Here is a 116,311-nt window from a genome sequence, read left to right as displayed (position 1 = left end):
AAACGTTAAAAAAAATTAAAAAATAAATAAATAATAAATAAATAAAATTTTTGTAATGTTTATTTTTGAGAGAGAGAGAGAGAGCACAAGCAGGGGAGGAGCAGAGAGAAAGGGAGACACAGAATCTGAAGCAGGCTCCAGGCTCTGAGCTGTTAGCACAGAGCCCGATGCAGGGCTGGAACCCACAAACCACGAGAGCATGACCTGAGCCAAAGTCAGACACTCAACCGACTGAGCCACCCAGGCGCCCCTCTTAAATTTTCTTTATAGTGCATTCTAATCTATAAGGGGTTATTTTTTATCAACCAGCTCTATTGGGTTTTCCTTTTCTACTTCTGTTTAGAGAGTTCTCTCTCTTCATTTCAAAGTTAATAAACATATTTTTTTTTCTGTGACTTTGTTCACGCTTAAACCTTTCTTCCTGTCCTCGCATGTCTCCATCCAATGCTAGAGGGGGAACCCTGACATTGCTTCCCTGCTCCACCCCCAGTGGTTATCAAGGGTCCTGGGACCACTCTTTCACTTGTCCCTGTCGGGTCCTCCTCGCTGACTTAAAACGACGCCCTTTTCCAGAGCTAGATTACTGTAGGCACTTGAATCTGTCCCCAGACTCTCTAATCCACGTCACTGATCTGTATTTCTCCACTCGCGTATCGCGGTTTCATTTATCACAGCTTTAAATTTGTTTTAACAATTTGCCGGCAAGGGTTGGAACAGGTGATTCTCTGAGGAAAAGTCAAGCCCGTAGCAAAAGGGTGTGAGGTTGCTGGACTTCACTAGGAATCGGGGAAAAGCGCATCAAAACAACGTGAAGATATTTTTTTATCCATCGGATTTGCAAAAAAGTTAAAGACTGCCGTCGGCGGGAGTGCAAACTGGCACAGCTTTGGAGGGAAGTTGGCAGCATCGATCACAACTTAAAATGTCCATATTTGTGGACTCCACGATTGCAGGGTCTAACCTACACGGATATCCCCAAATGCGCAAATGTGTATGTTTCCATGTCCTGATGTAATGTTTTCCCACGTATGTAAGTGTGTGCATGTGGGTTGCACAGAAAGACGTGGGGGGGGGGGGGTCACACAGCCCCGGGAGAAGAAGCAGGGGAAGAAGGAAGGGCTGGAGGCTGGAGCTCAGGTGGGCAGCAGAGGGGGCCACGTGTCTGGGTGCCCTACAACTGGAATGGGCAGCTGACCCTTGAATAACGTGGGCTTGGGCTGCACGAGTCCACTGACACGAGGATATTTTTCAATAAATACAGGAAAGCGCTGTAAATGTATCTTCTCTCCCTTGTGGTTTTCTTTTTTTTAATTTTTTTTTTAAGTTTATTTACTTACTTTGAGAGAGACGGAGACAGCACAAGCGGGGGAGGGGCAGAGAGAGAGGGAGAGAGAGACCCGAGCAGGCTCTGCGCTGTCAGCTTAGAGCCCAACGTGGGGCTCGAACCCACGAAACGCGAGACCATGAAACCGAGCTGAAACCGAGAGTCGGACGTGCCACCGACTGAGCCACCCAGGCGCCCCTCTTCCTTATGATTTTCTTAATAACGTGTCCTTTCTTCTAGCTACTTTATTGTAAGAATACAGTGTATAATACCTACGACGTACAAAGTGTGTGTTAATCGACGGTTGGTGTCACTGGTAAGGCGTCCAGCCGACACCAGGCTGTTAGCAGTCACGTTTTGGGAGAGTCAAAAGCTATCTGTGGATCTTCGACTGTGTGGGGGTCAGCGCCCCTGACCCCGCACTGTTCAAGGGTCAGCTGAACTCCTGTGTTTCTAGCACACTTTCACTACCCAGCAGAACAAAGCCCGTGTCCTCCAGGCTCATCTAGCCTCGCTGATTCTTCCCGATTAACTCCTGCCGACTTCTCTTTCCCTCCACACACCTCCCCATGCCAAAAAGTGTCCCAAGAGAATTTTGCCGGGAATTCCGTATAATTGCATATAGGCAGCATATAGATTTGGGGGAAATGTGCTGTTTTACAAACACTGGAAAGGAGAATCCGGAAAGTTAGGGCATGAACGATACCAAAATGAAAACTGAGTTTTAAGAGAGTCTGAGGCGACTCACTGAAATCAGTTAAATATTCCCCACGTCAACTTCCAACACCTTGAATTTGCTCGGGAAACTCTTCAGGGAGAGTTTCTGCCCAACGCTTGCTCGAAGCCACGGGGGATGGCAGCGTGGTGGGTGCTGAATTAGCCGGGGTTTCTCTGTATCCCCACCAGGGCTCGGCAAAGCCGCGGAGCCCTCCAGACAGAAATGAGCAGTCGCGAGCACTGCACACTGAACGCGGGCACGCCTGAGTCCAGGCCCAGGGTGGGTGGCCTAGCCTGCAGGAAGCAAGCTCACGCACGGCTCGGCCTCCCCAGGGCTCCGGCCCCGGGCCTCCCGGGGCAAAGAAAGTCCAGACACCCGCACGCGCAACCGCAGGAGATGCTTCACGTCCGATCTAGCCATGACGGGGAGCACGTAGGAGAGGAAGGATGCCCCCGTGTTACAAGGATTGGCTGGATCGCTGCTGGGCTGGGGGGGGGGGGGGGGAGGGAGGATTTCGCTCTCTACTCTGCCCCCCTCCACGCTGCCCTCTGTAGGCACCAGAGGCCCGGGGAGAGGCACGGCCACCTGCTCCCTGTACTTGGAGGGGGCGGGAGGACTCCCTGAGATTTTAGGGTTCTTCCTTCACGTATGTACCCAGACGGGGGGAGGGGGCACACGTTGCTGCCCAGTGACTTACGTTTTTGTTCAAGAACTTGCCCTGGTACCTGTGGTTCAGGTGAATGAGCTCGGCCATGCCCTCCTGCTGTCCGTTCACCCAGGTGCCTACGTACTTACTGCCCGTCTCGGCATAGAAGTAGGTGCCTTGCCCGTGCCTGGTGAAGACAGACGTTAAAATTGGGCGTGGCCCCTATGTGGCTTGCCTGCGCCCCGTCCAAGCGCGCTCCTGCCCTGTGTGCCCGCTCGCGTTCTCACCTTAAAGCCGTGAGGGGTTTGAACTGCCTGGCAAGAGCCGGCTAGTGGGCTTTTATCATGATTCTGCTTCTTTTTTTTTTTTCTTTTTTTTTTTTCAACGTTTATTTATTTTTTAAGACAGAGAGAGACAGCATGAATGGGGGAGGGGCAGAGAGAGAGGGAGACACAGAATCGGAAACAGGCTCCAGGCTCTGAGCCATCAGCCCAGAGCCCGACGCGGGGCTCGAACTCCCGGACCGCGAGATCGTGACCTGGCTGAAGTCGGACGCTTAACCGACTGCGCCACCCAGGCGCCCCTATGATTCTGCTTCTTAATAAGACAGCATCCTGTTCTCGTTACGTAAGTAGGTCTACCGAGCTGAGGGCAAAACGCGCACCTTTGGTGAGCAAACCACTCTCCGGTGTAGGTGTCGTTATTGACGTAGTAGTAGACGCCGTAACCGTGTCTTCGGTCATCCGCCCACTCCCCTGGAAGGGACGACACAAAAGCGGGCCCGGGTGAGAAGGAAAGGACAGCCGCCACCTGCTGCGACCCTCACCTCCCGCCATGACTCCCCGCTGTCCCCCTGCCCCTCTGGCTGGATGGCGTGGCATCGGGCGCTGGTTAGGGGAAGCTGGGTCAGGGGCTCACCGCGTGCAGGTCTGGGCGCGTGGGCCGCGGTCACCCGTGTGTGCCGACAGCAGGTATCACAGCCGGTCAGTGGCGTGGCCAGGACTCAAACCAGGGTTTTGTCCGCCCGGCCGCCAGCAGTCCCCACACCACCCTCCCTCTGCTTGCGTGGATTTACCGATCCAGCAGCAACCATCTCGTGCCGTTTCCCACCTCCTTCCTCACCAGACTCCCGCACACTCTCCCAGCCTGGGCGCCCAGGGCGCCCCACCTGTGCACCTGCTTCGCGTGACTGGACGCCACACCTTTGCCAACCAGCGTCTGTGCGTGGACTCTTCCCTCACTGATTGTCCCCGCCGACTTACCTCAGAGCAGGTTCCTGCTGATTTCTGAAATACTGGAACCAGCAAAGATACCATAAAATTCGTAACACCTCTACCAGAATGACCGCAGCAAAGTAGCTAGTGATCGCTGCCCATTCTTGAAGATTGATCCCTGCCCTGGGAGACTCACAGCGTCCTCAAACAATGTCCTCAAACCTTCCAGCCCCCAGATGAAAGAAACTTAATACAGATTTCCGAAGACGACAGCTACCCTGAAAACTCCCACGGCATTGCTAATAACACGCTGTTAAGCTGAACGACTCTTCTCTAGACAGGGAATAATTTTTTTCAAAAGCTAATTTCTATCGATTTTTGATCAAAGACCAGAGATAGAGTTCTCTTATTTTCTCTCTAGAAAGTGTTATCACAAAATTGTTGTCAGACAGACATTCCATTCTTTGCTAGAAAGGCAAGGAAAAGGCAAGCTACAGGCACATCAGACATGAATTTGAGAGACAGGAAGCCTCTTGCACTCTCGGTGGGAATGCAAACTGGGGCAGCCGCTCTGGAAAACAGTGTGGAGGTTCCTCCAGAAATTGAAAATAGATCTACCCTATGACCCAGCAATAGCACCGCTAGGAATGTACCCAAGGGATACAGGAGTGCTGATGCATAGCGGACTCGTACCCCAATGTTTATAGCAGCATTTTCAACGATAGCCACATGATGGAAAGAGCCTAAATGTCTATCAACTGATGAATGGATAAAGAAATTGTGGTTTATATACACAATGGAATACTACGTGGCAATGAGAAAGAAAGAAATCTGGCCCTTTGTAGCAACATGGATGGAACTGGAGAGTGTGATGCTAAGTGAAATAAGTCATACAGAGAAAGACAGATACCATAGGTTTTCACTCTTATGTGGATCCTGAGAAACTTAACAGAAGACCATGGGGGGAGGGAAGGGGGGAAAAATAGTTACAAACAGGGAGGGAGGGAGGGAAACCATAAGAGACTCTGAAATACAGAGAACAAACTAAGGGTGGATGGGGGGTGAGGGAAAGGGAAAAGTGGGTGATGGGCATTGAGGAGGGCACTTGCTGGGATGAGCACTGGGTGTTGTATGTAAGCCAATTTGACGATAAATTCTATTAAAAATAGCGATAAATAATAACTAAATAGCAATAAAATAAAAATTTATATATTGTTTCCTCAGATTTTGTAATGGCCACAGCATTTAAAATCTTTACATTTATTTTGATTTCTTGTTACAAATCAAAATTTACTTTGATGCTAATTTTATATTTTTTATTTCTTTTTTAAAAAAAATTTTTTTAATGTTTATTTATTTTTGAGACAGAGAGACAGAGCATGAACAGGGGAGGAGCAGAGAGAGGGAGACACAGAATCTGAAACAGGCTCCAGGCTCTGAGTGGTCAGCACAGAGCCCGACGCGGGGCTCGAACTCACGGACCGTGAGATCGTGACCTGAGCCGAAGTCGGATGCTTCACCGACCGAGCCACCCAGGCGCCCCTATATTCTTTTTCTTAAATAGAGCCCCCAAAACTTGTATAAGCTTCCGGCTTACAGGAAACCTGGACCTGCTTCCACACAAAGAAGAAGAATTCACATGCCTAGAATACGTTGATCGTCCAAGAAATACATGTTCGCGCGAATAAACTCCATGTTCACCACCACCACCAACACATCTACAAAAGGAACTTGTACGCGTTCTCTCTGTCAGTCCCGCAGGGTCCTCGGCACTCTGTGAGACAGACCAGCAGCTGGGCTGGTGACAGAGCCCACGGGGAGGGCCTGCCCTCGTCTGGGCAGGAGGCAGACACCACAAAGAAGAAAGAACTGTGCTTTCGGGAAGCAGCTCCCAGGTTCGGGACAGGGCAGGCGAACGGAGCCTGCCTGGAGAGGAGGATTCGGCAACTGGTAATAGTTAAGGAAGAGGACTGGGTTCCATGGTATGACGCGTGTCAGGAACCCCATGAGCAGAAGGAACGGAGAATCCCCAAACTGAAATAATTCAGTAAACACAGGAGTTCGCACCTAACGTAGCCACGAGGATAGACAGAGTGTGCAGAAGTCCCCAGAGGACTTGTCTGGAGTTTTTAAAAAAATTTTTAAGTTTATTTTTTGAGAAACAGAGAAGCAGAGACAGAGAGAGAGAGAGCAGGGGAGGAGCAGGCAGAGAGGGAGAGAGAGAATCCCAAGCAGGCTCTTCTCTGCCGGACGCAGGGCTCAAACTCACAAACCATGAGATCATGACCTGAGCAGAAATCGAAGAGTCGGGCGCTTAACCGACTGAGTCACCCAGGCACCTGGACTTGCCTGGATTTTTAAGGGGCAGTTGTGTCCTTGTAAATTACCAGTTTAAAAGAAGAAGGAAGGGGGTGCCTGGGGAGCTCAGTCGGATGGGCATCCGACTTCGGCTCAGGTCATGATCTCGCGGCTCATGGGTTCAAGCCCCGCGTCGGGCTCTGTGCTGATGGCTCGGAACCTGGAGCCTGCTTTGGATTCTGTGTCTCCCTCTCTCTCTGTTCCTCCCCTACTCATGCTCTGTTTCTCTCTCAAAAACAAACATAGAAAAAAAAATTTTAATAAAATAATAAAAGAAAATAAATAAAAGAAGAAGGAACAGGAGAAAGAGGAGGGGGAGGGGAGGGGGAGGAAGGGGAAGAGGAGGGGGAGGAGGGGAGAGGGAGGAGGGAGAGGAGGGGGAAGAGGAGGGGGAGGAGGGGGAAGAGGAGGGAGAGGAGGGGGAAGAGGAGGGGGAGGAGGGGGAAGAGGAGGGGGAGGAGGGGACAGGGAGGAGGGGGAGGAGGGGGAGGAAGAGAAAGGGAGGAGGAGGAGGAGGAGGGCAGACATGTAGCATACACCGATTTCCGTGGTGTAAGTATTCGCACTGTGGCCAAGGTTGGGCTGCACGTGGTTCTGGGGCAAGCGGGCAGAGCTGGCTCGTGTGAACGTTCAGGAACCGACCAAGCAGGGCCCTGGGGCCAAGACCTCCCTTGGTCTCTTCCCAACAAAACACCACGACTGACGAAGCAATTCCGTCCTCGTCTCTTGGCCGAGGGAGCTGGTCTCCAGGGCAGCATGGCAAGAAAAGTGTGTGAAGCATTTCACAGGAAATGTTCAAAAAAAGAATTAACTTGCAAACCAAATTTCAAGCCAGCGAGATATGGTGAGGAAGCTTTTTTTAATAAAGTCCCAGTCTAGGGGCACCTGGGTGTTCGACTCCCGATTTCGGCCCAGGTTATGATCTCACGGTTCGTGGGTTCGAGTCCCACGTTGGGCTCTGCGCTGACAGTGTGGAGCCTGCTTGGGATTCTGTCTCCCTCCGTCTCTCTCTCTCTCTGCCCCTCCCCGCCTCGTACTTTCTCTGTCTCTCCAAAAATAAATAAATAAACTGTAAAAAATATTTTTTTCTTTTCAAAGTCCCAGTTTACCTGTTGGAGACCCGGCCCAGCCACCGGTACCCGGGCCGCAGTAAACGGTGCAGAAGTGGGAAAGGTGGCCTCCTGGGACAGGGGTAATAACTGAAACATGCGTTTACAGGGACGGCACCCGGAAACCAGAGACATCATGCACTTTGCCCAAGGCCACACAGCGGGGCTGAGATGAAAATCCGGGTTTCTCTGGCTCTCTTCCACAGGCACCCCAACGGCCAAGCATTTGTGTCTCCCTCCGGCTCCTGCCACCTGAGAGCTTCCAGAAGAGCCGACCCCAAGTCATCATGGCGCTTTGTTTCTCTGCAACTTTGTTGCTAAACATCATCGTCTTTCTTCGCTCCTTGCAGCCAGGAGCAGGACCAGCACTGGAGACGGGAGCCCCCTCTCCTTCCCCAGCCCTCATCGGCCCTCCCTCCCCTCACCTCACAATCTGTGCGGGTGGTCCAGAGGCCCCTCCAAAGTCTGCCACCCATTCACCCCTCCGACCCCATCCCCTGCTTCGCCAAGCACCCCCGTCTCCCTGCCTCTGCTCAAGTGGCCCCACAAACCGGGAGTGTCCGCTCCGTCCCCGGGCTCCCCATCAGGCTCAGCTCGGTGTCTCGGAGACCAGGAATACGCCCCATACCTCGGGCCGAGGCTGAGCGCGCTCGCTAGCCTGCGGGAAACCACTCTGTGTCCCTCAGGGTGGCAGTCAGCCAACGCTCAGTCGTGACGAATTCGGCCATGGGTTCACACGGACTTTGTGGCCGGAAGCTTGTTTGCTCCCTGAGCTAAGATTGATGTTGCAGCTTCTGACCTTGGAGAAGAACTCCCTGAGTAGTGACTACACCCTGCACCCTCTAAGAGACAAAGCCACAGGGAGACACAAAAACGCGCAGCTGTTTCCAAAGACGGTCACGTTAGAAACTTCTTCCATCTCTTATTCTGAGTATTTTTTCTTTTCTATATTTGTGTGTGGCTCCAGCTGTATTAACGTCTACGTGAAAATAGAACATGACGGCAATGAGATCAGGCTCGTGACGGTTTGGAAAGAATTCGATCGAACTCTATAAATTAAATTGTTGAACGTCGATTCCAAAAGCAGATGGTGCTCCTTCTGGAATAAGCCCTCCGAGAAATAGGGAACAAGCAGAAATGCCCCCTCTGACGGGGAGGCATTAACCACCTGCATCTCGGACGCGGGCAGGATGGTTGCTGCAGAATTCCGGGGCCCTGCCTTCATTCAGCAACGGGGCAGGCGGCTGTGGCTCGCACCCGGAGGACGTGGCGTCGCCCGTCGGGAGGTGATGCCGCCTCCCAGGCCGCCGCACACTGAGCGCTCGCCACCTGTCAGGTGCCCTGTCCCGCTTGCGTTCATCCATTCAGTCCTGGTGCCGCAGACGAGGAGCGAGGCTCCCCGCGCAAGGTCACACCTGTCACCATAGCTCCGGGGTTGGGGGTCACGGGTCTCCTTGGAAAACTAGATAAGTTCTTCCCAGAAAAAGTCCGGAACACAGGCCCCTGCACGGTTCCTGAAGACTCACGTGCACGCTCCACTTGTGTCTCTCCCCCCAGGCTCGCCCCCCTCCCATTGCGATCAGATCCACACCGTAGTCACCGTGGGGGATGACGGTGCGTGAGGGCTGCAGTGGGGGTCTCGGAAATAAGGGGATTAGCATCTTCCTGAGACATAACATTGGCGGCTAAGAAATCGCCAGACATAGAAATGCCAGCTTGACGAGGAGGAGGGTCCCCCGGACCAGAAGCCTTCATCGAAGGAACCACCAGGTCTAAAGGACCCGTGTGTTCAGCAGAAGAGGGGATGGTCAGAGAGAAAAACAGCAGAAGCAGCTTCAAGGAGAAGAAAGCTACAGGGCATCTAACATCATGGGTCCGGACCCCATGGGGGTCTGTGCGGCCCCCCGTGCCTCAGCACAGGGGCTCACAAGAGAGTGTGCTGGCCGCAGCGACGGCCACATTTCCCACCTCGCTAATTAAGCCTTTCTGGCTTCTGTGTCAACCCTGTGAACACAGGGGCACAGCCTGTGTTTGTTGAGTGACTGACTGATCTGGAGAACTCTAAGCCCTCTCCTACAGTTGAGCATCCGCAGCCAAGTCCAGTCCCCAGGGGACACCACTACAGCACAAACATCTGCTTTGTGACTGCATTTTACCTTCACATCTTGTAATGTTTTTATTTATGTTTGAGAAAAAGAGAGACAGAGTGGGAGCAGGGGAGGGAAGCAGAGAGAGAAAGCGAGACACAGAATCCGAAGCAGGCTCCAGGCTCTGAGCTATCAGCACAGAGCCAGATGCGGGGCTCGAACCCCTGAACCACGAGATCGTGACCTGAGCCGAAGCCGGAGACTTAACCAGCTGAGCCACCCAGGCGCCCCTTACCTTCATATCTTGATCCGTCTGGGTATATGAAAGTGCCACGGCCATGCTTTTTGTTTTTAACGTATTCTCCTATGTATCGAGCGCCGCTTTTAAATTTGTAGATCCCCTGAAACACGTTGGTTACATAATTCATATCATTCCTGAATTTAATACTCACCCATAGAGTATTCACTAGAGAAAACGACCCACTCACGTCACCAGTTCTGACCTGGCCGTGCCTTTTCCCGTGTTGGTAGCTCCCTTCATACGTGTCCCCGTTGGGCAGCCTTGCTCTCCCGTGTCCGTGCCGTTCACCTGCCTCATTCCGTTCCCCGTCGTACTCCTGGGCAGAAGAAAGCGGGATCATCACAGCTACCGTGTGTTCAGCACTAACGATATGTTAAAGCATTTTGTAAATAGTGGTTCGTTGAAGCCCTCCCAATCCTCAGCCCCATCTTACAGGTGAGGTAGGTAACTGCACCTGGGCGACATGGGGCATTTGTCCAAGGTAACACACTTAGTACCTGGCGCTGGTGGAAGCCTCACTCTCTCTCTGCCACGTCTGAGCTTGTAATTTATCATGATAACCCTTCACACTGTAAACAAAATTCAAGGCATTCCAAATTGCGTTCTTTATAGCAACGTGTTTGAACGAACATATGTGGGTGGAATCGGTCCTCGGTCACACAAGTACCTCCCTGGTGCTTCCTTCAACAATCCAGGACTTAAAATGCAAAGACAAGTCTTCCTTCAAACAATTCCCTGGGCGCACGTGGTCTCAGGAGGCGCCAGTGGGAGAGGAAGCAGCAAGGGGGAGCCGAGGCGTAAACAGGGCTCAACTGTCACAAGAGTCCCTAAGTCCACTTAGTTTAACTTCCTTACCAAGAGACTTGAGTTTCAAACACTCATAGACTCATATGGAAATAATGACGTATCTGAAAAGTAAATCTCTCTCTCTCTCTCTACACACACACACACGTATATATAACACAAGCTTGCAATTCACCTGTTTCCTCTGACCCTTCATGAAATAAACCTTCCTCCAGCACCTGATCACGAGTGCAGAGTGCACATAACATAATAAAAGGGCCAAGGCACAGAGTAACGATTTGACATAGACCCGCATCTGCATGGACTTATTACAACACAGGTTCAAACACAAGTTCAAGTTCCTGCCGGGGCTTCAGACCCCCTTTCCCAGCACGATCCAGCTCAGAAATCCGTGCTCAGGACAGAAGGTAAAAATGGCATGATCTTACACACTTGTTGCGGGGTCAGTCTAAATCAAAATGTATAAAAGCTTTTGAGGTCTGCTCAAAAGACCTCCCAGTGCACCCCTACTGAGCCAGTGGGGTGACTGAACAGGAAGGGAACCCTTTAAAACGACCCCAGCTGTGATTGAAGCTACAAATTGCGGGCACCAAAACGTGACAAACCAGCAGGGTTATTTGAGGAGACAAACTTGAAGTCTTCCTGGACTGATGTTGTAGGTCGGGCTCCCCCGGAAGCAGACCCCGAGCAAGTGGTTTTTATAAGCCCTCCCTGAGGAACCGGTGAAGGGGACGGGGAAACAGATACGAAGGAGGAGGCCGCCCAGCATGGGGATGTCAGGAGGTGTCCCAGACTCGGCCTCATTGCACGAGGGACCCTGCAGTGCAAATCCTGTGGTTTGCGGTGCTGTTAGCACTAGCCGCTGGCTGTGGGGACAGTGTGCAGATTCCAGGCACTTCTGGCTCTCCGACCTGGCCAGGCGGCTCCCCGCGATGGAGGTGCTAGTCTTGAGCAGAAAATGGGGCAGAGGCTGAGAGACGGGCACACAGAGCTGCCAAAAGGTGTGAACAGGCACCAAGACATCCGGCCCCGGAGAGGTGCTAGGTTTTCAGTTAATTCTGAAACTATCTCGACTCTGTGCCCTGAACGCACGCACCGTGGCTGGGGTTCCCAGCCTGTCAGCCAAGAAATGATCACCCCTGGGTTAGACGGTTAATCTGTGGATATGGAGATGGATAGATAGATAGATACACACACGCACACACACCTATGCCCACCCTGCACCCAGCTCACATCGCGGGATGTGCACCCCATACCGCCCCTCTGCTGCCCAAACCCGGGAATAATGCCAGAGACTCGGGTCACCTCCCACCACACTGAAGAAAGCACACGGCATTCCGGGCCTGCAGGAAGCCTTCGCTGAGTCTGAGACCCTCTGAGCGATTCTTCAAGGTTGCCAGGAAGAACTTTCCTCCATCCTCCTTGATCCCGAGCAGCCGAGCTCCATTACAGAGCAGCATGGCAGGTCGGGGTGACGCCGCCAACCCAGGAGACTGCCTGGGCGGACTGCGGCAGCGGGGTCGAGGCCGCTTCCCAAGTCTTTGACTTGGAAATCTTTGCCTTTAATGGGAGGCGGGCTGGGGAGGGGAGGAGGCGGCGAGAAGGGATGTGGCCAGAGACGTCACAGCGTTTCACCTTTCACCGCCAACTTCCAGGCCGCGGTGGCCGGCGCGTCCCCGTCCCTGGCTGGGCCGCCCGGGGGACTGTGGTCGGCCTCCGAGGGTGCGCCTGGGAAGCACCCCCCCCCCCGTACACCCGGAGCTCTCACCCCAAGATCGTTCTCTCCCTCCTCCTCCAACTCCTCCGAACCCAGGTCCGACATGGCCTCGCCCCCGTCTCGGTCCTCGCCGCCACCAGCGCGTCTCAGGTAGGTAGGTGCACGCTGCTCGCACAGCCGCGTCCGCCGTCGCCATGGAGACGCGGCCCGTCCCGCCTCCCCCCCACCCCCTAGCGCGGGCGGAGGGATGGGGAAGCGTGGGGCGGAGCCACTGGCCGCGTTCGGGTGCTGTCATAGCAACGGGACGGGGCACCTCGACCAATCGTGGCCCGGGAAGATAGGGGGCGTGGCCTGGGGCGGGAAGGGGCGGGGCGGAGCCGCTGGAAGCTCTCGGTGCTGTCATAGCAACGAGAGGGCCACCTCGACCAATCGCCGCCCGGGAAGAGGGAGGGGGCGGGACTTGGGATGGGCTTGGTACCCACCAGCTCTCCCACCTGGACCCCATGTGACAGGTCCCCGACTCTTTAGTTGGAGGCTGGGCGATCCTGTAACGTGGAGCCACCTTTGGACCAGGGCCCTAAAGAGTTGGTGCACAGAAGACACACCGGGCCAGCTCTCGAGAGGGCCTCATTTCTGCCCCGCGCTGAGCACGGCCCCTTCCCACCCCTCCCCTTGGCTTCTTGAGTCCCTCCGTGGGCCCTGCCCGCTCTTCCTCACCTGTCTGGGCCCTTCTGGCCCTTCAGCGTTAGCAGTCCAGAGACATGTGTCCGCTGAGATCCTTTCTCATGTTTATAAATGTCTCCTGAAGCGCAAGGAGTCGGCTCCTCGCAGAGGCGCTTCCACACTGATGCCCTGCAGGATGTGACGTCCCATCTCCACCCTGAACATGGGTGCAGTTCCCTTTATACCCGAAGGAGGAAAGGACTTCAGCTCCATGTATGATCTGCCCACCTGTCATCCATCCATCCATCCATCCATCCATCTACCTAGCTACCACCCATCCATCTAGCGATCGGCCCCCACAGCACCTAGAAAGGTGTTTTTCCCACAGCCGGTGCTCAGCCGCGCCAGTGAAATCAGTCCACCTGAGCCTTTAGATGCCTGGTGAGATGGAACTATGGTCGAGGTCTTTCTTCATCAGTTGCACTGAAAAGAATCTCTATCTTGTGGTGTGAATAGAGAAAAGCCACCCGAATGAGAACAAGCAAAGACTACTTATTCAGAGCTTGCTACAGCACGGGGCTCAGCCACCATCATTTGCATTTTGGCGGAGATTCACAGGCAGGCAGGGGATTTGGCAAAGCTGACAGTGGAGAACAGGGAGGCTCCAGGTGCGCCCCGTCAGAGGCTGTTGGCCCGGGAAGCTGTAGGCAGCTAACTAGAAGCGGTGGTGAGCGAGCACAAGGCAAGCTGACACCTCGCAAACACCCCCCACCCCCAGGTGGGATTGTGTAACATTCCTCGGGCACTCCTGGCTGCCCAAGAACAAAGGAAAGCGGAAAACAAATGGCTAACTGGTAGAGATCACCGTCCCGCACGACCTGAGTCTCCATCTATTTACAAATATCTTAGTAAATTACAAGAAAAAGGCAATTTTATCAATAGCTAATCTCCAGAAACCTAAAGACTCCGTTTCCTGGAACCCCAACATCACCCCCTCCATTAGTGACGTGGGGAACAAAGGCAAGAAGGAAATGGCAGGTGAGAGTAAATTTCCTTCTAACCTGCAGCCCATTGACAACCACTTGAGGCCGGCAGAATCCAACATCTCTCCAGGAACTCCCTGCTGTCTTAATGCTAATGCTTTGCTAGAGGGAAAAACAACCTTAGCTTGACAATAGCTAGGCCTCCATATCCTAGGAGTCTTCTTTAGCATATGAAAATCCTTCCGGGAACTTCCCCTTGACTTTACCTCCCTCAACTCCCAAGTATATAACCGGTCTCTTCTCAGGGTCTGGGGCAGCTCTTCCTTTCTTGGGTCCTGTCTTAACAAAATCACCTTTTTGCACCAAAGACGTCTTCAAGAATTCTTTCTTGGCCGTCAGCTCTGGACCCCACCATCACTCCCAAACCTCATCAGTGGGACATCCCTAAATGATTGGTTATCAGTGCAAATTGGACTCCCTCTGGTTGGTCCTAAGCTGGAAGTAAGGAAAATGGTCAGGAACTGCTCAGTTATTAATCAAGTCCTGGCCAATTGTTACAGAAGTTATGGTTTGCTCCTAGACCAATTGGTAGAGACAGAGGACTGACTGCTGACAAGCCTGACTTACAGCACACTGGCTTTTTGGGCTGGTTTCTATAAATAATGGGTTGGTTTCCTGGGCTGTAGCTTGTGCATCAGAGTTCTATTTTTCTATACGACTTGGCCATCATACATTTGTATATCTGATTTCTAATGTGTTTTTGCAAATTATACAAATAACTGTGTCATCTTTAAATACTGTTGCTTTTTGAGATTTAGTACCTTCAGCAATAACAATAGCCCAATAGTTTTATTTCTTTAAACCCATTTAAGTACTCAAAAAAAATTGACCTAAATGGGGAGAGGGAGGAGACCGGTCCTAAAGTCATCATTGGAAACATTACGCATCTAGAGCCAGAATGCCCAAATTCCAATTCCAATTCCAATGCCCAATTCCCCATGGCTTTGGTGACCTCAGGCAGTTCAGCTGCCCTCTGAGGCTCGGATTCCTATTTTGTAAACTGAGGAGAATATGCCCTTCTAATCTCAAAGAGCCGCCACGGGGACCAAAGATAATATTTTATTAATGTATTGCCATTTATTGTGACAGCTACATCATGTTAACAACAAAAATATTACCAAGAAATCACACATCCTTCATAGAAAGTTCCCCACACACCCACCCCAAGGTGTGTTGTTTGTTGTTGCTGTCAGAGTAGGGGAGGAGTGGCTGAGGAAACAGAGTTTGATCCTGCCCGACAGCCTTGTGGATGCCACATCCAAGAAGGGAAACATCCACAGATCTCCCAGGTCACACACACTTTGCCGGCCTTTCCCTCAGAAACAGTGACAGAATGGAAGATGGCGATCTTAACCAAATCTCAGGCCCAAACACATCATTTACTGAACAAAGAAACAATTTACAAGCTGATTAACACACAAGACCCTACAATTAACATTATTTGTTAGTTGCAAAGAAAAAAAGTTGTAAAAAAAAAGTCAGGTGTTTGGGATAAAGATGATTAAGATCTACTTTATGCTTGACGATTGCCACACTGACTACAATTGTGTCTTTTTATAATAAAACGTCAAAAATATTTTAATGTTAGAAATCTGTGATGATAATAGTAACGGAAATAAATTTTTGCTTTTATGCATGTGAAACTGTCAGAAACTCAACTTTCAGATTTGCTCTAACAATGACAGTAACTACGGTTTGCTAAGTTCCAACTTGTGCTGGCAGTGTTCTGTTGTTGTTTTTAATTTTGTTTAATGTTTATTTATTTTTGAGGGGGGGAAGGGCAGAGAGGGGGAGACACAGAATGCGAAGCAGGCTGCAGGTTCCGAGCTGTCGGCACAGAGCCCGATGTGGGCCTCAGACTCACGAACCACGAGATCGTGACACCAGCTAAGTCAGACACAACCCGCTGAGCCACCCAGGCGCCCCTGGGCTGGTGGTGTTTTAAGAGTTTTATATGAATTATCTTATTAAACCCGTGCTGCCATTCCCCCACCATACAGTTAAGGAAAGGAAGCCACAGAGAGGTAAAGTCGTTGCTTGTGATCATAGAGCCAGCGGGATTCAAAGCTCATACCCCTACTGCCTCCCAGATCTCTGATTTAAAGGAGTAACTATGGTTTTTGAGGAGTGGCCTTAACCATCTACCAAGCAGAGAACCACTGGCTCAATACGCTTTAGATTGGAAAAAGACAGCAAGTGGCATAAACAAATCCTGTTCTGGATCACATCGTTAGTAAGCAGCTGGGTGTCTGGCCATAGCACTGGTGAACCCTAAAATTTACAACTTATGTCCCACGCACAGGAGTCAGAGTTCCCCCTCCCCCCATCTTTCCATCTACAGTAATTTCACTACACGGCAGGTTTAGCAAGTGTCCAAATAAAGCAATACCGGGTGACAGCAGGGCCGCCTCCCCAGCCTCCCACAGCAACACGGGACCTGATCCAAACTCCTCCTTCCAGAAGCGTTCCCTGGCTCCGATCAGGCTCTCTCCCTCGCAGGAGACCTGGGGAGTCCCGGGAAGACTTCATCAGGCCAAGCCGGTTCCTGGCAGCTTGACCCCTAACTCCCAGGTGACCCCGAAGTGCCCGGTGATCACAAGAGCAGCGCCCTCAAACTCCGAAGGCCTTCAAAATGCTCGCTTAACTCATCCTTTGCCTTTCTTTGGGGGGAACGAGGGGCAAAAAGGTGAGGCCATCACCAGGAGGGGAAAAAAGAAAGAAATCCTCCTCTACTCCTTTAAAACCTTTTCAGGGAGGCCCTTCCCGTAATTCCCCCGCAAGGGTCTCCCGTCGCGCCCCAGCCGGCCCTCCCCGCCACCCGCCACCAGGCGTTTCCCATCATCCCCCAGGGAGCTCTTCCCAGCATCCCCCACGAGGGATTTCCCATCCACCCCCGCGGCGAGCTTGCGCAGAGGCGGCGCTCCGTGAAGACGGGCGGGCGCGGCCGGCGGGGCCTCGGGTGAGTGCGGACGGGGCGCGCCCACGGGTCCGCCCAGCTCCCTTTCTCGGGTAGGAAATCCTCTTCTGCCCTAACCCTTCCCCCCGTGTGGGTGACGGAGGCCACCTCTCTACCCACCTGCCCTCCTCCAAAACAAAGAACGAGAGCACAGGGACCCGACTGGAGCGGGTGCCCCGCGCCCCTCTCGTGGGGGTGCTCCCGAGCGGGGGGAGAGGGCTCTTGGAAGCCCTCCTGGGGGTCTGTTACCCAACCGTGCACACCTTTCTGACCCACTTCCGAGCGGAGGGCTGGAGGCCTGGCGGTTGCCATGGCAACTGGGGGAGTCCCCGAGCCGTCCCTTCTGAGCTCTTCAGGACCCTGCATGGGAAGCCCTAAGAACTGAGGACGGTGGGAGGCATGCCGGCAGGCCTGTTTTGTTGTGTTGCCTTTGCGGCAGCCGCTCAGAGAATAAGCAACAAAATGAACTCAGACCCATCTCAATTATGGAAACGTCAGGCTGTGTATTAAAATTGCTTATGTTCTTGGAAACGTATGCATGTGTTACAGGTATACCCACATATGACCATACATGTACAGATATAGGTACGTAGATACAGATATGTGGGTATACGGATGTAGATGTATAGCTATTTTAAAAACGGGAGTTGCGGGGGGGCGCCTGGGTGGCTCAGTCGGTTAAGCCTCTGACTTGCTCAGGTCATGACCTTGTGGTTTGTGCGTTCAAGTCCCGCATCCCACCCAGAGCCTGGATCCCACTTTGGATTCTGTGTCTCCCTCTCTGTCTGTTCCTCCCCCACTCGCATTCTGTCTCGTTGTCTCTCAAAAATAAAGAATAAAAAAACATTTTAAAATAGGAATTGCAACTTTTTTTTTTTTTTAGAAGGAGGGGGAAGGGCAGAGAGAGAGAGGAAGAGACAGAATCCCAAGCAGGTTCCACGCTGTCAGTGTGGAGCCTGACACAGGGGTCGATCTCACAAGCTGTGAGATCATGACCTGAGCCAAAGTCAAGAGTCAGTTGCTCAACCAACTGAGCCACCCTGGCGCCCTTAGATAGATACTTTATATGGATTTTTTTAAGTTTATTTATTTTGAAAGAGAGAGAGAGAGAGAGTGTGTGTGTGTGTGTGTGTGTGTGTGTGGAGGAGGGGCAGAAGGAGAGAGGGAATCCCAAGCAGGCTCTGCACTGTCAGTGTGGAGCCTGACACAGGGGTTGATCTCACAAACTGTGAAATCATGACCTCAGCCAAAGTCAAGAGTCATTTAACCAATTAAGCTATCCAGCCCCCCTCCAACAGATAGATATTTTAAAAACAGGAATTGCAACTTCTTATTTTAAAAAATAAAAGCTTTTAGGGGCGCCTGGGTAGCTCAGTTGGTTAAGCCTCGGATTTTGGCTCAGGTCATTATCTCACAGTTCGTAGGTTCAAGCCCCGCGTCAGGCTCTGCTGACAGCTCAGAGCCTGGAGCTTGTTTAGGATTCTGTATCTCCCTCTCTCTCTGCCCCTCGCCTGCTGGCGCTCTCTCTCTCTTTCTCTCTGTCTCAAAAATAAATAAACATTAAAAAAAATAAAAATAAAAGACTTTTAATGACATTTAGTGGATAGGAGTCAGATGCAGGGTTGGAACCCTAGCTCTGTTTACTTCTTTCTGGTCAGTTTGTCCATGTTTAAAATGGAGATCTAGCTAACTGCCCTCTTAGGGCCGTTGCCATGTCTGAATAAAATGTTTCTAATGAGCTCAGCCCAGTGGGGAGTGCTTAGTAAATGCAAGCTATTATTAATAAGTATTCTGTGTTAACTGTGTAGTAAGCTAAGCACCTTCTATGGGTAGGTCTTTGGTGAACTTTTGACTCCAGTTTATCTTAATTATCTTCAATTGTCATTTCTTGCTAAAGAGGGATCAAACCGCCAAGGTGTCAGCCAGGTAATTGTGAGGATCAGGGTTAGGCTATGATGAAGAGATTTCACTGAATGCTCGTATTCATTAGTGCTAATACACCTGAGGGCAGGAAGAGACTGCAGTTTCTGGAAATATATAGACATGTAGCTTCTCTTTTTAACATTTATTTCTTTGTTTTGAGAGAGAGAGAGAGAGAGCGCGTGAGCAGGAGAGGGGCGGGGGGGGTGGGGGTGGGGGGAGACAGAATCCCAAGCAGGCTCTGTGCTATCAGCGCAGAGCCCAAGGTGGGGCTCCACTTCACGAGCCATGGGATCATGACCTGAACCGGAAACTGAGAATCAGACACCTAACTGTGAGCCGCCCAGGCTGCCCTTGACTTGTGGATTCTTAAGTGCAAGTGGCTCTTGGAACAGTTTGAAGTCACGCCTCTCTCATGCAGACGGCAGTCAGCAAACAAGAAACAGACACACCTGCCTGAGTTATGTGCTTTAAGGAGGGATGTTGAGACTCGGGTCATCAAGAGACAAAAACGAATTCCTGACCACCCAGGAAGCGAAACCATTCAGTAATGTGCATGGGGGGGCGGGGGCAGGGAGGTTAGTGGAGTCAGCCGGGGTGGAGGCGAGATGTCTGGAAATTGTGCAGACTGGCCTTGTCTGCTGGACAGCACCTCAGGGGAAGAGGTGCGGCTCCTCTGTGCTCTGTTCTCACCACCCAGCACACAGTAAGGGTTCAGTCAACACAAGCTGATCAAACTGAATGTTAGGTATCATTTTGCAACAGCACTGGAAGTTATGCAACACTTGGAAAAGAGAAAGAAAAGGAAAGTGCATCCGGTTTTTATTCTTTTTTTCTTCTGCTTTATGAGCTGGGTTTTTTACCGCTCTTAAATCAGGTTTGATTTCCCAGGGGCCCTCTCAATACATTAGTTAAGTAATTGTAGCAGTGTGTGTGTGTGCGGGGCCCCGGGTTGGGTATTAGGGGGCTCTGAGGAAAGGAGGAAAATGTGCAGACCATTTAGGACAAATTCAACATTAATCCATGCTATGAAAAAAAAATTACCAAAACTCTGATGCTTCGTGGCTTCATCTTGGACCCCTATTCTAAAAAAGATGTCACTCCTCTGTCCTAGTGGATATGTAAGATTGGTCCTACTCTGCCGTCACAGATGACGTTGGTGTGGCCAGTGATGGTGGAGGGAGATCTCGAGGGACAAGGGGCTGCACCCTGCAGGACTTAAGGATGCATCAGGCTCTCTGAGCAAGGTGCAGGGAGGAGCCTGCGAGCCGAGTGACTTCTGCCACAACGAGGCTTGTCCTGCCCAACTTGCAGAAAGGTCATGAGAACCAAAGATAATGAGGATGAGATCCTCTGGAAACACCCCGTGCTGTAGAAATGGAACGTGTATATTTCGCTCGGGCTTTTAACTCGCTGACCACATACTCTTCGCTCTGTCCGGAAGAATCCGGAAGAATAATATGTTCCCACATGCTAGCGATGTAGCAAAGTGATGCAGTGGTCACCCTGAACCCACTCTCCCAAATGAAGAAATGTATCCATGTGAATATCTGCGTGCATAGGTCTCTGTCCACACCTCAGATCCACCTGTGTGGGATTTGGTTGTGTGCGGGTTGAGGGTTCACCGACCAGAGGGAGGAACGTGGAGACTAAATGCGCACTACCGTGTTACCTCCTAGAATGGCCGGCCCCGCCCGCTCTCCAGCCCGGCGACTGCTGCCCGCGGAACCCGTGCCTACTGTAAGTCATTTCTCTCCTTTGCTAATTTGATGGGCAAAAGGGCATCTCATGGTGCTTTTACTTTGTATTTCCCGGAGTGTTCGTGAGGACAAGCACTTTTCCGCCAAAGGCTTATTCTTCACCGACATGAGCTACTGTTAATTTTTTAGATCATTTTTCTCCAGGACGCCCTCCTAGATCAGTGTATGCTGTTCTCTCTTTCTGAAACGCGATTCCCGATTCTCATGTTTCTCTTCACCTTGAATACCCTACCCAGACGCAACCTGCTGGGGGGCTGCTTTCCTACCTGCTTCGAGCCCCTGGGTCCCCCTCCCTTCTGTTGCGTTCCTGCCACAATCGTGACTGGTGCCTTCAGGTCTGCCTCCCTAAGTGCTCCCAGGGCCTTGACCCCCATAGTCTAGCACAGAGCCTGACACAAGGTCAAGGCTCAAATTATTAAAAATTACTAAGTGTTTTTTGCAAAGTGGGTAAAATGCAGTGAAGTATAAAGAAAAAAGGAAAGACTACCAGGAACCTTGCCTCCCAGGTCCGGCCGTTCCTGGCATTTTGGCGTGAATCCTTCCAGGCTTTTTAAATGCACAGATATTTGTACTTGATGGGAATGCTTTCATTTCTCACTTGCCATTACCATGTACCTTCTATGGCACACGTGTCCGAGCTTCTTCAGAAGTGTTTTAAATTTTTTTTTTAATGTTTATTTTTTACTTTTGAGAGAGACAGAGACAGAATGCAAGTGGGTTGGGGCAGAGAGAGAGAGGGAGACACAGAATCCGAAGCAGGCTCCGGGCTCTGAGCTGTCAGCACAGAGCCTGACGCGGGACTCAAACTCATGAGCTGTGAGATCATGACCTGAGCCGAAGTCGGACACTCAACCGACTGAGCCACCCAGGCACCCCACTTCAGAAGTGTTTTAAATGACCAATGTTTTGCCTTGAGGATATGTCAAAATTATCTTCATTCGATCAAGGTTTGATAAAAGAATGAGTGGAAATGTTTAATACAAGTTTGAAGGAGGTACGGAGCGTTCCTTAAGGAGATTATACTCCTTTACGTTTTTAAGGAAATACCTTTTCAGCTGTCTTTTCTGGACACCCCCTTCAATCCCTACTCTGGAGCGACCGTCAAAAGTGCTTCCTCGGCTCTGGGTGCGAGCCTCGCCTCTGCTTCGGGCCCCGGTATACCTGCGTGTAACTATGTCTGTCTCTCCCTCCCGGGCCTGGTCTTTAATGATCCAGCTGCTAGGAGAAGCCTCTAAAAGGCTGGGGGCCAAGCACAGTACGTAGTCAGGAGAGCTGCGGGATCGTTTCCCTCCCCCTCCACAAAGAGGAGAGCCACAGAGGGTTGAAAACACCACGTGAGCACTACAACTTGGCACTGAAACCCTGGCTGGGACCCCCTGTGGGCCACGCCGGGGGTCCTGGTCGCCACCCGCGCCACTGCCGCCGTTCCTGGCACAAGGGGCAGGTTCTCGGTGCGGGGACCCTAGAAGTTTCCCCACCGAAACGGGATGGAAATGTAAAATCCCACGTCTGTTAAGCAAGGTCAGTTGGGCGAAGACGACTTCATCTCACCAGTGCGCTCCTTTGATTGGCTCCGTAGAATGTTCAGAATCCTGTTTGATTCACAAAAGTTGGGATATCAACAAAGTGCATGATTGTTTTTTCTGAAACACTTTAAAAATTTTTTTAAGTTAAAACTAGAAAATGTGTAACCTGTTTAAGGATCTTTGGGGGGATTTGGGGGTTTCGTGGCTGGAGGTTCTCTGTTGTTTCATGCCAGCTAGATGGTGAGCGCCCTGTCCTTTCCCTCTGTGTAACAGGGACAGTGTCTTGCACAGAGAAGTGCTCAGTGACCCTGCCTTAGAGGAGGAAACACTGAGGTATAAACACGTTCAGGAACATTCCACAGTGGCACATCCAGTAAGTGCTGATCGGCCCAGCGGCGATCGCGAGGAGCATGCTTGCGGGAGGAAGGTGGGCGCGGGCAGCCAGGCCACTCTTTGGTACCCGGCCACTGACGTGGCACACTGCACGTCCCCTCACAGATGCGCCCGTGTCTGCCAGCAGGGGGATGGCTGTGAAGGAACACATAGGCGCCCTGTAGCACATTTGGCTTTAAAACCTCTATTAGCTCTATGCCCCCGAGCCGAACCTTAACACGACTTACATTAAAGATCGGGGGCAGGAAATCAAATTCCATTTTTATTTTATTTTAATTTAAACATTTTTTAGGATTCTTTATTTATTTCAAGAGAGACAGAGACGGTGTGATTAGGGAGGGGCAGAGAGCGAATCCCAAGCAGGCTCCGTACCGTCAGCGCAGAGCCCAACGTGGGGCTCAGACTTACGAAACCGTGAGATCTTGACCTGAGCTGAAACCAAGAGTCGGACGCTTAACCGACCGAGCCACCCAGGTGCCCTGAACTCCATTTTTAGAAGAAACTGGCAAACCCACAAAATAAGCTGCGGAGAGGGGCTTTGTAGTTCCCTCTTACCCAGCGTCCGGGAACCGTTACGCACTCATGCCGATGAGCTGTGTTTGCCAGTATTTGAGCCACTGCACGCTTGTGACCAGTCAGCGTCAAGGGTTCAGCCAGGGCCCCCTGTGTGCCAGGCTTGACTCTAGGTGCTAAGGATTCACGGTGGACAAACAGGTAAAAAAAAAAACCTCTAGCCAGGCGCCATCCTAACACGTGACCTCCTTCGCCCTCACGTCAGCCCCAGGGAACCATGGGTGAGAGCTGGCGCTCGGGAGGGTAAGGTGATGTTCCCAGGGTGCCCCTCCAGTGAGGACGGGCCACCGCCGTCCACTCTGTTCGTTAGCAACAACGCGGATAATTGAGCGGAGATCACCTCGCTCACCGCCGAGCGCCCCAGAGCTGCCAGAATTCTGAGTTTTTGATGAGTGGCGATAAAATGAAGCTTCTCTTCTCCGGGTTAAGTGAGCCCCGCTGATTTTACCTCTCTAATAATGCTTAATGCTTGGATGCTTTCTAAGCCTGAGGCATTTCCTCAAGCTCTGAAGCCCAGAATCGCCAGAGCTGTCTCCAGGGAGGCCTTCTCTGGGAATGTCTGCCTCTGCTCCTTCCCTGGAGCGTCCTGGCCTCGCCTCCCGGTTCCGGGTCCGCAGACACCGAGCTCTCTCGGACCGGAGGTCCTTGTTTTAAGCCTTACTTCTCGTCGCAACCCCAGCCCCCGAGCACAGGACTTATCTTACACACAGTAGGGTCTCATTCTCCCGTTCTTGGTCATGAAGGACCGAACCTCCCAGTAGGTGGAGTGCCTCCTCCCTGCAAATTGGGGGGGTGACAAAGGCTGACCCCTCAGGTTGGATCTGCCCACCCTCGTCCTCCCTCGGGGTCACTCGGGTCACAGACACGCTCACCGCTTCACACGCACAGATTGGCACCAATAGAAATTCGCGATGTCCTTATTTTCTGTCTCTCGACACCTGCTGCCCTCCCCCAGTGTTTGCTGCCCTCCCGCTAAATCCTCTGGATTGTCCCCAAACACCAGAGGCCACCTCCTCCGTCTTCACCTTCAGCCCCCGACTTCACCTTCTGCAAGAAGGGAGAGCAGATAACTCTCACCTCCCGCCTTCCCGCCCACAAAATGATCTCTGTCTCCATCCCGAGGCTCATTCTTCCGCGCGTGTTTTGGATTCCTGTCTTTGTGCCCCTGGAGGGCCCTGTGTCCTTTAAGCTGACAGCCCCTTGTCCTGTGCGCATCGACTCCCGCTCCCTCTGGTGGCTTCTGTAGGACGGGTGTCTCCTGAGAGAAGTGGCTGGTTCCGGGTCCGGGGCAGACGTGTGAGGTGAGCCCAGAACGTGTTGTCACACTAGAAAGCAAGGACGCTATCAGGGGACCAGGTCGTGGCGGAAGGAGTCGGGAGCCAACGAGAAGAGGCCGGAATGGGTGAATGAGGGGGGCGAGGGCAGCGGGTCAGAGCACAGCCAGGCGCCGGCCGCCGGTGCGCGTAACAAAAGGGCAAAACGAAGCGGGAAGAAACTGTTTGGTGACGTGGGGAAGAATGCTAGAAGACCTACACCTTATTTTGCAAACTGGCCACTAAGGAGTTCCGCATTTATTCCTCCTTGCCTGTGTGCTCCGCGCCTCAGAGCTAAATAATTGGTGAGGGGAGGCCCGTCCTTGTAGACGCGTGCTGCCCACAGGAAGACGTCACGGGATGAGGACCTCACAGTTTCACTGCTCCTGTGATTCTCACCCGCGGTGAGTAACCGGCTCGGGCCGGGGACGTCTGCTGTCGCGCTTGCTGTGCTCCTCACTGCCCGAATCTGCCCCCGCCTCGAGGCCTCGCCACCCAGCTCAGGAAGGGCAGGGAGCAAAAACGACACGTTGGACCACATCGCGAAGACGGAATCTGCACCGCACGGTGTGGGAGGCTGCGGGACAGACGGCCCGGACTCTGCGACCAGAGCGCGGGGGCAGAGACAGAGGTGCAGGGCAAACCTCCAGATGGGGAGACCTGGGGGACACATCAGGACAAGGCGCGTGTGGACTGTTTGGAACCCCATTTAAAAACAGACACGGTAGCGGGGTGCCTGCCGGGGTGGCTCAGTCAGTTAAGCGTTGACTCTGGATTTAGGCTCAGGTCATAATATCACGGTTCCTGGGTTCAAGCCCCGCGTTGGACTGCACTGGCAGCATGGAGCCTGCTTGGGATTCTCCCTCTGCCTCTCTCCGCTCCTCCCTTTCTCTCTCTCTCCCTCTCTCTCTCTCTCCCTCAAATGGACACACTTTAAAAACAAATACAATAGTGAGAACGTAGGGAGTCAGGGAGGAGAGAGCACAGGCTGAGTATTTGATGCTATTATGGGGATTATTCTTGTTTGGGGAGTCACGACGATGGGGTTGTGGTGGTGTTTAAAACCCTATGTTTTAGAGATACATCCTGAAAATTTGCCGATGAAATACGGCCGTGTCTGGGATTTGCGGCAGAACGGTCCTGGGACGGGAAGGGGGTCGACAGAAGGAGGAGGCGCGGTCGGCCGCGTGTTGGCAGTGGATGAAGTGCGTGATGAAGCCCACGGGCTTCACTCTTGTGTCCTGTCCCCTTCCACCTGTGCTTGGAAACGTCCAGACGCCTCAAACGTGCCCTTCCTCCTCCCCGGGTCCTCCTCCAGCTTTGGGTCCTTCTCTCTCCTCCCAGGCTCAGCGAACCCTCCTGAAATGGTCTGTCTGCTTTACGTGACCTCTGCTTCCTGCTCCCACTCAGTCCCCTACGAAGGTCTGCCCGCCCCCCTGGAAGCTTCAGTCCCCGCCTTCTGGGCCAAGCCTGTAAACCCTGACTCCTGTGCTGCATCTGGCCCTCTCCCTCCCCTTCTGGAAACTGCCTTCCTCGGGCCCTTGGACGTCACCGCCTGCCGGCCTCTCCCACCACTGTGTCCGCGGCTTCCAGCTTCTCCTCTCTGTCCGGCCCCTAAATGTTGGCCCCCCTGGGTTCCGTCTTAGCCTCCTGCCTGGGCGAGCTTCTCCCCTGCTGTGCATTGCTGTCCACACCCAGCCGCCCCCACCAGCCTAGGATTCTTCCAGAGACTCTAAAACCACACATCCAGCCCCGGTCAGCATCTGCACTGACGGGTCCCCTGGGCCAAATGCTCAACAAGTACAAATATGTCCCTCTCCCGCCTGCCCCCCAAGTCTGTGTCCCGCATCCATGTCTCCCTAGTGACTCCGCCACTCACTTAGCTGCCCAAGTCAGGCATGTGGGGGCCAGCCCTGGCTCCTATCTCTCCGTTGCCTCCTTCCTCTGGTCTCGTAGATCTTTCTCCAACCCGTGCTCCCCAGCAGCCATATCTCGGGCCCAGACAGCCACAGGAGCGGCTCTCTTGCACCCTGTATGCCCCCTGTTATCACGTGTAACAGTGCTGTGATCGCTGGTTATCTGTGTGACATGTTCCCTAGCCGGGTGCTCTCTGAGCATCACGTCTGTCTCTGCCTCCCAGAGCCGTGCTGTGGCAGTGGGGCCCCGTCGCCTCTGCCTGCCTCTTGGCTTGGGTCAGTGGGAGAGTAGGACTTGAGAGAGAGGACTGCTCACTCCCTGCTCGGTCCCTGCCAGGCCACCGCCAGACAGCAGTCACCCCCGCTCCCAAGCCCCAGCCCCCTCCTGCCGAGCACCTCTGGCCACAGCCTCAGCTCCGCCTGCCGTGCCAGCAGCTTCCTGATGTTGCTAGCCTAAGGATGCATTCCCCCATTAGTTTCCCTACACCCTGTGCCCTGCTCGAACTTACGGAACGCCCCCCGTACCAGGCTCTGCCCCTGCCGCACACATCCTTGTCCTTCCTGGAGCCTCAGAACGTGACCTGACGTGGAAATGAGGCTGCAGATGTAAATAGTTAAGATGAGGTCATGTTGGAGCGGGGTGCACCCGAAATCCAACGACCTGGTGTCCTCATAAGAGGGGAGACATGGAGACGCAGCGCGACGACCGGTAGCTTGGAGCCTGGCGTCTGCAAGCTGAGAAACCCCGAGGATTGCCGGCAACCCCGGAAGCTAAGAGAAAGGCCCGAAGCAGATTCTTCCCTGGAGGCTTCAGAGGGAGCACAGCCTTGATCTTAGACTTCCGGCCTCCAGAGCTGGGAGACCATAAACTTCGGCCGTTCGAAGCTACCCAGTTTGAGGTACTTGGTCACGGCGGCCCTAAGAAATGCCCCTTCCTCACGCTCACGTCGATTTGCTTTGGAGTGCACCCGGCCTTTTGCTCTATGAACTTTTCAGAGTCAAGGCCCCTTGCTGACTTGGAGGCCTCAGTGCCTGGCACAGGGCCGGCCGCTCTAGGCAAGCAGTAAGCATCTGTTGGATAAGAAAGAGCTTGCCCCTCGTTTGGTCTGTGGCTCTTTCACCGAAATAGCATCAAAACATTGACAGCAAGCATGGAAGTTTGGGGTTAAAGCAGAGGCCACCCCCCACCCCCCACCAGGCGAGGTGTGTTCAGCTGACCAGCCCCAAGTCTGGCCGCCCTGGGTTTGTCCGTGTGGAGCCCTGGCCCTCGGCTGTGTCAGTGGCCCCCCGAGGGCACACCGCCTGTGGCCTGGCGCGCCTGGTCACGATTTGGAGATGCTGGATATGAGAAGTTCACCTGGATTTGAATTCTTTCTGTTCTTCTAAGAAATTTCCACATGACGTGTCAATGAAAGAGAAGGAAGAGCTGTTAGATTCTTTACAATTTCAACTGTTGTAAGATCTGTGATGGCAACAAATGGTTTTAAAATTATCTGGTCGCACAAAGAAAGCGTCTCAGTGGTGACGTGCGAGCTGCGCCCTCCGTCCGGAACCTGCGTGCGGCGTCTTCACCGTCAAGCCTGGTGCGTTCTCATCGTGAAGCAATCACAGGGTTTCATTCCAAAGTGTGACCTGTTTGTTTTATTTGGGGAGTTTGACACAAATTGATTATCTCCCCTAATACATTTTTAGGTGTTTCTTATGATCGCATACCCGATTAATATTTTATAAAAGATAAATATTGTCATCATTTCTAAAATTAAAAGACTGACACTCTCAGCAAACACCATGAAGACCGCCCGGCTCCCTCCGGTTCTTCCGGGTGCCATACAAATACCACTTTCTCTGAGAGGAGATGTTGTGAACACCGTCAGGAGACGCCATTCCTGTGGCACCGCATTCCTTCACGCGGCTGGCAAACAGAGACTGGTGTCTTCTGAGTCAGGGCTGGACCCTGAGAATATCTCCAACCCCAGGCCGGGGGCCAGGAGGTAGATTTAGAAATAACTGGGACCAGTTCCTGGTGATAAGTCAGGATAAACTGGTTTCTACTGCCCCCAGGAAACGCAGCGCAGACTAGGAAGACGGAGAGAGTGGATCCAGCTCGCAGAGTTTGAGCCCACCGGGACCGGCTGAGGTTGGAGGGCAAGGCAGAAACGGCCTTGTGTGGGAGAAAGCACGCCTCTTGGAAGTGACAAAGCTCGGGCAGGAAGCTGTAAGCGCGGGTCAGGCCTGTTGTCCCGCTACTAAAGGACCAGGTCGGGTTCCTGCGGGCCAAGGGGCGTCGTGAAGGGTTTTTGTTGGGAATGACGGGATCCCAGCTGCTTCAGGAGGGCGATTTGGTGCCGCTGGGAGAGTGGGTGCCTGAGGGAGAGCCTAGAAGTGGGGGGAGGGGACGGCTGATGCACACGTTCAGTGACAGACAAGGAGCCCTGAGCAGATCCTGCAGGAGTACCAGAGGAGGGGTGACCTAGGACGAGCTGGGAGCCACACTGGGTGGGTTTGGGGATCACTCAGAATGGAGAGTCAGGAAAGGGAGAAGGGACTGGCAGACAGAGACCCTGCCAAAAGGAGAGAGACGTTGAGGGGCCTGCGGCCATCCCCAGCAGGTGTCCTGTGGCCGAACCCCGGGGCCACCTGCAGCCGGCAGGTTTCCTTTCTGCATGGAGAACCTTTGCAAAAGCCAAGTAGGCCGTGCATTGGACACAAGTCAACTCAGCCAACAGAAAAGGATAACCGTGTTCTAGAAACAGAACGGGGCCCCAGGGGAAACCGCCAGCCTGGCAGGGGAGGAGGGAGCTGGCCCGAGGGAGATGTTGGGCGGGGCAGGGCCTGTCGGTGTGGGCCACTGTCCCTACAGACCTCAAGGTTTTCTCAGGGAGGCCCTGGATTGTTTTAGCCCTAAGCATTGTTCTTAGTTTTAGCTGGGGGCAGCCACTTCCTGGAATTTCATCTGCAAGATGTGTTTTCTGCTGCGCTTTGCTCTTCCTGGGAGGTGCTCCTCTGGGAGCTGGGCTTGGGTGCTCTGTGCCTACAGAGGGTGCTCTGTGGGTGCTGTGGGAACATCATGGGGCCCTCTGGCGGCTGCCCAAGGTCAGTTGTGGGCCAAAAGTGAGAGCGGGATGCAGAGAACAATTGTTGGGGGGGGGGCGGGGGAACGGGGACCATGTGTGAAGACACCAGCAAGTGCAGCGGATGCAGGTGACTGGAGCCAGGCTGGCCTTGTCCGGCTAACCCTGTGAGCTGCTGTGGGTCATGCGCGTCCAGACGCGGTAAAAGAAGGCTCAGCAGAGCCTCTCCGTGGACCCCACTTTCACTTAATACGATGCTACTTTCCTGATTCTGACCCTTGAGAAGGGACTATAGGAATAAAGGCCAGTGGCCCAAGGCACGCCCTTTTTAGCGCTGGGCCTTCCCGCGGGACGCGACGCTTTGTCTCTTTGCTGCTGGCCGGCAAGACCTGCCTTGAGGACTAAGGGGGGGGGGGGCTCCCCGGGGGCTCCCCGTTGGCCAGTGGAGAACAAGCCAATGCATGCCCGGGAGCCCGCCGGCAGGTGCAAGGACACAGGACGGCCGCCGAAATACCGCCCGGGGGGATGGCCTGGGGGCCCCAGCAGCCGGCCGGCCGGCAGCGCCGTTCGCGTGGGGGCGCCCCCGGGGCTGTTTGGGACCCTGGACGCGCCCCGGGGCCGGGGCTGAGGCGTGGATCGCGGGAGGGAGGGGAGGATCGGAGGAGGGGGATGAGCCAGAGAGGGAGGGCCGCGCCGCCCGCCGCCGCCCGGCCCCGGCGCCCCACGGCCCGCAGGAAAGTGAAAGGGGCGGCGGGGCCGGCGGGGCCTCCGCGCGCCGCCCCAGGAAGTCGCGAGCAGGAAGCGCCCGCGGCGGCCGGGTCGGGCTGCGGCGCAGGTGAGGCACGGGGACAGGGCTAGGGGCTGGGCGGGGAGAGCGGCGCGGGGTGGGCGTCCTCGGGCTTGGCGGCGGCGCGGCACCTGCCGCGGCGGGGCCGGTCCCGGCGCGCCCGCTGCCCCCCGCCCCGCCGGCCTTTGTGCTTGGCCTTGGCCTGGGCCCGGGAGTCTCGACTCCTTCCGTGCGTCCGGAGGGACCCGAGCGGCGCGGGGACCCCGGGCAAGTGGGGGCAGGGGCGGGCCGAGCGGTCCTGCGGGTCCCCCCCTCCCCACCCCGCCCCGGCCGCGCTGGCATTGGGGGACCGGGGCCGCCGCGGGAGGAGCCCCGCGCATTGTCCGCCGCGCGCCGGGGACGTGGGCGTGCCGCCGAGTCCGCCTCCCCCGGGACCGGCCGCCGGGGAGGAGCCGGCGGAACAGCCGTCCCGGAGGCTCGGGGCGCCGGCGCCCTGGGCCTCTGGGCGGTTTGCGTGCGGCGCGGCTGGTTCCCGGGCTCGTGAGCCTCCCGGCCGACGCGAGTGACAGCGACCTTGTGGATCGAGAGGGGAGCGCCGGGACGTCCCCCACCTACTGACCACCACCCATCGGGCTCTTTTTTCCTCTTTCTCCCACCTTCCGGCCCTCCCTGCCCCAGCAGCCACGCGGCCCATCCCGGTGACCCGGCGACTGCTGCCGGCGGACCGCCCGGATTTGCATTTGAACGGAGGACCCTGGAAAGCCCCAGCCCTCGGCCCCCAGGTCGGAATTTCTTTCTAAAAGGGGAATGAATTGTCACGCCTGCCTCTCCTCCGGCTTCCCTGAGCTCGCTGCCGGGAACGTGCTGCGTGCCTCGGATCTGAAATCCTGTCAAGTTGTTTGAGTTGGTGACTGTGTTAGATTTCCTCCCAGGCCCCTTCGCTGGTGTCCTTGTGGGTCAAGGCTCCAGACCTTCGGTGTCTCACCATGCAGGTTCTGTTTTGTGCACCACCTTTGAGGTTCTGTCTGCGGGTGGAGGCAAGGACAGTGGTACAGGTAGAGGAGTCCTTTTTTGTGTTTAGACCCCGGGAAACACACAGTGGCCATTGTCATTAATCTTTAATATGGAATAGAGCCTTTAAAGTACCAACCGCAGAAAGTATTTTCTCTGGCAAGGAAGCTGTATTCGTTCTCTCTCCTCCCCTCCCCTCCTCCCCTCCTCCCCTCCTTCTCTCTCTCTCTCTCTCTCTCTCTCTCTCTCTCTCTGTCTCTCTAAGAAAAAAGAAAAACTTTTGGGGGGCAGGGCATGCACTTGCCATCCATGTTTGTCTCAAAATAAGGCCCACTTTTAAAACTTTGTCTTTAAGTAGGTCATTTAAAATGTGCTCAGGGTTGTGTAGATCGTTTAGAGCAGCACTCAGTTCTGGAAAGACCCTTTCCGCCTTACTCTTGCCATTACCTCCTTTCAGTCTCCTTATTTTTGCTTGGAAGAGCGCACGGAGCCACTGCCGGGCCACCAGTGGAGGGTCTGAGGCCGCCCTGGGGAATGCAGGTCTCCCTCGGGTCACTCCTCTCCTAGCTGGCTGGGTTGGGCTCTTCCAGAAGGTGGGTGTAAAAACGTGCCTGTGGCAGATTTTAACAGAGTTGGTGGGGGGTCCTGAAGTTGCTGTCTTTGGTGATAGAATGACACTGGACATGCTGACTTCTCTCCCGAATGTTGAGTTCCAGGGGCGCCTGGAAAGAACGACGAGGGGAAAAGTCTGTCTCCTTTTTATGTGATTGGGCTGCATGCCAAACACAGGATGTCAAGCAGGTGCTTTGCCTCGTTCTTCTGTGCTCTCTGGAGGGGACAGGACAGCCTGGAGGAAGCGAGGTGGGAGGGAGGACAGGGCTGAGAGGATCTGGACCTGAATCTGCCCAGTGTCCAGCCCCGGCGAGCCATCTGTCCCTGTTGTCCTCCGTAGAAGGGAACGCCATGCCTCACGGTGGTTACAGGAGTCCTCGCCGTGAACCTCAGAGGGCTCGGCCGGCTCTCCGTGGAATGCTTCTCAGTGGGCACCGCCCGGGCTCTGGAGGAAGGAGCCTCATTAAGTTGAGCTCTTAACATCTCGCGTGTAAAATCACTACCTTTATGCAGCTTAACTGCACTTGCTATGAGAATTATGTTGCTTGGCTTTGACCCACTGTACAGGGGAAAAATCCGCTGTTGTTTTCAAAAGAGATTGACGTTTTCCTCCCCTGCTGTTTTCCAGTGCCTTTTGGATTTTTAAATTTTTTTTGAAATTACAGGTTTTACCAGAATTGAGGTTGGTTGGTTGGTTGATTGATTCAGATGACAATAGAATATCCCTAGATAAGCCGTGCCTAGAGAAGCAGTGTTTGGACAGAGGAAGAAATTGCACTCTGACCATCCATTTTCAGGCACTGTGAAGTTGAAATAAAATCGTTCACTACGAGGTCATTGTCGCAAGATTGTTTCTCAAAATAGATTTAGGCTCAAGCAGGGGCCCACTCGTTTTGAGCAGAGTTTTAGTAAAATATTTTGTAAATCTAGATTTTGAGCAAAAACATTTTTGAAGCATTTGTGGAGATGCATTTCACACATCTCTTGAGCCCTTGCTGCGTGTGAAGTTCTAAACCTCAGTCACGGGAGCGGGGCCGTCCCCGGCAGTCCTGGGCCTCCCTCATCCGTGTTCACAAGAACACTAGCTGCTGTTTACCAAGCATCTTCCACACCAGGCCCTGTGTGAAGGGTTTTCCACGGACAATCTCCTGTCCTCTTCATAACAACCCTAAAATGTAGGTGCCATCATCCCTATCTTTTAGGCAGGGACCACAAGGGAGCAGACAGTTTAAGCAGCGTGCCCAGGGTCACCCAGCCCAAGGCGGGGGGGGGGGGGGGAAGGGGGGGGGTCGGGAGGGGTGGTGCAGCGGGCTGGCGGAAGTTCAGGCACAGTTCTGGCTGGAGCAGACTCACCTCTCCACTGCCTCCCTGGGTGGAGGGTTCAGGGTCGGGGCTTCTGGGATGAAAACTCAGCAAGGATTTTGAATTTTTCTCTACCGTCATGCAGGGAGATCCTTGAAGAAGGTGTGCGGAGGAAGAAGGGAGAAGGGAGGGCTGGAATGAAAGAGAAGGAGACGCCCAGGCACTGAGGAACTTAGTTGGAGTGCTCCGACTCTCCTATTTGCTTTGCTTGTTTGTTATCCCAAGGAAGTTGCTTGAAGACGTTAAATAAATTTCAGCTGCTTTAGATTGAGATTAATGTTTACTCAAAGTAGCTTTCTTTGAAAAAGTATATAAGCCGGTGAATTTTTGGCCAGGGTCCTACAGTGCACCGTGTACCGTGTTATTTAATGCGTTGGTCCAAAAGACTCCTTGTTGCCGAGCGTGGTGGATAGACTGGAAAATAACACAAGTCATGAGGTTGGCTTTGGGACGGGGGACAGATCTCCCTGGGGTGCTGGGGATCTCTGAGGTGACCACAGGAGATGAGGAACGGAGAGGCAGATACGCAGTCGAGTTCCTTCCCGTGGCATTCGGTGTGTTTCCACTGAGTTGCGCGGCCACAGTTCAGCGATCGGTTTGCTGATGTGCCATCTTGTCTAGGCCTGCGTTCCTCTCTGTTAGCGCGGCCCAGACGTGGCCTGGTCCGCGGTGGGCGGGATCGAGCGTGTCCGGGGTCCTGGCGTGCCCTGGTAATTGAGCACGTGGTGTAGCCACCGAGCACAACCGGGCTTCCTGTGAAGGCTAATATTAGCTCTGAGGAGTACCGTGGTTAAGAGCCAAGGGGTTGATCTGTAGACGTCTCCCACATGGAGGCGAGCCCTGGGTCGCCTGAGGCTTCATCAGAACATCGGGTGAAACTCATTCCTGTGATCTTGGAACAAGCCGTCCCGAGTGTGGACGCTCTGTGTCCGCCTTGTAGCGCTCACGGCGGGAGTTCCCCGTCGTGCTGGACGTCCAGTTTCGCCGCGGGCTGGCCGGCAGCCGTCCAGGGTGTTCCTTCAGCCGGGGACCCCACCGGCGTGTGCCGGTCACAACAGCCGACTTTTCCATTCCTCGTCCTCCTTGTAGAGAGCCGAGGCTCCGCCGGACGGAAGAGGGCCAGCGAGAACCAGCAGGACGCCTCGACGCACTTTCCAGTCCGCGTGAGCCGCAGCGGCCAGAGGAAAATCCTTGGAGCCGGGGTCAGGAGCCCGTGGAGGAAGCATCCTGCCTTGTGACCGGAGCTCCGTGGTCAGTGCGGTGTAAATGGCTCCCCTCCCTGCCGGCATCCGCTTCATCGTCTCCTTCTCCCGGGACCAGTGGTAAGTGATGGCACCAGCCAGGCCCGCCGCCCTGTGCCGGTGACACCGCACGGCCGGTGGCATCAGGAAGTCCCGTGGGCGACCGGCCTCCCTGCGACCTTTGAGTGGCCTGTCAGTGGTGCAGACGTGACCAGGATTGTCGCCAAACCGTCTTCCATCTTCGCTTCTGGCGGCGACAGTGTTCGGACCCCTTCACGGGCTCCGGTAGTTTCCGTAATGACCACAGTCTGCACAGAAAAAGGGCCACTGGCTCCCGGCAGGATGAAATAAAAACAGAAGGGCTGCGGGTGAAATGAGTGCATTAACTCCAAACTCAGCGAGCGGCTTAGCCAGGGCAGAACTTGCCGGGAGAAAACGAGACGTAAACAAGTGAGATGCAGACCCGAACACCACTTTCTGTTCTGAGAGCAACCTCTCCTGGCGTGTCCTTCTCATGGTGGGTTCAGGAACCCCAGGCTCCTTGGAGGAAGAAGAGGGTGAGGGCAGCCTAGAGTCAGGCTCTGCATCGTCCGGCCCGCCCTCTCAAAGGCTTCTCTTCCCTGCTGATCTCTATTGGGAAGGAACAAGATTGCCCGTACCCTCTTAGGTTCTTTCTTTGGGGGCATGCGAATTAAACCACAAAAGACAAATGTGATCACATATGTATGGGAGGTTGCAGAAGGGTGTGACTCAAAAGGGCTTATTTGCCATCTTAATAAGGGAAGAGGAGGAGGAGAAGACGTGTGGGAAAACCAACGATGTTCTGGAAAGAGTGAAATGGGCCGTTAGGGACTAGGTGAGAGATATGATAGTGCTGTGGCTACTTCTCATTTCCAGTAAGAAGGGTCGTCTCCCCTGGTTGTGCCCAGGGAGGGTTTTGTGACACTTGAGTTGTTCTAGGTGGCTGTGCTTTCGGGTGGGTAAGAGATTTCGGGAACTCAAATGCCTTCTATTCAAAATAGTTCTTATGCCATATTGGTGTATTCTGGACGCTTCTTCTCTGCCACGACAGCCCACTGGTGGCATCACACTCTTCCCTGCTTCTCAGGCCCCTGCTGGTTGGTGGGCACCCACGGGGTCTCCGGTGTGACCGCAGACATTTGCCTCCTTTCCAGAGTGGCTCCCGTGTCAGCTCATTTCATGCCTACCAGTAACCCGGCCACAAGGCTTTACACACTTACCTTTCATCTCCTGGGTGCTTCTCTTCGGTTTCTTTGTCTGTTTTGTACCTCTCTTTTGGTACAATGTTTAAACTCCCAGAGGAAAATTACAAGGATATCACAAAGAACTTGGAAGAACCCCTGAATGTCACAAATTCTTTTTCTTTTTTCAGGTTGAGGCAGGGGTAGAACAGAGCTTCTCACACTTTAGCGCACGTGTAAATCACCCCGAGAACTTGTTAAAATGCGTTGCTGACTTGGGAGGTCTGGAGTGGGGCCAGGGAATCTGCATCTCCCAGGGGATGTGGAGTCCGTAGACAGCACTTGGGGTAGCAAGGATATAGAGTATCACTTCCATCTCTGCCTCAGACTTGCTCTTTGACCTTCAAAAGTTATTGAACCTTTCTGGACCCAGCTTCCTTCCCTGTAAAAGGAGAGAGCTGGCTTTAAGATTCCTCCGAAGGGCTTTATGTTTTTCTCCCAGCAAGCATTGCCCTTCCTGACAGCACCTGACTTCCCTCCTTCATGTGCAGTTGTGGGAGTGACGCAGGCTGGCTGGGTCCCTGGACCCAGAGGGGGGCCCACAGGACCAGCCAAGAAGGGCTCTGGGTTTCACACGGGATAGAAATGAAACGTGAGCCGAGAGGAAGTAATAAACAGAGTTTATTAAAGATACAGAGAGAGTGTGGATACAGACAGAGCTTTTGGGAGACTCCGAGAGGAAAGAAGAGGGAGTCTCCTGTTTGCTTGGGGCCTGGGGTTTTTATTGATGGTGGTCTAGTGCCTATGTCTTCTCAAAATCCGGGAACAAAGACCCAGACGAGTGCTTAGGTGTCGTCCACCAGTCACTGATGCCCTGGGGCCAGGGGTCTTGGTGAGTCCGCAGTCTTGGAAAAACATTCATGCCGCTGATGAGGACCCGCCCAGTCACTCCTTAGATGTCATCTCTTGTGCTCGAAGAAGACTCCAAAGAAGTCATTAACTCCTTGACCTTGACAAGGAGGACATATGTTACCTGTTCTGTAACAGGTGTGTAAGGCGGGGGTGTAGGCCTTAGCAAAAAGCTAGAAACAGGAAAAAGAAAAGAGCAGTTTTTTATGGGGTCCCTTTAGTTTCCCTGTCTCAGCAGGTGGGTAAGTCTCATGCTTTCGGGTCCGTTATGGTGGCCAGCGGAGGCCCTTGAGGCTCTGTTCCGTGGCGGTTCTCACACAGCCCACGTCCCCCGGGAGGCAGGGTAGGACCCAGGATGGGCTCTTGGTCTCTCCTGGGACGTTCAGTCTTTTTTGTTTTTTACTTTTTTTTTTTTTTAAATGTTTAGTTTTGAGAGACAGAGACAGAGCGTGAGCGGGGGAGGGGCAGAGAGAGAGGGAGACACAGAATCCGGACCAGGCTCCAGGCTCCGAGCTGTCAGCACAGAGCCCGACACAGGGCTTGAGCCCACTGACTATGAGATCGTGACCTGAGCCGAAGTCGGACGCTCACCTGCCTGAGCGCCCCCGGAGCCCCCGGGACATTCAGTCTTGAGGGTCTTGAGTAGAGTGAACCTCGGGCAGAAGTACTCTTGAAATGCAGCGAGTCCACCGTCCATCAGCATGGAGCCTGCTTAAGAATCAATCAGTCTCTCTCTCTTTCTCTGTCTCCCCCCACCCCTCTCCCGTGCTCATGCGCACGTGCCCAAGTTCTCTCTCCAGAAAAAAAAAATGAAAATAAATGATACTAGGAATGGATGATAGCCCATTGGATACACTAAGAATCTAATGAGTAAGTGAATGCACAAACAGGAGAAAGGAAGCCCCTCCCCAAGTGGAATGCCAGCCGCTAAGTAGAGCAGCCGGGCCCGCGATGGCACACTGCCGTCCCGTGACCGTCAGGATCACTGCTTCAAGCCTGAAGCTTCCGTGCACACATTGTGGAGGAGGTGGGAGGGACAGGGCGGCCATGTGGTCTCCACGTATGTCCCCACGGTTCCTCCGTTAATTGCTTAGAAAAGGTGTGGCTCTCCCTGAGGGACAGACAGGGGCAGACAGCCCCTTAGCCAAGTGGCCACTGCTAACACCACACCGACATCCTGCCTCTGCTTTAGGATGCTCTGAAAAGGACTCCCATCACGGCTAGGCGTGGTTTCACTGTTTCCAGACGAAGCCTGTGGACCGGTGTCTGTGCCAAATCGAATTGCTCCGTTACCCTCGTCTAAAGTATGCGTCATTAGTTGCATACAACTCAGAGCGATAACACTCAGAGGAGGAAACGGATGCTCTGCCCCGAATCTCTCAGGTGGCAGCAGGCTGCTATCCATCTGGGGACACCTGCGATATTCGAGAACGTGTCCAAGCAGACTCTGGAAGTGCACACCTGTCCTGGGCTGTCGCTGCCGAGACGTGCTCTGGTTTTGCTAGAGACGTGGTGTTAACCCGCACGCTGTTCTCGTGGTACCGATAGACGCGGACGAGGCCACCGTCAGACGTCCCTGCGAAAAGCAGGCGGAACAGCCAGGAACGAAAGTGTCAGGCAGCTCATTTGTAAGGGTTCCTGTTTAATGTCCACAAGCCTGTGTGTAACACAACACAAAAATAAAAGCATGGGATGGTGTCCGTTTCCCAAGGCTGCTGTAACAAGGGACCACAAACTGTAGGGCTCCCGACAGCAGAAATTTCCTCCCACCGTCCTGGAGGCTGGAAGTCAGAGATCCAGGTGTCGGCTGGTCCGCAGGGTGGAGGGAAGGCCCCCTCCTGCCTCTCCTGGCTTCTGTGGTTGCTGGCAGTCCTTGGCTTGGCTGTGCCTCTGCGGTCACATGGCCCTCTGCCCTGCCTGTCCCTGTCTTCACACGGCCTTTTACAAAGATAGCAGTCATTGGATTTAGGATCTCATTTGATTTGAGGTCGCACATGAGCTAAGTATGACCTCAACTAATTACAGCCCCAGGACTCTACTTCCAAATAAGGTCACATTCTGAGGTTTCTGGATGGACTTGAGTTGGGAGGAGGGAGGGCTGGGGGGGGGGGAGACATTATTCAACCCAGTACAAAGTGGATAATAGAACAAATAACCATCCACAATCTTGTTTCGTAAACGACAAAGACAGAAAAAGGAGGGTAGAACTACAAAGTGGGAAAAGGAATCAGGAGGGCCGCGTAGGACTTGGGTCCCATAACCCCGGGTAACCCCGAGGAAGTCGAGCGTCTGCTCCCTCTCCAGGACAGGCGTAGTGACATGGCTGCTGTGGCCAGGCCTTCTGGAAGGGGAAAAGTCGACCTCTGCTGCGGGCTCTTCCCCCTCCCCAAGTCCCACGTAAACAAGAGGAGGAAAGAGAGGGAGGAAGGACCGTCGGCCCTGACACTGGCTGAGTCAAAGATACCGCTTTCCTCTTTGGGAGACACAGTTTCCATCTCCAAGAAAACTCCAGTTTGCCGTGTATGTTCACCCTTCGCCCTGACGTCGGGACAGCTTCTCTCAGAGAACCCTGCCGGCCTCTCGGCACGTGCCCTCCCCAAAGACGCTGATGCATCACGGAAAATTCAGATTGGTCTGGAAGCACGTACAGCTCCCCTCTGCGGCCCCTGTACTCAGGGGGCATCCCCCAGCGAGGGGCCGTCAGGGGAACGACCTTCACCCACCAGGCCCTGCGCGGGGGAGTGCCCACTGTAGAACTGCCAGCTAGGGAAGGAGACAGCGGCCCGGGGAACGAAGTTGGAGGCCCAGGGAGGGAGGACAGCAGCCTCGAGGTGGAGGGTGGAGGCCCGGCTCGTCCACTAAGTCCCAATAACCTGGACGGACTGCACCATCCAGGAATGCAGGGTAGGGTAGGGCCCCCGGGCTCTTCAGATGTTATCTGGACGAACCGAGGAGCTCTTTATGTCTGGGTTTTTTGACTCTATTGAATAAACATGTTAATGTATTTAATAAAAATCAAGTATTTCTAAGTAGAATATTCCGTTTATGTCTGGGTGGAGGGTAGAGAGCGTGAATCCAAAAGCCACTCTGTCAAATTCCTGAGCGGAATGACGATGAAATTCGGATTTCTCCTGGCTGATAACACACTCGTGAACCGGTGTTACATAGCATCCTCGAAGGTTCCAGATGCTTCTCTCAGACTCTGGTCCGGCAGATGCTGGAGCTGACTCAGTCCCAGACCGGTGTCCATACTCCTTGTGGAGACTGGAGAAGGGAGCTCTGTGCCCAGGTGGGGGCAGGTCGGGGTCCCTGTGGAGGTGGAGCCCCGACTTGCCCCCTTCTGTCACCCGTGCCTCCACCGGAGGTCACTACCCGCCGAAGTGGACACTCTTCTGGAAACTCACTGGCCTTTTCAGACCAGAAACAGGCAGGTTCTTCGGGGCTTGGGGCTGCGCCTCCCGAAACGAGGGGCCTGCCTCTACCTGAGAGCAGGTAGAGGCCCCTGCTCTCATCTCTTGCCGAATACTCTTCCTGCTCACCTGTCTCCCTCTCTGAGAAATACTTTTGTAGAAAGTGGTTCAAGCTCTAAAGCTGGAAAAACATTTATCTTCTTACACAATTATCTTTTCTTGAGTCTCTGATTCAGATTCATTTCAGTCTTCCTCTCGGTTTGCTTTCCGCATAAGCCGAGAAGAGCAGCAAGGCTTTAGGCCAGGGTTTCCTACGTCATCGGCCTTGATCGTCGCATGTCCGCATCGCTGACTTTCTCGTGGAGGTGCCTGAGGTATTTATGTTCCTGCATTTCTTGTGTCCTTCTACCAAGTTGCACAGAAACAAAAAAGTAAAGAATAAACAGGATCTGAAACACCCAGGATAGTAGGCTTACAAGAAATTTGCAGTTAATTCTGTTACGGACTAGATGACGGTTTCTTTCTGTCTACTTCATGGACTCTGTTCATGTTCCGCATCTCAGATTTCTCTTTGTAGTCGTTTTTTTTAACGAATATTTAAATAGCTTCGATTTGGACAAAAGTGGCAGATTTTTTAAATGTGATATTATGGCCATCCTGCATACAGGATTAATAATGATATAGGACTGAATGAACAATATACAGCATAAGACGATTTAAAATGCATCCAGTATAGGGGCGCCCGGTGGCTCAGTTGGTTAAGCGTCCGACTCAGCTCGGCCGATGATCTCGCGGTTTGTGAGTCTGAGCCCCACGTCGGGCTCTGTGCTGACAGCTCGGAGCCTGAGCCTGCTTCAGATTCTATGTCTCCCTCTCTCTCTGCCCCTTCTCTGCTCGTGCTCTGTCCCTCTCTTTCAAAAAATAAAATAAAAACGTTACAAAATTAAAACACATTAAGTACATTAAAATACAATACAGTTACAGTGTTTTAGTATGTGTGTATTTATTTATTTACTTACTTATTTTCATCCTGATAAGTGCCCTCCTTAATCTCCATCCCCTACTCACGCTTGCCCCCACCCACCTCCCCTCTGGTGACCATCAGTCTCTATAGTTAAGAGTCTGTTTCTTGGTTTGACTCTCTCTCTTTTTTCTTTTCCTTTATTCATTTGTTTGGTTTCTGAAATTCCACATGTGAGTGAAACCGTATAATATTTGTCTTTCTCTGACTGACTTATTTCACTTAACGTTATACTCTCTAGTTCCGCTCATGTCACTGCAAGCGAGTGGCAAGATTTCACTTTTTTGTGGTTGAGTAATATTCCAGTGTATACGTATACCACATCTACCTTATCCATTCATCAGTTGGTGGACACTTGGGCTGTTTCCATAATTTGGCTACTGTAGATGATGCTGCTATAAACATAGGGGTGCACATATTCCCCTGAGTTCGTGTTTTTGTATTTGGGAGGTAAATACTCAGTATTGTGATTCCTGGGTCATAGGGTAGTTCTATTTTTAACTTCGGAAGGAACCGCCATACTGTTCCCTAGAGTGGCTGCACCAGTTTGCATTCCCACCAGCAGTGCACCCGGGTTCCCCTTTCTCCGCATTCTCACCAACACCTGTTGTTTCTCGTGTTGTTGATTGTAGCCGTTCTGACAGGTGTGAAGGGATATCACAGGGTAGCTTTGATTTGCATTTTCCTGATGGTGAGTGATGCTGAGACTCTTTCCATGTGTCTGTTGGCCATCTGGGTGCCTTCTTTGGAGAAGTGTCGGTTCATGTCTTCTGCCCATTTTTAAATTGGGTTATTCATTTTTGGGGTGTTGAGTTGTAACAGTTCTTCATATATTTGGAAACTAACCCTTTATCAGATATGTCATTTGCAAATATCTTCTCCCATTCGGTAGGTTGCCTTTTCGTTTTCTTGATTGTTTCCTTTACTGTGCAGAAGCTTTTTACTTTGATGTAGTCCCAGGAGTTTATTTTTGCTTTTATTTCTTTTGCCTTGGGAGACACATCTAGAAAGATGTTGCTATAACCGATGTTAGAGCAATTACTGCCTATGCTCTCTTCAGGGATTTTTTTTAAGTTTACTTATTTTGAGAGAGAGAAAACAGGACTGGAGTAGGGGCAGAGAGAGAGGAGAGAGCTAGAATCCCAAGTAGGCTCCACACTGCCACTAAGAGCCCAACACAGGGCTCAAATGCACAAACCGTGAGATCATGACCTGAGCCAAAGTTGGACACTTAACTGACTGAGCCACCCAGGCACCCCTCTCTTTAAGGATTTTTATCTCCTCAGGCCAGTATCTCTCATGAATATAGATGTGAAAGTGCTTAACAAAATAGCATCAAACCAAATCCAACAATAAATCAAAAAAATCATACGCCATGATCAAGGGGATCTATTCCTGGGATGCAAGTGTAGTTCAGTGTTCGCAAAACAATCAGCACGATACCTTACATCAGTAAGAGGAAGTATAAAAACCATAAGATCATTTCAAAGCATGTCAAAATGCTTTCAAAAAACATTTGACAAAGTGTAACATCCATTCATGATAAAAACCCTCAACAGAGTAGGTCTAAAGGGAACGTACCTCAACATCATAAAGACCATGTATGAAAAACCCACAGCGAACCTCATATTCAGTAGGGAAAAACAGAGCCTTTCCCCCAAGGTCAGGAACAAGACAGGGATGTCTGCTCTCACCACTGTTGTTCAACGTAGTACTGGAAGCCCTAGCTTCAGTAATCCAACAACAAAAGGAAATAAAAGGCATCCAGATGGGTAAGGAAGAAACAAAACTCTCGCTGTTTACGGGTGACATGATAGAATATATAGAAAACCCGAAAGACTCCACCAAAAGTCTACTAGAACTGATAAATGAACTCGGTAAGGTCATAGGATACAAAATCAATTTACAGAAAACTGTTGCATTTCCCTTTTTTTTTTAGCATAATTAGAGCATTTTATTTATTTTTAGTTTGAGAGAGAAAGAGCGTGAGGTGGGGAGGGGGCAGAGCAGAGGGGGGGAGAGAGAGAGAGAATCCCAAGTAAGCTCCACACTCAGCGCAGAGCCCAACGTGGCGCTCGGTCCCATGACCCTGGGATCACAACCTGAACTAAAATCAAGAATTGGACACTTAAGGGGCGCCTGGGTGGCGCAGTCGGTTAAGCGTCCGACTTCAGCCAGGTCACTATCTCGCGGTCCGTGGGTTCGAGCCCCACGTCGGGCTCTGGGCTGATGGCTCGGAGCCTGGAGCCTGTTTCCGATTCTGTGTCTCCCTCTCTCTCTGCCCCTCCCCCGTTCATGCTCTGTCTCTCTCTGTCCCAAAAATAAATAAACGTTAAAAAAAAAAAAAGTTTAAAAAAAAAAGAATTGGACACTTAAGGGGCGCCTGGGTGGCGCAGTCGGTTAAGCGTCCGACTTCAGCCAGGTCACGATCTCGCGGTCCGGGAGTTCGAGCCCCGCGTCAGGCTTTGGGCTGATGGCTCAGAGCCTGGAGCCTGTTTCCGATTCTGTGTCTCCCTCTCTCTCTGCCCCTCCCCCGTTCATGCTCTGTCTCTCTCTGTCCCAAAAATAAATAAACGTTGAAAAAAAAACTTTTAAAGAATTGGACACTTAACAGACTGAACCACCCAGGTGCCCCTGGTGCATTTCCATACACTAATAATGAAGGAGCAGAAACTGAAATTGGGAAAACAAATCTGTTTACAGTTGTACCCAAACCAACAAAATGTTGAGGAATAAACTTAACCAAAGAGGTGAAACACCTGTATCCTGAAAACTATGAAACATTGACAAAAGAAAGTCAAAATGGTGCAAAGAAGTGGAAAGCCATTCCACGCTCATGCATTGGAAAAACAAACATTGTTCAAACGTCTGTACTACCCAAAGCAATCTATAGACTCCATGCAAACCCTATCAGATACCAAGAGGACTTTTCTCAGCCCTAGAGCAAGCACTCCTAAAATGTGTATGGAACCACAAAAGACCCCGAATAACCCAAGCACTCTTGAAAAAACTGGAGGCATCATAACCCCAGATTTCAAGAGACACTACAGAGCTGTAGTGATCAAAGTAGCGTGGTACCGGCACAAAAATAGACACATAGGTCAGTAGAACAGAGTAGAAAACCCAGAAATAAATCCACGATCGTAACGTGTGGTCGATTAATCTTCAATAAAGGAGGCAAGAATATGCAATGGGAGAAAGACGGTGTCTTCAACCAATGATGCTGGGAAAACTGGACAGTGACATGCAGAAGAATGGAACCGGACCGCTTTCTTACGCCAGACACGAAAAGAAACTCAAAACTAAATATGAGACCCGAACCATCAAAATCCCGGAAGAGAGCACAGGCAGTAACTTCACTTTCTAGCTATGTCTCCGGAGGCAAGGGAAACACAGTGTACTCTTAACGCATCTTGTATCATTTTACGTCACCCCCCACCTCTGTTCTGTGTTTCAGGTACAGAGCCTTCATTTTTGTTTTGACATTTTTGCTGTATGCCAGTTTCCACTTATCCCGAAAGCCTATCAGCATAGTGAAGGTAAGAAATCATAAAAAGCACCCCGTTTCATGTCCTGCCTATGATTTCCGTAAGGAACTTGTTACTTTAGGAACGGGTTTGGGAGCGAGGGAGGGGGTGGGGTGGTGGTGAGACAAGTGGAGGAAACAGACGGTGTAGAAGCAAGTTATCCTCCTTGGTTTCTCTTTTCTGAAATGAACGTCTTCGAAGTGTTTTTAGGGTTTGTAACTCCAGAGGTGCCGCATTAGTCGACGGTTGCAGATTTCTAAAGCTTCGTTAAGTATTTATTCTGTCCTGCGTGAATTTTTCCCTCCAGACACATCTGATCTGAAATCGTTCCCCAAGGTGCTTCTCCCGTCACCGTGCTCCGATCCTAAGCCTGGCCGTGGTGGCCCCGCTATTCTTAGAGCCACGAGCTTCTGTTTGAGTGAGGGGTGAGCACCAGGTGACACTCAGCAGGGCACTTAACTAGACTTCAAGAAGAGAAGATTCAAGTAGACAGTCCTACGTAGTAGCCAGTTTAAACTGGGGAAGGAGCGAGATAATTTTCTTACCCTCACAGGAACGACATCATTTTGCCTATAGACTGTCAAGGCTTTTGACTCTTGGTTGTAGAAGGAACAGGAAATTGTTTGTTGCCAAAGATCGCTTAGTCAGAACTCGACTGCCTGCCCCCTCACCCTCTGGTCCTGGGCAGGGACCCAGATCGGGCACCGTGATTCTGACCTTTGTAGCCACGCTTCCTCCCTTCCCGCCCAGAGGCCTTCAGGCCAGCGGGACAGGGAATGCCGAACACGGCCATCGTTCTGTGGACAGTTTTGTGTTCCCTGCTCTCCAGTAACGCCCAGTGGGTGTTAGTTAAACAGCATCCATCTACTCAAAGGATCCTACAGTTCGTCCTTGACCCCCAGTTAGCAGGAATCTTCTGTGCCCTTCAGTCACTGGAGTTTTTGATATACCAAGTTTGAATGACTGTGGGGGGACAAGAGATGGTGGGATGTGATGCACCCAACTAGGGACTCTAAAATCATACCAAGGACCCGCCACTACATTTCAATGCTACCACTCACTCCTTGTCTTCCTTGTTAGGGAAGCGCACATACGGCTCAAGGAAAGGCAAGTTCTAAGAATGGAAGAGGCCATTAGAGGGGTCCCGGTGAGCGCCGTGGGGCTGAAGGAGCTGCTGGGGGTTCAGCATTGACCTTGGGTGGGGGGCAAACGCCTAGAGTAGGGAGGGTGGGCTCTCACCGGCAAGCCCCGCCTAGGGGCAGAGGCTCTGTGCGAGGACACAGGAGGGGGCGCCGGCCGCCACAGGACCTCCGTGGCGGGACAGGACACTTGGATTCAATGCGCTATCACAAGGGTTCTGCTCAGCCAGGAAGGGATGTAGCATTGTTGTGGGGCACCCTCCCAGCTTCCCCGCCGGGAGCTTGGGGCTTACTGATGAGGCGGTGTCCCATCAACTCCTATGTGAGTATTGCATCCGTCAGGGCACCTGCTGAGCCCCGTGGCAGGGCAGGGTGCCCTGTTCATCGTTTGACAGTCCTCGCAGCAGGCCTGGGGGCTCGGGAGCCCAGTCCCCTCGTGCAGGGTGGCGCAGCTCCAGCAAATTCCACAGGGTCTCTGCTCCTGGCCTCTGTGCCGCGGGCCCGCAGGGTGTGGAGTACCTGAGTACGACCGCAGCCTCGCCCCCGGCTTTTCTTTAACACACGGATCTTCAGGCTTAGCACCTGCGATGGGCTGAGCTGAGGTTTCTTCTTCTCAGGTGGATAAGGTTGTCCCACTGCCTGCAGCAACTTAAGCTTTATAACACCTGACAAAGCGCTCACGTGCTTGGGCCTCTTCTGTATAAAACGAGAAGTAAGGATGATTCTGGGGACACAAGGAATAGTTTGAATTCTCTGCAGCCTGTATCTCCTAACACATTATAAGCAACACAAAATTAAAATATATTTGCTTACCTGGAATCGGTCACCAGGTAGAACGGTTCTCATTCTGTAGAGTGACAGGTTCTCATTCTCATTCTGTAGAACGCTTCTCATCTGTAGAGTGACAGGACATATGTCATGTCAGATTTAGACTACTCTGTTTGGACTCGCCTTTAATCACCGTTGAGACATTCCACTTGTCTCTGATTTTAGTGGAGCAAAAAGAAAGCAAAGATGACAGTGATGGAGAGCCGGGGGCACAGCCCTCCCCCTTCCCACATCCTGTCCCAGCCGGCCTCAGGCCACGAGGCTGGGCACTGGCGGGGCCTGCTCCAGGCACTGGGTGCCTCTGGGGGCTCTTTCTCCCCAACGCGCCGCCCCCGTGGGCCCGAGCGTACCTGAGGGCAGGGGGCTTCTCTGGGGAGCTGCAGGGAGCCCTGTGCCCCACGGGAATGGGGACACCCACTGGTTTGAGTGTGAGCATCCGGCCCTCCCTACACACAGGGCCTGTAGGAAGGAAGGTGTGAAACCCTCAGCAGCAGACAGAAGACCGCCGGGAAAGCTGGCCACGGTGCACGCCGTGGGTAGAGCGGCCAGTGTCCCGGTGTGTGGGCTTCATTAGGACACAGCAGCGTTTGTTTTTTTTAAGTTCATTTATCTATTTTGAGAGAGAGAGAGAGAGAGAGAGAGAAAGCACGATCAGAAGAGGGGGAGAGAGAGAGGAAGAGAGAGAATCCCAAGCGGGTTCCACACTGTCAGTGCAGACCCCAACGTGGGGCTCGATCCCACAAACTGACGTGACCTGAGCCCAGATCCAAAGTCAGATGCTTAACCGACTGAGCCACCCAGGTGCCCTGCCACGGTGTCTTTTTAACTGAACAAAGTCTCCCTAGAATATATGTGGAAAAATGTGCAAGAATTAATGACCAAGGAAAAAATTAAGCCACCATGATCAAGTTTTTATGGTATGCCTGAGAGTAGACCAAGAGGTCCGTAGAAGAGAATAGAAACGTGGCGTGGTCGACGGAGGTGCTGGGAAAAGTGTAGCTTATTTAGCAAAAGGCATGAGCACAGCTGGCTACTCGGCTACAAGAATGAAGTGGGGTCTCTGTCTTATACAAATAGATGGGTACATTAAAGAATTAAATGGGGGGGGGGCGCCTGGGTGGCTCAGTCGGTTAAGCGTCCGGCTTCGGCTCAGGTCATGATCTCGCGGTCCGTGAGTTCGAGCCCCGCGTCGGGCTCTGTGCTGACAGCTCAGAGCCTGGAGCCTGTTTCAGATTCTGTGTCTCCCTCTCTCTGACCCTCCCCCATTCATGCTTTGTCTCTCTCGGTCTCAAAAATAAAGATTTAAAAAAAAAAAAGAATTAAATGGGAAAAATAAGTAAAATTCCAAGAGCGAAAGTATGTCCATCTTAGAGGTGTGGAGTTGGCAAGCCCGAAGGCGGCCGGCCAGAGGGGATGGCGGGCGGGGTCGTTCACGGACACCCGGTGGCCGGGCGAGAGCGGTCACAAAGGCGAGCGAAAGTGGCCCCTGATTGCATCACTCCCGCTGTCGAAACACTTGCCCCCGTCACGGCAGCGAGGGCAGGGAGACGGCCAGGCGCTGGCAATGGGGACGCCAGGCTCCCCCCTTCTGGGGACCATTTTGTGAACCGTATCTCTTCCGAGATAGAATATGCACCCTTCAGCCGCGCTGGGACCCTTGCCCATTAACCGAAAGCGCCTCCGTACTTAAAATCTGCAAATGTGTCTTTACTGTGGCACTGTTTGCAATTTCAAAAAGAAAAAGGAAAAATCCTGCATATTATGTGACCCTAGTCAGCAGGTGAAAGAAAGTTTGAGTAAATTATGGCCAGTCCATAAGCTGATATACGCAGCCACTTAAAAGAATCACAGGGGCGCCTGGCCGGCTCAGTCAGAAGAGCGTGCGGCTCTCCATCTTGGGGTCGTGAGTTCGAGCCCCACGTGGGGTGTAGAGATTACTTAAATAAATAAACTTCAAAAAGTAAAGAAACAAGTATTAAGAAACAAAACGATAATCAATCAGAGCCAGACCAGGTGACACAGGAAGATTTCTAGAGCTATTTTGCGAGGGGAGAGGAAGGTGTACTTAACGTCTATATAGAACGGTTCCGTTTCTGAAAACCAGAGGAGGCACGGGGGCAGAAAGCCCCCCGTCCCCTTTCCGTGCCCCTGTGGCAGCGGGCGTGGTCTGGCGGCGCGGTCCTGTGGTGCCAGTGGTTCCCGCAGACCAGCTGAGCACACGCAGGGCCCGCCGCCCTTCCCGCGGTCAGCCTGTCCCCGCGCTCACGCTGCTCTAGCAAGTTCCGTGGGCTGGGTGGCTCACCAGCAGCAGACGTGTACTGCTCTCAGTCCTGGGGGCTGGAAGTCCCAGATCGGGGTGCCAGCGGGGTCCGGCCTGCAGATGGCCGCCTCCCTGTGTCCTCACGTAGGGGACCTGCCGTCCTCACAGAGGCCCCCGCTCCTACTCCATCACGGGGGCGGGGGGCAGGTTTCAACACAGGGATTTGGGGGAACACAGGCATTCAGACCGCCACAGGTACCGGAACTTTCCTTTCTCCTTTAGGACTTCCTCTGGATAATGCCTTGGCAGGTTCTTTTAACCCAAAGCCTGATAAAAGGAATGTAAAGGACTAGTTAAAGTGAACGGGCCCACGCCACCTGGTGGACCACAGAGAGCTGACCACACGTGTCCCTGCATGTGGACTGCGTCCACACTCACACATACACGCATGCACTCGTGCTCTAATCTAAGCTCTCACTGTGCCGTCTACAGGGGGCACAACCACGACCCCTCTCCTGGGGGCGTTGACGAGGCCGGCATCCCACTCTGACCTGCCGTCCCCATCGTCACCGCCCTGAATTCCTGACCCCGGCCTGGTCCCCGGCCTGGTCCCCGCCCGGTTGGTTTTCTGCTCAGTCACCCAGAACCAGCAGCATCACTGGGGCCTGGCAGACCTGAGAACCCAGGAGGTGCGCCCCCCCCCCCCCCACAGTTGGGATGAATGAGTCTATGAGGCTCGTGGCTCAAGTTGAGGCTTAAACAACAGTCTTCAGTAAATGTGCGTCCACGTACAGATATGCGTGCCTAAGTCTGCGTGGATGTGAGCGCGTGTAGAACGTCGGTGCCTCGGAAAGGCCATGCTGCCCGCTGATCCCGCGCGGTTCCCTCTTGTTGCCCACTGGTAGGGGCACTGGGGGAGGGGCCAGGGCTGGAGATGCATCTGCAGACGGGACAGAGAGCACCCGCACCCCACCCTTGCCCGCCCCCCCCCACCCGCCTTGTGGCCCCGTGGCTGTTTTCGTGGCCGCTTGCCGTGTCCCCCCATCCTGCGGACACCAGCCCCTCCCGCCCCCACCCCCACCTCCCAATCCCCGTGGCACTTGCTGTGTACTTTGTTGCTGTCCCGCCGTGTGGCACGTGGGCAGCGGTAAATAACCTGGAGGGTCGTGTACCTGGAGCCTCCAGGCCACATAGTCTCCTGATTGCTTGGCTTTTATGACCGCCTGGTGTCACACGTCCATTAGTTTTGTTACCTGTGGAAACATTCGCGTAAAAATTGGCAAGGGCCGAGGACTAGCCCCCCGTCGCTGGCACACCAGGGTATGAACCCGTTCCCCTGCTGAGGGTTTTTCTGATCAGATCCTCTTGGCCTAATTCATCCTTCCTTTCCCTCACACACCGGGTGTGGGAATAAAGCTGGTGGCTGACAGCCAGCACGCGGCGATAGAAACAAGCATCCGCGGGACCAGTGTGAAGTCTTTGCTGGCTCTCCTGCAGCCCTTCGGCCGCCCGGAGGGTGGAGATCGCGGTTCTGGTGGGAAGGGTGCGGGCTGGGGAAGGGCTCAGCGTGGCCGCCGGAGGCTGGAGTGAGTGGGGGGCCCCCTGCCTTGGTGAAGTCGCTGTGCCCTCTGAGAGTCCAGGGGAGAAGCGGGAGGCCAGCCCCGTGGCACCAGAGTCCCCGCGCAGAGTCCCCCTCATCACAGAACAACCAAGATGAAACCCTTTTCTGCTTGTTTATGACACAAGAAGGGATCCTTCCTCATCTTTCTTGGTCCCAGGGGATGTGGAAGCCCCGCTTGGAGCCGTGGCCCACGGCCACCTCCTCCCTCGTTCCGTCTCGGCAGGCGGGTCAGCGCCCGGCCTGCCTGCGGCTCTCTCGGCGACGGATGGACAGCGAGGGCGGTGAGGCACGGGGTCTGGCCCAGGGAAGGGTGACTTCTGCGGGGAGAGGAGGAGCCAAGTATGAACCCGGGGGAATGGGGAAGGGCCGCCTGCTGTGTGCAGGGCAGGGGGACTCCAAGATCCAGGCCAGCACAGCCGGCCTCCGGCCCCGGGAGGGTGAGAGGAAAGCTGTCTTGCAAAGACTCGACTGAGTTTGTAAAGCGGAGCCCGCGGAGAACTTTTAGGGCGAGGTTTGAATGCTAGCAGAACGCCCAGTGCTGATGACAAGCCACGGGACCACAGAGTGGCTGAGTCCCATGTGCCCTGCCAGGCCTCGGTGGCGTGTGTCCGTGCAAAACCAGGAGGCGTCCAGCCCAGGCTGACCACAGCCCTGGCAAGGGCAGCCGTTCGCAGGAGCCTCTTTGGTGACTCCCTCTGGAAGAGACGGGTGCCAGGGAAGGAGGCGGTGGGCAGGACGTGTGGCCGCTGTTCTTTCTGGGGCCAGCTTTCCTCGTGAGCCCCAGACCCCTGCCTTCACGCTGCGGCTCCGTGAAGAACGCCGCTTGGGGCCCCGCTCCCACTAAGGGCCACTCCCTGCCCTTGTGGTTGCCTGCTTTCTGCCCTCACTCACCCCTGGGGGATTACTTCATCTGAGCCCCTGGGAGCAGAAAAACCCAGAAAATGCACAGCAGGCGGCAGGGGCGCCTGGGGAGGGGAGACATGGACTGTGGGGCTGAAAGGCAGACTGGTAGACAGGTGGAGGTTCCCCCGTAGCAAGACGGGCCCTTTGCTGGAAGGGGAGGTCCTCTTGTAAGGAGCACCCCGCGTCCCCTGTGCCCTGCACACAGCCCCGGTGCCCACTCCTCCGGCCCTCCCTGGTGCGTCCATGCCCCGGAACAGCATCACCAGTCCCGCTAAGTTCTGCGGCTGAGCGGGGCCAGCCCTGTCTGTAGGCGGGCACACTGAGGCAGGTGGGAGCGACTTCCTCAGGCCCCCACACTTGTCAGCCAGAGGGCTCCCGAGCCTCACACTCCTCTGCCCCTGGCCCGCGTGCTGGCTCCACGGACCACTTGGTGGGTCGGTGGCCTTGTGCCCCAGCTGTGCTGTTGTCTTACTGAGGCACGTGATTTGCACACAGTAACACCCGCAGATCTGAAGCGTCTAGCCTGGCAAATATGCGCAAGCCCGAACGATCCCCGGGTTAGGGTCTGGCCCCTTCCAGCTCCCGCTCCAGGCCCCGCGTGCCCCGCCCCCCTCGCGGCCCTCCTGCTGGTGAGTGAGTGTCACCGCTGCCACCTGGGGCTAGGTTCTGTCCTCCAGTGACTGACCGAGTCTGCCCTTTGCGCTCCTCACGTCAGGCTTCTTCTGATGGGAGGTTCATCCTCCTCTTTGCTTGGACCTGTGCCTTGCTCTCCGGCTTCGCGGGGGATTTGCTCGGGTGTAAATCTGGCACGATGAGGCCGTGTTCGCAGTGTGGCAGGCGGTGCCGGGCTGGCAGCAGGCGGCTCTCAGCTGCGCGGTCGTCTCCGCCGCCCGACCGTCACAGGCCCGTGTTGGCTGTGTGTGAGTTCGGGGCTGGGAGCGGCAGAGGCCCGAGCAGCCCCGGTCACCGCAGGCATTCGGTGGGTCGTGCAGACACGGCCCCGGCGGGGGCCTCGCTCCCCCAGAGCGTGGTTGCCCTGGGAAGACCGAAAGGAGGGGGCGGCTGTTCCAATGCCGCGAGCCCCTGAACCTGGCCTGAGCGCGCTCTCTGTCTCTGCTGATGTCCTAGGGTGAGCTCCACAGGTACTGTGCCGCACTGAATGAGGGGGACGTCGAATTCAGCAGCCAGAGCCAGAGGGCCAGTGACACCCCCCGCCAACAGCCACCAGACAACGAGACTGACTGCAGCTGGGCCCCGTTTGGTGAGTTCTCCGTCTGTCCACCCCGGTGCATCCCGATCCTGACGCGCGCCGTCCTGCGGCCTCTCGCGTGGCTAGACAGCCAGTCCTGAAGGCGACAGGCAGCCTCACCGATGTGGGCGGCACTAACGGTGTTCCCGGACGTGACTGCCTGTCCGGGGACAGCTCTGTCCTGTCACCCGCTCGCCTCCTCCCGCAGCTACTGTGCCCGCGGCACCTGCTGACTCCCGGGAGATCCTCTTTCTGGGGAAATCTGCTCAAGAGGACTCGTATCTTGCATCTGTCGGGGCTGAGAGCCAGGCTTTGCCGAGCGGGGACCGTGCTGGACAGGAGAGGGAGCCCCCAGAGGTGTGGGGCGGGGGCTGGCCCGGGGCTGCTGCAGAAAAGCCAGATTAACTCGGGAGGCGAAATGAATGAAAAACCACATGCTCCCCACGCACAGTGGGGATTTTCTCCAATCCAGATGACGTCTAGTTAGTGATTATTTGAGAATGTGGCAACTTCCTTTCCCTTTGTCCAGAAGCCAACCGGATGTCCCGCCACACTTTCTGTGTTCAAAACCGTCCCTTTCTCCTTCTGCGTCTGCTGCCCAAGTGTAGGCAGCAGGCGTGGGCTCTTTATCACCCGGCCCCAGAACACAGACTGGCATTTAGTGGAAGTAGGCCACACTCACTGTTTCCTGCTGATTTGCACCCTGTGTAGACCAGGACAACTACCAGCAGCTGCTCGGGGCCCTGGACTACTCGTTCCTGTGCGCATACGCCATCGGCATGTACCTGAGGTAGGTCTGCCTGCTTCTCAAGATGCTCGTCGTTCTCGTCCGTTCGCCGCAGGACGTGTCTGCGGGTTGCTTACCGCCCCGGCTCTTCTCAGAGAGGAGGCTAAAGTGTGCTGCAGGGCAGATCAACACGAGACCGCCAAGCGGTGCGTGTAGACGCCCCGGATGTTGTGCTGCTCAGGGCGGGCCGTCCAGGGACGGCTCTCAGGGCCCCGGGCTTTCGGAGGCACCGTCAACCCTGCCGCGGGGTGGTCGCCGGGAACAGGGTGCTGGTAGCTCCCGGGGATCGTGTGCAGAGTGATCCTCTCCTCTGTCCCTGGGGCCACCATCTGTTCACGCGACCCGGATCACTAGAGTCACCGCAGTTTAGGGTGTGTGCCGGGCACGTCCCCCTGGCTGCCCAGCTCGCCCCAAACAGCACCTCACCGTCCTCCCTGTGGTTGGGGCACGGACCCCAGAGACACGCAGCTGGGAATAAATCCGACTCAGTGCTGCCCCTCTTTGGGCCTCAGTTTCCCCTCTGCGAAATGGGCACGACAGTGGTTAACTCCCCGGGTCGTGGCAGGAGAGGATGAGCTAATCCGTGTAGAATGCGCAGAGCAGAGCCCGGCCCGCGGAGTGTTCCCAGCGTCGGTCACGTGTGATTCTCACCCCGTCCTGCATCGACCCAGGAAGGTGGAAGTGTTATGTGGGTAACAGGATATGTGATTGGCTGATGAAAAACTGGTATCGTGTCAGTCCAGCCGGGATTAAAAAAAACAATTATAGGGACTAAAGGCCTTCAGCTCAAGGGGCTTTTGTTCAGAGACCCAGTGATCTTTGAGCGTCGTGGGGACACCTGTGAGCGGTTAGCTTCTCTGTGATATCCACCCAGAGTGTGGCATCATCCAGACCTGCCCCTGGACCCCAGTGCAGGGTGGGGGTGGTGCCCGGTCAGGCACTTTCTGTTGGTGGAGTGGACGGCCCGTCTGTGTTTCATTTGCATAGCCCTGCAGAACGGGTTTGAATGACCGAATGTGTAAGGTTGGATACAGAAGCCTGTGGTGTGTGCCCCTCCCCTGCTCATGCTCTGTCTCTCTCTCTCTCTCTCTCTCTCTCTCTCTCTCTCTCTCTCTCAAAAATAAATAAAGCTTAAAAAAAATTAAAAAAAAAAAAGAAGCCCAAAGGTTGGACTGTGTTTTTCCCAGTTACTAGAAAACAGTATTTAAATGTAGTTCTCAGCTTAGCGTGATATTGTCCCCCAGGCAACACTTAGCAGGGTCTGGAAACAAGGTTTGTGTCACAACCCGACAAGGGGGTGCTTGGCATCTAGTGGGCAGAGTCCAGGGCCGCTGAGCATGCTACGGCACAAAGAGTGACCCGACCCCACGGGTCAAGAGGGTTGAGGTTAAGAAGGCTTTAAATGAGAGGGTCTTACTGTTGCTTACGTATCAGCAAAGATAACGTGTCATGAAACTCGCCAGTGAGGGTTTACTAAAAACTCTGCCTCGTGGGGGCGCCTGGGTGGCGCAGTCGGTTAAGCGTCCGACTTCAGCCAGGTCACGATCTCGCGGTCCGTGAGTTCGAGCCCCGCGTCGGGCTCTGGGCTGATGGCTCAGAGCCTGGAGCCTGTTTCCAATTCTGTGTCTCCCTCTCTCTCTGCCCCTCCCCCGTTCATGCTCTGTCTCTCTCTGTCCCAAAAATAAATAAACGTTGAAAAAAAAAAACAAAAAAAAAAACTCTGCCTCGTGTAGAATCCGGAGTAGACTCGTGGCTGTAACAAAGGCATACACTGCTTCTTTGGATGGCCCTTTAGTGACACTGCGGCACGTGGCTTAGGAAATGGATCGTTTGTATGTTGCATGAACCGCATACGGGGGCGCCTTCATCAGCCCAGACCTTCCTAGCAGGTGCGCCCTGGCCTTTGGTCCAAGTATGAATCGGATGTCATGTGGAATGGTGTCCGTTCCCTCAGGCCTTTTCTTTAGCGACTTGGAAGCAGAGACTAAATTTGGGCCCAGTGTCATATAGCAAGACTGGAGAACATGTGTCAGCCCTGGCCGACGGCACTAGCTCTGTCCTGTGACGCCAGGCAGGTCAGCCAGCCCCTCCGAGACACGTCTTCTCTCCTCTGAAGCCAGCGGGTTGAAGCAGAGAACTTGCTTAGCTCTAGAATGCTCTTGAGTTTGTGACCGGTTTCTCCCCAGCTTAAAATCTGACCTGAATGTTGTTTCTCATTTTTTTTTTAATTTTTTTATGTTGATTTATTTTCGAGAGACAGAGAGACAGAGACAGAGACAGAGACAGAGACAGAGTGTGAGCAGGCGAGGGGCAGAGAGAGAGGGAGACACAGAATCCGAAGCAGGCTCCAGGCTCCGAGCTGTCAGCACAGAGCCCAACGCGGGGCTCAAACCCACAAACTGTGAGATCAATGACCTGAGCTGAAGTCTGACACTCAAGGGACTGAGCCGCTCAGGCACCCCTGTTTCTAATTTTAAGTTACTTCCTCTGCCTTAGTCATTTGCCTCAGTCACCGGTGCGGTGTTAGGTAGATTGGCTTTATTTGGGGACTCCAGAAGGACAGGTTTTCTAGTGTGTTGGTTCTTGAGATAAAAGACAGAATTGTGGAGATGGTTCCCAGAGCATTGTTCACGGCCAGGTAGGGGTCACTCTCCATTAAGTTTCTTGTTTATCCGAATCCCTTAACGGCCACGTGGAAGAAAATGTGACCCGTGGTTTCTCATGGCTGCAAAAGCCTCCCAGTTACCTGGGATTATTCTGGGTTTTGTGCACTGAACAAGTGACACTGTCACGTTGCTCCTTGGTGGCCCTTCCCCTAAGGTGGTGAGAGGCCACCCTGCCCCGGGCCCTTCACCCACAGCGACCCCACCGGAGCACCAGACGGCTCTGGGAAGGAGCTCTCCAGCCAGCTGCTCATTTTGAGCCACCTTGCCGGTGGAGAGGAGCATGTCACCCCCTGTCCCCGACCTCACGCTCCAGTCTGTCTGTCTTCAAACCCGGTCACGGTGGTGCCAGCAGGAAGGCAGCTGGCAGAGCCCCTCCAGCCCGGCGTGTTAACGCAGGGGACTCGGTGACAGCTCGGGGGCGAGCGACTAACCGAGGCCACAACTGATCCCTTTCATGACACGCCTACATCTGCCCTTCCAGATGTTTGAACACTATGCACAGTTACTGGATGCTGTTTACAGAAAAACGCGTTTAACTAGCAGGACGAGATTTTGGTTGTTTTAATTGGCAACCCTCACCGGCAAGTCATAGTGTTTGAGGTTTATTACTTGACAGTTAGTGGCTTTTACTAGAAATAAAGTCCTAAGAGATGTTGCCAATTGCCAATTTCTGGTTAATAAGTGCTCCACCGGAGACAGCTGTGATGAAATCTTCCTGGAAACTGTAGCGCATCGGAGTTCTGAAAGCTCGGAGAACAGCGTGAAAACATCCGGAAAGATCCGGACCCTTCACGTTGTGGGTGTGTTTGTTTTCTCATGTTCGCTTCTTTCTTCTCCGTCCTCAGTGGCATAATAGGGGAACGCCTGCCCATTCGGTATTACCTGACTTCTGGGATGCTGGCCAGTGGTGCTTTTACTGCCCTGTTTGGCTTAGGGTATTTCTACAACATCCACAGTTTCGGCTTCTACGTGGTAACTCAGGTGAGGTCTGGGTCCGCGGCTCCCCACAGATGGGGTTTCCGTGATGAATCGGACTGGGCCTTTCTGCCACGAGAGAACACTGCCTGGGGGTGGGGGTGCACGGGGTCCTGTCTGCCGTTGGGGTCGGTGCTGGCACAGGAAGTTCTGTCCTTGCAGTAGCTCTGAGGCCTCCCTTAGTCCTGGGACCTGCCTCTTAAATCCTCCCCCTCCGAGCCCCCCGCTGGGCACTGAGGCAGGGAGCCTGGGAGCCCTGCCGCCCGAGTGTGGGAGACTTCGTGTCCTGTGGCCCATTTGACCTGTCTCGATGGAGGGACACAGGGTGGCAGGGGTGGGAGGAAGGGAGCACTCTGGAGCTGCTGGCGGGAGGTCGGCGTTGCGGGCGGTCAGCAGGGCGGAGAGGAGAGAGCCTCACCGTGCTCCAAGGGGAGTAGAGCCAGGCCGTGGGCTCTGCCCTTCCTGCCGGCCCGTCTGTCCTGGTCTGCCACTGCCCCCGCCCTGCCCCGCCCTGGGTGAACATCGACCACAAGTGAGAAATGACGAAAATACTCATGCCCAGCCTCTGAGGCTCTCCAGAGCCTGAGGGTGTCATCAAATCATCAAAGCCAACTGTCCGGAATTTGCTTTTCAAATGTTGCCATTGGACTTGAACAAGTTTGGCCGTTTTAATGACAACAGCGATTCACACTTTATAGTAAAATAAAAAATTAGGAAGGAAAAGAGCTTCCCAGAGTCCCAGCTTGTTCCTAGAGGGAAGGCAAGCCGGACTGGCCCAGGGACGTCGTAGGGGGCAAAGGAGGGCAGCTCCTGTCGTGCCCTTGACCCTGGATGCCCCGGAGACTAAAGCAGACCTGCTCGCGCTTCTTGAACCTTCTGAGAGCGTCAGCCCGGGCGCTGTTGAAACGCGGAGAAGCGCTTCCCCGAGCTCTGCGTCCAGCCCGTTCTTCCCTCAGAGGCTCAGGCCACAGAAGTGAAAGCACTTATCTGTGATTTCCATGCACGTGTGTGTGTGTGTGTGTGCGTGTGTGTGTGTGTGTGTGTGTGGCTGAAAACACACCGTGGCTGTTGGGCTCCCATCAAGGAGGGTTTTGCTGCCTTGTTGCTGTGGGAGTCCCCGCTGTGCGCCCAAACTTGCAAAGAACCAGGGAAGCGCCTGTGAGCCTGGCCTGAAGACGGTCGCGTGCGCTTTCCCGCCTGCCGTCAGCCCTCCTTCGCCCCTGCCCACAGATCATCAACGGACTGGTGCAGACCACCGGCTGGCCCAGCGTCGTCACCTGCCTCGGCAACTGGTTCGGAAAAGGAAGGTGAGAAAAGGCACCCGCTTTCAGCACCACTTATTTTTTAAGATTCTGACGCAAACCGGACCACGTCATTTTTAGTCACTCTTTAGATCCGCTGCAGAAAAAGCCGCTTTTGCTAGCCTGCTCTCTCAAAGATGATTGACACTCTGGGGTTCTGAGATCCAGGTGGGCCTTTGTCCCTGTCGTGGGCTGGGGGAGCGTGTCGTTCTGCGCAGCTGGTCACCCGCGAGCCTGCCAGAAACACGGAGCTCAGGGCCCGGCCCCGGGTCTTGTGAAGCAATAAGTATGTCGTCCCAAGACAGGAAGGCACCTGGAAGGGTGACAGGTCCTGAGCTGCACTCAGTGTTTGGCGATCGGCCCACGGTCCGTGATTTCTGCATGGCGCACGGTGTGGCCAGGCCCGAGAGCACACGGCGCTGGGAGCCATGGGGAAAGCAGGGAAGCAGGGCCAGAACCCACCGCCGTGAGCCCGGGTTCGATCCTTCAGCCGGTGGGGTCCTCGACGTGAGCTTTTGCTAATGGGGTATCTCCTCAAACAATTGTATTTGTTTTTAAAGTTTATTTTTAGTTTTGAGAGACAGAGACAACATGAGTGGGGGAGGGGCAGAGAGAGGGCGAGAGGGAGAATCCCAAGCAGGCTCCGAGCCGTCAGCCCAGAGCCGGATGTGGGGCTCCAACTCCTGAGCCGTGGGATCACGACCTGAGCCCAAATCCAGAGTCAGACGCTCAACCGACTGAGCCCCCCGGGTGCCCCAGATGATTGTATTTCAGTTACGGAGGCACAAATGTAAATGTGGGGCCTTCCAAGAAGGTCAGGGAAAGGCTTCTTTCCTCTTCGTAAGCACAGAATAACAAAGCTCTGAGAGGGGCATGCAGTGCCACGGCCTGACGCGTGTCCCGCCAGGCAACCTTGCGGGAGCGGCATCCGCGCTGCCCGTTGATTTCGATGTTTCCTCGCACCCGTCGTAGGCACCGTCTGTCCTCCACCTGCTGGTCCACTGAAGCTTCTCAACATCATTGGCGGTCTTGTGTTTTGTTGCGTTGCAGGCGAGGTTTGATTATGGGGGTCTGGAACTCCCACACGTCCGTGGGCAACATCTTGGGGTCCTTGATTGCCGGCTACTGGGTGTCCACGTGCTGGGGCCTGTCCTTCATCGTGCCCGGGGCCATTGTGGCAGCGATGGGGATCGTGTGCTTTCTCTTTCTCATCGAACGTAAGTACCCCGGCCTTGGAGATGGCGCCCCGGGAGGGCCTCGCGGGGCGAGTTGTTAAGAGAACGGGCTGTGTTGGCCCCTCGTGGGCCCGCGGTTGCCCTGGCTCTCCCCTTGCCAGGCAGCCTTCTGTCTTCAGGTCTGGCTGGGTCTTCTGTGGTCTCCTGATTTCTGGAGTAACTGATGTTGAGATTCCTCCCATCCCAACCTGCCCTCCTGCCCCGCGGCGCAAGGTGCGCGTGGCTGGCCCGGTGCCGGCAACGTCACGTCTGCCCGAGGCCTGCCACGCTGCTCACCTGCCGGGGTGCAGCGCCCAGCCCGCATGGCCGCACCTGCTCACCTGTCTTGCCGATGCAGACTGGTACCTCGCCGGCTTGTCTGTCTTCTGATAAGATCTACCTTAGACAGTGTCACCAAGTCATGGCACAACCCAAGACCGATGTCCTAATCAGGTGAAGAGTGTTCTACCGGAAACTCAAATTCTTTGCCCCACTCTAGACTCAATACCACCCTTCTGACTTAATTGAATTTGAAATCAGTTTTCAAAGTAGAGATCCGGCAGGGACAGGGAGTCCTGGCAGTACCCCCAGTGGGAGAGAAGCTGCCGAAAGTGTCAGGTGTCGAGGCGTCCCCGTCCCACGAGCTGTTCTGAGGGGTCACGTTTGGCATTTACTTCTTTGATTTGGCTTCAGGCAAAACAAAATCATACGGTGCAGCACAGCTCCCCACTGTTGACTCCCAGGTAGGGACCCTCAGGAGCCCGGCTACGCCCTCCGTGCTGGGCATTCATTGTCACTTCAGCTCTGAGTTCGGGCTGCCGGCTTCGTCACCCGGGACGTTGAGGTCTGTTTGACCCAGCTTCTCACTTCTTGTTTCTTGTGCTAAAGGTAACCTTTCCGTCTTAAAGTGACTATCATCAGCTGTGCGGGTGTGAGGCTCCAGGCCAGCCTTGTCAATGAGAGCGAAGCCGTGGTCCGCTGAGGCCTGGGGTGCACCGCGGGCGGGTGCAGGGAGGGGCGGCTGCGGCTCACCCCCTCTTCCCCCTCCTCCGGGGCCGAGGACACTATTTGCAACGCGTCCACGTGGCCAGGACCAGTGAATCGTGAGACGGACGGGGGTTTAGAGCCGCCTCACCCACATACCCAGCCTGTGGCGGGCAGCCATAGCTTGGGTACTACGGAGTTCCGGGAAAGGTCCCTGTGTCCCCTGTTGTCTCCACGCTGGCTCCCTGGTCCCTGGAGCTCGGTCCCGGGGCTCTCCAGAGTGTTCCTTACGCATTAGTCATCTGGAGAACAATGCGCGTCCTCTTTGCTCGTGTGCAGGGGCCCCCGGGTGTGTCCTGCCCGAGGTCTAGAGTCCACGGCACCTTTTTTTCTCTTCCCCAACCAAGGAAGGGTGGTTTAGGGGGAAAGAGGAAATGTGACACGGAATGGGGTGTGTGGCAGGAGCGATTAATCTGCCAGCCCGGCCGGGATCGTAGCACCGTTCGGGTCGGTTTTCCTGGGCGGGGCCACTCGGGACAGGATTTCCGGGAACAAGGAAGCTGTGGTTCGTCCTCCGTAGGAAAACAAGAGCCCCCTTCCCACGGAGCCACCACTCCTGTGTCTTCCGAGGGGGCGGGACAAGGCAGGGAGGGTCCACGCAGGGCTCTCCTGGAGCTGCCCTCCCACCAGCCCTGGTCGGGGGCCCCCTCTCCGTCCCGCGCCTGCGGTGACCCCCGAGCTGCTTTCCCGGCCCTGCCGAGCCGTGAGGCCAGGGACCCTGCCCAGGAAGTTGTCCGGAGGCTTACAGATCCCCGGGGACAGACCTGCACTTCGTTCTCCTGCTCCTGGGTTGTCCTTGACCTGAGGAGAAAGGCCACGTGCTGACCACGGGGGCGGCCTGAGGCACCCTGGGCAGGGCGGTACTGTGGGACGGAGGCCTGGACTCGGAGCCCGCGTCCCCGGCCCTGTCCGGGCAGTTTTGCGCCCTCGCCACAGGCGACACGGGCCCTCGGCCGAGCCCCTGTGCCTCCCCTCCACTGCTCCACCCGCGGTGTCTGCCCACTCCCCCTTCCCGGCCCCCCCACACCCGCCCTCCTGCTCCCACACCCTTCACGGTCTGGGGCAGGTTTCTCGGGGAACCTGCCCTCCCTCCCCCCCTGCCCCCAGAGCCAGATCAGTCACCTGGTCCCCACCCTCACCCCGCCTCGCCCGGCACTGCCTTCGGACGAGGCTTACCCTGTTTTGTGCCCTGGACTTGAGTCATCTTTCACGCCCTCTGAGTGATTAGTGGCCCTTCTTGTGTCAGCATTCTGTGTCACCGTACAGCAGCTGCCTCCTGTGTCCCCGGCACCGTGCCAGGCTCGCTGCAGGTAGAGTCGCGTGGACCTCCAGGGCCGTGGGTGCCCTGCCCCAGGTCACACGGTAGACGGTGAGGTTGGGGTGTAACAGGTGCCTGCTCACCCATTCAGACTTTCTCACACTTTGGCCACAGACCCCTTAGGTCCCTGGGATGTGTTCTCGTGGATATGGTTCAAAAGGTTTTTTTTGCCATTTAGGTGATAATTAAAAAAACCAAACTCTGTCGTAAACGCTATGTTCTGTCACAGAGACAATATGCATTTGAGAGACCTACACAGAGAGTGTAGGTTTTTCTTAAGTCTGTTTGTCAAACCGGGGTTCCCTAGGACCCAGAGACTTGAGAGATTATCTCTGGGGCTGTGAGAACTCTTCTCTTAGAAAGCGTCTGAGAGACGCCACACATGGGTGTCTTCTCTGCCACCGTCGCTCCATTACGTGAGCCCCTTTCTCCCGGTGAAGTGAAAGACTGGCTTTGCTCGTGGGACGCGCCCTCCCCTGACCGCAGCCCCCCTTCCCGCCCTCGCCGCGCACGTGAGGCGGCCTCCACCCCTCCTCGCCCTGCCTCTGGCCCCCCTCTCCCCGCAGGCCCTTCTCTTTCCTGCCGGGGATGTCGGAGCCCCCGAAGAGGCCCCCCGACGGGAGCCAGGAGGAGGTCGACAGGGCTCGTGACCCCATCGCTCCAGCGCGCGGGCCAGACTTGCCATCCGTACCTGTCGGCAGGGGACCTCATCCCGCAGTACAGCCCCCCCGACCTCCAAGCGGGCCTCTCTACTCTATGCCGCCCTGTCTGGGGAAGCCCCCTGCCCCCGCCACGCACCCCGTCTCCCCGCAGCCGTGGTCGGGGGGCCTCTGTGCGCGCGGCTCTGACGGGCACTGCCATGTGCTGACCGCTGACTTTCCTCTGGAGGTGGCGCCTCTAGCCGGCCTCGTGGGACGAGGTGCTTCTGTGGTCCCCTGACATTCCCTCGTGCCAGGACCCCAGGCGCCATGCATGAGCTGGCGTGAGCAGAGAGAACCCGGCGTGTAGGCTCAGACCCTTCCTGTCCTCCTCGCCCGGGCCCCGGCCAGGCTCTCGTGCAAGAGGCCCATCTTTGCGTGTCCCCCGTCAGCCCGGGTCCACGTGGACGCAGGGCACGTCAGCCTAAAGGAGGCCGCTTGCCCTCCCCCACAGCAGAACAAAACAGGGGCCTTTCTGCCGGGGGAGGGGGGACCGTGTTCTGTCCCCGTGACGGGAGGCTCCGTGTGCACGGTGATGACGGCCAGCTGTCAGGACGGGCGATGCTGCCGGCAGAGCCCTCGACACAGGGGAAGCCAGTCGACGTGCACCTTGCTGGTTTCTCTCCGCTCCCTCCCCACCCTTCTCGTGACTGGGGTCCCTCCGGTCCCCCGTTCTCGGGCCCCTCTGGGTCGGCCTGGGAAGCCGCTCTCCGGCATGTCCCATCCGAGCGTCCTTTGTGCTGATGCCCCGTACAGTGAAGGCCGTATTGTGGGGACTGGCCGAGCCTCATGAGGAGTGGCAACCCCTGACTGACCCTTGGGGACCTCACAGGGGCCTCCCTGGGGAAAGCCACCTGTGCACTGTTGACATCTCTATAAGCAGTGACGGCACATCTCAGGTGTGCCACCGGGACCACCAGTGCCAAGCGGCCACGCACGGCGGGCGTGGAAGAGCTGCTGGTCCAGCAGAATGTGTGTTCAGTCCGGTGGGGCCCCCGTGGCTGTCACCCCCGTGTCCCCAGAGGGAACTCAGCTGTGGGAAGTTGAAAGCCCCATTGCTCTTTGTGTTTCAAGGCAGTGAAGCTGTTTTACCAAAAGTTACACTAAGACCCGGATTCTGGGTAGGAGGAAGGGCCGGGCTGTTTAAGGCGGTGTCTGGGTTCCAAAGCAGGGGGTCCTGGCGGCCATCTGGGTTTCAAAGCCGTTCCGAAGCAAGGGACCTGTGTATCCCGTTAGGGCGGCTGTCTGGCTTCCGAAGCAGGGGGTCCGCGTCCCCCAGCTCCTGGAGGCTGTGAGTCTGGCTGTCGGCTCTGTGGCTTTGCACCTGTCCTTCCTTCTTCGCATTTCGATAAAAGGCATTTTGCTCTAATCACGATAGATGTTTGGTCCCCACTAACTCTTATTCGAAATTCATTCCGTAATGTTAAAGAGCCCATCACATATGTTGAAAGTGACCAGCTGCTCCAAAGAGGCTTGTCCCACCTCTACAGTTCCTTCTGATTCCTGTCCTTACGTGCGTTTTCCATGGCCTGTCATCGTAGCACACATGTGCTCTGCTTATTTTTATATGTCCCACGTTTTCACACGTGTGACGGTCTCCCTTTGCCGGTGGCTCCCTCTGCCATGCTACGGGCACTGGGGGAGCATGTGGTCCCGGGGACGGAAAGAGGGGGGCGTGGGGCGGCCTGGCGGGTTGACCAGCTGCAGCCTCACCCCGCCGGGCAGCCGTCTTTCCCTTCCGTTTGGTCAAGTATCAGATGGCTCGTGGCGGTCTCATTTCTTGCGGTGGAAGCTCTCAGGCCTGGGTTCACACGTTGCTCTGTTTGGTGTTTCAGATCCCAAGGACATCGCCTGCTCTTCCTCCCTGGTGGCGGTAAGGACTCCCTCTCCACTCCTCGCGTCTGCCAGGACCGTGTGCCGTCGGCTAGGTGTCTGCCGACCGCCGCCAGTCTGGCTGGTCTGTGCGGTGTCAGTGGGTAGCCAAGTGTAGACAGGGTCCCACCCTCGAAGTATTGGCAGTGCCAGGAGAGGGCTAGTCATGACCGTGGCGACAGACCCCCAGACGAGAAGTTTGGAGCAGTCCGGGCCGGGACGTCCCCCCGAGAGGCTGACCTGAGGCCGGGCCCCTGCTCCTCTGCCGCGCCCGGCAGGTGGTGTCCCTTCCCCGGGCGGAGCCCCTGTGGCCCTTACGCCCAGTTCCCCGCTGACCGTGGAGCAGTCCCCGCAGGCCACCCTCGCTGACTTCACGTGCACGCCTCCTGCCTTCCCTCCGGCCCACGCTGGGCCGTTGAAACAGCTCGCCAGGGTCCCTGCAGCCTCAGATGCGTCAGCACCCCAGCCTCTTCCTTCCCCCATCCTCTGTGCTCTCACCGCTGGAGATACGTTCGGGCCCTGCCTCGGCACCCCCTGTGCGCCGGTGTGGAGTCCCAGCAGGGCCTCTCCCTGAGCAACACGGTCACACGGGGCACTGCCCGCCTGCCACCCCTGTAGAGGCGTCTCAGACCAGCCACGACCCAGTAATCTCTCCACCTCACCCCATAAACAGCCGGGCCCCGGCTGTCCCCGTCTCAGTCGGGGAACCACTGTCCCCCCTGTGGGCAGGCCAGCTCCTGGGACGTCACGTCCACCAGGCCAGCCCCCGACGCCGTCCTCTCCCCTCTGAGCCACTGCTCATCAGTTTCCTCAAACACTGAGCCCTTGCTCCTCCCAAACCCGTGTTTCACACTTTGCCTGGGAAGTCAGGGCACATCACTGACTTGATTAACCGCCTCCTACTCTACCTGGCGTTACCCAGTACATCTCGTTTACCCCTTGCCGCTGGTCTCCCCAGTGGGAGGTGACCGCGCAGGCAGGAGCTCCTCTCGCTCATGGCCAAGGCCCGCTGCTCCCGGACAGCGCCCGCCGCCATGCAAGAGAGGGAGCCAGAGACTCCCTCTTGTTAATACTTGGAGCCTTTAAGCACAATCTGAAAAGAGGGGTTCCGGTGCCTTATTGAATGAAAACAAACCCGATTTTGAAAATCACGACCTTCAGGAAGGTTAACACATTAAAAAAAAACCTGTAGTTGATATTGTAAAACATTTTAAAAGCCATTTTCCTGCCACGAGCATGAATTTCCGTTTCAAAGCTCGTAAGGATCGGTTTTTGGTTGTGCAGTGACTAGTGTCCATGAAAACGCCCTGCCCTGAATCGCGCTGCTGACCCCGGCAGGGCCTCTGTTCCGCACTCGTTAGAGAAGGACGCTGCCCTGTATCGTCTCTACAGGCCTTTCCGTCCATCACTGAAAACTGTCAAAGCCAGCAAGGACAATTAGGTTGCCGTAATCAGCGTTTTTACGTTTCCTTATCCCTCAGTCTTGGCTTATTCGTCAAGAAAGATCTTCTTTCCACGTCTTTTGTCTGAGGGTCCAGAGCCCCCGATTACCTGTTGCTTTATCTTAGTCGTGTGTCTTGCTCCCCTCGGCGCCTGTCCTGGGACATGTTGCACGGTGCCCCTTGCTCTGGGGTGGCCACTGTGGTCGCCGCTGTCCATTCGGGAACCGCTGTAACGCTCTGCTCTTCTGACCCAGCATTCGAGGGGCCACGAGAACGGTGCACACAGATTCAGGCTGCAGAAGCAAGTCTTCGCGAACGACGAGAACAAGCCCCTGGTGAGTCGAACGAGCCCCCGCCGCCTTACGGAAATCTGAGCCCTTCCTCGGTGACAGACTTGGGCCTCGAGTTTCCTGCATGAGACCTGAGCCTGCCCCTGCGCGATTTCTTTGGGCAACAGGCTGGACTTACTTTAAGTCTGTAATCAAATTCGGAAGCGATGCCCTCATTCAACGGCTGTGCTCAGCGTTCAGTGTCCCAGGCGTGCTCCGCGTCAGGCCACGCCCTGAGCGGCAGTCACACCGTCCCCGCTGCTCTTGTGGACTCACATTCTGGGGGGGCGGGTGGGGGACACAGGGGAAACCAGCAGTTTCCTGCAGCAGCTAAATGCCAGGCACAGAGCCCGCCGAGACGGGTGAGCGGGCACTGGTTCAGGCCTCGTGTGGGGAGCCATCCCTAAGCAGGGGGCGTGGACAGAGCCGTGAAGGGGGGCGGGCCTGAGCGGACCTGGGCCAGGGGGTTCAGGGGCCACACAGGGAGGGCTGGCGAGTGAGGTGGGCCCAAGAGATAACGTAAAATCATCTCCTAGCCCTCTGCACTGCCACTCCCGTGTTACAGAGGAGGAAACTGAGGCACCGAGTGCTCAGCTGCCTGCCTGGTCCTCCTCAGAAGGGAAGCCTCGATGCAGCCGGTGGGCCTCCCCACTCCAGGATACTGCCAAGAACTTTCTCGTATGGCTCGGCTTCACTGACCACACTGAGCCACAGGGGCATTTTGGATTCGTTTTAGTCATTGAAAAAACAAGCTGTTTTCTTTTTCAATCAAACAGCTAGAAGGATACATGCTCCACGTGGGCTTCTTACTTTTCTTTACTGCCTAAGGAAGTTTATTTGTGGTGGCTGAGATAACGGAAAAGGGAAAAATGACGTCTTGCACGTCTTGGTTCTCAGAGTTGGGGGAAATGCCGCTGGAGTCCTGTAAACTCTCTACTCTCAGCTGAGTGTGCATGTCAACAATTGGGTGTGTTAGTTTGGGCCCCCAGAACAAGAATACCGCGGACTGGGCGGCTTAAACGACGCGCATTTTTCCCTCGCATTTCAAACAGTTGTTTCTGGAGGCTGGAAGTCCAGGATCAAGGCACCGGCAGGTCTGGGGTCTCGCAGACGCCTGCCTTCTCCCTGGATGCTCAGAGACAGAGCACAGGGAGAGACGCGGGCTCCCGGGGTGTCTTCTCACAAGGCGCTGATCCCATCGTGACCTCTCTGCCCACCACTCGGGGCTTGGGGTCCCACACGGGAATTTGGGAGGAACACATATAGTCGGTCCACCACCAGATGTTAACCGATGTCCAAATGGCCGTGACTCCCCTCTGGCTGTTACTGAAGACTCACCTTTTCCTCTGAGGCGAGACCCCCAGGCCGCGTGTTCTGGCAGCGTGCCACCCGGTACGGCTAACCACGTCTTCTGAGCGTAACTTCCCTCTTGCCTTCCGTTGACCAACATGTCACCAGAGAGACAGTGGCATGTTTAGAGGCCCTGGCGGGTCTTTTCAGCCCCGGCCACACCGCAGGCTGGCCTTGATGTGCCCGTGACCAGGCAGATTTTGGTCCCATGTCCCTTACGCGGCACCCATTGAAGTGGGGGGAGGGGGGGGGCTCTTGGGTCACCAGGCAGGATGTCCCTCCAGTTTGGCAGGACACCCTGTTGTCCCCTCTCCCAGAGTGACTGAGCTCAGATCCGCGGGGCCCAGAGTTGAGCAGCGCCCACCCCCTCATCACCTTCATCACCGTGGCGTCTGGGCCACGCGTGATTCTTAGCAACTTGGCGAGAAAAGACGTGAAGCCAGGGGCATGTGGGGAGGCGAGTTCGAACAAAGAGGGAGAGGCTCAGGCATCATGAGCCAGGTGGACCCTCTTCCATGGGGGTCTTTGTGATGCTCGGCTTGTGGCTGGCTGGTGGGAATTTGTCACTCTCGGCGGCCCACGTCACCGTCATCCTTGGCTTCTCTGAGGGTCTTTCTGGCCGTCCAGGGCTCAGCCAATGCTTAGCGCTGAGTGGGCGTTTTAATGCCAAAGGTGATTCCACGTGGCGCACCAGTGGGAATCCACACTCTCTGGGGGAGACCTTCCTCGGTGTGGCTTTGGGCAGCACAGGGCGTGCCATGGGCTTCGGTTTCTGTCGGGGCAGGATTGCACGCTTCCCCTCCGCCCGCCGTGTGTGCGCGTCTGTGTTCATTGCATGGAGCCCTTTTGCCCTCTGAGTCCTGAGCCTAGGAGCGGGCTGCCTTGGCTGAGGAAGCTCTGCCCCTGCTGGTGCCGTCAGATCCCCTGGGGCTCCTGGTGCCCGGCTTCCCATGTCCGGTCCGCCCGGTGGGTCTCTGGCTCTATAAGGAGGAGGGGGGTCTGTTTGTTGTGGGGTCTTTTTGTTTTTGTTTCTGTTTTTTACATTGAGGGAGAGAGAGAGAGAGCACAAGCAGGGGAAGAGCAGAGAAAAAGAGAGAGAGAGAGAGAGAGAGAGACTTTCAAGCAGGCTTTCATGCTCAGTGAGGGGCCTCGCTTGGGCCTCGATCCCACAACCCTGGAATTAAAACCTGAGCCAAAATCAAGAGTCAGACGCTCAAGGGACTGAACCACTCAGGTGCCCACCCCCTGATTTGTCTTACAAAACCCACCAGGACTTCCCTTTTTCCCTCTGTCTCCTCCAGACACTGCCAAGGACTGGAATTTGGTAGGTAGGAACCCCCAGGCTGTGCATAAACATGAGCGGGTGTGGGCAGGAGGCCCTTCCCAACAAAGACCAAGCTTGCTTAGATAAAGAGCTGAGGGGCTGAATCCAAGACTTTTCTCCAGCCCAGCGGGCAATCCGGACACGCTTTACAGAACCAGGAAGCTCTGTGACCAGGCAGGTTTCTGTGTACAATTCCTGCTCTGAGTTAGAGGCGCTCTTCTCTTGGCTGAGCAGGGTCTGTTCCCTCCATGTTTTCTCTTTATCTGGCTGAATCTCATCCACTGGTGAGTCTGTTTTCGTGTTTACAAAACACCTGTCCTAGACCTGAAACGATAAAAATGCTAGACGAGAACACAGGCGGTAATGTCCCTAATGTTGGCCACAGCAACTCCTTTGTAGCTGTGTCTCCGGAGGCAAGGGAAACATAAGTGAAAATAAACCATTGGGATTTCATCAAGAAAAAGCTTCTGCACAGCAAAGGAAACTGTCAAAACTAAAAGGCAACCTACCGAATGGGAGAAGATATTTGCAAATGACATACCTGAGAGAGGACTAGTATCTAAAATATATAAAGAACTTATACAGCTTAACACCTAAAAAACAAATCCAAGTAAAAAATGGGCAGAAGATATGAACAGACATAAAGAAGACATCCAGACAGCCAACAGACACACGAACAGATGCTCAACATTACTTATCATGGAGGAAATGCAAATCAAACCCACAACGTGGTATCACCTCACACCTGTCAGAACCGCTGAAATCAACACAAGAAACAACAGGCGCTGGCCAAGGTGGAGAAAAAGGAACCTTCGTGCACTGTTGGTGGGAATGCAGACTGGTGCAGCCGTTCTGGAACAGCGTTGTGGCGCTTCCTCAAAAAGTTAAGAGTAGAACTACCTACCCTGTGACTCCGCGATCACACGACTGGGCATTTCCCCAAAAAATACAAAAACACTAATTCAGAAGGATACATGCACCCCTATGTTTATAGCAGCATTATTTACAACAGCCAAGACACGGACGCAGCCTAAGTGTCCATGAACCAAAGAACGGATAAAGAAGATGCGGTGCATTATATACAACGGAATGTTACTCAGCCATAGAAGAGGATGAAATCTTGCCATTTGCAATGACGTGGGTGGAGCTAGAGAGTATTATACCAAGAGAAAGAAGTCGGTCAGAGAAAGACGGATACCATAGGATTTCACTCATGTAGAATTTAAGAAACAAGACAAATGAGCAAAGGGAAAAAAACAGAAAGACAAACCAAAAAATGGACTTTTTTTCATTTTTAAATAGGCTCCACACCCGGCATGGAGCCCCGTGTGGAACCCAGGGTGGAGCTTGAACTCACGACTGTGAGATCAATAGTCAGATGCTTAGGGTGCCTGGGTAGCTCAGTCAGCTAAGCATCTGCCTCTTGATTTCAGTTCGGGTCATGATTCATTCTCTCTCTCTCTCTCTCTCTCTCTCTCTCTCTCTCTCAAAAATAAAATTAAAAAAAGAGTCGGATGCTTAACCAACTGAGCCACCCAGGCATCCCAAGAAACAGACTCTTAACTATAGAGAACAAACTGATGGTCACCAGAGGGGAGGTGGATGGGGGTGGGGGGATGGGGGACACCGGTGATGGGGATTGACGAGGACACTTACTGTGATGAGCACCGAGTGTCGTGTGGGAGTGTTTAGTTACCACATTGTACACCTGAAGCTGATATCACACTGTGTTCGTGATACTGGAGTTAAAATTTTACATACAGTATCTTATTAAGAGAGTATAGTAACTGTATCGACAGCTACACATAGGTATTAACTCATCTGAAAATCTTTATTTTCTCCTATAAAATTTTTTCATACATTTTCTAATTTAGGGTCTTCATTCCATTCGTTAGCAAGTGTTTTACATCTTTTATTCAAAGAAGCAGTTTCGGGGCACCTGGGCAGCTCAGTTGATTAAGCATCCATCCGACTTCGGCTCAGGTCATGATCTCACAGTCCGTGAGTTCGAGCCCCACATCGGGCTGTGTGCTGACAGCTCAGAGCCTGGAGCCTGCTTCCGATTCTGTGTCTCCCTCTCTCTCTCTGCCCCTCCCCCGTTCATGCTCTGTCTCTGTCTGTCTCAAAAATAAATAAACGTTAAAAAAAATTTTTTTAAATTAAAAAAAAATAAATACGCATTTTTTTAAATTTTAGAGGAAGAAGCAGTTTAATGAGATCTATGAGATTATATAGGTTTGGGGAGAGTCTTCATGAAATTGGTGACACCACACGCTGTGGGACTGATTCCTGTGTGTATAATCCACACCTGAAAATTCAGAATTAAAAAAAAAACAACCTGTCCAGCTTTCGGCCTTGACTGCACACCGACTCACCCGCGGCCTGCCCCCCGAGATTGCGGTGACTGGCCTGGGGAAGAGCCTGAGCGCTGCAGCCCCTCCGAGCCCCGAGTCTGCAGCGTGTAGTTGCTGTTGATGTGGCCTCCTAAACTGGACAGCCAGCATCATTCAGGAGAGAGACGCGTATTCAGCACAGACTCAGACAGAAGTCTTCTGTGTCCGTATGCTGTTGTGGGACCGTGGTTGGGAAGATGTGCGGTCACACCGGGGGTTGTCATCCCCAGTCGGAAACATCAGATTGTACGCTTACACGTGAGTGTGTTCGTCCCCAGGCCACGCGGGGCCGGAAGCCAGCCTCCAGGAGGTGTGGATCTTGGGCCGTCCCAAGGCGAAGGGCCGAGGGCGAGGCGCAGGGCTCCCGGCGGACGTGGGACTGTCCCCCACGGGGACTGTCCCCACCCCCACCCCCGGTCTTCCAGTTTCTGTGTTTCACTGGAAGAGAATCCCAAATATCCAACTTGCACAGGTTATAGCGAGGGAAACGTGACAAAACCGTTCGACTTTGTGGAAAGTGTTCATGCACAGAAACGCTGCTTTGGAAGTCTTTGCAGTTCATGGTTCACTCATGAAGAGTGTCATTAGGTCATCCCGGCCCTGGCTGGGCCCCCATCCCCGAACGGGGGAGCACTGTTCTTTGCTTTCGTGAAGGCACACTTTGTCCTGCAGGAATGTCCAGAAGCGGGATTCACAGGATATTGGAAGTGGTTTATGAATTTTAAAATAATGCAATCTCTGGTAACACGCCTGCGTCCAGTGTGAGCTCTTTAGAAAACACAGGGCCGTGTGAAGAATTTTTGACCCCTCCCTAGAAATTACATGCAATTCTGTCACCCGGCAGTAACCATTGTCAGCTTAGAAGTTAGCTGCTCTTCCCCCATCATTAGATCCCGCCAGTTACCCCGATAGAGAAACATAGGTACGTGTTCAGTGTTCCTTAAGATCATAATGAAAACGCAGTTCGGAATGTTCTGTTACTCAATGTGACATAAGTGTCAAAACCTCACAAGCTGTTGGTTTGTTTTTACCGCTGCTGCCAGATTATGTTGTTTTGGTGGGTGCGCTTTACCCGTTTCTCCCAACGGGGGCGTGGCGTTCACTGTATCGTATTCTTCCGCCTTTCCGACTGTCTTTCACGGGCAGAATCCTAGATTGCCGGGCCCAAGGATTTTGTGTGTTTGTAGCGTTTTGTAAAGGCTGCCCCCGAGACCTGGCGGGGCAGCGGCTGCCCTAGGACTTGCGGCCTCACTTCAGCCAGATGCCTGCTAACCCCTCATGTCTCTTTTCTTCCCAACGGGCTTCACCGCCAGGACCCCGAGATCCAGTGCCTACTGCTGTCAGACGGAAAGCACCCGGTCCATCAGAGCCACGTCGTCGTCCTCCCGGCTGATGGTGGGGGCAGCATGGCCGCCATCAGCTTCACAGGGGCCTTGAGAATCCCCGTGAGTACGCGTGCCTGGGAAGGGTTTCGGAAAGGGCTGCTTTCGCCTGCTGTGAAGAGAACTGGCCTGTGGATCAAGCTTTAAACAAAGTCCGTGGTTCTATAATCCGGGGGTTAGAAATCTACAGCGTAAACCAGAAGCCGCCAACAGGTGGTCTTGGGTCTGAGTGAGGCGCAGGGTCGGCCTCACACCCGGTGCCTGAAAGGTGTCAAGTTAGTTGCCTCCGAGTAGACGTTGACCCGCTTCCTGGACGAGTAGGGCTTCCCGTCCCCCCTTGGAAAACCAGAAAGTCTGGCTTCGGCAGGGCCTGAAGCCCCTCCTGGCTCAGCCCCTCCCTGGCCCCGAAGACCCTGACCGAGAGCCCCGGGGAGGCACTATCCCCAACTTCCGCTCTGTGATGTGAGTGGGCCCGCCCCATTTTCTCTACCCTCTGAAGTGCTTTTAGGAGAACACACCTAGTCCGCGTGAGCCACATGTGCTACTGGGGAAGGGGTGAGGGGGAGGGCGAGCCGGGGGGAGGGCAAGAAGCCACCCCAGGACGCACAGCTGCGGTGTGCAGCCTGTGCACCTGTTTGGGGTTTAAAGCTCAGGTGCGCTGGTCCGCGGGGAGGCGGCGGGCCCTGGCTCCAGACTGACGGGCGTGCGTGGCACCTGCCGGCGGGCGCAGCAGTACGTGATCAGGGCTTGAAGGAGGCCCGGGGAGAAGTGATCCCAGATGGGCGGGGGAGGGGTGCAGGGGTGCGATTTCTTGTGGGTTTAGACTTTTCTTGCATTAAAGTCCTGGGCTCCCTCAGCAGAGGATCCGGGGAGCTCGCAGAGACACAGGGGAGATGTGTTCTTCTAACGTGGCGAGCCGCGGTGGGTGGGGACGGCAGAGCCGGGGCAGAAGCAGGTGCGGAGGGGAGACAGCAGACCCTGCCCACGCAGGGAACGATGTCCAGGCCCTCGCTGCTGCCAGACCTCGTGGACCACACCTGGAAACGTCTGGGCTCCTGCCCTCGGGTGTGACGGGCTGCTGCAGATTTCACGCCCAGACCGCACCCTCGTGGGCCCTCAGCGAGAGAGGGCAGGGGGAACACGGGTCCAGAGGCCCTTTCGTGACTGGGTGAGGCTGGTCTCCAGCCAGTGGGGAACGTTGAAGCCCAGGCTGGGACTCCAGAGTCACCAGAATGTGGGTGGCCTGTAGGAGATGCCGGTTTAAAAAAAAAAAAAAAGTTACCTTTAAAATTTTGTTGTGAATAACAAGCAACTTTTCTGTGGCGCCTTATGGTCCAGATGCTGGGCTGAGGGTGGGGCAGGGTGCCACGGTCACATAGGAAATGTGGCATTGTGGACGGAGCAGCCTCAGAACTCCGGCCTACTTGACCCTGGCCCAGCTGCGGACGCCCTGGGCGTCCCGGGCAAGTTGACAACCACTCTGAGCCCCCACTTCCCCATCTGCGAATCGGGCTCAGCACCTGGTGTAGATCTTGCCTCACGTTCTGAGGATTTCATGAGACCATTTGTTCTGTAGTGAGTGCCATGCCAGGCGCCTGGTAAGCATGAGGCCGGTCACACGCACGTCCTCATTATTGGGTCGCCGCTGTGAGACCCTGACTCTTTTAATCTCGAAATCACATCACTTGGGAGCTGTGTCCTCCGCCCAGTTTTGGGGGGTGTTCCCGCACACACCCCGCATGCTGCCTTAGGGTTACCCCTTCTCTCACCCAGATTTCCCAGTGATACCCTGAATTACTGTCTCAAAATGCCACCTCTTTCTAAAAGTGGACCTAAACTCGAGCAGGTGTCTCCCCTTAGCTGTCAGGCCGCAGACCTTGGTTTCCTCGGGGAGGCCTACCTCTCTCTTCCAGGTGACTTCCCAGCACCCCCGGTGTGTTGAGCACGGGCAGGGTGCGGGCGACCGTGCATGCGTGCGGCAGGGGGAAGGCTGTTCAGTGTGGGGCGGCTGCCGTGTCCTTTGCAGTGGATTCCGGTCCGGGGAGAGAGAGCGCTGGGTGCGCGGTGACGAGATGGCCCCTCCAGGCACGCTGTTGGAGAGCGCCTCTCACCGCTAGTTCCCAGAGCCGTGCGGCGTGGTAGTCGTGTCTTAGGCGGTCTGGGCACGCCCTGTGGGAGTGGCCGCGGGCCCATGCGCTGACCCCCCTCCCTGCTCCCCCATCCCCAGGCGGCACCCTGCCCTATAGGTCCCGCATCCTCTCTCCCTGCAGCGTCTGCAGCTGCCCAGGCCAGAGATGCCAGCCGATGGCATGGGAACAAAGTCATTCATAATTCTGTCGCACGTGTAAGTCAACCTGCAGAGTACACATTGGGGTAAACACCGGCTCTCTGTCTCCCGTTCAGGGTGTGATCGAGTTCTCTCTGTGTTTGCTGTTTGCAAAGCTGGTCAGCTACACCTTCCTGTTTTGGCTCCCACTCTACATCACCAGTGTGGGTGAGTGTGTGCGGCTGGAAACACAGACGTTAAGTTCACGCAGGGCCTTGACCGGCGCCCCTCTCGTGCGCTGGCTTCCGCGGTCTCAGAAGGAAAGGGTACCCGTGGGGCCCGAGGATTTGAGACGTGCTTTTGAACCACACAACGTGTGATTAGAGAAACGTATAGACAAAAAGAATTCGGGTACGAAAGTTCCGTGGCCGTAATAACCTTGATGGGGCTTAAAGGGCCCACGTTATAGCCCAGCTGCAGCTGCCAATTCCACGGGGCTCTAACTATCTGGGGCGGCCTGCGTTTAAATTTAGTCTGCCTGGAACTTCACGTCACAGCCGCGGCGCGGGGAGGAGGCCTTGGGGATTGAGATAATAAAGGCTGACTAATCCGACCTGGAAATGGCTGCTTGGGGAAGAGCTCTAGTTTTAGGGACAGCTGACAGCTTGTCTTGGGTTCCTGAAGTCCAGCCACGGCCGAAGCTGTACATGTGACGGAACCCACAGCTCCGTGGCACCGTCACCCTCCCTGTGCTGCGTGTGACCACAGTTCTTAAAGGAGCCTTGAGTGCGGGGGCTGCAGACATGGCCGAAAGGGCACGGGGACCGTCAGAGGGGCCGGGGGACAGGGCTTGCAAGGGTCCCCGGGAGATGCAGGCTCTGGGGAGTGTGGCAGCGAGGGGAGATGTGGAATCCGGGGGTTCACAGAGTACAGACCGCTGTCAGGGAGGAAGAGCTTTCTCTGCCCTTCAAGGTCCTTGTGGCTGGGCTGAGAGTCAAACTGACACGAGACACATGAGCAGGAGGAAATCAAATGGAGTTTGGTGCCTACGGGGAATCCACAAAGACGTGGACATTCCAGAGACAGTCAGGCAACAGGAGGCCAGTGGGACGTCCTGGGCCCGGGAGGGGGTGGGCTCTGGGGCTCCCGAAGGGGGAGGACGCTAGCAGGAAGGGGAGAGGAGGTGTTTGGAGACAGCGTCCGCCCCGCTGTGCAGACCAGGCCCTCAGGTGCAGAGGAGCGTCTGTGAGAGCTCGCTTGCTGCTCGGGCTCTGCCTTCCAGCGCGAATGTAGGCAGTTGTGGGCGAGGTGAGGAACGTTCCCGAATCTGCCGGGCTTCGATTGCTTTCAACTCAAAATAGTCTTCAGGTCAAAGTGGCCCTTCTTGGGGCTGCCTGCCCTGGGCCCCCGCACCACATACTCCCCACGGCCACAAGGTCCAGCAGACGTGGCTGTGAGCCCGGGGCAGGAGGGCTGAGTTTCAGAGGGACAGCAGGTGAGGCAGTAAGGGGACCGCCACGTTATGGGGGACAGAGTCTGGGAAGGAGGGAAGGCAGTTGCTCCCTGTCAAGCAACCCCCTCTCCATTAGGGTGGGAAAGCCGCACGCGGTGTAGACCGGAGACCCCCCTCTCCATTAGGGCGGGCAAGCCGCACGCAGTGTAGACTGGAGGGACCCTCCCCCCATTAGGGCGGGCAAGCCGCACGTGGTGTAGACCGGAGACCCCCCTCCATTAGGGCAGGCAAACCATATTCAGTGTAGACAGGAGACCCCCTCTCCATTAGGGTGGGAAAGCCGCACGCGGTGTAGACCGGAGACCCCCCTCTCCATTAGGGCGGGCAAGCCATACTCAGTGTAGACTGGAGACCCCCATTAGGGCAGGCAAGCCGCACGCTGTGTAGACAGACGTCATACCTTCTTTCTTCCTTTGTTCCCCCATGATTGCAGAAGGGGTGACACTTTTAGGACTCCAGTCACGAATTGCTGGCTTTTCCAGGCTGAGTGATTAGAAGAAGCTAAGTCCCTTGGATGTATGTGCCTTGAGGACACCAGGAAAGGCTGGACTCGACTGATGGTCCCACATGCGTCCCAAGCCCGTTCCTCCTGCACTGGCCAACCTCAATCCCCTTGGAGCCCAGCATGGCTCCCTCCCCGTTGTCTGAGGAGTTCCTCGGGGTCCGCCGAGTGTCCCAGCGTGCGCCCAGGTGCCGGAGCCTCTGTGCCAGGCAGTTCTTGCACCTTCGGGGCTGCGCCTAACCTGTGGCTACCCCAGGGACGGACACTGGACAGAGGGGTGGGAGTTAGGCCGAGCCACGCGGATCCTCCTATTCCGGCGAAGAGCGTTTCGCTTTCATCCCTCCTGTGCGTCTCCCCACGTAGCAGCCTCTGCTGTTTTTCCTTTACCCCAAGTTCACCCCTAACTGCTGCTTGGCTCAGGTCATGCCTAGGAGACAGGAGCGCCACGCACGGTCTTACTTTGCTGTGACTTGCTCACGGGGACACTTGTCGTTTTGTTAGATCACCTTGATGCCAGACAAGCCGGGGAGCTCTCCACCCTGTTTGACGTGGGCGGGATCTTCGGTGAGTCCCTCCCTCCCTGTCGCACGTGGACGGAAACTTGGATGGTGGCATTTGGACGCCTGCGTCCGTGTTCCCTCTGAGTTGACTTCCTATCGGGAGGAGCACGCATTCCCCAAACCGTCAGATCACCCAAGTGGACGTATGGCCGTCACTCTGGGAGGACAGTCCCGCTCGGGGAGGGACGGGGACGTGGCTAAGGGCGAGGGTGGACAGGGACGTGGAGAGGGAGATTATTCTCTCCTCACTGCCGTCTTGCATATTCCACTCTCTCTCCGCGGGATCTTGCCCCGGGGACCCAAGCACCCCCTCTGCGTTGCAGGTGGGATCCTGGCGGGCGTGATCTCAGATCGACTGGAGAAGCGGGCCTCCACCTGTGGCCTGATGCTTCTGCTTGCGGCCCCCACGGTGAGCCGGACCCCCATCCCACCCCACCCCCCGCCCCGTCTGGACCCCAAGCCTCCAGGAGCAGCTGCCTCCCCCCTCCCCCCCACCTACACACACCGTCACCTCCAGCCCAGGCTCAGCCCCATTCGTGACTCATGGTTTCTGGATACTGGCCGTGGCCTCAGAAACCCCTCAGCGTGTCCCCCCACTGAGCCTGCCAAGCCTCCTTCCCCAGATGTCTCCCCTGCCCTCTGCACGTTGCTGGGCCACTCTCTTCATTCATCCCTGGCTCCCCTTTGGGTGCTCCCTCCCCTGGCCCTGGCCCCTCCCCCACAGGCTCCTGCTCAGCCTCTAGGGTCCCCCACCTCCCCAGGCAGCAGCAACCCTGCCTATGGTAGTGCTGGCTTCCACTGCTTTCAACGCATTTGGTGACAATGACCTAGGGCAGGTCACCTTCCCTTTGTGTGCCTGTCTCTATTGTCACAACAATAGTACCGTCACTCATCGGCCTGCACGGCACATACCTGCCCGCCTGCCACTCGGCTGGGCCGTGTCCGGCGTCTCAGGGCCTGGATGCTGCCTGACACAGACCCGCAGAGAACCTCACTGAGAAAACGTCAGTGTGGCCCCGTGGCCCCTGCCTCAGGACCCCCTCAGCAGGTGCACCCGTATAGGCAGACGGCCCGAGGCAGGGACGGTCGGACTGAGGCGTGGATCCCAGGGAGAGCTGCCCCAAGCCGTGTGCCCGGCCCTGGGAGCTCAGCGGGAGGCGCCATCAGAGCCCGCATGTGGGGACAGGGCACCAGGCTTCACAGCGCCTGGCGAGGGCCGCAGGGCCCCCGCTCCTTCTTAGGGGCCCCCTCTCTGGTCGGCTGAGAACCGCCGGCCCGGGCAGCATCCGGCTACGCAGTGACCGGTTGTCCCCCTGGTTTTACACCGTTCACAGCTCTACATGTTCTCCACCATCAGCAGAATGGGCCTAGAAGCCACGATAGGTGAGTCCCCACGGCCTTTCTTCTTGTCTTCTGTGTGCGGTTTTTGTCCACACGGCTTGATGAAGCAGAGCAACAAATTAGCGTGGAGGCATTCGGCTGGTGTAAACGGAGCCTGTGGGGTGGCCCAGATAGTCCCAGGTCCCTCGTGGGGGGGGGGGGGGGCTCCTGCCCCAGGAGTGAGGCCTGCCGTCCGCAGGCTTGAGAACAAGCGTGGGAGAGCATGGGCCACCCACTCCAGGGCCGCGAGGAGGCACTCTGAGAAGCCACGTGTCCCCCCGGAAGGCAGAGGCAGGGCTCCACCCCGAGACCTGCACCCCAGCAGGTGAGGACAGGCCAGAGCCCGGCAGGGGCCAGACTCCCAGCTGCCCTCCGCCAGCTGCCTTTCTGAGAGCGGGTGCAGGACGCCGGAGGACCATTCTTTACTTCCTGCAAGCCGTACCATCAGATATGGCTCTGACACTTGGGAAGGATTTTTTTAAATGTTTATTTATTTTCAGAGGAGAGAGAGAGAGCAGGGACAGAGAGAGAAGGGGGAGAGAGAGAAGGGGGAGAGAATCCCAAGCAGGCTCTGCACTGTCAGCACAGGGCCGGATGAGGGGCTCGAACTCATGAACTGTGAGATCATGACCTGAGCAGAACCAGACGTTTCACCAACTAAGCCACCCAGGTGCCCCTCTTTTTTTTTTTTTAAGTTTTTAAATTTATTTTTAGAGAGAGCGTGTGTGTGCGCAAGCAGGGGAGGGGCAGAGAGAGAGGGAGAGCATCCCACACGGGCTCTGCACTGTCAGCACAGAGCCTAACTCAGGGCTCAGTCTCGAAAACCGTGAGATCACGCCCTGAGCCGAAATCAAGAGTCAGATGCTTAACCGGCTGAGCCACCCAGGCGCCCTGGTAAATATCTTTTCTGTCTTAAGCAGCCAGCAGTGGTGATCGGGAGGGAGGCAGGCTGTGTGTGATCCCATTAGAAGTCATCCAGAAGTCAGATTGCTGACACGAGGAGCTGTGGGTTTCCCGTGACCCACTGGTCCAGAAGCTTCTGCACAGAGGAGTGGTAACCAGTGGCTAATTTGGAAAAGTGAGCCTGGAGGATGGTTTAGAAAGCATGCCCTTTAGAAGTAAGCACGTTACCCTGCCCGTGGGAGCTCGGTGGCTCTGGGTGTCCGGGTGTCCCTCGGGGGCAGCCGTCCACAGCTGCGGGCACAGAGAGAGACAGACAGACACCCTCTCACTGCAAAGCAGGCCAAGGCTGGGGTTAGCGCCAGCCGGCACTGACCACAGGGAGCATTCGCACACCCCCGGCACATCCGTACTCGGGACACCGGGCTTCTGGTCCCTCCAGGCTGTCAGCAGTCGCCACCAGTTGAGGGTCGAGGAAACGGAGCAGCAGGTCCTGTGATTGAGACTTACAGGCGTACGTGGGGCAGGTTTAAAGGAAGAAGCTCACCACCTGGCCCCAGTAGTCGGCAGTCACCGCGCCCCAGGCGTGCGGGCCTCCTTCCCAGCACCCGCCCACATCGCGCTCAGGCCAGACCCGCGTGTGACACCAGGGCGCTCGCCCGGGGGCTGCCGAGACCGTGGGGGCTCTCCCAGAGGGCACCGTTCCGCTGCTGAATCCCTCCTTCTGGTTTCTGGTTCCCACAGCCATGCTGCTGCTCAGCGGGGCCCTGGTCAGCGGGCCGTACGCCCTGATCACGACCGCCGTGTCCGCCGACCTGGTGAGTGGCCGCGGTCTCGGCGCAGGGCGGGGGCGGGTGCTGGTCAGAGACGGTCTCTGTTAGTAAAACGGTGTCTTTAGAGACGGGGCTTTTTGCCCGTGACTGATACCTACGCTTCTGAGAGTCTCCTGAAGCAGATACAGGGAGGTGCTGCCCCCGTTCCATCAACGAGGGTGTCGAGCGAGTTTAAGAGGCCCGTCTGAGGCCCAAGGTCAGAAGGCAGCAGTCCGGCTGGCTCGATCCTCTGTGCTACCCTTGCTTAACCCCGGGGACTGGTGACCATGCACCCCTGAGCCCGCCCCCCGGGGCCCAGATCTGAGGTGCACTGGGGTCGGCCCCTCCTTTCACCCGGCCCCCTGTGCCTGGCCCTCTGCTAGTCTCCGCAGAGCCAATCCGGACGGGGACCTGAGCCCCAGAGGACCTGTTCCAGAGAGGAAGCAAGCCCGCGTTCACGCACGCGGCGAGAAATGCCAGTGCCGTGGAGAGGGGGGAGCCACCTGGGCCTTAGAGTCCACAGGAACAACTCACCTGTCCTTCCTGGAGGGAGGGGGCTGCTGACAAGGTGACCTCGGACTCCTGATCATGCCCGTAGAGACCCAGTGGGGGCGGGTCACCCTCATGTGCCTGACACGAGGGACATTCCACACTGTCCGTAGCGGGCACCAACACCCACACCAAGATACAAGATCCTCTTTAAAAAGTTGTTTCTTAAATAAACGGGAGAGAAGAGACAAATCCCCCGCAGACAAGAGTTTCTGTGGATACCCTGTCCTCCGAGAGGGGAGCGCCCTCTCTGTCCTTAGGTGCGGGCTGTGCATGGTGACGTCATAGCTACAGGGAGGGACCTGACAGACGGCCCCGCCAGGGGACCAAGGTCAGTGCCAACAGTGACAGGGCGCGTGACGGCCTGCACCCTGGACACGTGTTGTGAAGATGTCACTTCACCTCTGAGACCACCCTCCCCAAACCCACTCCCAGACTCCTCAGGAGGGAAACGTCCCGCACACGCCAGCAGAGGGCACTTTGCTGTCGGGGTCAGAACCCAGGAAGGTGGGCCGAATTGCCGGGCAGGAGGAGCCCTGGGAGGCGTGACGGCTGAGTCATGTGGTGTCCCACACAGAACGAGGTCAAAGGAGACGTTAGATGAAAGTGCTTGGGTTAGGTAAACATAACGCATCAGTGTTGGGCTCCTGACTGTGGCAGCGACAGCAAGCCATATAAGGCGGTGACCCAGGGAAAGCGGGCACAGGGCACGCGGCCCATGTGCCATCTTGGCAAAACTAACGTGCACCCAAGACTTTTCTCAAGCAAAACCATAAGCGGCAACCCAGAAGTGGCCTGTAGACTCATGGGCAGGATGGCCGGCCTTCTGGGCGTCTGGCCCGGTGAACCCTCTCCCACGGGCCCCTGAGGCCCCTGGAACTTTCCTGTCTCCGGTGACCCTGCTTCTCTTCTGCATTTCTGTCCAGTCCTCGTAGAGTCAGACCCGGAGCTCACCAGCCACTCGCTCCTTCTCCTTCTTGGAGGCCATGGCAGGCCCCCCGAGGGCACGGACCCCATGCCCAGGCGGACCCCATGCCCGCCCCCTTCCCCTCCTCTCCCGTGTCTGCCTGACACTCACCCTGCCCATCGGCTCAGAGCGCTGTCCTCGGCCCCTCAGGCCCTTCCGCTCCTGGGACAACCAGAGGCCCCATCGGGTCAGCAGAGAGAGGCAGAGGAAGGGCTCTGGGGAGTCCCACCAGGCGGCAGGCCCTCCAACATCAGGCCCCCCTTTGTGCTCCTGCCTGCATGGGGCACAGATGCTGGGAGGGGCCACAGCAGACCAGTAACAGTCACCTGCTCTGTGGGATCAGAGGAAGGACAGAGCAGGGACTCCAGACTCCAGAAAACATGGGTTATGGGTGATTATCACTTTGTGTGTGTGCTTTATTTATATATTGCTGTGCACACGCTCACAAGCATCTGTTTTTACAGGCTTTGGTTTGTGTCATTTTAGGTTTCCAGGCACTTTTTTCCCCCAATCAGTTACTTTTCTTTTACTGTCCTCGGTTTGTGCTCCCCCCTCCCCCCAGCCTTGTATGTATTGCTTTTTGAAAACCAAAGCTCCTCTCAGTTTGTCATTTAGGACTTGGTGACTGTCACACTGGTGTCTTGGGTCCTGCCCTCTTCCCCATCCTTCCTGGCATTTGCCATTACCCGGGTTGGGTTTTAGGTACTGCAGAGCCACCGGCACGTGTCACAGAAGGCCCCTCGCGGGAACATGGACGTGGGCGTTGATGCTGGCCCCCCTCCGGGGTAGGGACAAGTCTGTGTCCTTCTTTCCCACGTTGGCAGGTGTGGTGTGCTGAGTAAAATAGTTGCTGATTGAAGAATTCTGAGAGTTCTCTCAACCAGAATGTGTTTGGACAGATATCTCTGATGGTGTCTTACTGTTGAAAACCCTTAAACTTTGTGTATTTTTCCAAAGTAAGTTTGGATCGGACTAGATTTTAGATTTTTCTGATGGAAAACGCCCCACATTTTGAATTGCTTAGAAAATTGGGTAAATTGTCGTAAGGAGGGGCAGGCTGGTTTCTCACTGATGCGGCTGAGATGGGCCTCACATCTGTTTTTCCCTCTCGTCTAGGGCACGCACAAAAGTCTCAAAGGAAACTCCCACGCCCTCGCCACCGTGACCGCCATCATTGACGGGACCGGGTCTGTAGGTGAGTGGTTATGTTTAGGGCTAAGAAGTTAATTGTGGTCATAGGGGAAACCACATTGTCCCATCCTAGTTAACAGATGCCAAGAATTCCAAGGGTCTGGATAATACTAGTATTGGCTGGCCTTTTTTGGGTTTTTTTTGTTGTTGGGTTTTTTTACTGCACGAAACACTCTTTACAGTATTGTTATAATGCTTATTCTAAAAGAAAGATTATTTTTCAAGAATCCTTCAAAGATTATTTTTTAGTTAGGTGATGTAATGATGCTGATAAAAATTTTTTTTTAATAATCTCAGTTAATTTCACAAAGAGAACTTAATCCAAAATTTCATCCAAATACGTAAGACCTACACAAAGTCTTGACAAAATGGAGAATGTCTCTCTTGTCGTAAAGGTGGTACTTACTTAAAATTAAAAAATATTAACTTTTTAAAATAAATTATTGGGGCGCCTGGCTGGCTCAGTCAGTTAAGCAAACAACTTTGGTTCAGGTCATGATCTCACAGCTCGTGAGTTCGAGCCCCACATCAGGCTCTGTGCTGACAGCTTAGAGCCTGGAGCCTGCTTCGGATTCTGTGTCTCCCTCTCTTTCTCTCTGCCCCTCCCTTGGTCTCTCTCTCTCGCTCTCAAAAATAAACGTTAAGGGGCGCCTGGGTGGTGCAGTCGGTTAAGCGTCCGACTTCAGCCAGGTCACGATCTCGCGGTCCGTGAGTTCGAGCCCCGCGTCAGGCTCTGGGCTGATGGCTCAGAGCCTGGAGCCTGTTTCCGATTCTGTGTCTCCTTCTCTCTCTGCCCCTCCCCCGTTCATGCTCTGTCTCTCTCTGTCCCAAAAATAAATAAACGTTGAAAAAAAAATTAAAAAAAAAAAAAAAAAACGTTAAAAAATTTTAAAAATAAATACGTAAAAATAAATAAAAATTACTAATAATTTTTACTAATGGAAAAATATGGTATTTATAATCACTTAAAGCTCAGTTAGTATTTCAGCAAAGGTGTGAATTTATGTTAATAATTTATTGCAAAAACCAGCTAAGGGCATTTTGATTAATTTTGTTACCACGGAGTTCAGATCATTGCCGTTGACAAGTTTGGATCATTTAACGAGAAAAGAGGCTCTAACAGTTACCATTAGAGTTACCGTGAAAAAGTGATCTTTTCTAAAATGCCCACCTCACAAGCCCATAGGCTGTAGGAACGGTCTAAGGTGCGGGTCATGGGTAGGAGGGTAAGTCTAGGGTCAAGGGCACGCACGTCAGAGCGACGATTCGCTGTGGCACGACCATAACGTCCGAGGTGCGTTACGTTACAGAATTTCCACAACCAGATTTTTAAAATTGCGAGTAGAAGAAAGTAATTCCAAAATACGATGTTCAGATCAATTTCAGTATTCAGAAGGTTCAGTCCCCGTTCAGAAACAGATAAATGGTATATATTTATCAGTGAGTTAGGACGAGTAATAAAGGATCGGCCAGCCTTTTTCAAATACGAGCAGGTCAAAAACACGTGCGGACCCAGGGGAAGGGGGGTGCGGGCGCCATCTGTCCGCCCTGGTCGGACGGCTCCAGAGGAAACACGGGCCCGTGACTGGCTGGAAGTGGTTTCCCTCTGTGTGAACAAACACGTACTCAGCTTTTCACCCAGGCCAGCCGTCGGCACACCGCGGCCTCTGGGCCACTGGCCTCCTGACTTTACCGCTGCCATTTGGAGACGGACAGAATCCGAATTAAATGCACGTGGCAGGAAAACTAGTAGGTGCCCACGCGTAAGAGATCGAGGTGTTGGCGGCCTCGTTACAGTTCTGGAAGAGCATTCCGTAGCACGCTCTGGGGGACAGAGGGGCTGCAAGATGCGTGGGTCCTGCGCTCAGACACGGGCAGGTGCGAACCATGAAGCCTGTTCTTACCCACAAGTCAGAAGGCTGACGGCAGCGTTCTTGACCTCTCTCCGCCTTCGTGCAGGGAGCACGCGCTCTGTGATGGATGGCTCCCTGCCAGGGACCCTGCAGCCTCCTGAACGGGCCCGCCCTGCTCCAGGCGCTGCCCTCCTGCGCTGGTCCCTCGCTGGATGCGGGAAGCTGACGCTCAGGAGCTTGGCTGGCGACGCCCGCGGCCACCCTGGAAGATCCTGGGTCGCATCCTGCTGTCACCTGCCGCCCCAGGCACCCGAAGCAGGGGGACTGAGAGAGAGAGGGCAAGCTGGGTGGGGAGGGGCATCTGGGCATCTGGGACGGTCTCGTGGCAGTAAAGCCGAGCTCTTGCCAGACAAAGGCAGCTCAGTAGAAGCACAGTTGCACCTGCCCCCGGGGGCCGCCCCTCTGTGTGGCTGTGGGAGGTTTCCCTCCTGGTGGTGCCCGCGGGCATGGGTGCTAGCTGCATAGAAACAGCCACCGTCCTGTCCTGGGCGCCCACTGCTGTCTCACTAAGGCAGAATCTGAAGTCCTCCCCACCACTCTCTGCAGCCATACGGCCTCCCTGCGGCTGCTCTCAGACACCAGCGTGTCCCCGTGCGGGGCCTTTGCACGAGCTGTGCCCCGTGCTGGAGGAGCTCCCCTTGGGGAACCTCATGTCTGTGCCCTGTGCCCTGGGAGTCTTTGCTCAGGAGTAACACCACCCTTTCAGTGAGACGTCTCGGCCTGTGTGGAACGTGGACCCTTGTCACCCGCACTCTGAAACACGGACCCTTGTCACCCTTCACTCTGAAACGCGAACCCTTGTCACCCACACTCTGGAAGGAGGGCCGTCGTCACCCGCACTCTGAAACGCGGACCCTCGTCACCCGCACTCTGGAAGGTGGACCCTTGTCACCCGCACTCTGGAAGGAGGGCTGTTGTCACCCACACTCTGGAAGGAGGACCCTTGTCACCCGCACTCTGAAACACGGACCCTTGTCACCTGCACTCTGAAACGCGGACCCTTGTCACCCACACTCTGGAAGGAGGACCCTCGTCACCCTCAGCCAGGGCCCCTCTACCCTGGCGTCTTCTCCGCAGCACCTTCCACCTGCCTGCCTCATGCCGTCCCCTCACCCTCCGCCTCAATGGAAGCTGCCCGAGGACAGGAAGTCGCTTCACTCCCTGCCGTACTGTCAGCACGGAGACGGTGCCTGGAGCACAGTAGTCACTCAGTGAACGGGTGGAAAATGAATTGCCTGGCGGCTCCCACACCCAGAATCCCACACGGGGCCAGGCCGCCTCCTGTTGGGGGTGCTGACTTCACAGGGGAGGGGCCGGGTCGGAGAGGCCTGCACGGTTCAGCAGGACAGGGCCGCCCGCCCCTGGGTCACAGGAGCCCCGGTCCCTGCTCCAGCCGCCTTCCCAGGGCCCCCCGCAGCTCGCTTCCCGCAGCAGGTTCTGCTAGTTCTAAGATGCACGGGGCAACGTGGCCGTTGTGAGGGGGCCACGCTTGAGCCTCTGTTGCTCCCCAAAGTCATACCTGTCCCGTATTTGGATCATGAGGTGACTTTGAATTTGCTGGGCAGTGTCCGTGGTCACCCCTGTGGTGTTTAAACCGAGACAGTTCCCCTTCGGGGAACGCGGGGACGCGTCCAGGAAAGGGGGGGGCGCTGTGCCCAGGGCGGTCGTCTGCAGGGCAGCACGGTCTGCCCACATGGAGCAGGTCCCCCGCTGTCCCCACTCCCATGGCCCGCGAGAGACTTCCCAGGGCCTGGAGGACATGCTCGGCCAGAAGTCGGGACGCTTCTGGGCTGAGCTCAGTCACATGAGCCGTGTGACTTGGAACCACCTTCTGTGCCTTCTGTCCCCAGAGGACGGTCCACGAATCCGTCCAGCTGCCACCGTGAAGCCGTGTCTTGAGGCTAACTTGCAGCTCTGCCAGAAGGGTCAACAGCTCTTCTGCAGCAGAGGATGGCAGTTTACCAGGACGGAGAGGTGAACTAGGTGAAAAACACATCTTTCTTGGTTTTCTTCTCAAAACAAGAGGGAGCAGAAGTGCCGAGAGTGGAATGTGTGCATCGGGGAGCCCCCAGGAGAGACACCAGGGCACAGCTCTAAGCGCGTTCTCCCCCACAAAGGACGGCCGAGGGCAAGCAGACCGGCTCGACCTCGCCACTAACGGGCGGGGTGCACCGGCCACGGGGCCCTGGTGCCTCAACCCCCACGGCACCTGCAGTGCTGTTCGCTCCCGGCCCGCGGGCCCAGGAAGTGGCCATGGCGGAGCAAGCCGCGCCCCCGCCCTTCTCTCTCCCCTCAAGTGCCGCCCGCTAGACAGAAGAAAGAAAGGCTTGAGTGGAAACACACACAGTTCAGCAAAAAACCCCGTTCACAGAGCGCTCACCCTGATGCGTCCACGCCGAGCCGTAAATACTGGTTTGGACGGGGGCAAAGCTCAGCGAATAGTAACTAGGCCGATGTCTTCTCACAGCTCACCGTGGCCCCGTGGTTCCGGTGACACGGTTTATGTGCCTGGTGCGTTCCCAGGGCTTAGAGTCGCCTCCCCGTGGGGCGCAAGCCCTTGTTCCTCTGTGTTTCACACACGGCGACTGCACAGCGCCCCAAGTTTCCGCCTGCTAAGTTTGATTTTATCAGAGTAACACTTGATGCAACTGTTGAGGCCAGGTAGCCTCACGGGCCGATTATGACGTGGGACGCGGGTCCCTGTGCCCCCGCCAGCTCCCTCCTCGTAGATGCAGCCTCGTCGGCTCTTCCCTGTGGTCTGAGCTGCGTACGGGCCTACACGCTTCTCCGTCCCTCGGCCCGACACTGCTGTCTTCCTGCGAAGAAGGCCGGGGCTCGGCTCTCACCCCCTCCCCAGCCCCCTCAGTCGACACCGCTCCTTGGGTCGCAGCACTCACTCTAGGCCGAGAAGTGAGCTTTTCGTGGTTATGCTTGCTCCCTGGCTTCCCCCCGTCAGCCGAGAGGGGCCACCGGCCACAGCGCTCCCACGCCTTGTCCCGCAGCCGCTTCCGCCACGTTCCCGCGTTGGACCCATCTCCCGGCTTCCGTGTCTGCTCCTCTTTAGTGGAGACCTCCAGTGGCTTCCTGAGCAGTAGCCCACGGGAAGCGGAGCCTGAGGGCTGGGAGTCCGTGCAGTCTGGATTCTGCTGCAGCCTGTGGATACGAATCCCGGGCTAAAACTCCTTCTTCAGGATTCCAGTGTCTTGTAGCTTCCATGGTCTCTGTTGAGAAGTCTGTTGTCCCCCCCCCCCCCCCCGGCCCAGCCTGCTTCCCCCCAAAACCTCTGGGCACGCTTCTTTATCTCTGGTGCCTTTCTTTGTCCCCTGTGCCCCGGGCACCCGGCGACTCACCTGCCTGGAGACACGTGCCCTTCCTCACGCATTTCCCTTACCGCTGTCTGTCTTTAAGTCCTGGAAAACTGATGCGTCAGGTATTAACACTTGTGGGCTGATCCTTGCATTTTTTCTTTTTTTCCTTTCTTCCTGTCGTTTTCTCTTTTCTCTGCTTTCTCAGAGATGTTCTTGACTTTCCTTTCCAGTCTTCGTTTTGGTTGTCATCATGTTAACATTCGTTAGTTCTCACTTCTTGGATGCAGCGTTTATTAGACTGAATCGTGAAGTGTTGCTGCTGGTTTTGTGAGAATGTCATGTGGCTCAACTCGATTTTCTGTCGCTTATCTGAAGGTATTACAATTTCCTGGGAATTTTCTCCTCCCCAGTTTGTTTCTTTCCTCCCGGTTCCCCTCCTTCCGACTTGTTTGCTCTCACCTTGGAGCTGTCCTCAGACACAGGTGAGCTGGGCTGGCCCATCGTCTATTTGTATTTAAGGATGAGCCACCGAGCACTTGCTAGAAGCCCTTTCCACACGGAATGATGCATCAACCACCGGTCTTCGTGGTCATGGGATCCAACTAGAATCTGGAGGCAGAGACTCCCCAGTGCCCGCCGGGGTGTGGGCCTGCGGCCAGCACTCCCATCATTGTCGGGGAGGGTGGGCACCTGCTCAGTGGAAGTGAAATGTACATATACGTCCATACTTTATATATATGCATACTTTTCCCCAAACCACTTAGGAGCAAATTGCGGAAGGCTGCCCCTTTCCCAGGAACTGTGTATTCAGTGTGCATTCCCTGAAGGCAAAAGATCCCCTGACGTAACCACAGTGCCCCATCATCAACTGAGGAAGTTAACACTGACACGGTCTTAGCATCTACAAACCTTACTCATATTTCCCCAATGACACATCTCCTAACCAAAGCGTATCTGAGATCGTGCATTAGATTCAGATTTCATTAATAAAGGCTTCAATTGGGATTGTTGGATCCAAAGAATGAGCGTGTTAAGGTCAATACATATTTTTAGATTTGCTTCCAGAAAGAGGCCATGCCCGTCGCGTCCTCACCAGGACTGAGCATGAGCGAGCCTTTCCCCCCACCAGTCTGGGAGGTGGGGATGAGATTGTGCTGTTCAGCGTGTTTTTCTTTAACTGTGAGGGAGGCGTCGAGCACCGGGCTGTGTGCTCGCTGGACCTGGGTGTGTCGGATAGTCGCCTTCCAGCGTTTTCCTCACCCGGCTCCTGTGTGCGCTTGCCCCCCTCCAGGAGCCGCGCTGGGCCCCCTGCTGGCTGGGCTCCTCTCCCCGTCTGGATGGAACAACGTGTTCTACATGTTGATGGTTGCAGACGCCTGTGCCTTACTGGTAAGTCTCTGTGGCTGTCGTCCCAACACGGTGACGCTCTTCCCGACGGAAGTGCGGTCCTCAGGAAGGCCTGGCCCGTGACAGACCCTAGCTTTCCCGAGTGCTCGCGATCCGAGGCCTTCCCCTTTCTGGTCTGAACAAATGTCAGAGCAGAAGCCGGCCTGCCACTCTGCAGCTTTAGGCGGGATGGTGGGGAGGCAGAGAGCAGGGGCTCCCTGCGTGGGATCCCAGCCCCGTCCTCTGCCGAGTGTGTGTGCACCTGGGGCAGGTGACTTGGCCTCTCTGTTCTGCAGCTCCCACGTTGGTTAAACAGGCATAATAATGGCACCCCAAGACAGGGTCATCGAGGGGACTTGGAGGAGACGGCAGGCCGAAACCCATGTCCCACGTGGTGACCTCCGTCGCCCCAGTGCTCCTCCTGCGCCCTGCAGCCCCGGGGAAAGCGGCCTGACTCTCGGGGCCCAAAGGGCTGGGAAAGAAGGAGCAGAGGCTGTGGGTGCCGGCCCCCGGCTTCCGTCTGCGGCCCCTGCAGGACAGAGAGGCCGGGCACCGGCCAGAAGCGGCCCGTGCTCACCCGAGTGGCTTAGCGTGCGCTCAACCTGCAGCCGCCCTGCGCACGGGGGTCCCCGACCTGCAGCCACGTGCCTCCTCTCGCTTCCCCAGAAAAACCCCCGAGGTTGATCCCTGTAAGGGTGAGTCGAGGATTTGGAAATATCAGCTCTGAGAGTTCTGTATTTTCATTCCAGGGCCGTTACACAGCCCCCCATGTCGTAGAGGATCCGGGGCCAGCTTTCAACTCGGGAGCCTGTTAGGTTTTTAAGAGGCTCTTCCTCAAAGCATTTGTTTTTGTAAATGCCCGAGGGCTTTAGTTAAGTCCCAGATCATTTCAACTAAGTGGCCTCCAGACTTCCATCATCATGGCTGGTTAGAGACTGAAGACTGTCCCTCAGCAATGCGGGGGAACACACATTATGCGTCCTTTTTTTTTTTTTCAATGTTTATTTATTTTTGGGACAGAGAGAGACAGAGCACGAATTGGGGAGGGGCAGAGAGAGAGGGAGACACAGAATCAGAAACAGGCTCCAGTCTCTGAGCCATCAGCCCAGAGCCTGACGCGGGGCTCAAACCCACGGACCGCGAGATTGTGACCTGGCTGAAGTCGGACGCTTAACCGACTGCGCCACCCAGGCGCCCCTATGCGTCCTTTTAAATGCACAGCCAACCCCGTGGAAAGGAAGGGTATCCTCGGGACGGGACCCAGAATGTCGAAGCGGCATAGACAAGTACCCGGGCTAGAGCAGCGGGAATCGGGGGGGCGGCTGGTTCTGCCCCCTGGGGAGCAGATGTGGGGCTTCAGGCCCGCATGAGTGGGGCAGGAGGCCAGGACCCTCAGTGGGCTGGGCTCCAGCGAGCACGTGGGTCCAAGAGACAAGGATCTGTGTCCACCTCAGCCTGTTCACCAGGTTGGAGGGGGCTAGTCGTCCCTGAGGATTTTTAGCCACGGACCTGCCTATGGTAAGCTTAGATTTTTGAACTTAGGTAAATACACATAATGTGTACCCAAAAATTGAGTAAAATTGGTCTGGAACCGTGACACGCCTGGTTCTTGGGCAGAAGCAACCCTAAAACCATTTGCAAGGGGCAAACCTCAACCCGCTGCCCGGATCCCCACTGCTAACGCCCGGCAGAGAGGAGCCTGAAATTAGGAAACGGTCCACCGCGACTGAGGTGACAGACGCGACAAACGGCAGAGTCAGACCCCCCAAGATTGCAGATAACATGGTTATCAGATAGACGTAGCAGTACTGAAGACGTCCGAGAAGGACGTGGGTTCACGAGCAAAGAAGGGGAGCCCGTGGAGCGCACGCGGAAGCCGTGGCCGCCGCCAGGGATGAAGCACAGAACGGAGCCCCGGGGAGGAATCTAGAGACGGGGCCGAGCACAGTCGAAGACGGAACAGCCGACAGCTTCAGGGCCCAGAAGGCGGGGCTGCGCGGCCGACAAGAGGGGCGAGCGCACTCGTGCAAACGTGACCGTGAGCGGCCCGCCGTCACCGGGCAGCGCTGGGGTTGCGGGCCAGATGGCACGTGTGGCGCGTCGGAATTCAGAAAGGACAGAGAACAGGATGTGAGAGTAGTAGACAGGCAAGTGGTGACCGGAAGCAAGCTGGACCAGCCAGGCCAGGTGAGACCCAAACCGAAGAGCGGGAGGAGTCCGCAGGCGGCCTAAACACCAGACAGACGTCTTCTCTCCGCGGGTCAGGAGGCCTGTCCCACCCCCCAAGTCTGAGGCTGGAACCCCAGCACCCAGCAGGTCAGGTCACCCTGTGGGGTCAGACCTGGGGGCACGTGTGCAGAGCCCGGTGGCCATGCTGTCACACCCATGGGCTGACCCCCGCCGACCCGGGCCAGGGGGCTCCAGGCGTCTGGGCAGGCACTTAGAGCAGGCAGGCCTCCCTGGGCTTGCCCGCAGACACGGCTCTCCGTCACATGCGACACTGTGACCTTTTTAAAAAAAATGTTTTTTTAATCTTTACTTTTGAGAGGGAGAGAGAGAAACAGAGCACGAGCAGGGGAGGGGCAGGGAGAGAGGGAGACACAGAAGCCGAGGCAGTTTCCAGGATCCGAGCTATCAGCACAGAGCCCGATGCGGGGCTCGAACCCGTGAACCGTGAGACCGTGACCTGAGCCGAAATCGGATGCTTCACCGACTGAGCCGCCCAGGTCCTCCCCCCACCCTCCCCCCTCCCCGCAAGAGTGTGACCTTTGTCCTTCAGGTTCGTTACTACTGTCGGCGGTGTTTCATTGTTTCATGCCACCTTAAACGCTCGCCATTTCCTTCCCTTTTCCCTTCGTGTCCGGGATCTGCTTTGGATGATGGCGGGTCTTCTGCGAACGCTCAACACGGCACATTCGGCGGGACGTGTGTCGACCAGGTGCCCAGCTCCAGGCGAGCAGGCCCATGCTGGGCTGCCGGAGGCTCACGTTGCCAGGGTCCGCTTGCTCCACAGGAACGTCCCCCTCACCGCCAGCCCCACGCTCGGCCCCTGACACGTTCCCTGCTTTACCCCGGTGACCGTATGTGCACCGATCGAGGGTCAGGCACGGCAGCCGGACCGCGCTTTCTCGGAAGGAGTCACCCCCGTTCCCCTCACCAGCCACTTCTCTTCGGAGCTCCTGCTTGAACCACGAGTGCTGAAGGCTCCCCTGCTTCCTGGAGCTCTGACCTGAGGCCACGCCGGCCCTCTCTCGGCCCACTGGTCCCTCCTGGGCCTTGGAAGGGGCCCTCCTGTGGGGCTGGGGTCAGCTTGCGGAAAGACCGGGTCCGCAGCCACAGACACAGGCAGAACCAGTTAGCTGGTGTGGCACCAGGTCACCGGTCTGTCTCCGTAAACGGACCCAGCCCTGTGGGCGCGTACGGGACAGAACTCTGTCCCTGGTTTACTCCCACGGCGGCTGCGAAGGCTGCGGGCGAGGGGCCCGGCGGGGCCCAGCGCTCTCCCAGGAGTTTCCTAAGAAAATGCGGCTGCTCCAAACGTGAGCCTGGTCCTCCTCTGGGTGCCGGGGCCCATGAGATGCTCACCTGGCCTTCAGAGTCCCCCCGTGCGGCTCTCCAGGGCCCCCACCCAGAGTCACCGCGATCGTGGGTCACCTGGTCTACATTCTCTTTCCCTAATTTGGATATTTTATGATTGGACTTGTTTCATTTGCAACGTTACTTGATCCCGGACGTTTTAGGCTGAAACCTGTCCTTACCTCCAGGAGCACGGCCTCCGTGCGGCTCACAGGCCCACAGCCCTGCCCTGGGGCCCGGGGCACCCCAGCGTGTGATGGGCCCACACAGCCGCCCCCAAGTGAGCTTCCGAGAGCACTGATGCGGGGTCCCTGCCCGCAGTAACGGCTTCCGTCTTTGGTCTTTGTTCTGGTTGCAGTTCCTGATTCGTCTCATTCACAAGGAGCTGAGCTGCCCGGGGTCAGCGGCCGGGGACCAGGTTCTGTAAGTGCCCCCTCCCCTTGCCCCCTGCCACCGGTCAGAGGCCAGAGAGCAGCTCTAGTACGGGCCTGCCTGCCTGCCTTCCACACCTGGCCTCTCCTAAAATGGAAGGAAAAGAAAACCCACCCACTGTCTTATCATCCCACGGCTCGTCTCGTTCATGCTGATTTGTCCTTTCCTAATAAATGCCTCGGGCGGCTGATGGTGGCAATTAATCTCTCCTCAGAAGCTGAGGGAGAACATCAGGGAAATTGCCTTCTGTGTTGTCTTTGAGCTGCGGCTTAGAGACAAGAATTAGGAGCCCCCACAGCCAGCCTGCCCCACCCCCCGCCCGTCCCATCTCTGTCCCTCCTCGTCCCCAGGGCTGCGGGTGGGGCGGGGCTGCACCCCCCAGGTGGCTCCAGAGGCTCTGGGGGCGGGGGGGCTGTGCGTCCTTCCTGTGCCATTTCTGGCTGTGTCACCAGCTGCTCCTTTGTCCTCCTCTTCCAGGTTCAAGGAACACTGACCGCCGAGTCCCCTGGAGGGAGGCGGGCCAGTCCTTCACCAACGGTCTGTCAAGGGAAAGTTCAAATAAAGGATCCTGTGTTGGAAAGAATGATTGACCCTTGCCTTTTGCACACACACCTGGAAAAGACACAGAAGCCGCCTTGAGAAGTCCAGCTGCCGTTTTAGGCGAGCCGTGGGGCTCAGCACCGCGGACAGGAGGCGCGTGGGAAGTGCCCTCACCACGGCGGAGCCGGGGGACACGTGGCTGGGCGGGCAGGTCCCCGGCGGGTGGCACTCAGGTCAGCCTGAGTCTCGGGCGCTCCAGCCTAGGACGTTAGAACGGGCGCGTGTCACGCTGGCAGGGACCTTGATGTCACCTGAACGGGCCGTGTCGGGGACCCGATGCCGCAGCGGGCGTGAGAACGCAGCCAGCACGGAGCCCAGACTCTGGGAGGACGGAAGAAACCCGATGCCGGGTCAGAAACCAGGACGGACCTCGGGGCCCTCAGGTCTCCCACAAGACTTCCCGCCACCACCCCCGGCTCCTCACCGGCCTGGAGAATTGTCGACGAGTGGGCAGCCGCGAGGCCATCGGCCTGCCCGTCGAGGGCCCTGGGAACTCCAGGCCCGAACACCTGGATGCGTCTCCCATCTGAGCGCCACGGTGGCCGCTGCTGCTGGTCCCTGCGGGGCTCGGGGAGGACGTGGCCGGGGTGGGCGGGCCTGGTGCAGTGAGTCACCTGCGACACGCCAGGCGCCTGGAACTGTCTCCAGCCCCGCGGCACCAGCGTGGGGTTATTTATTTAAGATGTGCTGTGTGTTCTAGAAATCCAAGAAAATAAATGGCATTTTGTTATTTATTAAGACGAACTCTGATTGTTTTTGGCCATTTGTCTTCCCAGTTGTTGCCTAGCAGAATACTTGTCTGCTCTTTGAAATAAAATGGTTTTTTAAAGCTTATTTTGATTTATTTACTTATTTTGAGAGAAAGAGCCCAAAGCAGGCTCCTCGCTGTCAGCGCAGAGCCCAGCACAGGCTCATTCTCACAAAGCCGGAGATCCCGACCTGAGCCGAAATCAAGGGGCGCCCCGAGAGAAAATGTTTAAAAAAAAAGCTCAAGCAGAATGTTGATGACGTCTGCTCACGTTTCCCTCATGTTAAAAAAAAAACCAAAAACTTCCAAACACTGTGCGTTCTTGGTTTTCTCGGGGTTGGACACAGTCCGTAGCTCTGCAGCTGGAAGGACAGGCTGTTGGTGGCAAAGCCAGGGCCGCCCTGCTGGGGGAGGGGCTGAGTCTGGGCAGTTTGCGAATTATGCGAATACCACCCGGGGAGGAGCAGGGCCGCCCCTGAAACTGCCGGTGGTGCTCGGGGCCGGCTCTGAGTTTCTCCCCAACAACAGGCGACAGGTGCCTTCTCCGTCTGCATGACGGGGGCCGTGTGGTGGCCTCCCCCGTGCCACAGTGCCAAGGGCCACGGCCGGGAATGGCCCCGGCGGAGGCTTCTGCTGCGGGCTCTGCGGAGAAGGGCCAGAGAGACGAGGGGTCTCCTGCGGGCGGTTGTCCTCACCAGACAGACTTGCTTTGCTCAATAACGAAAGCTGCTTATTACACGTGCAGAAGTTACCTCCTGCTAGAATAAAACTTGCCCAAGCACCGAGTGGATTGCACGGTGCCTTACACACGGTTCGCTCTGCCCATGGGGTTCTCTTTCCCTCCGGTTCCTTCCGCCTTGTGTTTCCTCTTTGCGGCTGGGGTCACTCCTTTCTGCCTTCCTTCCCTGTCCCGGGCAGCAGGGGCCCCGAGACCTGTGCTCGCTATGCCCGGACAGCCTCTTGCTCGCCCCACGGCCTGTGTGTCCGAGGCGGGCAGGGCCAATAGTGACTAACGCACAGAGAATCCTTCACCGTGACGTTCTGGGGCCCCCTGCTCCCCGAGGCCTGAACCCGTCAAATGCCCGGGTGAGGCCTTCAGCAGACCCTCTGACCCTCTTTGCTTCTGCCCCCACCCCAAAGAGCAGCCACCATCGCCTGTGGTTCAGCGGCAGGAAGCTTTTGGGCCGTTATTTTTCCCGAGTCTGGGACTGAAGTCGAGACAGTCTCCCACAAGCCACAGAGGACGGCCGCTCCGTGCTCCGAGCCTGCAGGGCCCCCCCGAGGCGGCCTGCTGAAATGCAGACTCGACATTGGAAAGCAAGGAGCACACACAGCGGAAACATTCTGGGCCCAGGAGTGGAAGGTCTCACTGCCCCTATTAAAGAAAAAGGTATACGATTTCAATATAACAATAAATCTTCATTTCCTCCTGAGCGATCGGCTGAGAAGATGTCCTTCCGCCAATAGCTGGTCACGATGCGCGCATGCTCGCCTTTGTACGGAGATGTGACTCTGCCTTCCAAGAACCTGTGCGTCACTAAGATGTTCCTGTTCAAATCCAGGGCGGGGTGCGGGGCGGGGGGGGGGGGGGGGGAGGGGGATGCCCAGCAGGATAACTGCCAAGCAAGCTGGGACGGGCAGCGAGAGAGGTGAGAGCAGGAGCAGAGCCCGTCCGGAGTAGCGTGCCTGGAAGTGCACCCTCAACCACCTCCCCAGCTGTGACACCCGATAAAAACAAATCACTAGATGGGGCGCCTGGGTGGCTCAGTCGGTTGAGCGTTCGACTTCAGCTCAGGTCATGATCCCGCACTTTGTGGGTCCGAGTCCCGCGTCGGGCTCTGTGCTGAAGGCTCGGCGGAGCCTGGAGCCCGCTTCGGATTCTGTGTCTCCTCTCTCTGCCCCTCCCCTGCTCACATTCTGTGTCTCTCTCTCAAGAATAAATAAAACATCAAAAAATTTTTAAAAATCACTAGGAAAAAAATGGACTGGGAAAACCCAAGTCCTGATGCCTGTTAGATTCAACAGACATGGTGCCAAATTGTCGTAGGAGTTGGTAATGCTCGCTCCGGTCTGCATACCGCGAACTTCCTCAGGAGAGACGTGCAGGGAGGCACTGGGGCAGCCACGCGCTGGGGGCCGGTGGTGCGGAGGCTGGGGGCACAGTACGCAGGGACTGCTGTGAATTGCTCACAATGTGTCCCGTGGGGTGTCCCCAAGGAGCCATAGCAGCCTCACGCCCCAACCCTGCAGGGCCTGGTTGGGGGACTGCGATGTGCAGGCTGCCGATCTCTCGGCCAACGCGGGCCCTTTGTTCAAAACACAGGAAAAAAGTGCCGTTCAAGGTACTGAAATAGAAAGTGTCTTCCTGGGGCACCTGGGTGGCTCTGTCGGCTAAGCGTCCCACTTTGAGCCCAGGTCATGATCTTGCAGTTCACGAGTTTGAGCCCCGCTCGAACATGCTCTGTGCTGATAGCTCTGAGCCTGGAGCCTGCTTCAGAGTCTATGTCTCCCTCTCTCTCTGCTCCTCCCTCCCTTGTGTGTCTCTCAAAAATGAATAAAGGTTAAAAAGAAAAATTTTTTTAAAGAAAATGTCTTCCTTTCCTCTGGGAGACGGGAGGAGGCCGGTAGGAGGTGAGATCGTGGGGCCTCCCAGCACCTGCGACCTCAGTTAGAAACGTCAGTGCAGAGATAACATTATTCAGCACGTGAACACGGCGACCATGAGGCATGAACCCCCAAGCGTGGGCCCTTCTGAGCACAGGGCCTGTGCGGCTTCAGGGTCACAGGCCCGTGACGTCACCCTGCGGACGCTCCACCCAGACTCAGCACGGGGACTGGCGGTGGGCGGCGGGACGGGCTGGTCCTGTCCTTGTCTCTGACGATCGGTGGCGGTGTTGGGAAGGCGGGGTGTGTCCACTGGGTGTCCCTTCCCCTGGTGGTGCCTCCCTGAAACCGTGCAGCCTGTTGAGGTTATGTGCGGTGGGTTCCAAGTGCTCCTCCCACCGAAGGTTAATTTCGAGGCTCTGAGTTCGTCCTTGCGAGCCTTCCACAAGCCGGGCCACTCAATCCTCCTCCGCTACCCTTTCGCCAGTCAGTGTGACGTCATTGCCACCAAAGGCTCATACTTTCTGACGTGCACCTAGGATGTGCGGGTTCAGGGCTGCTGGCCCCATTCTGCCGTCCCCGGGCCCGGCCTTTCCAGCCACTGCAGAGAGACGCTAACTAACGCAGACATGCTCCACCATGTCCTTGCGAGGGCAGAGGTCAGAGTGCAGTGGAAACCTTCATCCATGGACGCGCTCCAGACCGGGAAGCCAGGCTCCAAACAGAGCTGGCAGACGAGACAGATGTGAAGCCCGACTCAATGAAACTGGTGAGTCACAGTCCCAGCTGGCACAATCCCGTGACAGCAGCGTCACCTGCAAAACTCACGGCTGGGAGCTGCCTTGGAGCTTGGAGTTGTCCTTGGAGCCCAAGCAGGGGCAGAGGGGGGTCTCACCCGGAAGCTGAGCAGGTGGGCAGGGGCGAGGGCCAGCGGGCACAGTCCCAGGCGGTGGGGCGGGGCCGGGCAGCACCTTGACTTGAAGATGCCCTAGATGGCCCGGCCCCCTTGTGAAGTCCCAACCTGAGGCCTGAGTCCGACAGTCTGTTACCTGTTGGATTTCGTGCCCGATCCGCTTCTAAAGGCACCGTGGGTAGATGTGCATTGAGTAGAGGCACAGAGACATTGAACGTGCCCACGGCCTGGAGAGTTTCGGGGTCTTGGGCTGTGGCGCCCCCACCCCAGGACGTCTCGGAGTCCACCAGAAGGGGCGCGTGTGCTCCGGCCCCACGCGCTTTATTTGTACGTTTCAGACTGAGGTGAAATTCACACAACACGCACTTAAGCATCTTCAAGAGTGCACACCCGTGCCATGTGGTGCACACACAATGCCGTGCAGCCACACCAGTCTAGTTTCAAAGTTTTTCATCACCCCTGTGCCCATCAAGTAATCCCACCCTATCCCCTCTGCCCCCAAGCCCTTTGTATTTAAGCCAGGGTACCTTTTAGCACCAAAATTCTAGAGCCAAGTGTCTGGAAAACAGCACTTCGTCTATTTATCGTGTCTTAAGTGGATGCACAGTGCTACGTTTCTATGACCTCCGGCCTCCTCTGAGAGGCCTCCCCGTGGACAGTGGTCCCCGGTCTGCTGACCCCGAAGCCCTCCCCGAGCCGTCGCTGTCCCAGGAACCACACCTGAGTTCTGCGTAGGCCACGAGTGGGGTCAGCTTTGGTTTCCCCTTCCCACACCCGCCGGCCTTCGTTGTGGCTTTGTTCTCCCACGTCCCCACGTCCCCGGTGGCAAAGCTGCCATCGGGGCTGCGGGGCGCACAGGTGGGAAGGACGGTGTGTGCCTCCCACAGGGGCGCAGAGGCCGGGGAAGGGGACGCTGTCTGAGTCATGGCACACAGTCCCCTCGGTGTGCACCTTGCCTGCAGGGAGAGCTGCTGGGCCACTGTAGGAGCCCCGGATGTCGCCGGAGGAGGCTGCTCTGTCTAGAAGAGAGAAGCGAAGTCTGAGGTCCTTAGAGGCTCTCTGCACCCGTACAAACACCCGCAAACCTCGCTTCTCTCTGGGGGTCGACGGGCCAGGAGATGCGGGGCTGGGAAGGCTCTTAGTGATCCCACACCTTGCAGAGGGCAGCGGAGGAGAAAACACGCAAGCCAGTGCTGAGCTTGGCGCGCCGATGGGGGCTAGAACTGCAGGGAACTGCAGGGACGTGTGCAGGAACCAGGCTGCGAAGCACCCACACCGCCCACACACAGCCTCTCTCTGCGTGGACACACATACCACGCTCCCTTCCCCTCCCAGGCCAAGGCCTCAACACAGCGGCCCTTTCCCCCCGCTTCTCGCTGGATTTTATTCACCGGTGATGTCCTGATAACGCCCGGCAGGCTCACCGTCAGGGCTGGGGACGCCCCGTGCGTGTCTGTCCCCATGGCCACATCCACCAGAATTAAACACAGGTTGGCTTATTATTGGGAGTCAAACAAAGCAAGTGGCCTAAAACGAATAGATGACTCTGGCCCAAACCTGTCTTTTGGCCTCAAAACAGTTGTGACTGGGCCTCCGCATGGGTTCTTGCCATCTGCACCAGACAAGCCTACGCTCCGGTGGACGGATGAGAGGCAGGCGGCCCGTTTAAAGGGCCAGGGAGCCGGTGTTTACTCCACAGACTTGTCTGACCCCACAGACAAGTGCATCTTTTCCGCCCTGAGGACCGGAGCCCGGCCCTGGGAGCCCCGGCAGCCTCTACGTACAGGCCAGAAATTATCAATTGTGCGGTCACGTAACCAGTATCCAGGGCAAGAAATAGAGGATTACCAGCACGCCAGAGATAGGCCGGGGGCCCTTCCTGCCCTTAAACGTCCGCGTTATCCTGACCATCGTGGTTTCCATTTAAGTCAGCGAGTGGGGTTGAGTGTCTTTCTGTGTCTGTGGCCCAACATCCCCTCTACAGCTGGGCCCATGCTCCGGTCCCACAGATTGCTGTCTGCCTTCTGACGTGCAGACCGCCTTCTAGCCTCGTGAAGGCTGCTTCTCGGTATCAGCGCGGCTGGGCCGCGACGCCCACTTGGCCAGACGCTAATCCAGGCGTTGCTGGGAGGCACCTGGCTGGCGTGTGAACATCTCCAAGGAGCTGGCTCTAAGTCTGGAGGTGGGCCTTCCTGTGTTGTCTACATGTCTTGCAGTGGACGTGTCTTATTCTTATAATCGGGAGAAGTAGAAAAGCTAATTTTAATGGTTTTTTAATTTTCTAATGTTTATTTATTCTGGAGAGAGACAGAGCACGAGCGGGGGAGGAGCAGAGAGAGCGGGAGACCCAGAGTCCCAAGTAGGCTCCAGGCCGTCAACCCAGAGCCCGACGCGGGGCTCGAACTCACGAACAGTGAGATCGTGACCTGAGCCCAAGTCGGACGCCCAAGCGACCGAGCCACCCAGGCGCCCCTAAAGCTAATTTTAAAAGTAGGGGACGACACTAGAAAGTCAAGGAATCTGCTACACAGGCCACTGTTTCCCGGGAGGGCTGCGTTTGGAGAGGCGACGCTGTAGCCGCCCGGCTGAGCCTGGCACCTGCCACACCCTCAGGGACCTGGGATATTGCCAGCTCTACGAGCTGCATTTTCAGGGTCCCTTGTCCTAGGATCTCCTCCCAGGAGCCTGGAGGAAGATTGTAAACCTGCCATTCATTCATTCATTCATTCATTCAAAACGCTTTGTCGCCAAGTGCTGAGTGAGCCCGCGGACAGTGACAACCAGGGTGAGCCCAAGCCACGCACCCCCGAGGCCCTGGCACTCTGGCAGGGGTGACAGACCCCAAGGGGCAAACGGGTGGGCAGTGACAGTTCAGGGAGGCCCGGCTCTGGCAGAAAGTCGCCGGGGGTGAGGGGACAGCAGAGGGCACAGCATTATCTGCCGTCAGATGGCCTTCCTCGAGGAGGGAAAGCCGAGCAGAGACCTCAGCGATGTGACGAGCAAACCACCCGGGAGAGGGTTCACAGACACAGGGCAGCCGGCAGGTACCCAGGATTGGGGTTCTCTTGACAAGCAGGGCCAGGGGAGGGGCAGGGGCTGCATGGGGAGGGGCGAGGAGGGGGCGGCCTGAGCTCCGAGACAGCCAAGTGGCTTCAGAGAGGGTGCAGCGGACAGTGGGTGAAGCCCTGACTGGGGGGGCAGGGCTGGGGCCGGCCGGGCACACAGGAGGCGGCGGCCGCGGGCCCCTGGCACAGGCTCCCTGGAGGGGGTGCAGATGTGGCCGTGACCAGGGCGGGGCCGGTGACGGTAGGACTCAGGGGCCGCCCTCTGCCTGGGGCTGGTGGGCACGCAGGACCCGGAATCTCCTGCCCCAAAGGCTGCGACCCAGGTTTGTTTCTTTTCTTGTAATTCAGCCCAGATTCTCTGCCGCCACGAGAGGGCCCCCGGAGCCGATGCAGGGATGGACCTGGGGAAGGACAGCTCCTCTGCAGGGGGCGTCCGGGTCCTCTTGGGGGGGGGGGGGTGTGAACCTGCAGACCCCTCCCGGCGCCTCCCTGGCAGATGGGCAGGCGGGAGCTGACCAGGCTCAGCCAGGCACTCCGGAGGCCTCGTCACCCTCCTGCTGAAAAACTGGGGGTGGGGACTGGGTCGGAGAGGTTACCCCGCAGAAGCCGGGCAGCGTCCGGGGTAGGGGGGGGCGCCCAGCCTGCAGCCAGCCAGCCGCCTCTGACCCCAGCCTCCGTGCGATTCTCTGATTCTCTTGTTTACGCTTCTCCGTAGGGGGCTTCTTGTGGGGGGCCCAGAAATGCGTGAGACAACAGCTTATAAGAAGCTGCACTTGCCTGTCCCCTGGCCTCCACGGTGAGCAGGGGGCGCCCTTCCCGGGAAGGACAGGGGACCCCTTGGTCTCAGGGCTTCCAGCGGCACTCAGAGCAAAACTGACGTGAGACAGATTACAGGAGGAGAACAAGTCTCGAGACGGAATGAGCCAGGGGGACAATTTTCACACCTCTTAGACCAAGAGACAATCCGCGCGGGAGGGACTGGCGGACAAAGAAAACTTAACTTTGGGGGCTTCAGGCAGTAAGGAAGTCTAACAGCATTTGGGCTGGGGTGGTGACAAGGGTTGTTTGCACAGCCTTCCGGGCTCCAAATGTCCCACTTCCGGTGACAAGGATGGGTCCCTTCCTCCTGGGACAGGGAGGGCACCTTCCACAAGGGAGATTTATTTCCTGCTCTAAGGGGACGGAGGAGGGTCTGCGTGTCCTTCCCGCACTGGCCGTCTCTTAACTAACTTCTGTTTAAAATAGTCAACTTGCTGGAGCGCCTGGGTGGGTCAGTCGGTTGAGCGTCCGACTTCGGCCCAGGTCACGATCTCGCGATCCGTGAGTTCGAGCCCCGCGTCGGGCTCTGTGCTGACAGCTCGGAGCCTGGAGCCTGTTTCCGATTCTGTGTCTCCCTCTCTCTGACCCTCCCCTGTTCATGCTCTGTCTCTCTCTGTCTCAAAAATAAATAAAGGATAAACCAATATATATATATAATGTGATCTGTCTTTCAGCAAATTCTAAATTCATGTCACTGTGCCCTTCCCTGCCTCAGCCAGCCGTTTTCCTCAGCCCTCTGTTGTGTGGGAGCGAATATCAGACACTGTTCCCCAGCGTGCAGAGTATCGGAGCCCCAGAGGGCGAGCGACTTCACGAGGCAGGTCCCCCAGGACCGGGTCTGGGGACCCCTTGGGGACACCAGTCCCGCGGGTGACCCAGCCCATAAGGGGAAGGGGCCGTGACCACACCCGTGCCAGCTGCACCCAAATGGGGGGGGCAGGGGCACAAGCGCGAAGACCGAGCCCAGGGTGCCTGGGCCCCCGCCCGTCTCCTCAACTGCAGGATTTTATAATCCAATCGCCTGCTGTCGAAAGGGAAGAGAAAGGAGTAAGAAGCTCAAATTACCACTAACTTTATTTTTAGAAGTGGCAGCATGAAATGAAAAACAAAGTCTCTGGAATACCAAGTAGGGGGAAATGATAAATCAAATCAATGCCTCCAAATTGTATGAAATGCAAGAAAACCATCCGAGTGCCAATGACTCAGAGGAGCCCGGGGGGTGGGCTTTGATCAGGTCCAGGAACTTCCGGAGGGGCTTTCAATTCGGTGACAAATCGACCGGTGTTAATGACGCCCTCCAGGACGGATCCCAGTCTCCTCCACATGTCACTCGCAAATGCAGCCGCGGGGAAGATGTGGCACTTCTAGGGCTCCCAGATCCAGCTGGGACAAAAGCCCAGGACCTGTTCCCGGAATGAGGACAGGCGGCAGAGGGACCCCTCGGGGCGTTCAGGCCATGACCGGGGTGAGCCAGGGTGAAGCAGGCCTGGAGAGCTAAGGGGCGAAGCAGACCCCACTGCGCGAGGCCGGCACGAGCCCGCGCAGGGGGCAGACCGCACAACACGCTGCGTTCCCTCCCCCGACCGCCGTGCAGCCCCTCGGTGGGCTCGTACCCCACCCTGGGCACCATATCAAGCACCTGCTCCTTGGGTTCCCGGCCAGCCCTTCGTCTCTTTGGTCCTCGACAGCCGCCATCGGTGCTTTCCGCCAAGTGTTTCCAACCCGTGCCCCCTGCTCGCCGGCCCCCCACTCGTTCCGACAGCGCTCCATGGGCGGAGGGGACAGGCGTCCCTCTGGGGCTGGGGCATCTCACCGCCCAAGCGCGGCCCTCCACACCTCTTTCCCTTCTGCCGTGGCGGCTGGCGGCGTCCGAGGGGCTGGCTGCTCCGTGAGTCTGGCCCAGACGTGACGCAGAGCCCAACGGTCCCGGTGGCGTGTAACCTGCATCACGGGAGGGCCGCGGGGAGACTGCGACCAGAGGCGGGAAGACGGTCCCCCTCGGTGGGCAGCGGTGGCTCGTTGGGTAACCGCCGGCGCCCGGGAGTCCCAGGGGGGCGGGTCTTGCGCCTCAGGACGCGGCGCGGCAGGGCCCGCTCCAGGGAGGTGCCGGAAACCGGATTTTAGCACTTTGTGCTGCTTGCTGTTGGATTCCGTTGGAAAGACACCGTAAGGAGAAGAGGGGCTCAGAGCACGATCTGGTTTGTGAGCGGGGACGAAAGGGAGTAGGGAATTAACAAATCCAGAAACCTGCAGGATGAGAAGGAAGCTTTCTCCCCACGCACCGACAGCAAGAAAACATTGAGAAGCGCCGGGGACAGCTGCCAGCCCAGGTCAGCGGATCTGAGAGCGACACCCAGCCCCCCACCCCCGCCCGACCGCAGGCACCATTGCAGGAGGACCCAGGGACAGAGAGCGACACTGTGGCTCTCCCCCCGAGCTTTTTAGTCTCCAGAGACGGGCAGGGATCTCTCTCCATAGTCACAGTGAGGAGCCACCTGCATTTTTAAGAGGCAGGCGCCCCCAAAGAAACCACAAACCTGGAAGAACATTGTCAATTCTCATTATCTGCAGTAGCTGGCTTCTAGAAAGTCTGCGTGGACACCGAATTAGCAAACATTGAGCCATCGCTCCCGGGGGTGGGGGGTGGGGGAGGGAAACGCAAGGTTGTCCCTTCAAGGCTCCGGTCACAGCATCGTCATCCATCAACACACAGCCTGGCTGGATGTGTGCTTCTGTTTAAAAACACCCATGTCACGTCACATACATTGTTGGTGCGTTCACATGGGACTCGCGGCCAATGGCATCGGCGCTCAGCCTGGAAGGAGCTTATCCACTCGTCTCGGGTGACGCACTGCAAACACCACTTCCCGCTCTGCGGGGTCCGTTTTATTTATTTTTATTTTTTTTAATGTTTTTGTTTATTTTTGAGGGAGAGACAGACAGAGCATGAGCGGGGGAGGGGCAGACAGAGAGGGAGACACCGAAGCAGAAGCAGGCTCCAGGCTCCAAGCCGTCAGCCCAGAGCCCGACGCGGGGCTCGAACCCACGAACAGCAAGATCGTGACCTGAGCCGAAGTCAGATGCCCAACCGAGCCCCTCAGGCGCCCCTGCAGGGTCCATTTTAAACCGCGGAATCACCGGCAGAAACAAAGCACACAAAAATGTGGAAAACACTGTATGACACCGAAGAGGCCTTGGAAGGGACACTTGTTAACGGTGAGGACGGAAGCAAGAAGCAGGGCTTCGCCTCGTCCCGCCTCCGCTGGGAACATGTGCGTCCAGCCGCTCACATGTTTCTCGCCGGCCCCGTTCACGCCCCAGAACCATCTCTACGTTCCCGGAGCGAGGCTCCCGTGAGGGAGGCTGTAGGACAGTAGCCATGCAGTTTGGGCCGGCCCCGCGGGGTGAATGGGCCACCGTCCGCCCACGCGGGGCCCCTCCACCTCTGCTTCACCGGAGGGCTCCCCCATCGGGCCACCGAGCGAGCTGGGGGGGGGGGGTCACTGGGTGACGCGCAGCCTGCTGGCCCCATGTGCCTGCTGCAGGCGCATATCCCCACCGATGACGGGCTCCTTCCAACCTGAGGATGTGACGGAACCCAGCTCCCCCCGAGCTGGCCCAGATGCATGATGGGACGCCCGGCTCTGTCGGGGCCCAGCAGCCCATCAGCAGCTGTTTTCTCAAAAGGCACGGACGTCTCTCCAGCGGACGGTGTGGCTTTGTTCCAAAAGCCCGGGGGGGCCTGCATGGGGACTCTGACACAGGCTTGCCGTAGATGCCACCGCGTGTGCCCGAGATAACACGGGGTCTATCGGGTCGCACGGCCGGGCTCTCGGGGCTGCGTGCGGTCGGCCTGGACCTACCGCAGAGCCCCTTCCTGCTCTAGGCTCTCCCAAAGCTGGTAGCCTCTCTGTCAGCCTCGGGCTGGGGCGGTCTGTCCATGTGTGGAACACACGGCCCCCAGGAGCCCTAGAGAAATGCCAGGCGTCGTCTGCGGCTCCTCACGGCGGGAGAGGCAGAATGCGATCGGCGGTCCTTCCCTCTGGACGTGGTCCCAGCGCACCCCTGGTTGTGGACCCCCTACGGATGTCATTGACGCGGCCCCTCCCTCTCTGAGCCTCCTTGGGATTTAACTTCCACCTGCTGAGCTCACACATCCTCCCAAGACTTCCGACGTGTTTGCCACTTCTTCCCCATCACCGACCGGCATGGTGTCATTAATGTACTAGACCGATGTCGTGTTCTTTGAGACGCCCGGGTCCCCCAGATCCCTCCGGGCTGCTTGAGGGCATAGAGCACGCGAGCGGACATAGCCCTGTGGCAGAGCAGGGACGCGCCCCGTTACGCAGCCCACGTGAATGCAGACGGTTTCCTCGTGGGGACCGAGGGCACTGGCCAACCCGCTGGGGACAAGCCACGTACCCGAGGCCGTGTTAACCTACTCTGGAGGAGAAACCACACCTGTCAGGGCAGCTGCAGGGTGGGTACCTCTGGGCACAGACTGTGCCCACAGGACACGCCCACCAGCCGTGCGAACTCCAGGTCCGTAAGCTGGGAACTGATTTCCACGCCACTTCTCACCTGGGGGTACGCAGTACCGGCCCTCATTTACTGTCTTGACCAGGGTCAGGGGTGTTTGCAGAGGCCTCCGTTGTCATCCCCCGTGACAGCCGATTTCATCCAACAGGCCAAGGACCTACAGTGAGTTTTACCCACTGCCAAGTTTGAACATCCTATGATTTGGGGGTGGAAGTCCTAGCGGCTGGGACAGAGGTAGGGACCCAGTGGACCTATCGTAAATCAGTGCTTGGTCAAGACCACAACTGTCACCTGGCCTCCGTGTACCCCCTCTTTGGTGGGGAGTCGGGATGAAGCTTTGGGTCCTTCGTGCAAACTCTAGCCCTTTATCCAACAGGCTTTCAGATGCTAGGATATCCCTCCCTCCGCAGTGCACAGTTACTCGAGTAAATGACCAGCAGTCTCCTCGGGGAAGGAACAGGACCGTTGTCACCGAGCTCACTGGCTCTGCTGTGCTGTCGTTCTTTTCCCCTGGGGATCCGACCCGCTCTTCAGCCAACAGGTTCCGGGTCTGAAACGGCTCCGATCTGGCAACAGGGCAAAGGACCGTGACTCTTCAATGGGGCACCTGTCTCCCCCTCCGGTCATCCACCCGTACTTTCTTCTCTGGTCTGGGCTGAGGGGTACCCTTGCTGGCTGCACATATGTTCTGCCCCTAAGGATGCTGTGTGCTATTAACTGTGTCCCTCGCGCTGCAGGCCACGCCCCCCTTGGCTGCCTCGGTGACCTTTCTGCTCGCTGCAGTGTTGCACCCGGCTGTCTTCTGACAGTCCAGCACCGACACCTGTCCCTGTGGGTCTGATGTCTTTGTTCCCTTTGCTCTCAGTGAGCCTGGTTGCAATGGACTGTCCCACAGTGAGCCTGGTCTACAGAGGAGGCCACCACTGGCTTCTCAGTGAGCCTGGCACTCTTCCCAGGAATGCATTTCATGCGGCCACGGTCAATGGTGTCACCTCCAGGACTTCCCGTGGAGTAGAACCGTCGGGTAGGCATTTGGCCTTAGGTGGTATCCTCATTCCAGGTGTCCCTAGGACACCTCCCGTGCCTCGGAGGAGGGACTGCTTTGTCCGCCATCTGCCGTGGCAACCGTGGGGTCCCGTCACGCTCAGTGCGAGCCTGTGTTTTTCCATGCTTCTAGGGACCGTCCTAGTCCAAAGTGGGTGACATCTCTTTCCTGGGTCCTTGCCAGGGTATGAAGTTCTGACTCTTGAGAGAACGCAGGGGAGACATCTTACGTTGTCTTCAAGCAAGTAAGGGTCTTAGCATCTGTACCAGGACGGGATGGCCCACTTCCGCAGACTCGGGATTCCGGGGAAATTGGGAGTTTAGGATTTTTGGACGTTCCAACCCGGAAGTCCCGGTTTCCAAGTGCCAGGGTCCCACTTATTCCCAGCCAGGGTCCTGGCCTTGGCATAGCCAACCTGCCTCGGTTGGGTCGGGGATCTAACCTTCTTTGGAGCTCGGCTGTTGTGATGATCGAGTCCTGGGTGTGGCTCAGCTTTCTCTGTCCTACTGGGAAGCTGTGAGCCTGAAGACAGCCTCGGCCAGCTCCCAGGGAAGCTCGATGTCCCATCTGGGGCCAAAATGGCCAAGGCTTTCAGCCCCTGCCACGATCGACCCCGGAACGTGGGCTGCCTGGGAGGCTTGACCTGGGGCCGGGTGTCTCCCCACAGCCGAGACGGTCACTGAAGGGGTTGCAGGCAGTGGCCCACCTGCTGCCATCTGAGCCAACATGTTAGATGGGACCTCAGGGTGAATCTCTGTGTTTATTTCTGTAGAGAACATTTCCGGAACTCCTTGTGTTTGAGTGGATCATCTGGGCATCATCTGGCTAGAGCATTTCATTGCGAGGGCAAGATGCTGCAGAGCCCTCTGTCCCAGTGCCGTCGTCTCTGACTCATAGTAACAGATTTCTTTCTCGTTCTTACTGCGGGCGCTTTGCAGTAGTTTGGGGGCTTTTCTCCAAACCCCCCACTCCGGGATCCAAGCTGGCGGAATAGCCACCACCACCACCTGAAAGGTTGGGAGAACCATACCAGAGGGAATGAGGGCTCTGACACTTTTCCATCCATGACTCGTGGGGCACGGCCAGTCACGTGACCCCACCAACAGCAACGAGGCCCGCAAGCTGCACCTGTCTGAGGGGCAAGACCAGCTTCCGCAGTCAGTCACTCAGCGGGGTTCCTGAGAATTACCCAGGGCGCCCAACTTCTCAGAAAGAGCCAGCGCTGGGTAGGACCTCCAGTAGGAGACCGCACGGAAGTGATGAGGGCTGTCATTGTGGTCCTGCTTCCAGTGTCCAGTGTTAGATTTTAACATTCCGCTTGTAATTATGATGATCTCTCTAGTTTCTTGGCATGCCCTTTATCAGATTTAGGAAGTTCCCTCACAGCCTAGTTTGCTCGTTTTTTAATTTCTTTTTTTTTTAATTTTTTAAATGGTTATTTTTGAGAGAGAGAGAGAGAGAGAGACAAAGTGTGAGCAGGGGAGGGACAGAGAGAAAGGGAGACACAGAATCCGAAGCAGGCTCCAGGCTCCGAGCTGTCAGCACAGAGCCCGACGTGGGGCTCGAATCCACGAACTGTGAGATCATGACCTGAGCCGAAGTCGGACGCTTAACCGACGGAGCCACCCAGACTCCCCTCATTTTTTTAATTTCTAATCACAAGTGATGGTTGGAATTTTTCATAGCTCTCCCCCCATGTACTGAGATGATTTATCCATCTTTTTAATGGTTGTAAGACTGTTCACATTTTCCATTTCTCATTGTGTTAGTTTTTTTAAAGCATATGTATTTATTTTGAGAGAGAGAGCATGAGTGGAGGAAGGACAGAGAGAGAGAGAGAGAGAGAGAGAGAGAGAGAATCCCAAGCAGGCTTCATGCTATCAGCACAGAGCCCAATGCAGAGTAACCTGAGCCGAGATCAAGAGTCAGAACCTTAACCAACTGAGCCACCCAGGCACCCTTATTGTGTTCGTTTTTTGTAAGTTATTTTTCTGGAAATGTTTCTATTTCATCTAAAATTTTCAGTTACTGGTATGAAGTTTCTCACAAAATCCTCTCATTATTTCTTTTCTCTTTTTTCTTTTTCTTTTCTTTTCTTTTTTTTTTTTTTACATCTATAAGTGCCCATAGGAATGTCCTCTTTATTTCTGACGTTGGTTTCTTGTGCCATTATCTTTCAACTCAAAATATTCAAAAATTTTTCATTGGTATGTCTCCTCTGAACTTTAAGCTTTTAGAAGAATTAACTTCCAAGGGCTCCTGGGTGGCTCAGTCGGTTAAGCCTCCAACTTCGGCTCAGGTCATGATCTCATGGCTGTGGGTTCAAGCCCCGCGTCAGGCTCCTCACTGACAGCTCAGAGCCTGGAACCTGCTTCGGATTCTGGGTCTCCCTCTCTGCCCCTCACACCGCTTGCACTCTCTCTCTCTCTCCCTCTCTCTAAACAAATAAACTTAATAAAAAAAAATGTTTTTAAAGAATTAAATTCCAAGCATGGGGGAGGGATGGGGATTTTCTATTTTTCTTTTGTTATTGCCTTAGTTGCATTCGGGCCAAAATCTTACTCCGCATGATTTAGCTTTTGAACTTGCTGAGACTTCCTTTATGGTCTATTTTGGGAACTACTTCACATGTGCTTGAAAAGAATGGGTATCTAGCAGTCTCTTGGTGCAGTGTGCCATACATATGTCTATTATGTCGTTTATTCATATTCTGAAACATGTCATATCATTCCTGATTTTCACGTTACCTACAAGTAACGAAGGTATGTCAACGTCTCCCGCTGTCGTTGCAATTGTGAATTTTTCTATTCACTTTCATCCTATCAAATGTTTTTAAAACACATCTCGGTATCATGTGATCAAGGGCATGTGCATTCGGAATTGTTACACCTTTCTGGTAAATCAAACTGTCCATCTTGGTCTCTAGCAAGGTTGTGTCTCTAACGACGTCATGCATGAAGTCAATTTTGTCTGATACTTGTATATATACACTAGTTTTCTTTTTGTGAGTGTTTAGATGGCATTTCCCCCATTATTTTGTGTCCCCCCCACCCCCACTATTTTGTTTTAAGCCATTCTTCTCCTTATATTTCAAGTATTGGGATATGTACGAAAATAACATTTAGAAAAAAATGTTAGTCTTAGGTGACTTTCTTCAATTACACAAGTTCTTACCCAGTATCTTTTGAAATGTTGCTTCTTCCAATTCTTTTTTCCCTCTCCTTTTCAGACTCCGGCAAATATTTACGAAATCTTCTTTATAAATGTCTGCTGGAGTCTGCAAAGATCAGTAGCATATCGGATAAATAGCATATCTTCTATATCTTTGACTCCCTATTTTGTATGTTCAGTCCTTGTGTCTCTCTCCGTGCTTTCTTCTGGACATTTTCTTCTAACCCACTTTCAAATTCATTAATTTTCTCATTAGCTGATATAATAATGTTCTCCTAAACCCATCCATTGAGGTTTTTTTTTTTTTTATTGTTTATTTATTTTTGAGAGAGAGACAGAGACGGAGACAGAGCATGAGCGAGGGAGGGGCAGAGAGAGAGGGAGACACAGAATCCAAAGCAGGCTCCAGGCTCTGAGCTGTCGGCACAGAGCCCAACATGGGGCTCGGACCCACAAACTGTGACATCGTGACCTGAGCCGAAGTCAGATGCTTAACCTACTGAGCCACCCAGGCGCCCTGAGGTTTTAATTCCAATGATTGTATAATTGTAGCTCTCAAACTTGTGCTCAGATATTTTCATATATGTTACACCATTTTTTATAGCTTTCAACTCTCACTTATTTTAATGTTTTGCCCGGATAATTCCAGTATCTAGGAAGACCCCCTGAGGGTCTAATTTTATTGTCCTTTTTTTCTGCTGGTTCTTGTCAACACTGTCTTTTCTCTTTGTGTGTTTACGTATTCTAAATTGTGTGCTAGACATTGCACTGGGGACAAATTGTAGAAATAATGTGCTGATAAAAACTTTTGGGATTTTTGTGGCTGCCAGGCACCTGGTTGTGTTGACAATTTGGAATCATCTTAATCTAATTTTATGGACTGAGATTTTCCTGGAATATCCAGATGTCTTAAAACGGGGCTGAAGTTTTTGTGAGGGCTTGTTTATTTCCAGTTCACCTTTTTCTTCGGGTGCAAGACCTCAGCGTCCCCCCTCAGAGAAGAAGAGTTACCAAGACCCCCATAGTTGGAGGACCTTGGACTCTAAATTTTGTCTTTGGCTTGGCCTCTCAGCTGCCTCTTCCATGATTGGCAAACACTCCTGTTGGAAAAAATGCCCCAGATGCTGGGCTCATCTTTCCAAATTTCTATCTTCTCCCTAGTGCTGGCCCTGTGGTTCTCACTGCCTGATTCGTTCATCAGTATTCAAGAATACTTTTTCAGATATTTTGTTCAAATGTGTCTTGTCCTCAGAGGGAGAGTCGGTCCAAATTGCTTAGCTCACTATCACTGGAAGCAGAAGTCTGTACGCCTCTATTCTCGGCATAAATTCAATAATAACTCGTTCTTCTGACACCAAGAGATCAGAGCTTCAAATATGCTCACTTTGGCAGCCTGGCTGTGTTGTTCTACACTCTGAATACAAACGGGGGAAAACTCAGGCTCTGTAAACATTTCGAGAAGGCCGAGGACAGGCTGACCTAAAACTCTGAATAGGTTGTGTTCCAAAGTTCATTCGTAAATAGGTTATCTAAGGTTGAATGTGTGTTCCCATATAGGACAGGCTAGCCCTCAAGAGCGCCACCGTGGGGCTGAGCCCCTGAGGCACCTGCAGTGGCCTGAATTCTCTGCTGTGGAATCTGGGGCACCGACAGGCGGAGAAGCACAAGGAAGAGACGTGTGGCATGTCCCCTCTTTACCCTGCAGGAGGAGGGCCCGAGGGAAGGGCAGTAAATGGGACCTGCCTTAGGCATCTGTCTATCTCCTCTGTCCTGAGCACTTGGGTCCCAGGCACCCTGTGCCTTCCTGGGGTCCCCAGTACCCACTGGAGAGTCTCATCCAGCCTGTTCCCCCCCCCCCGACCAAGTGCTCCACACTCCCAATTAATCTCATCGTTCCCCCAATAACAAAACTCCCAAAGCCTTTGCAGGCCTTGTCAGTTCAGGGCTGAGGGAGGGAAGGAGGAAGCCCCAATGACTCTGCACACTAATGTCCTGCCTGTTGTCTTTGAAGTTCTTAAAGATGCACCTGTTGTGACAAGTGACCCCATCATCCCAGGCCAGGTAACAGAGAGAAAACTTGCAGGGGATGTGGTGGAGTTATTTGAGGGAGAGAGAAAAATGGGAGAAGGCCATTGAGGAGTCTAATGTAACTCTTCGGTTCCCTCACCTCGGTGCTGCCTTTCCAACTCCTTCCCTCCTTTCAATCCCGAATCCTAGGACTCTCTCCAAGTTCCAAGTCTGGCTGTCTTTCCATTGGCTCCGGGGTGGAGTGCCATCAGTGTATCAAAGGGGACAGGTGACAGGAGACGGGGGACAGCTGAGGGCAGGGTTCCCAGAGTCGCACATCTACAGACTGGGATTCTCTGGAGTCACACCCTTCGGTTTCGCGCCTCGGATGAATCAACGTTTAGGCGCCCACCATGCTGCCACTTTCCTTTTGCCTTCTGTGTTACCAGTTTACAAACAAAGCCAAGTTCTCTTTCCCGGCAGGATTGCCCTCCCTGTGCTTTACATTAGTGGACCATTCCATTGCACTCAATTCGTCCATAAAACAGAGCGCCTTCCGAGTTTTGTTGTGCCCCAAGAGGAGCACATGTTACGAGAGAGCACAGGATCATTATAGAGCCTTAGAGCTGCACAGCCAAGCGTGACCCTCACCAGCCCCTGGCCTGTCAGTGCGGCTTTTCCCACTTTCCAAAGAAAATGAGGCTCACAGAAGTCAGAGTCCCTCCGGGTCACAGCTGGCCAGTCCACGGGTACCGATCCAAGTTCGGCACCTGCACGGCCTTGTCTCCCTCTGTCCGTAAAACTCTGCTCTTGTGGCTTCCAGAGTTTGATCAAAGTGTCTGCAGTAGAAAACCACAGTCACTAAGGGGCTATTTTGGGGCAACCAAACTTTGTCATATTTTTTGCAAAAGGGACTTCTCTGGGCCTTACAGGGATGAGGGGCTATGGGACACTTATAACCCACCACAGGTCCACACAGAGTTTATGCCCTGACAGTTTGGTTTCTGAACACAGCTTGGCAAACTCCACAGGAGTCCGGGAGACAGAAGGTGTTGTGTGTGTGGACAGAGGCCACATTCAGGCAGTGAGGGCACCGGTGCTCCCCAGCGGTGATGACCGTGTCACGATGGGTCTCGCCCGGTCCACACCTGCGGGTCTGCGCCACCTGGCATGGCCTCTGGGGCCACACTGGGGGCGGGCTCCACACGTCCCCCCGGACCAGTCCTTCCACGGCCAAAGCTTGTGCCCGGGCCAACCCACCCCTGCCTGTCACAGAACCTAAGACCTGAGCTGGAAGGGATTTTAGGGATGTCAGGTGTAAAAAGTGATGAAATAATCCACCAAGAAGTCCAGGGAAGCTGGGAGCAGAGCCGGGACAGGTCTCTGCCTTGCTGCTGCTCTGTCCCAAGGCTGGACATGATCCTTCTCACACACACATGCACACGCACACACACGTGATTGCACGCACAGTCGTGTCCACGCACACCCGGTCTGTGGCCAAGTTCAACTCTGCACCGGTCATAATTTGTCGTTATTTATCATTCTGATCCGGGAAAAAAACTCTATCTTTCCATTCACAGGCTGTTCTGTAGTATAATAAAGCGTGTGATATCGGCCACCACACATGAGTTCAGAGATGAAATGGAACCGTTTGTGAATGATAAGAACCAAGTCTCACGAAACGGCAGCCGTGAAAGGAACAGAATGATAGAGACGGGGCGAAAAGAAAGCCCTCCAGGACACGGCCACACAGCACGGAAGGGCAACATCCAGAAATCTTCTTGGAGCCTTTTAAGCAACCTGCAGATTTAAATGTTTTAATATTTATTTTTGAGATAGACGCAGAGTGTGAGTGAAGGAGGGGCAGAGAGAGAGGGAGACACAGGATCCAAAGCGGGCTCCAGGCTCCGAGCGGTCAGCACAGAGCCCGACGCGGGGCTCAAACCCGTGAACCATGAGATCGTGACCTGAGCCGAAGCCGGGCGCTTAACAGGCTGAGCCAATCTGAAGCATGAGGGATGGTGTCAGATTGTTCTTTTAATCTGTGTGCCCGGGGTTACTGGTGAGGTGGAAGACGTTTTCACGGGCTCGTTGATGAATTCAGTCCTGAGTCCTCGGCTTCGCCGTCTTTACGTTGTACGCGCCGCAGACACTGACAAGTTTTTGTCGTAATCGTTGGTGATGGCGATTCCAGGTGCCCTAGAGATGCGCCCACGAGGGGGGTCCCACCGCTCAGTGGTGGCGTCCCCTGCAGGACGGGGCTCATGGTGGGTAGTGCTCCTTCAGCCCTCGGCTCCCTAGCAACCATAAGAAAAAGGGTGACGGGACCCCAGAAAAACAGGCCACTGTTCAGACTCCTCCAGGCAGGAGAAAGGCATCGCCGTGCGGGGAGGGGCAGCTGACCCTGACCGACGTGGAGGGCTGCTGATATACGGGGGGCGGGAAGGAATGTGTTTGGGGCCCATACCAACCCCGGGGACGCGCCTTGCCTCTCTCATGACCAGTTTTCATTGCAGACAGACAAGTGCTTAAATGCAGCCTGATGAAAACACAGAAACCCTCAAGGGTGACTCTGGGCCCCACCAAGCCAGCCACCCAGCCCTGCAGAAACGCGAGCCACGGCGGAGAGCCTGGACCGGGCTGTAGAGGAGGGGACCCCGAGTGTCAGTCCCAGTCCCAGGGTGAGCAGCAGAGGGAGTACAGTTCGTCCCTCGAAGCCTCCTTTAACTGTCCCCGGACTCCGCGACCATCTGGGCCCTGGAGCTGCTCTGTGGGACGGAGAGGCCTCAGGCAGACGCAATCAGGTCTGCGCAGTGCTAGGGGCACAGGGGGTGGAGAGTGCTCCCCGCACCCCCAGCCCCTGCCAGGTCGGAGCACACATCCCACCACCACGGGGAGGGTGAGGGGCGAGGTGTCCGTCGTCGGAAGGGGGCGCCCCCGACCTCGGGGTACCGCC

The 116,311-nt window shown here is 55.6% G+C and overlaps 2 protein-coding genes across 8 annotated transcripts in view; one reads left to right on the top strand and one right to left on the bottom strand.

Moving 5' to 3' along the window:
* The window catches only part of RSPH1 (radial spoke head component 1), an 18,611-nt gene extending 6,120 nt beyond the window's left edge, over positions 1-12,491 (bottom strand). For both annotated transcript variants that reach the window (XM_043593535.1, XM_043593534.1), the window contains exons 1-5: positions 12,330-12,491; positions 9,960-10,073; positions 9,752-9,857; positions 3,353-3,443; positions 2,740-2,875 (exon numbers count right to left, since the gene is read on the bottom strand). In XM_043593535.1, the coding sequence (XP_043449470.1) occupies positions 2,740-2,875; positions 3,353-3,443; positions 9,752-9,857; positions 9,960-10,073; positions 12,330-12,383 (501 nt within the window). In that variant the 5' untranslated portion in view covers positions 12,384-12,491. The remainder of the gene's footprint in view (positions 1-2,739; positions 2,876-3,352; positions 3,444-9,751; positions 9,858-9,959; positions 10,074-12,329) is intronic.
* A 4,384-nt stretch (positions 12,492-16,875) lies between these two features.
* Positions 16,876-95,278, top strand: SLC37A1 (solute carrier family 37 member 1). Of its 6 annotated transcripts, none has more exons than XM_043593530.1 (21): positions 16,896-16,943; positions 20,540-20,600; positions 34,274-34,506; positions 44,425-44,506; positions 52,374-52,506; positions 53,206-53,284; positions 56,793-56,928; positions 58,153-58,229; positions 59,274-59,440; positions 64,333-64,370; positions 66,066-66,146; positions 72,521-72,652; positions 74,993-75,083; positions 77,372-77,434; positions 77,754-77,839; positions 78,765-78,813; positions 80,455-80,528; positions 83,155-83,233; positions 89,742-89,839; positions 93,771-93,835; positions 94,322-95,278. In XM_043593530.1, exons 3-21 carry the CDS (start codon positions 34,451-34,453, stop codon positions 94,335-94,337), a joined length of 1,602 nt encoding a protein of 533 aa, XP_043449465.1. In that variant the 5' UTR covers positions 16,896-16,943; positions 20,540-20,600; positions 34,274-34,450; the 3' UTR covers positions 94,338-95,278. The 6 variants fall into 6 exon arrangements, with proteins under 6 accessions (XP_043449466.1, XP_043449465.1, XP_043449467.1 ...); XM_043593529.1 differs by lacking the exons at positions 16,896-16,943; positions 20,540-20,600 and adding exons at positions 30,141-30,247; positions 30,881-30,981; XM_043593531.1 differs by lacking the exon at positions 20,540-20,600 and having other exon boundaries at positions 16,876-16,943.
* The last annotated feature ends 21,033 nt before the right edge of the window (positions 95,279-116,311 follow it).

Source organism: Prionailurus bengalensis, chromosome C2 (genome assembly GCF_016509475.1).
Source record: "Prionailurus bengalensis isolate Pbe53 chromosome C2, Fcat_Pben_1.1_paternal_pri, whole genome shotgun sequence".
NCBI lineage: Eukaryota > Metazoa > Chordata > Mammalia > Carnivora > Felidae > Prionailurus > Prionailurus bengalensis.
The sequence above is the reverse complement of the archived record's forward strand: the minus strand, read 5'-3'. Positions and strand labels throughout refer to the sequence as shown.

Excerpts from the sequence above, each read along its gene's own strand:
- SLC37A1 (XM_043593531.1), top strand. The coding sequence starts at position 34,451 with ATGGCTCCCCTCCCTGCCGGCATCCGCTTCATCGTCTCCTTCTCCCGG. Across the intron at positions 44,507-52,373 it reads AGCCTATCAGCATAGTGAAG|GGTGAGCTCCACAGGTACTG; the intron begins GTAAGAAATCAT and ends CTGATGTCCTAG. Across the intron at positions 77,840-78,764 it reads TTCTGCTTGCGGCCCCCACG|CTCTACATGTTCTCCACCAT; the intron begins GTGAGCCGGACC and ends CACCGTTCACAG.